The sequence below is a fragment of the Dendrobates tinctorius genome, unplaced genomic scaffold (assembly GCF_039654945.1).
Source record: "Dendrobates tinctorius isolate UK_male_01 unplaced genomic scaffold, ASM3965494v1 ptg000034l, whole genome shotgun sequence".
In the NCBI taxonomy this organism is placed as follows: Eukaryota; Metazoa; Chordata; class Amphibia; order Anura; family Dendrobatidae; genus Dendrobates; species Dendrobates tinctorius.
Window position 1 is genome coordinate 4,227,338 of NW_027361702.1, and position 144,179 is coordinate 4,371,516.

The 144,179-nt window shown below is 47.0% G+C and overlaps 3 long non-coding RNA genes across 3 annotated transcripts; 2 read left to right on the forward strand and 1 right to left on the reverse strand.

Annotated features, from left to right (window-relative positions):
- Nucleotides 1-10,820: 10,820 nt before the first annotated feature.
- On the reverse strand, nucleotides 10,821-18,567 carry LOC141087492 (uncharacterized). The gene is made up of 2 exons (XR_012231670.1): nucleotides 18,398-18,567; nucleotides 10,821-11,949 (listed from the first exon to the last, which is right to left on the reverse strand). It is a non-coding gene; the product is annotated as an uncharacterized lncRNA (long non-coding RNA).
- Nucleotides 18,568-18,667: 100 nt separating this feature from the next.
- Nucleotides 18,668-48,549, forward strand: LOC141087493 (uncharacterized). Its single transcript, XR_012231671.1, has 3 exons — nucleotides 18,668-18,823; nucleotides 45,276-45,424; nucleotides 46,226-48,549. It is a non-coding gene; the product is annotated as an uncharacterized lncRNA (long non-coding RNA).
- A 21,076-nt stretch (nucleotides 48,550-69,625) lies between these two features.
- Nucleotides 69,626-72,848, forward strand: LOC141087494 (uncharacterized). Its single transcript, XR_012231672.1, has 4 exons — nucleotides 69,626-70,513; nucleotides 71,006-71,115; nucleotides 71,211-71,355; nucleotides 72,462-72,848. It is a non-coding gene; the product is annotated as an uncharacterized lncRNA (long non-coding RNA).
- Nucleotides 72,849-144,179: the final 71,331 nt, after the last annotated feature.

Sequence of the window (144,179 nt, forward strand, 5' to 3'; positions counted from 1 at the left end):
GGTTTATATTATTGTAGATACAGACTGTACGGGCTCCTGTCAGGTATATATTATTGTAGATATAGACTGTACGGGCTCCTGTCAAGTATATATTATTGTAGATATAGACTGTATGGGCTCCTGTCAGGTATATATTATTGTAGATATAGACTGTACGGGCTCCTGTCAGGTATATATTACTGTAGATACAGACTGTACGGGCTCCTGTCAGGTATATATTGTAGATACAGACTGTACGGGCTCCTGTCAGGTATATATTATTGTAGATACAGACTGTACGGGCTCCTGTCAGGTATATATTATTTTAGATATAGACAGTACGGGCTCTTGTCAGGTATATATTATTGTAGATATAGACTGTAAGGGGTCCTGTCAGGTATATATTATTGTAGATACAGACTGCATGGCTCCTGTCAGGTAAATGTTATTGTAGATATAGACTGTATGGGCTCCTCTCAGGCATATATTATTGTTGATATAGACTGTACGGGCTCCTGTCAGGTATATATTATTGTAGATACAGACTGTACCGGCTCCTGTCAGATATATATTATTGTAGATACAGACTGTACGGGCTCCTGTCAGGTGTATATTATTGTAGATATGGACTGTATGGGCTTCTGTCAGGTATATATTATTGTATATTTAGACTGTACGGGCTCCTGTCAGGTATATATTATTGTAGATATGGACTGTATGGGCTCCTGTCAGGTACATATTATTGTAGATACAGACTGTATGGGCTCCTGTCAGGTATATATTATTGTAGATATAAACTGTACGTGCTCCTGTCAGGTATATATTATTTTACATATAAACTGTATGTGCTCCTGTCAGGTATATATTATTGTAGATATAGACTGTAAGGGGTCCTGTCAGGTATATATTATTGTAGATACAGACTGCATGGCTCCTGTCAGGTAAATGTTATTGTAGATATAGACTGTATGGGCTCCTCTCAGGCATATATTATTGTTGATATAGACTGTACGGTCTCCTGTCAGGTTTATATTATTGTAGATACAGACAGTACGGGCTCCTGTCAGGTTTATATTATTGTAGATATAGACTGTACGGGCTCCTGTCAGGTGTATATTATTGTAGATACAGACTGTACGGGCTGCTGTCAGGTATATATTATTGTAGATATAGACAGTACGGGCTCCTGTCAGGTATATATTATTGTAGATACAGACTGTACCGGCTCCTGTCAGGTATATATTATTGTAGATACAGACTGTACGGGCTCCTGTCAGGTATATAGTATTGTAGATACAGACTGTACGGGCTGCTGTCAGGTATATATTATTGTAGATATAGACAGTACGGGCTCCTGTCAGGTATATATTATTGTAGATACAGACTGTACCGGCTCCTGTCAGGTATATATTATTGTAGATACAGACTGTACGGGCTCCTGTCAGGTATATAGTATTGTAGATACAGACTGTACGGGCTGCTGTCAGGTATATAGTATTGTTGATATAGACTGTACGGGCTCCTGTCAGGTATATATTATTGTAGATACAGACTGTACCGGCTCCTGTCAGATATATATTATTGTAGATACAGACTGTACGGGCTCCTGTCAGGTATATAGTATTGTAGATACAGACTGTACGGGCTGCTGTCAGGTATATAGTATTGTTGATATAGACTGTACGGGCTCCTGTCAGGTATATATTATTGTAGATACAGACTGTACCGGCTCCTGTCAGATATATATTATTGTAGATACAGACTGTACGGGCTCCTGTCAGGTATATATTATTGTAGATATGGACTGTATGGGCTCCTGTCAGGTATATATTATTGTAGATACAGACTGTACGGGCTCCTGTCAGGTATATATTATTGTAGATACAGACTGTATGGGCTCCTGTCAGGTATATATTATTGCAGATATAAACTGTACGTGCTCCTGTCAGGTATATATTATTTTACATATAAACTGTATGTGCTCCTGTCAGGTATATATTATTGTAGATATAGACTGTAAGGGGTCCTGTCAGGTATATATTATTGTAGATACAGACTGCATGGCTCCTGTCAGGTAAATGTTATTGTAGATATAGACTGTATGGGCTACTCTCAGGCATATATTATTGTTGATATAGACTGTACGGGCTCCTGTCAGGTTTATATTATTGTATATAGACAGTATGGGCTCCTGTCAGGTATATATTATTGTAGATATAGACTGTACGGGCTCCTGTCAGGTATATATTATTGTAGATATAGACTGTACGGGCTCCTGTCAGGATTATATTATTGTAGATACAGACAGTACAGGCCCCTGTCAGGTATATATTATTGTAGATACAGACTGTACGGGCTCCTGTCAGGCATATATTATTGTAGATATAGACTGTATGGCTCCTGTCAGGTATATATTATTGTAGATATAGACTGCATGGGCTTCTGTCAGGTATGTATTATTGTAGATATAGACTTTACAGGCTCCTGTCAGGTCTATATTATTGTAGATACAGACTGTGCGGGCTCCTGTCTGGTATATATTATTGTAGATACAGATTGTATGAGCCCCTGACAGGTATATATTAGTGATGATATCAGAATGTATGGGCCTGTCAAGTGTATAGTTGTGCTCAAAAGTTTACATAGCCTGGCAGAATTATTGCTTTCTTGGCCTTTTTTCAGAGAATATGAATGATAAAGTCTTGATGTTTTCTCCACTCATGGTTAGTGTTTGGGTGAAGCCATTTATTGTCATACTACTGTTTTTTCTCTTTTTTTAATTATGACAACCCAAAACATCCAAATCACCCTGATCATAGTTTACATACCACATTTTTTGTAATACCATGTATAGCCCCCTCTAATATCAATTGACTACTTGAAGTCGTTTGTGGTAGTTATGGATAAGGTTCTTTATTTTCTCAGATGGTAAAGCTGACCACTCTGACCACCAAAAAGTTTTGATGTTATCATTCATATTCTCTGAAAAAAGGCCAAGAAAGCAAAAGTTCTACGGTGGTATGTAAACTTTTGAGCACAATTGTATCAGTGATGATATCGGAATGGAGTATAAATAAAGAGAGAAAAAAAACTCTGCATCACCATTAAAAAATAGAAATAAACTAAAAACTTTATTCAAAACATTAAAATCATGAAAAATAATGCCCACAGGTAACAGCTCTGTCAGTGATCTCCCGCCCACACTGAAAAAATATTGCAACATTTGTTAATAGTGAGCTGTACTGCAGGTTGTGAGTTCAGAAGCAGAGGATATAAGTACAGAGATGCATTGCTATGTACTATGTATCTCTATGTTCCTATATTGTACAGTTGAAGAAAATATTTTTTTCATATAAAATAAACTTTAAAAAATGCCAATTTCAATAACCTTTTCATCCCCCCAGTATTTTTTAACTTTAATGACCAGACCACTCCTGGGAAGTTTCACCACTGTACCATGTTTTCTCCATTTGTGGATAATGGGTCTCACGGTGGTTCGCTGGAATATCAAAGCTTTAGAAATGGCTTTATAACCTTCTCCAGACTGATAGATCTGAATTACTTTCCATCTCATTTGTTCATGCATTTCTTCGGATCGCAGCATGATGTCTACTTTTTGAGGATCTTTTTGTCTACTTCACTTTGTCAGGCTAATTTCACACTTGCTTTTTTTTGCAGCGCGTTTTTCCCGCAAAAAAACGCATTGAAAAAACGCATACAAACGCATACAAATGCTGCGTTTTTTTTCAAGCATTTTTATGAGCATGCATGAAAAAAACGCAGCGTTTTTATGTGTTTGTATGCGTTTTTACCGCGTTTGCGTTTTTTTTCAACATTAGGTGGCCCCTGACCCTAAACCAAACCATACTAACCCTAACCCTGACCCTAACCCTTAACCAAACCATACTAACCCTAACCCTGACCCTGACCCTAAACCCCCTTAACTGACCCTAACTCTAACCCAAACCCCTAAATTCCATTGTCAAACTAATGGTAAAAAAAAAAACGCATGCTCAAAAAAACGCATACATAAGCATGCCAATGCGCACATATGCGCACCCATAGACTTATAATGGGTGTCCTGCTGTAAAAAAACGCATTGCGCGCGCATGCGTTTTTTTGAGGCAAGTCGGACGCCCAAAAAATGCAACAGGATGCATTTTGTGCGCCCGAGCGCATACCGCAAAAAAACGCATGCGCGGAAAAACGCATACAAACGCATGTGTATGTGCACATAAGCGCATCCCATGCAAAGTATAGGAAAAAAAAATGCATGCGTTTTTTAGCGCTAAAATCCCGCAAAAAAAACGCAAGTGTGAAACCAGCCTCAGGCAGGTCCTATTTAAGTGATTTTTTGATTGAGGATAGGTGTGGCAGTAATCAGGCCTGGGTAGGGCTACGGAAACTGAACTTTGCTTTTCGAAGATGTGACAAACCACAGTTAAAAAAAAAAATTTGAGGCAATAACTTTCACACAGGGCCCTGTATTTTCTTCCCAATAAATAATAAAGACCTTCATTTACAAATTGAATTTTGCGTTTACTTGTGCTGTCAAATATTTTAATTTGTTTGTTGCTCTGAAACATTTAAGTATGACAAACATGCAAGAGAGTAAAAAACCAGGAGGGGTGGGCAAAAAGTATTTCACATCACTGTACACTACCGGGCCACACAGATCTTTATATGAAGATCTCCTGTATATACAGTAATGACCACCTACAAGTAATGACTTAACCCCTTCCCGACCAGTGGCAGCGTATGCGTCATGAAAGTTGGTGCCAATCCGACCAATGACGCATACAGTCATATGTTAAAGTTTGGGCACCCCTATTAATGTTAACCTTTTTTCTTTTTAACAATTTTGGTTTTTGCAGCAGCTATTTCAGTTTCTTATATCTAATAACTGATGGACTCGGTTATATTTCTGGATTCAAATGAGGTTTATTGTACTAACAGAAAATGTGCAATCTGCATTTAAACAAAATTTGACCGGTGCAAAAGTATGGGCACCCTTATCATTTTCTTGATTTGAACACTCCTAACTACTTTTTACTGATTTCCTGAAGCACTAAATTGGTTTTGTAACCTCATTGAGCTTTGAACTTCATAGCCAGGTGTATCAAATCATGAGAAAAGGTATTTAAGGTGGCCACTTGCAAGTAGTTCTCCTATTTGAGTCTCCTATGAAGAGTGGCATCATGGGCGACTCAAAACAACTCTCAAATGATCTGAAAACAAAGATTATTCAACATAGCTTTTCAGGGGAAGGATACAAAAAGTTGTCTCAGAGATTTAACCTGTCAGTTTCCACTGTGAGGAACATAGCAAGGAAATGGAAGAACACAGGTACAGTTCTTGTTAAGCCCAGAAGTGGCAGGCCAAGAAAAATATCAGAAAGGCAGAGAAGAATGGTGAGAACAGTCAAGGACAATCCACAGACCACCTCCAAAGACCTGCAGCATCATCTTGCTGCAGATGGTGTCACTGTGCATCGGTCAACAATACAGCGCACTTTGCTCAAGGAGAAGCTGTATGGCAGAGTGATGCGAAAGAAGCCGTTTCTGCAAGCACGCCACAAACAGAGTCGCCTGAGGTATGCAAAAGCACATTTGGACAAGCCAGTTACATTTTGGAAGAAGGTCCTGTGGACTGATGAAAGAAAGATTGAGTTGTTTGGTCATACAAAAAGGCGTTATGCATGGAGGCTAAATAACACAGCATTCCAAGAAAAACACTTGCTACCCACAGTAAAATTTGGTGGAGGTTCCATCATGCTTTGGGGCTGTGTGGCCAATGCCGGCACCGGGAATCTTGTTAAAGTTGAGGGTCGAATGGATTCAACTCAGCATCAGCAGATTCTTGACAATAATGTGCAAGAATCAGTGACGAAGTTGAAGTTACGCAGGGGATGGATATTTTAGCAAGACAATGATCCAAAACACCGCTCCAATTCTACTCAGGCATTCATGCAGAGGAACAAATACAATTTTCTGGAATGGCCATCCCAGTCCCCTGACCGGAATATCATTGAACATCTGTGGGATGATTTGAAGCGGGCTGTCCATGCTCGGCGACCATCAAACTTAACTGAACTGGAATTGTTTTGTAAGCAGGAATGGTCACAAATACCTTCATCCAGGATCTCATTAATAGCTACAAGAAGAGACTAGAGGCTGTTATTTTTGCAAAAGGAGGCTCTACGAAATATTAATGTCACTTTTATGTTGAGGTGCCCATACTTTTGCACCGGTCAAATTTTGTTAAAATGCAGATTGCACATTTTCTGTTAGTACAATAAAGCTCATTTGAATCCAGAAATATAACTGAGTCCATCAGTTATTAGATATATGAAACTGAAATAGCTGTTGCAAAAACTAAAATTGTTATAAAGAAAAAAGGTTAACATTAATAGGGGTGCCCAAACTTTAACACATGACTGTATGCTGTGTCATGGATTTAAAGCCTCCCTGCGGGTCGGGTGCCCGGGGTCAATGAAAGGTCACCCGACCCGCAGATACAGGGGGCTTTGTACTTCACCAGGGGGGGGTGGCTTCGCCCCCACGTGGCTACGATCGCTCTGATTGGCTGTTAAAAGTGAAACAGCCAATCAGAGCGATAGTAATATTTCACCAATGAAATTTGATGAAATATTACAAACCAGCCATGGCCGATGCTGCAGTAGCATCGAACATGGCTGAAGACACCAATCTGACTCCCCCACACGGTTAACGGGGTTGATCTGCCCCCCGCCGCTGAATGACAGCAGCGATCGGCTGCCGCTGTCATCATCTGCTCCCCCCGCCTTCCGATCACCTCCTCTCCCACCCCCTGGTACCTTTCCGAGTGCTGCTCCCGGTGTCCCGCGGTCCCGGATCATGGGCACCGCCATCTTAGAAAATGGCGGGCGCATGCGCAGTGCGCCCACCAGAATCTGCGGCTGCAGATTTCATTCATTCATTTTGATCACTGTGATAAACTTTAACAGCGATCAAAGTAAAATAAAAAGTAAATAAACCCCCCCTTTATCACCCCCATAGGTAGCCACATATAATGAAATAAAGAACATTTTTATTTTTCCATTAGGGTTAGGGTTGGAAATAGGGTTGAAATTAGGGTTGGAATTAGGGTTAGGGTGCAACTAGAGTTTCGGATGGAATTAGTGTTAGAATTAGGGTTAGGGGTGTGTTGGGGTTAGGCTTGTGGTTAGGGTTGGGATTAGGGGTGGGTTGGGGTTAGGGTTGTGGTTAGGGGTGTATTGGGATTAGGGCTGGAGTTAGAATTGAGGGGTTTCCACTGTTTAGGCACATCACAGGGGGTCTCCAAACACGCCATGGTGCCACCATTGATTCCAGCCAGTTTTGCGTTCCAAAAGTCAAACGGTGCTCACCCCCTTCCAGGCCCCGACGTGTGCCCAAACAGTGGTTTACCCCAACATATGGGGTATCAGCGTACTCAGGACAAATTGCACAACAACTTTGGGGGGCTAATTTCTCCTATTACCCTTAGGAAAATAAAAAATAGCGTGATAAAAAATCATTTTTGAGGAAAAAAATATTTTTTATTTTCACTGCTGTTATAAACTTTTGTAAAGCACTTGGGGTTTCAAAGTGCTCACTAGACATCTAGATACGTTCTTTAAGGGGTCTAGTTTCCAAAATGGTGTTACTTGTAGGGGGTTTTCACTGTTTAGGCACACAGGGGCTCTCCAAACGTGACATGGCGTCCAATAACGATTGGAGCTAATTTTCCATTCAAAAAGTCAAATGGCGCTCCTTCCCTTCTATGCACCAAAACAGTGGTTTATGACCACATATGAGGTATCTGTGCACTCAGGAGAAATTGCCCAACAAATTTTAGGATCCATTTTATCCTGTTGCCCATGTGAAAATGAAAAAATTGATGCTAAAAGAAAATTTTTGTTGGAAAAATTAATGTCCATTTTTTCCTTCCACGTTGGTTTAGTTCCTGTGAAGCACCTGAAGAGTTACTAATCTTCCTGAATGTAGCTTTGAGTAGCTTGAGGGGTGCAGTTTTTAGAATGGTGTCACTTTTGGGTGTTTTCTGCCATATAGACCCCTCAAAGTGACTTCAAATGTGAGGTGGTCCCTAAAAAAATTTTTTTTTTTGTAAATTTTGTTGTAAAATTGAGAAATCACTGTTCAACTTTTAACCCTTTTAACTTCCTAACAAAAAAAAATTTGTTTCCAAAATTGTGCTGATGTAAAGTAGACATGTGGGAAATGTTATTTTGTAACTATTTTGTGTCACATAAGTCTCTGGTTTAACAGAATAAAAATTCAAAATTTGCAAAATTTTCTCCAAATTTGATTTTATCACAAATAAACGCAAAAATTATCGACCTAAATTTACCACTAATATGAAGCCCAATATGTCATGAAAAAATAATCTCAGAATCCACTAGGATCTGTTGGAAGTGTTCCAGAGTTATTACCTCATAAAGGGACACTGGTCATAATTGCAAAAAATGGCCTGGTCATTAAGGTCAAAATAGGCTTGGTCATGAAGGGGTTAAAATACAATGACCAACTTTCTACTCTGCTTTCTGTGCCACTTTGAGGCATGGCAGGCACAACGTAGGAATGTTCTCCCATGTGGTCTGATGTCTGGCGGGTAGTCTCGAAACGTCCTCACGTGTGGTCTGAGGCACGGTCTCGAAACGTCCTCACGTGTGGTCTGAGGCACGGTCTCGAAATGTCCTCACGTGTGGTCTGAGGCACGGTCTCGAAACGTCCTCACGTGTGGTCTGAGGCACGGTCTCGAAACATCCTCACGTGTGGTCTGAGGCAAATGTGAACATCTTATACTCACCTACAGGGCGGTCTGGTATTATGTTTGTCAGTTCTTCTTCCAGTACAGTCCTCCTTTTCCCGTGGATAATGCATCCTACATCAACACAACCTCCCCCATGACACTTCTGTGCAGGAACACGTCTCTGCCCTGCCGATCACAAAGCAAAGTACAAAGAGAAGTCTGCACCGAAGCGCGATGGAAGACACTGTGTGGATGGACTTAGGATGCGTCGTCGACTCAAAGAAGGATAGGAGGAGGCACCGGATTAAGACTAGCGAAGCCCATTGGATGGGGCTGCCCCAAGGGCAAATCTAATAAGAAAAAAAAAATTTTTTTATGCAGATTGGCACTCTAGAATGTTGTGTATATATAAGGGCATTCAGATAGTGGACGTGCTTTATAAAATGCTGTATATAGAGGGTATACAGGTAGTGGTCGTACTATGTACACAGCATTCTAGAATGCTGTATATGGCGACATACAGGTGGTGGTAGTACTTTATACGGGGGGGGGGGCGCATAAACAATGATTGAATACCCTGTAGTAGACAGCAATAATGCATGAAAATATAAGGTACTTGGTTAACACGCTCGATTTAAAAAAAAATGCAGAAGCCATAAGCCATCCTACCACCTCACAGTGACCCTAATTGGGACAGTGATAACTAATATTAAAACCCTTTATATATTGATGTGGTTTCCCATTCCTGTGTCCACTATTTGGGGCTAATCCTTCTCAGTCCTTATCCACATGCAAGTCACAGTTCAAAGCGGTAAGGTTTTTATTAGTTAGGACTGTCCCAATTACGGCACAGTGAAGTGGTGGGATGGCTTTGGCTTTTTTTTTTTTTTTTAATAAAGAACGTGTTAACTAAATCCCCTATATTATTTTCATGCACTATGCCATTTACTGCAGGGTATTCAGTCATGTTTTTTTTTTTTTCTGTTCACTGGCCAGTGTGAACGTGCGCTTACACGCTCCATGCACACCAGTTTGTATTGTTTTTTATGGGGAATCCTGGTGACATGTTCCCTTTAGGCAGGCTTACATCTATGCAGCTTGTACAAGTGAACTTTACTCTCAAAAGTGGTTTACCTGTCTAAGGCTAGTTTCACACTAGTGTATCTACATGCAGCGCACGGCGCCACTAATCCCCGCCTCCTCCGGTCATCTCCTACTATCGCACATCACTGCATGCGATCTGCGCACCCTACCTTTAGCATAGGGTGCGCAGACTGTGTGCTAGTAGGATTTTGCGTGCGCTGCGCCCTTTTGACGGTGCGCCGAGCGCATCATGTTGCATTTTGGGGCGCTCGGCGCACCGTCAAAAGAGCACAGCGCACGCAAAATCCTACTAGCGCAGTCTGCGCACCCTATGCTCAAGATAGGGTGCGCAGATGGCATGCAGCGATGTGCGATAGTAGATGACGGGAGGGGGCGCCGTGCACTGCGTGTAGATATGTTGGTGTGAGACTAGCTTAACCCAGTTATTACAGTACCTTCCATGTGTTAGGCCTCTTTCACACTTCAGTTTTTTTACAATCAGTCACAATCCGCCAGGTATTGAAAAAAAACGGATCCGCAATTTTCTTTTGAGGATCCGTTTTTTTCCCCATCGACTTCCATTATTGACGGATTGACGTCCGTTGCATCCGTTTTTTTGCGGATCCGCCAAAAGTTCCTGTCCGTCACCATCCTCAAAGATTTCAAAACGGAGCTTGCAACGTTTTTTTCTGTGGGGGATCCTCCAGACACTCATTTAACCCGAAATTCTTTCTGGCTGCCGGACAAAAAAAAAAAATCTCTCTCTCTCCTTTTCCAGGCTGCGATTCCTTTAAAATTCTTCATTTGTCGGATCTGTCAAAAAAACGGACGGGTGACATCCGTTGGCATCAGTACTAAAACGGATGCACCATCCGTCCTTTTGGCAGATCTTGACTGATGCAAAAAACTGAAGTGTGAAAGGGGCCTTACACAGATGCATCAATGGGCTTGTCCATGCATGAAATAAAAGGCTAAATTACAACATGGAGACTTAAATCAGAGCAATGTTTTATTTACATTCAGAACCAGTTTAAGAGGAACAAATTAAGATTTCCCACAGAAATCTCAGACTTTTACTTACAGAAATATTGGCTAAATAACATTTACATATATAGAAACCTTTAATTTTATAAAAGTGCGTTTTTTTGCATTGAAAATTTTTGCTTGTTTCATGCAATGCATTTCTATGTATTGTACAACTGTAATATGATGTTGGTGCATGCGGGCATGACTGAAGGGCCTGTGGCTCGGCCCCCCCCATGGCCTGCTTCTGGTGTCTAGGACCAGATATCATAATACCAGCCTTGAATAGTGAAGGAGATGGCAGCCAACCCTGAAAGACATCCAAGGTGGGAACGCCCTGTCATGCCAAAGGGAGTCTGCTAGATCCAGGCGTAGTAGACCAGCGCTGATGGGTTTGTGGACGCCAGGAGGGGGTTGGGCCTGAAGGAATGTTTCTTTTCCTGGCGGGTAGGGGAGTTGTCCTGTTGGTTGCTTTTTTGGACTGAACATTTCCGAAACCACAATTGGACTGTGCACCTCTTGGGAAGCAGTTTAGTCTTCTGTTGCAGAAGAAAAGTACTCTTACCCTGATAGGTAGAGGGCAGGAAGCACTAGAAAGATGGCGTGCATGATTGTTCAGGGCGCAGGTGGTGTGGCCCAGCCACCAGAGGCTAGACAAGAGCCTGGATTTTTAAGAGTAGGGTCGCAGGAGCCTCTGTCAAACGTGGAGGCCGCATGAATAGGAAGGTTTCCCCAGGAGATGTCCATATTGCTCAGGGGAAAACTAGGACATATTTGTCTTGTCCCTTCATTTTTTTAATGGAGCCCCCTCACTGCCTGGTAGGATATACCTATCCTGAAGATTTCAAATCCTAACCTTTACACAGACTTTCAGGCGACTGGCAGGTAATGGATTTGTCTTCCCTCCCTACTCTATCTGGCTCTGGGGGGCGAGAGGGTAGGGGATTAGTGGCAAGGACTGTCCGCCGGAAAACCGCAAACACTCTTGATGTGTTAAGGCCCTGCCTCGTAGACCACAGAAGATATGGTAGTGACAATTCTAGGTGGGAGATCAGAGTGATAACTCGACTCTGTCGCCCTTAAAAGCCATATCTGAAAGAAAAAAGGGAAATCATTAATAAAAAAAAAATGAAGACCTAAGGCAGAAACCAGCCTGGGTGGTCCAGACCCATGTCTGCCTCCTACTGACACTAAGCGAAAACGGATTAGCTTCATGCCAGTTAGTAGTGTTCCCTCCTAGCATAAGCAGCATACAAACATAGCTTTTTGTGTGCCCCAATGAAGCATTAACCACCCCGCACACCAACCAGAGGGCCACACAGGGTAACCACCCCCCCCTGTCCAATCATAAACCTCCACCTCACACTAAGCAGTGGACCCCACAGGATAAACCCATCAAAGCCCAAATGCCCCCTTCCCCCAAGCATAAATCCCCATCATGCACCCTCCACCCCCAAGCAAAACCCCCTATCGGACGTCCACACGCCCCCAAGCGCACAGGCCCCCCATCGGACGTCCACACGCCCCCAAGCGCACAGGCCCCCCATCGGACGTCCACACGCCCCCAAGCGCACAGGCCCCCCATCGGACGTCCACACGCCCCCAAGCGCACAGGCCCCCCATCGGACGTCCACACGCCCCCAAGCGCACAGGCCCCCCATCGGACGTCCACACGCCCCCAAGCGCACAGGCCCCCCATCGGACGTCCACACGCCCCCAAGCGCACAGGCCCCCCAGCGGACGTCCACACGCCCCCAAGCGCACAGGCCCCCCACGCGGACGTCCACACGCCCCCAAGCGCACAGGCCCCCCACGCGGACGTCCACACGCCCCCAAGCGCACAGGCCCCCCACGCGCACGTCCACACGCCCCCAAGCGCACAGGCCCCCCACACGCACGTCCACACGCCCCCAAGCGCACAGGCCCCCCATCGGACGTCCACACGCCCCCACGCGCACGTCCACACGCCCCCACGCGCACGTCCACACGCCCCCAAGCATAAGCCCCCATCGGACGTCCACACGCCCCCAAGCATAAGCCCCCATCGGACGTCCACACGCCCCCAAGCATAAGCCCCCATCGGACGTCCACACGCCCCCAAGCATAAGCCCCCATCGGACGTCCACACGCCCCCAAGCATAAGCCCCCATCGGACGTCCACACGCCCCCAAGCATAAGCCCCCATCGGACGTCCACACGCCCCCAAGCATAAGCCCCCATCGGACGTCCACACGCCCCCAAGCATAAGCCCCCATCGGACGTCCACACGCCCCCAAGCATAAGCCCCCATCGGACGTCCACACGCCCCCAAGCATAAGCCCCCATCGGACGTCCACACGCCCCCAAGCATAAGCCCCCATCGGACGTCCACACGCCCCCAAGCATAAGCCCCCATCGGACGTCCACACGCCCCCAAGCATAAGCCCCCATCGGACGTCCACACGCCCCCAAGCATAAGCCCCCATCGGACGTCCACACGCCCCCAAGCATAAGCCCCCATCGGACGTCCACACGCCCCCAAGCATAAGCCCCCATCGGACGTCCACACGCCCCCAAGCATAAGCCCCCATCGGACGTCCACACGCCCCCAAGCATAAGCCCCCATCGGACGTCCACACGCCCCCAAGCATAAGCCCCCATCGGACGTCCACACGCCCCCAAGCATAAGCCCCCATCGGACGTCCACACGCCCCCAAGCATAAGCCCCCATCGGACGTCCACACGCCCCCAAGCATAAGCCCCCATCGGACGTCCACACGCCCCCAAGCATAAGCCCCCATCGGACGTCCACACGCCCCCAAGCATAAGCCCCCATCGGACGTCCACACGCCCCCAAGCATAAGCCCCCATCGGACGTCCACACGCCCCCAAGCATAAGCCCCCATCGGACGTCCACACGCCCCCAAGCATAAGCCCCCATCGGACGTCCACACGCCCCCAAGCATAAGCCCCCATCGGACGTCCACACGCCCCCAAGCATAAGCCCCCATCGGACGTCCACACGCCCCCAAGCATAAGCCCCCATCGGACGTCCACACGCCCCCAAGCATAAGCCCCCATCGGACGTCCACACGCCCCCAAGCATAAGCCCCCATCGGACGTCCACACGCCCCCAAGCATAAGCCCCCATCGGACGTCCACACGCCCCCAAGCATAAGCCCCCATCGGACGTCCACACGCCCCCAAGCATAAGCCCCCATCGGACGTCCACACGCCCCCAAGCATAAGCCCCCATCGGACGTCCACACGCCCCCAAGCATAAGCCCCCATCGGACGTCCACACGCCCCCAAGCATAAGCCCCCATCGGACGTCCACACGCCCCCAAGCATAAGCCCCCATCGGACGTCCACACGCCCCCAAGCATAAGCCCCCATCGGACGTCCACACGCCCCCAAGCATAAGCCCCCATCGGACGTCCACACGCCCCCAAGCATAAGCCCCCATCGGACGTCCACACGCCCCCAAGCATAAGCCCCCATCGGACGTCCACACGCCCCCAAGCATAAGCCCCCATCGGACGTCCACACGCCCCCAAGCATAAGCCCCCATCGGACGTCCACACGCCCCCAAGCATAAGCCCCCATCGGACGTCCACACGCCCCCAAGCATAAGCCCCCATCGGACGTCCACACGCCCCCAAGCATAAGCCCCCATCGGACGTCCACACGCCCCCAAGCATAAGCCCCCATCGGACGTCCACACGCCCCCAAGCATAAGCCCCCATCGGACGTCCACACGCCCCCAAGCATAAGCCCCCATCGGACGTCCACACGCCCCCAAGCATAAGCCCCCATCCGACGTCCACACGCCCCCAAGCATAAGCCCCCCATCCGACGTCCACACGCCCCCAAGCATAAAACCCTATCAGACGTCCACCCCCCAGAATGAACCCCCATCGGACGTCCACCCCGGCATAAACCCCCATCGGACGTCCACCCCCCCAGCATAAACCTTCATCGGACGTCCACCCCCCTTAAGCCTAAGCCCCTATCGGACATCCACCCCCCTTAAGCCCCTATTGGATGCCATTCCCAGCATAAAACCATCATTGGACATTCACCCCCCACATAAAACCTCATCGGACGTCCACCCCCTCCCAGCCTAAGTCCCATTGGTTGTCCAGCTTCCCCATCATAAACCCCTGTTGGATGTCCATCCCCCGAAAGTATAAACCCCCACCAGATGGCACCTCTTCCCCAAACAAAAAGCCCTACCAGTCGAGCGCCTACCCCAAAATCAATCCATCCCTTTCAAGTCACAACAGATGCAGACAGGCCCCGTTGCCCTAGCATCAAGTTCCCAAGACACCACAATTGCGCATTAAATCCCCCCTGCCCCAAGATCCCAGCCTGACCAGGAGGAGTTAATGCACGCTTGTGGGGTCTGTTTGTCCCCGGGGGGCCCTACTAGGGATAATGCAAGCTCGTGGGGTCTGGTTGGGCTTCTGGGGGTCGATTAACGCATGCTTGTGGGGTCTGGTAGGGCCCCGGGGAAGGGTTAATGCACGCTTGAGAGGTCTGGTTGGGCCCTGCATTAGACCCCCAAGGAGCCCACCAGACAACAAACGCATGCATTAACCCCCTCCCCGTGAGCCCAACCAGACACACAAGTGTGAATTAAACCCTCCGCGCTTGTGGGATCTGGGGTGGGTTAATGCAGGGTCCACTCAGACCCCGCAAACGTGCATTAACCCCCCCAGGGCCCAACTAGACCCCAAAAGCATGCATTAACCCCCCCCGGAGCCCGACCAAACCACAAAAACGTGCACTAATCCCCCCCCACAGTAAGGAGCCCACCCAGACCCCACATGCATGCATTAATCCAGCCGGAGATCCAAACAGAACCCACAAGCGTACATTAACCACCCCTGAGATCCAACCAGAACCCATAAGCGTGCATTAATCCCCCGGGAGCCCAACCAGACCTCAAAAACGTGCATTAACCCCCCCGGGACCCAAACAGAACACACAATCGTGCATTAACCCCCCCCCCCAGGACTACCCAACCCTGCGTGTGCATTAACCTCCCCCCGGGACACAACCAAACACGGCAAGCGTGCATTAACCCCCCCGGGACCCAACCAAACACGGCAAGCGTGCATTAATCCCCCGGGAGCCCAACCAGACCTCAAAAACGTGCATTAACCCCCCCGGGACCCAAACAGAACACACAATCGTGCATTAACCCCCCCCAGGACTACCCAACCCTGCGTGTGCATTAACCTCCCCCCGGGACCCAACCAAACACGGCAAGCGTGCATTAACCCCCCGGGACCCAACCAAACACGGCAAGCGTGCATTAACCCCCCCCAGGACCCAACCAAACACGGCAAGCGTGCATTAACCCCCCCCAGGACCCAACCAGACACGGCAAGCGTGCATTAACCCCCCCAGGACCCAACCAGACACGGCAAGCGTGCATTAACCCCCCCGGGACCCAACCAGACACGGCAAGCGTGCATTAACACCCCCCCGGGACCCAACCAGACACAGCAAGCGTGCATTAACCCCCCCGGGACCCAACCAGACACGGCAAGCGTGCATTAACCCCCCCGGGACCCAACCAGACACGGCAAGCGTGCATTAACACCCCCCCGGGACCCAACCAGACACGGCAAGCGTGCATTAACACCCCCCCCCGGACCCAACCAGACACGGCAAGCGTGCATTAACCCTCCTGGGAGCCCAAGCAGACCCCACAAGCATGCATTAGTACCCCCCCGAAATACAACCAGAGCCCACAAGCGTGTATTAACCCCCAACCAGACCCCACAAGCGTGCATCATCAACCCCCCTCTCCCGGGACTACCAGACCCCACAAGCGTGCATCATCAACCCCCCTCTCCCGGGACTACCAGACACCACAAGCGTGCATCATCAACCCCCCTCTCCCGGGACTACCAGACACCACAAGCGTGCATCATCAACCCCCCTCTCCCGGGACTACCAGACACCACAAGCGTGCATCATCAACCCCCCTCTCCCGGGACTACCAGACACCACAAGCGTGCATCATCAACCCCCCTCTCCCGGGACTACCAGACACCACAAGCGTGCATCATCAACCCCCCTCTCCCGGGACTACCAGACACCACAAGCGTGCATCATCAACCCCCCTCTCCCGGGACTACCAGACACCACAAGCGTGCATCATCAACCCCCCTCTCCCGGGACTACCAGACACCACAAGCGTGCATCATCAACCCCCCTCTCCCGGGACTACCAGACACCACAAGCGTGCATCATCAACCCCCCTCTCCCGGGACTACCAGACACCACAAGCGTGCATTAACCCCCCCCCCCCCCGGGACTACCAGACACCACAAGCGTGCATTAACCCCTCTCTCCCGGGACTACCAGACACCACAAACGTGCATTAACCCCTCTCTCCCGGGACTACCAGACACCACAAACGTGCACTAACACACCCTGTACCCAGCCAGACCCCAGGAGCGTGCATTAACACCCCCCTGGAGACCCAACCAGACCCCTCAGACGTGCATTAACCCCCCCAGGACCCAACCAGACCCCACAAGCGTGCATTAACCCCCCCCGACCAAACAGACCCCACAAGCCAGCCTTAACACCCCTGGGAGCCCAAGCAGACCCCACAAGTGTGCATTAACCCCCACCCCCCTGACAAAACATACCCTGCAAGCGTGCAATAACCCCCCTGGGAGCCCAAAGCAGACCTCAAATGCATGCATTAGTACCCCCCGAAGTACAACCAGACCCCACAAAAATGCATTAGTAAACCCCCCCCCCCCCCAAGTACAACCAGACCCCCACGAGCGTGCATTAACCCCCACCCCCCTGCCCCAAACAGACCCCTCAAGCGTGCATTAACCCCTGCCCCAAACAGACCCCAGAAGCATGCATTAGTACCCCCCAACGTACAACCAGACCCCACAAGCGTGCATTAACCCCACCACCCCCCAGAAGCATGCATTAACCCCCCCGGACCCCACCAGACCCGTAAGCGTGGATTAACCCCCTGCCCCAAACACTCCACAAGCATGCATTAACCCCCCCCCAAAAGTACAGCCAGACCCCACAAGCATGCATTAACCCTCCCCGGACCCCACCAGACCCGTAAGCGTGCATTAACCCCCATCACCCCTGCCCCAAACAGGCCCCACAAGCATATATTAGAACCCCCCCAAAGTACAACCAGACCCCACAAGCATGCATTATATATCCCAAGCCCCCAACCAGACCCCACAAGCATGCATAAACCCCCCGGACCCCAAATAGACCTTGCAAGCATTCATTAACCCCTCTGGGAGCCCAAGCAGACCCCACAAGCATTAACCCCTCAAGACCCTAAACAGACCCCGTAAGCATGCATTAACCCCTACCCAAAAGCGTGCATTAACACCCCCCCCCCCCCGAACCCAAATAGAGCCCGTAAGCATGCATTAACCCACCGACCCAACCAGCGTGCATTAATTCCCCCTCCCCTCCGGGAACCCAACAGCTCCCAGGTAAGCCCCCAAATCCCACTAGTTAGCCCCATCAACCAAACATCTAAGACACCAACCTGTTACTAAACCCTCCTGCCTGTCACCGACGCTGCTGACCTAACTCCACACTGCTCACAGACGCCGGCGCCATAGAGACAGCTAAGACAGTATGTAATGGAGGCTTCTCTCCCTGCACCAGACGGCAGAGACGTGTAATGGCGTCTTCTCTTCCTGCCTTTGCTGTCAGAACACGCCCCCCCTGGTATGACACGCCCCCAGAGCTGACATCACACCTGGAAGGAGCCCATACAGTCTAGCATTTACCTTTATTATGTCACAAGTGAGAACTGCGCGATAGAATCTGTCATGCCGATGTTTATAACTGCGCAGTTCTGCTGGAGCAGGCGACATAGACTGCGGGCAATTTCGGCGGGAAAACGTGAGACGTACTACGCCTACGCACAGAAGCTAGTGGTCACAAATTGGCGGAAGCGCGGTCACTGGTAGGCGGGAAACGTGGTCACTGCTAGGCGGCACTGCTCGTGATATTTCTATATAAAGATTAGCGGCACTGCTCGTGATATTTTTATATAAAGATTAGCGGCACCGCTCGTGATATTTCTATATAAGGATTAGCGGCACCGCTCGTGATATTTCTATATAAAGATTAGCGGCACCGCTCGTGATATTTCTATATAAGGATTAGCGGCACCGCTCGTGATATTTCTATATAAAGATTAGCGGCACCGCTCGTGATATTTCTATATAAAGATTAGCGGCACCGCTCGTGATATTTCTATATAAAGATTAGCGGCACCGCTCGTGATATTTCTATATAAAGATTAGCGGCACCGCTCGTGATATTTCTATATAAAGATTAGCGGCACCGCTCGTGATATTTCTATATAAAGATTAGCGGCACCGCTCGTGATATTTCTATATAAAGATTAGCGGCACTGCTCGTGATATTTCTATATAAGGATTAGCGGCACCGCTCGTGATATTTCTATATAAAGATTAGCGGCACCGCTCGTGATATTTCTATATAAAGATTAGCGGCACCGCTCGTGATATTTCTATATAAAGATTAGCGGCACCGCTCGTGATATTTCTATATAAGGATTAGCGGCACCGCTCGTGATATTTCTATATAAGGATTAGCGGCACCGCTCGTGATATTTCTATATAAAGATTAGCGGCACCGCTCGTGATATTTCTATATAAAGATTAGCGGCACCGCTCGTGATATTTCTATATAAAGATTAGCGGCACCGCTCGTGATATTTCTATATAAAGATTAGCGGCACCGCTCGTGATATTTCTATATAAAGATTAGCGGCACCGCTCGTGATATTTCTATATAAAGATTAGCGGCACCGCTCGTGATATTTCTATATAAAGATTAGCGGCACCGCTCGTGATATTTCTATATAAAGATTAGCGGCACCGCTCGTCATATTTCTATATAAAGATTAGCGGCACCGCTCGTCATATTTCTATATAAGGATTAGCGGCACCGCTCGTGATATTTCTATATAAAGATTAGCGGCACCGCTCGTGATATTTCTATATAAAGATTAGCGGCACTGCTCGTGATATTTCTATATAAAGATTAGCGGCACTGCTCGTGATATTTCTATATAAGGATTAGCGGCACCGCTCGTGATATTTCTATATAAAGATTAGCGGCACCGCTCGTGATATTTCTATATAAGGATTAGCGGCACCGCTCGTGATATTTCTATATAAAGATTAGCGGCACCGCTCGTGATATTTCTATATAAAGATTAGCGGCACCGCTCGTGATATTTCTATATAAAGATTAGCGGCACCGCTCGTGATATTTCTATATAAAGATTAGCGGCACCGCTCGTGATATTTCTATATAAAGATTAGCGGCACTGCTCGTGATATTTCTATATAAAGATTAGCGGCACTGCTCGTGATATTTCTATATAAAGATTAGCGGCACCGCTCGTGATATTTCTGTATAAAGATTAGCGGCACTGCACATGATATTTCTATATAAAGATTAGCGGCACCGCTCGTGATATTTCTATATAAAGATTAGCGGCACCGCTCGTGATATTTCTATATAAAGATTAGCGGCACCGCTCGTGATATTTCTATATAAAGATTAGCGGCACCGCTCGTGATATTTCTATATAAAGATTAGCGGCACCGCTCGTGATATTTCTATATAAAGATTAGCGGCACCGCTCGTGATATTTCTATATAAAGATTAGCGGCACCGCTCGTGATATTTCTATATAAAGATTAGCGGCACTGCTCGTGATATTTCTATATAAAGATTAGCGGCACCGCTCGTGATATTTCTATATAAGGATTAGCGGCACTGCTCGTGATATTTCTATATAAAGATTAGCGGCACCGCTCGTGATATTTCTATATAAGGATTAGCGGCACCGCTCGTGATATTTCTATATAAAGATTAGCGGCACTGCTCGTGATATTTCTATATAAAGATTAGCGGCACCGCTCGTGATATTTCTATATAAGGATTAGCGGCACCGCTCGTGATATTTCTATATAAAGATTAGCGGCACCGCTCGTGATATTTCTATATAAAGATTAGCGGCACCGCTCGTGATATTTCTATATAAAGATTAGCGGCACCGCTCGTGATATTTCTATATAAAGATTAGCGGCACCGCTCGTGATATTTCTATATAAAGATTAGCGGCACCGCTCGTGATATTTCTATATAAAGATTAGCGGCACCGCTCGTGATATTTCTATATAAAGATTAGCGGCACCGCTCGTGATATTTCTATATAAAGATTAGCGGCACCGCTCGTGATATTTCTATATAAAGATTAGCGGCACCGCTCGTGATATTTCTATATAAAGATTAGCGGCACCGCTCGTGATATTTCTATATAAAGATTAGCGGCACCGCTCGTGATATTTCTATATAAAGATTAGCGGCACCGCTCGTGATATTTCTATATAAAGATTAGCGGCACCGCTCGTGATATTTCTATATAAAGATTAGCGGCACCGCTCGTGATATTTCTATATAAAGATTAGCGGCACCGCTCGTGATATTTCTATATAAAGATTAGCGGCACCGCTCGTGATATTTCTATATAAAGATTAGCGGCACCGCTCGTGATATTTCTATATAAGTATTAGCGGCACCGCTCGTGATATTTCTATATAAAGATTAGCGGCACCGCTCGTGATATTTCTATATAAAGATTAGCGGCACCGCTCGTGATATTTCTATATAAAGATTAGCGGCACCGCTCGTGATATTTCTATATAAAGATTAGCGGCACCGCTCGTGATATTTCTATATAAAGATTAGCGGCACCGCTCGTGATATTTCTATATAAAGATTAGCGGCACCGCTCGTGATATTTCTATATAAAGATTAGCGGCACCGCTCGTGATATTTCTATATAAGGATTAGCGGCACCGCTCGTGATATTTCTGTATAAAGATTAGCGGCACCGCTCGTGATATTTCTATATAAAGATTAGCGGCACCGCTCGTGATATTTCTATATAAGGATTAGCGGCACCGCTCGTGATATTTCTATATAAAGATTAGCGGCACCGCTCGTGATATTTCTATATAAAGATTAGCGGCACCGCTCGTGATATTTCTATATAAAGATTAGCGGCACCGCTCGTGATATTTCTATATAAAGATTAGCGGCACCGCTCGTGATATTTCTATATAAAGATTAGCGGCACCGCTCGTGATATTTCTATATAAAGATTAGCGGCACCGCTCGTGATATTTCTATATAAAGATTAGCGGCACCGCTCGTGATATTTCTATATAAAGATTAGCGGCACCGCTCGTGATATTTCTATATAAAGATTAGCGGCACCGCTCGTGATATTTCTATATAAAGATTAGCGGCACCGCTCGTGATATTTCTATATAAAGATTAGCGGCACCGCTCGTGATATTTCTATATAAAGATTAGCGGCACCGCTCGTGATATTTCTATATAAAGATTAGCGGCACCGCTCGTGATATTTCTATATAAAGATTAGCGGCACCGCTCGTGATATTTCTATATAAAGATTAGCGGCACCGCTCGTGATATTTCTATATAAAGATTAGCGGCACCGCTCGTGATATTTCTATATAAAGATTAGCGGCACCGCTCGTGATATTTCTATATAAAGATTAGCGGCACCGCTCGTGATATTTCTATATAAAGATTAGCGGCACCGCTCGTGATATTTCTATATAAAGATTAGCGGCACCGCTCGTGATATTTCTATATAAAGATTAGCGGCACCGCTCGTCATATTTCTATATAAAGATTAGCGGCACCGCTCGTGATATTTCTATATAAAGATTAGCGGCACCGCTCGTGATATTTCTATATAAGGATTAGCGGCACCGCTCGTGATATTTCTATATAAAGATTAGCGGCACCGCTCGTGATATTTCTATATAAGGATTAGCGGCACCGCTCGTGATATTTCTATATAAAGATTAGCGGCACCGCTCGTGATATTTCTATATAAAGATTAGCGGCACCGCTCGTGATATTTCTATATAAGGATTAGCGGCACCGCTCGTGATATTTCTATATAAAGATTAGCGGCACCGCTCGTGATATTTCTATATAAAGATTAGCGGCACCGCTCGTGATATTTCTATATAAAGATTAGCGGCACCGCTCGTGATATTTCTATATAAAGATTAGCGGCACCGCTCGTGATATTTCTATATAAAGATTAGCGGCACCGCTCGTGATATTTCTATATAAAGATTAGCGGCACCGCTCGTGATATTTCTATATAAAGATTAGCGGCACCGCTCGTGATATTTCTATATAAAGATTAGCGGCACCGCTCGTGATATTTCTATATAAAGATTAGCGGCACCGCTCGTGATATTTCTATATAAAGATTAGCGGCACCGCTCGTGATATTTCTATATAAAGATTAGCGGCACCGCTCGTGATATTTCTATATAAAGATTAGCGGCACCGCTCGTGATATTTCTATATAAAGATTAGCGGCACCGCTCGTGATATTTCTATATAAAGATTAGCGGCACCGCTCGTGATATTTCTATATAAAGATTAGCGGCACCGCTCGTGATATTTCTATATAAAGATTAGCGGCACCGCTCGTGATATTTCTATATAAAGATTAGCGGCACCGCTCGTGATATTTCTATATAAAGATTAGCGGCACCGCTCGTGATATTTCTATATAAAGATTAGCGGCACCGCTCGTGATATTTCTATATAAAGATTAGCGGCACCGCTCGTGATATTTCTATATAAAGATTAGCGGCACCGCTCGTGATATTTCTATATAAAGATTAGCGGCACCGCTCGTGATATTTCTATATAAGTATTAGCGGCACCGCTCGTGATATTTCTATATAAAGATTAGCGGCACCGCTCGTGATATTTCTATATAAAGATTAGCGGCACCGCTCGTGATATTTCTATATAAAGATTAGCGGCACCGCTCGTGATATTTCTATATAAAGATTAGCGGCACCGCTCGTGATATTTCTATATAAAGATTAGCGGCACCGCTCGTGATATTTCTATATAAAGATTAGCGGCACCGCTCGTGATATTTCTATATAAAGATTAGCGGCACCGCTCGTGATATTTCTATATAAGGATTAGCGGCACCGCTCGTGATATTTCTGTATAAAGATTAGCGGCACCGCTCGTGATATTTCTATATAAAGATTAGCGGCACCGCTCGTGATATTTCTATATAAAGATTAGCGGCACCGCTCGTGATATTTCTATATAAAGATTAGCGGCACCGCTCGTGATATTTCTATATAAAGATTAGCGGCACCGCTCGTGATATTTCTATATAAAGATTAGCGGCACCGCTCGTGATATTTCTATATAAAGATTAGCGGCACCGCTCGTGATATTTCTATATAAAGATTAGCGGCACCGCTCGTGATATTTCTATATAAAGATTAGCGGCACCGCTCGTGATATTTCTATATAAAGATTAGCGGCACCGCTCGTGATATTTCTATATAAAGATTAGCGGCACCGCTCGTGATATTTCTATATAAAGATTAGCGGCACCGCTCGTGATATTTCTATATAAAGATTAGCGGCACCGCTCGTGATATTTCTATATAAAGATTAGCGGCACCGCTCGTGATATTTCTATATAAAGATTAGCGGCACCGCTCGTGATATTTCTATATAAAGATTAGCGGCACCGCTCGTGATATTTCTATATAAAGATTAGCGGCACCGCTCGTGATATTTCTATATAAAGATTAGCGGCACCGCTCGTGATATTTCTATATAAAGATTAGCGGCACCGCTCGTGATATTTCTATATAAAGATTAGCGGCACCGCTCGTCATATTTCTATATAATGATTAGCGGCACCGCTCGTGATATTTCTATATAAAGATTAGCGGCACCGCTCGTGATATTTCTATATAAAGATTAGCGGCACCGCTCGTGATATTTCTATATAAAGATTAGCGGCACCGCTCGTGATATTTCTATATAAAGATTAGCGGCACCGCTCGTGATATTTCTATATAAAGATTAGCGGCACCGCTCGTGATATTTCTATATAAAGATTAGCGGCACCGCTCGTGATATTTCTATATAAAGATTAGCGGCACCGCTCGTGATATTTCTATATAAAGATTAGCGGCACCGCTCGTGATATTTCTATATAAAGATTAGCGGCACCGCTCGTGATATTTCTATATAAAGATTAGCGGCACCGCTCGTCATATTTCTATATAATGATTAGCGGCACCGCTCGTGATATTTCTATATAAAGATTAGCGGCACCGCTCGTGATATTTCTATATAAAGATTAGCGGCACCGCTCGTGATATTTCTATATAAAGATTAGCGGCACCGCTCGTGATATTTCTATATAAAGATTAGCGGCACCGCTCGTGATATTTCTATATAAAGATTAGCGGCACCGCTCGTGATATTTCTATATAAGGATTAGCGGCACCGCTCGTGATATTTCTATATAAAGATTAGCGGCACTGCTCATGATATTTCTATATAAAGAAATAAGCAGCAAATCCGTTGAATTGTAGAAGTAGCGAAATAAATAGCATGGACCTAATGTTCAGTAGTTTCATGCCTAATGACAGGCTTTATGTATTGCACTCGCAAAGGGTATCCATATAAAGAGGTGGAAATTAATATACAACCGTCTTGGCAAATAGCGCAAGCTAAACTTAGTACTGCATTAGTAGAACAGTTACTGTAAGACCTGTTTCACACATCTGTTTTTTCCCGTCAGTCAAGATCCGCCAATTTTTAAAAAACGAATCCGCCAAAAAAGGGGCAGATCCGTTTTTTACACCCATAGACTTACATTATTGGCGGATCTTGACTGACGGTCGTCCGTCACACGTTATTGTACGGACCCGCCAAGATTTTAGCGCCTCCCGGGCGGATGAGAGGAACCCTGCAAAGTTTTATTTGCAGTGACGGTCTGCTTTTTTCACTCTGGGAAGCATTTTAACCCTTAACTACCGTCCCGGGAGCCGCTAAAATCTCTCTCTCATCCTTGTCTATCTCCTTGTCGGCCCCTGCGCAGAGTTCACTGCAGCTGGAAATAGTGGAAAGCCTTTTAGGTCACTTTAGCCTGACAGGATTTTGATGAGTGTTTAGATGTAGCATGTAACCCCTTTTCTGACCCGGTGATTGATTAATTGTTTGCGCTTCCGCTTTTTCCTTCTCTTCCAAGAGTCTTATTTTGTTTTATTTTCCGACATAGCCATACTAGAGCTAGTTATTGCGCAGCACCAGTTGTACTTTGAATCACACCATCTATTTTACCATATAATGTAATGAAAAACGGGGGAAAAATGTCTCAAGTGGTGTGAAAAAATTATTCTGCCATCATTTTTTTAAATTTTGTTTTATAGAGTATAGTGTGATAACGAAAACATGGAAACAGGATTCTCCAGATCTGTACGATTACTGCAGTAACAATGTTGTAATTTTATTTTTTATGGATTAGGCCTGTTTCACAGTTAAGTTTTCTAGCGTCAGTCAAAATCCGTCAGCGGAAAAAAACGGATCCGACGGATTTGCCTGGCGGATCTGTCTTTTTCCCCATAGACTTGTATTAGCGACGGATTGTGCCGGATGGCCTTCCGTTTTGTCCGCCGTGCGACGGATCCGTCATAAAATACCTGTCCATCGGCCGGAAAAAACGTCCAGAAGAACGTTTTTTGTCTGTGCAGAAAAGACGGACGGTGATGGATTCGTCGCCGTCCGTTGTCTGGTAAAATGGATGCCTATTGGCGACGGATCCGTCGCCGTCCGTCACATGGCGGAATCCAGTGACGGATGCTGCAACAAATCCGTAAAAAAGACTGATCTGGTGCATCAGTTTTTTGCAATCAGCAGTGGATCCGTTTTTTTCACAATTTGACGGATTGAGACTGATTCCAAAAGACTGAAGTGTGGAACAGGCCTTAGTATGCAAGGAGTTTGACAGTTGCATGTTTTGTTAGGGTGCCTGACCTTGTAAGACCTGGGCTACACTGACTTTAGCCGCGACACGTGTCCCATGGCAAAGATCACTATGTGCTGTTACTATGGTGCATCACAGTGTAATTCAGGTGAATGGCGGTCGCATTACAACCCCAAGGATACCACAAGAGGAAAGTCACAAAAAGGCTGACTTGCGCTATGTGCACGACGAGTTGTACTTTTGAACGACACAATTTGTTCTTTACTAGAAAAATGGGAAAAAAAATTCCAAGTGCAGTGAAATTGCAAAAAAAGTGAATTCCCACTCTTGTTTTTTGTTTGGCTTTTATGCTAGGTTCACTAAATGCTAAAACTGACCTGCCGTTATGATTCTCCAGGTCATTACAAGTTCATAGACACCAAACATTTCTAGGTTCTCTTTTATCTAAGGCAACTTTCACACTAGCGTCGTGTGACGTACGTCGCAATGCGCCGTTTTGGAGAAAAAACGCATCCTGCAAAGTTGTCCGCAGGATGCGTTTTTTCTCCATAGACTTGCATTAGCGACGCATTGCGACGTATGGCCACACGTCGCATCCATCGTGCGACGGATGCGTCGTGTTTTGGCGGCCGCGACGCACACAAAAACGTTACATGTAACTTTTTTGTGCGTCGTGTCCGTCATTTTCGACCGCGCATGCGGATCCTTTTTTTTTTGGGAAAACGGCGGATCTTGACTGATTCGAAAAAACTGATGTGTGAAACAGGCCTAAGCAGTAAAAATGCAGCAAAGATGCAAATCTTTTTACAGCTGTATTTTTGCTGCAGATTTGACTGACTCAATTGAAGTCAATGAGTCAAAAACACACTGTAGAAACGCAAAAAGAATTGACATGCTGCGGAAAATAAAACGCAGCAAATACGGACAGAAATTTCCTGATCATGTGCACAACACTTCAGGATTGTCATTGAATTACCTTGCAATAAGTATTCCATTGCGTTTTTGGACCATTTAGGCTAGTTTCATGCTAGCGTTTCACTGACCTGCGTCGGTCTGTGCACGGCCGCCGCTAAGCTCCGCCCCCGCCGCTCCGCCTATGGGCGCATAACGCTGCATGCGACCTGCGTACCCTACCTGCGCCAAACGCACAGTGTTGCATTTTGGTGCGCTCGGCGCACCGTTAAAAGGACGCATGCGCCGACAAACGCATACCTGCGCACGGCCTGCGTACCCACTGCTAAAAATGGGGTACACAGGTCGCATGCAGTGTCATGTGCCCATAGTCGGAGCGGCCAGGGGGCGGAGCTTAGCGGCGGCCGTGCGCAGACCGACGCAGGTCAGTAAAATGTTAAAAAAAACGCGAAAACGCATCGTGTGCACATAGCCATTGACTTCTGCTTGTCGCGGTACTCAATGTCACTGCATTAGGGTACATTCCCACGTTCAGGATCTGCTGTGGTTTTGACGCTGCATAACGTCCGCACCTTTTATGCAAACTAGCAGATGCGTATTTACCTTTTTTACACATGCGGGAAGGTGCCATGATTTTAATTTTTAAAATTTTGTTTAAATGCAGATTGCACATTTTCTGTTAGTACAATAAACCTCATTTGAATCCAGAAATATAACTGAGTCCATCAGTTATTAGATATATGAAACTGAAATAGCTATTGCAAAAAACAAAATTGTTACAAAGAATTAAGGTTAACATTAATAGGGGTGCCCAAACTTTAACATATGACTGTATAATCAATTTTTAATACAAAACTAATTTATATTTTTTCTATTTAGCTGACATTTTAATTAGTGGGGGTGTCTAACCATGACGCTTGCACACCTCACTTACGGCAGCCACGGGCATAAAAGAGCCTGCGGTCGAACAGTGACTACATCTCTAGCATTGAGGCCGCTTCACCTGCTGATTAGCTGTGATCTAGGCATGCGCCCTGGGCTGTCCAGGTCACAGCTGTGGGAGGAGATTGCGGCCATTTTGTTGTACCTCGGAGCGTAAGCTGTGGGCTTCATTTTCTCGTCATCGCACGCACTGGACAGTGCGATGACAGGACCTGCATGGGGAAGAAGATGCCAGGGAGGGGAGGTCCGTCTGGGGTGAGTGTCTGCAGTGCCTCTCCTCACCGACCTGTTCAGAGCACAGCAGAGAGATCATCACACTGTTGTGCTCTGTGCACAGTGTTTGAGTACGCATTTGTATTTTCCTGTGTGTTTGATCGTGCATGTGTATTATCCTGTGTGTGAGCTGCATGTGTCTTATCCTGTGTGTGTGTGCGTGCATGTGTATTTTTCTGTTTGTGTGAGCGAGCATGTATATGTATCTTCCTGTGTGTGAGCATGCAGGTGTATTTTCCTGTGTGAGTGTGCATTTGTATTTTCCTGTGTGAACCTGCATGTGAGCATACATGTGTATTTTGGTATGTGAACATGCATGTGTATTTTCCTGTATAATCGTGCTTGTGTATTTTCCTGTGTGTGAACGTGTATGTGTATTTTTCCTGTGTGTGAGCGTGTATGTGTATTTTTCTGTGGGAGCGTACATGTGTATGCACTTCCCAGGTCAATACGATTAGTCCCCAATCCCCACAATTTTAAGCGTGTCCTGAAAACGCATTTATTCAGACTGGCCTACCACCCCAACACATTAACCTAATCTATCCCTGTGTGGCACAGCCAAAAGTTTTACCATAACCAGGTCCCCCGCATCATGTTCCCACATGCTTTATGCCTCCATTAGCCCTCTGTGTCTGTACTGTTACACACTTAACATTATGACTGGTCCATACAATCAGGGTAACTGTTACCACCCACCTTTCGTGTCTCCCTCTTTCCTCATAGACTGTAAGCTTGCGAGCAGGGCCCTCTTTCCTCTTGGTTTTTGTTATAATCTACTGTATGTGATTATTGTTATGCTGTAATGTCTATTGTCTGTACAAATCCCCTCTGAAATGTAAAGTGCTGCGGAATATGTCGGCGCTATAAAAATAAAATTTATTATTATGTGTATTTTCATGTGTATGCGCGTGCATGTGTAATTTCCTGTGTGTGAACATGCATTTGTATTTTACTATATAAAGTAGAAGAGATCAGATGATCGCAGCAGTAAGAAATACGGTATAAGGGTATGTGCACACGTAGTTTTTAGTCTCTGCGGATTTTGTAGAGAAAACCGCAGGAAATCCGCAGGACAAAGTGCTGCGGTTTATCTGCGGATTATCTGCGTTTTTTCTGCGGTTTTGCCCTGCGGTTTTACACCTCATAATGGATGAGGTGTAAAACCGCAGCGTTCCTGCACCAAACAATTGACATGCTGCGGATTGTAAAACGCAGCAAAACCGCGCGGAAAAAAACGCAGCATGTGCACAGCTTTTTTTTATTTCCATAGGAAATAAAGGTACTGTACAACGCAGCAAAATCTGCTGCGTTTCTGCAGAGCCAAAAATGCTGCGGAAACGCAGCAGAATCCGCAGCGTGTGCACATACCCTAAAGGTTAAAGATACAGTGGGTACGGAAAGTATCCAGACCCCTTTAAACTTTTCACTCTTTGTTTCATTTCAACCATTTGGTAAATTCAAAAAAGTTCATTTTTTCTCATTAATGTGTCTGCACCCCATCTTGACTGAAAAAAAACAAATGTAGAAATTTTTGCAAATTTATTAAAAAGAAAAGCTGAAATATCACATGTTCATAAGTATTCAGACCCTTTGCTCAGCATTGAGTAGAAGCACCCTTTTGAGCTAGTACAGCCATGAGTCGTCTTAGGAATGATGGAACAAGTTTTTCACACCTGGGTCCCCGATTCAAGTGAGTGAGTCCTAGTACAGTTCTGGTACCTGAACCCGAACTTTTTATAACTATTCAGCTGGACCCTTACATCCAGGCGTCTGCCCACCTCTATAAGGCCGGGGTCACACTAACCGAATACGGTCAGTATTTTACATGCGTAATACGGATGAATGGCCCCTAAACAGTGCTCCGTATGTCATCCGTAATCAAGGTGTGGTCGTGTATTTTGCGCATGTCTGCATCCGTATGGTGAGATTTTCTCGCAGGCTTGCAAAATGGTCATATAATGGAACCCTATGACAGGGTTTCTAACAGAAACCAAAGAATAGATATAGACACATAGAATGCATATATATAAATATATATACAGTATATGTATTCTATGTGTCTATATCTATTCTTTCGTTTCTTTATTAAACCTGTCAGGGTGAGTTTACTGTATAGCGCACTGAATTGCCGGCTTTGCTAAAAGACACCGGGTGCGTATTTCTCGCAAGTCACATGTGTGGTCCGTGTGTAATCCGTATTTTTTGCGCACCCATAGACTTGCGTTGGCGTACTACGGGCGTAGTAAGCTGACAAACGCAGCATGCTGCGATTGGCACGGAGCGTAGAATACGGATGAGAAATATACGGCTGGTGCGAGGGACCCCATAGAGAATCATTGGTCCGTGTCTAATGCGTGCTTTTAGCGCCTCTCGGCCGAATTCCTCGCCAGTGTGACCCCGGCCTTAAAGTATGAAAAGTGATTTTTGCAATAAATACTGGGACATTTTGCTTGAGAGAAACATGTTAGTGATGCTGTGTGCAATATGCTAATGACCCTTGGCTCACACCAGAGCAGGAGCCGAGCGAGTATCAATGCTATTGTGCTCTGATCCTCTCGCACAGAGAGGATTGGAGCACAGCTTCGGAGGAGGCGGAGAAATTAATTTCTCCATCTCTGCTGTCGGCGTATATCGCACTGCACTCGGGTGATATCAGGGTGCTGTGCATTGTCACTCACACCCATAGACTTGTGTATGAGTGAGCCGAGTCATGCTGCGATTGTTCTCGCATGCCGATATAGCATGCGAAAATAATTGCAGATCTGAGCTTTCCCTAGAGTTACACTGGGCTGAGAGCTATGCGATGTTTTCTCGCATAGCACTTGGCCGTGTTGTACAGTAGTGTGACTCCGACCTACTACAAGTTTACAAATCATGGCCATTTCCAGTACGTTACTGTAACCACAGATTAATTACTAACCATACAGAAATTAATAGGCTGCAGATATCAAATCCTCAGCATTGTTCAATTTGACCTGCGGTCACAAGGCTGTGGACTAGTCTGTGTCCATTTTTGTGGAGTTGGAGTTGGTTGTAAAAGGAACAGACTCCTAAAATACATAACAAGTTGAGTTGTGCTGTAAATGTTTCATAAGAATTTGGGAAAGATATTAAATGTTCTTTTCCTGATCTAAGGCTTTTAGTTGAGATGAATCTGTGCTGCACTTTATGTACAGGCTCAGTAGTGACCAGTGCTGTGGGGTCAGAGGTATGAAATGTCCTATAAATGTCTGTTCTGTTCCTGATCTAAGGATCTGGGCTTTTAGTGGAGATGAATCTGTGCTGCACTTTATGTATAGGCTCAGTAGTGACCAGTGCTGTGGAGTTATGAAACGTCCTATAAATGTCTGTTCTGTTCCTGATCTAAGGATCTGGGCTTTTAGTGGAGATGAATATGTGCTGCACTTTATGTATAGGATCAGTAGTGACCAGTGCTGTGGAGTTATGAAACGTCCTATAAATGTCTGTTCTGTTCCTGATCTAAGGATCTGGGCTTTTAGTGGAGGTGATCTGTGCTGCACTTTATGTATAGGCTCAGTAGTGACCAGTGCTGTGGAGTTATGAAACGTCCTATAAATGTCTGTTCTGTTCCTGATCTAAGGATCTGGGCTTTTAGTGGAGATGAATATGTGCTGCACTTTATGTATAGGCTCAGTAGTGACCAGTGCTGTGGAGTTATGAAACGTCCGATAAATGTCTGTTCTGTTCCTGATCTAAGGACCTGGGCTTTTAGCTGAGATGAATCTGTGGCTGTCCTTTATGTACAGGCTCAGTAGTGAGGCAATGCTTTGGGGTTGGGAGTCTGGCAAATTGAGTTGTCTGTGGTTTGGTTACGGACTCCACAGCCCTGACTGTGGATTTTCTCAATGGCTTTTGGAAGAGATTTTGTAACATCTCATTCTCAATGCTAGTATTGTATTATGCAACTACTTCTGGATGTAAAATCTGCACTAATTACTACCTGAGTGAACATATCTTTGCCCTCCATATCCATGCTCTCCAACTCAGAAGAATTCACCCATGTATGAGTAAATTCCCTACCTAACCAGCCCTGTATAACGTTGTTCAGTTAAATAAATGTTTTAAAAAAACATAATGTCTCCATTTCTTATCCTAATTAGGGCTTTGACTAGTCGATGAGGCATTAATTTCCCCAGACTAGTTATCCCTTTCTCCATGGTATCATGAGCTGGCGTCATCACCAGCCCATGCAAATCTTTCATATGCGTGCCGCTCATTTAGGCTGCACCTCTGTAGCTGGGTATATGCTTCCCGGTTTCAGAATCGTATTGTGAATGACCAGAAGAAGGCATCTTCTGAAGTTCCAGTCATGTGCAGTGTGCATCTGAAGCCTAAAAGCCTACACTCAGCTAGAGATCCGCAGTGATGCTGGCGAAATGAGTGGCGCACATGTGCAAGATCTGCATGAGTTGGCAATGACTCTGTGATCTTTCCCGGCACCTGCGCACTGCACATTTTTGCCAGAGAAGTGTGTGTGTGTGTATTTATAATATATATCTGTGTGTTTTGAGGAATATTTTGTTTGAAAATGATGTGTAATGACAGAATTGCTGTATGTGAAAGCTCATGTTAAAATCGCATTACAATCGCAATGCATTCGGATGTAAATCAGATGCTAGGTGTGAGAAATCGGATTGTATTCGCATGATACTCACATTACACTCCTGCGACTCTCAGTAGGGGGACTCGGACCGATTTTTCATACGGTAAGTGTGACCCCGGCCTTGGGCTGATGTGGTGATTTTAATTACAGCAGGTTCCTACCTACTCATAAATGCAGTCATTACTGAGAGAGGTGTCACATTCACCCAGGAATTCAGACATCAGCCTAAGGCCGGAGTCACACTTGCGAGTGTGATGCGGGAAACTCATGCAAGTCTCTCGCATCAATACCCAGCACTGCCGCCGGCACTCGGGACCAGAGTCTGCGGCTGCACAGAATATGCAGCTGCACACTCCTAAGTGCCAGCAGCAGTGCCGGGTATTGATGTGAGAGACTCGCGCGAGTTTCTCGCATCACACTCGCAAGTGTGACCCCGGCCTAAGAGATGTAATCATATAGATAGGGAGTGACACATTAGTCTTATGAGACCACCTCGACGTTGGTCGATTGGCAGACATGATTTGGCCAAATTGTGCAAAACGTCTTATTCGTTTTTTGTCAGTAGTTTATAGATTGAAAGAGCAATTTACATTTTACTCAAAAATATACCTATAAAGAGAAAAATCAGACAAACTGAAAATTTTGCAGAGGTCTCTTAATTTTTTACAAGAGCTGTGTATGTATGTGTGTGTATGTATATATGTATATATATATATATAATGTGTGTGTGTGTGTGTATATATATATATATTAGATAATATAGATAGATTAAATTTTTAAAAAAAAATCATGATTATTTCACAAAATAACCCCCCCCCCTCAAAAAAAAAAGAAATTCATGAATTGCTGGTTTTTGTTCATTCTGCCTCCCGAAAATCAGAATGAAAAGCGATCAAAAAATGTCATGTGCCCGAAAATGGTACCAATAAAAACGTCAACTCGTCCTGCAAAAAACAAGACCTCACATGACTCTGCGGACCAAAATATGGAAAAATTATAGCTCTCAATATATGGTGATGCAAAAACTATTTTTTGCAATAAAAAGCGTCTTTTAGTGTGTGACAGAAGCCAAACAGAAAAACCCGCTATAACGCCTCTTTCACACGTCCTGATATTTCCAGAGATATTAGTGTCCGTGTGTGTAATACTTCTGTCACGTGTGGCATGCGTATGCCGCATCAGTGCTACGAGGACGGTTGTCAGGGAAGAAGCCTTAAGGCCCTTTTACATTTAGCGATGCACCAGCGATCCCGACAACGATACGACCCGGTCAGGATCGCTGGTGCATCGCTAAATGATCGCTAGTGAGCTGTCACACAGGCAGACCTCACAGCGATGCAACGCACGATACTCACCTTTCACACACAGCGATGAAGACGTCCTCCCGCCCGCCTCAAGGCGTCGCGCCTGTCGTCACAGCAGGAAGCGCCCGACGAGAAATGGAGCCGGACATTCTCGCGCGATCAGCGATGGACAGCGGGGGAGCCGGTTGGAGGTAAGTATCACACATAGCGATATCGCTATAACGTCACAAAATCGGTGACGTTATAGCGATATCGCTAGCGATATCGCTATGTGTAAAACCCCCTTTAGAGTAAGCGCTGTTCGCTCTCATCATTCTCTCCTGCTCTGCCGGTGATCGGCATAAGCAAGGGATAATGATGAGAGCCGTGTTCAGCACCCGGTGCCGGGGAACAGCACTTACTGTAACGCTTTTTCCCCGGCTCCAGTGCGTGTCACATGGATGACATCCATGTGTTATGTGTATACACGTGTGCTGGATGTTTTGTGGCCTGTGCTGACATAAAAGAACAGACATGTCAGCGTGTTTTGCCCATGGACACACGGTCTGTGGAAACACACTGACATGTACACAGACCCATTCACTTGAATAGGCAAATAGCGCTCCGTCCCTCCCAAGTTTCTCCGCATGGCTGCCCAATGGTATAAAATTCTGTGACACACCCATGGTGTCAATATGATCACTGCATCCCTAGATGAATTCATTGAAAGGTGTAGTTCGTAAAATGGGGTCACTTATGGGGGGTTCGGTTGTTTTGGCACCTCATGGGCTCTTTCAGTGCGTCATGGCACCTGCAAACCATAAGGCTGAGTTCACACGTGGCGTATTTTTCGCGTTTCCGTGGCGGTTTTAACCGCGCGATTTTGCCGTGAAAACGCGAAAAATAAGCATCCATGCATTCCTATGGGATTCCACAATGCTGTGCTAATGCTGCGGTTTTTACCGCGGCAGAATCGCTTTGCGGTAAAAAACGCAGCATGCTCATTAATTTGCGGAATCGCGGCGATCCCGCACCCATAGGAATGCATTGTTCCGCTTACTTCCCGCATGTGGCTGTGGAGATTGTCCTCCGGGCTTTGGGTACTATATCCCTGTAAAAAATAGAATTTAAAAAATATTGTTATTCTCACCCGACATCCCGCGCAGCATTCCCGCCTCTCTCCACGCTCCCGGTCCCAGTAATCCTTTGAGAAAATGCCCGCGATGGCGTCCGTTCTCGCGGGATCGTGAAGTCTTGTGGTCATTTGCGCGACGTCATCGCGAATTACAGCGAGACATCGCGATCCCGCGAGAACGGACGCCATCGCGGGCATTTTCGCAAAGGATTACTGGGAACGGATGCGCGGGACATCGGAAGGTGAGAATAACACCATTTTTTATTTTTTTTTACATTCTATCTTTTACTACTGATGCCGCATAGGCGGCCTCAGTAGTAAAAAGTTGGTCACACTCGTCAAACACTATGTTTGAGGAGTGTGACCAACCTGTCAATCAGTTCTCCAAGCGATGCTACAGATCGCTTGGAAAACGCTAGCATTCTGCAAGCTAAATACGCTTGCAAAATGCTAGTTTTTCCGCGGGAAAATCGCGGGACTTTAAAATGCGATTTTTCCCGCGGAATGGAATTCCGGAATTCTCTAGGTAATTTCCGCGAGAGTTCCGGTACGTGTGCACTTAGCCTAACAGTAAAATCTGGCGCTCCTTTCCTTCTGAGCTCTGCCATGTGCCCAAAACAATGGTTTTCCCCCACATATGGGGTATCCGTGTACTCAGGACAAATTGCACAATAACTCTTGGGGTCCAGTTTCTTCTGTTACCCTTGGGAAAATAAAATATTGGGGGCGAAAAGATCATTTTTATGACTTTATTTTTATGGCTCTACGTTATAAACGTCTGTGAAGTACTTGGGGGTTCAAAGTGCTCACCACACATTTAGATAGGTTCCTTAGGGGGGTCCAGTTTCTAAAATAGTGTCACTTATGGGGAATTTCCACTGTTTAGGCACATCAGGGGCTCTCCAAACGCGACATGGAGTCTGATCTTAATTCCAGCCAATTTTGCGTTGAAAAAGTAAAACAGCGCTACTTCCCTTCCGAGCTCTGCCGTGTGCGCAAACACTGGTTTACCCCCACATGTGGGGTATCAGCGTACTCAGGACAAATTGCACAGCAACCTGTGGGGTCCAACTTCTCCTGTTACCCTTAATTAACCCCTTAAGCCCCAAGAGTGGTTTGCACGTTAATGAACGGGCCATTTTTTACAATTCTGACCACTGTCCCTTTATGAGGTCATAACTCTGGAACACTTCAACGGATCTAGGCGATTCTGAGATTGTTTTCTCGTGACATATTGTACTTCATGTTAGTGGTAAAATTTCATTCATATAACTTGCAATTTTCCAACTTTGAATTTTTATGCCCTTAAAATAGAGAAATATGTGACACAAAGTAATTACTAAATAATATTTCCCACATGTCTACGTTACATCAGCACAATTTTGGAAACAAAATTTTTTTTTTTATTAGGAAGTTATAAGGGTTAAAAGTTGACCAGCGACTTCTCATTTTTACAACAAAATTTACAAAACCATTTTTTTTTAGGGACCACCTCACATTCAAAGTCAGTTTGAGTGGTCTATATTGCAGAAAATACCCAAAAGTGACACCATTCTAAAAACTGCACCCCTCAAGCTACTCAAAACTACATTCAAGAAGATTATTAACCCTTCAGGTGTTTCACAGGAGCAGAAGCAACGTGGAAGGAAAAAATTAACATTTAACTTTTTAGTCACGAAAATGATATTTTAGCAACATTTTTTTTATTTTCCCAAGGGTAACAGGAGAAATTGGACCCCAAAATTTGTTGTCCAATTTGTCCTGAGTACGCTGATACCCCATATGTGGGGAGGAACCACTGTTTTAGCGCATGGCAGGGTTCAGAAGGGAAGGGCACGTTTGACTTTTTCAACCTAAAATTGGCTGAAATTGAGATCGGACGCCATGTTCCGTTTGCAGAGCCTATGATGTGCCTAAACAGTGGAAACCCCCCACAAGTGATCCCATTTTGGAAATGACCCCCTAAGGAACTCATCTAGATGTGTGGTGAGCACTTTGAAACCCCCAAGGGCTTAACGGAAGTTTATAACACCCGGGCGTAAAAATAAAAAATCATATTTTTTCCACAAACACGATCGTTTAGTCACCAATTTGGTATTTTCCCAAGGGTATCAGGAGAAATTGGACCCCAAAAGTTGTTGTCCAATTTGTCCTGAGTGCGCTGATATCCAATATGTGGGGGAGAAACACTGTTTGGGCACACGGCAGGGCTCGAAAGGGAAGCAATGACGTTTTGGAATGCAGACTTTGATTGAATGGTCTGCGGGCGTCATGTTCCGTTTGCAGAGCCCCTGATGTACCTAAACAGTGGAAACCCCCCAGAAGTGACCCCATTTTGGAAACTAGACCCCCTAAGGAACTTATCTAGATGTATGGTGAGCACTTTGAACCCCCAAGTGTTTCACTAAAGATTATAATGCCCAGGCGTGAAAATATAAAATCCTATTTTGTTTCCACATAAATTATTTTTAGTCCCCAATTTTTAATTTTCCCAAGAGTAACAGGAGAAATTGGACTCCCAAAGACGTTGTCCAATTTGACCTGAGTACGCTGGTACACATGTGGGAAAAAACTGTTTAGGCACATGTCGGGGCTCGAAAGGGAAGTAGTGACGTTTTGGAATGCAGAATTTGATGGGTCTGCTGGCGTCATGTTCCGTTTGCAGAGCCCCTGATGTGCCTAAACAGGAGAAAAACCCACATGAGACATCATTTTGTATACTGGACCCCAAAGAACAAATCTAGATGTGCCCCCAACTACACTAATGTAAATTAGTAGTGCATGGAGGTGTGGTACAATTTGAAGCAATCCTTCATACACAGGCCAGGTTTTTCGGGGCAGGTGTCGCACCGGTAATGGTGTCCTTGCGTATTCCCTTTTTGTAACACACTCGGCACCTTTTTTGCGGCTTACCTTTTCAACCAGTTGGCGGGACCACCCCCGGAAAATGCTGACCTGGTACGATACGAGCACCTTCAGTTCTGGAAGTACTGGGACCCGCTCCTTCCTGAGCGCCAAACATCAGGGCCTTAACCACTACCTCCTGGAAATGAAGGTACGACGTATTGGTGGGGTGTGCACATTATGACAGCAGTAATGCGTTGAGCATTGCCATTTGTACGATGTGCGCGACCAGCTTTTTGTACCACGCCCTTGCCTTTCTGAGAGCATTGTACGGTTGGAGGTATTGATCGGAGAGATCAACGCCCCCCATGTTTTTGTTGTACCCCACTACACAGGTTGGTTTTCTGATCTGTGTGGAGGTACCCCGTACAGTGCAGAGGGTGCTGCCATCACCGTGTATGGTGGTCAAGAGATGGACATCCCTCTTGTACTTGACCACCAGCAGGTGGTCGCTACATTGGGCTCTGCTCTCACCTTTTCTGAGCATCTGCCCAAGTAGCGTCTTCGGAAGGCCTCTCTGATTTTTGCGGACAGTACCGTAGGCTGCGGTACCTCGCGCAGAGAGGGATTTGTAGAGTGGGATGCTGGTATAAAAGTTATCAGTGTAGAGGTGATAACCTTTATCCAGCAGTGGGTGAATTAAATCCCACACAATTTTCCCACTCACTCCCAGGACAGGGGGACACTCAGGGGGTTCAGTCCTGGTGTCCTTTCCTTCGTAGACTCTAAACCTGTGAGTGTACCCTGAGGTACTCTCACAAAGTTTGTAGAGTTTGATTCCGTCCCTGGCCCTCTTACTGGGCAGGTATTGACGGAATCCGAGCCTTCCCTTGAAATGGACCAAGGACTCATCCACGCTGATGATCCTTTGGGGCACGTACACTTCAGCAAACTTTTTGTTGAAGTGTTCAATGACCGGCCGAACTTTGAACAGACGGTCAAAGTTGGGGTCATCTCGTGCGGGACACAGTGCATTATCGGTATAATGCAGAAACTTGTGGATGGCCTCAAAACGTGTCCGGACCATGACCGAATATCCGGCTTCTTCAGTATCCCCATGTGGAGGACCAGGCCCCAAAACTGCATCATTTCAACTGCGTCCACAGGAGACCAGTTGGAATATGTTGAAATCGGGTTTTCCGCCAAAAATTGACGAGCGTACAAATTAGTTTGTTCCACCATGAGGTTAACAAAATCCTCAGAGAAAAAAAAGACTTTGAAAACATTTTTCTGTGAGGCCGGTGGTGTCAAACTTGATTCCTGATTCTGCCACAAAATCAGGAATCAGTGGCTCGTAATTTTCGGGGGGGCGAAGTCCATACAGGGTCTACTGAATCAGCTTCGGGCATGGTGGGCACTGCCTCATCTTCTGTCCTGGAGCGTCTGCGTGGCGGTTCCGCAGGACCCGAGGAGGAAGATGAGGAGGGGGAAGAGGATGAAGAATCCGAAAAATAAAGAAAAGTCGGATCGTCATCCTCGCTATCAGTGTCGGAGGCAAGGTAAGAATATGCCTCCTCCATTGAATAGCGCTGTTGGGACGAACGCGATGGGTGGGACATTTTTTGTGAAAGTAATGCTTGGGTGTACTTTATTTACAACTATGTGTAGGTGTGGGGGGCTAGTGATTGGTGCACACTATCCTGTAAAGAAAAAGCTAAAAGGAAATGGGGAGAAAAATAAATGTGAAAGGAAAAGTCTAAAACAGCAGGCCCTAGCTCTGATAAGTGAACGGCGTCACTTATCAAAGTTCAGTGGCGGCTGCTGGGTGTGCGTAAAGGTGTGGTGCAAGGGGGGCTGAAAACAAGGAAATCAGCAGGCACAAGCTCTGATAAGTGAACTGTCACTTATCACAGTTTGGCAGCTGTGCGATGCGAATAAGGCGTTGGCGCTAAGGGGGCTGCTAAATGTGCGCACAGAGGCGGTGCAAAGGGGGATGGAGGGGGTAAAAAGTGGGGGAAGGGGGGATGAAGAGAGATCGGACAGGTATCAGGTATTAGCACTTACACTTGTAGTTAGGTGGCGCAAAGAGGAGGTGAAAAAAAGGAAATCAGCAGGCACAAGCTTTGATAAGTGAACTATGTCACTTATCACAGTTTGGCGGCTGTGGGATGCGAATACTGAGTGGCGCAAAGGGGGCTGCTAAATGTGTGCACAGAGGCGACGCAAAGGGGGATTGAGGGGGTAAAAAGAGGGAAGGGGGAAGGGTGGGGATGAAGAGAGATCAGACAGGGATTAGCACTTAGGCCTCTTTCACACTTCAGTTTTTTACAATCAGTCACGATCCGCCACAATCCGCCAGGTTTTGAAAAAAACGGATCCTCAATTTTCTTTTTAGGATCCGTTTTTTTTCCCCATTGACTTCCATAACTGGCGGATTGTGACGGATTGCCGTCCGTTGCATCCGTTTTTTTTGCGGATCCGCCAAAAGTTGCTGTCCGTCACCTTCCTCAAAGATTTTTTTTCTGGCGGATCCTCCAGACACTAATTTAACCCGAAATTCTTTCTGGGTGCCGGACAAAAAAAACTCCCTCTCCCTCTCCCGGCCAGCGGTTCCTTTAAATTTCCTCATTTTCAGGATCCGTCTGAGAATGGATCCGCTTGTCTGCCTTTTTGGCGGATTTGAACTGATGCAAAAAACTGAAGTGTGTAAGAGGCCTTATGCTTGTAGTCAGGTGGCGCAAAGAGGGGGTGAAAAAAAAAAAGGAAATCAGCAAGCACAAGCTATGATAAGTGAACTATGTCAACTTATCAAAGTTTGGCGGCTGTAGGATGCGAATACGGAGCTGGCGCAAAGGGGGCTTAGGGAAAAAAAGCAAGCACGAGTGTTGATTGGTGAACTGCGTCACCAATCAACGCTCGGCGGCTGCTAAATGTGCGCCCGGAGGTGGCGCAAAGGAGGGGTGGAGGGGGGTTAAAAGAGCGGGAAGGGGGATTGGGGGGGATGAAGCTAGTTTGGGGGGTGAAGCTAGTTTGGGCAGGGATCGGGGATCAGGCAATACTTACAGTTGTAGGGTTTTCTTCTTTCTTTAGCAGGTATTGCTAAACTGCTGCTGTGGCACCACAATACCCAGCACACCAGGAGATCCAGACGTATGACCGCTCTCTAGGGAATCGTCAGCTAGTGTGAGGACCCCCTGCAGAGCTGTCATACAGGTCACAGGCAGGTCAGGGGCAGGTCACAGAGCGGTCACATCGCTGATGTGACCTGCCATTGGTGGGATCGAATGATAATATCGATCCACCAATCCCTGTACTGCCTGGTGACCATGGCAACCACCTAGGATCGGAGCTCGCAGCTCCGATTCAAAGGCAGGTCATGCCCAGGTCACCAGGAGGGCACAGAGCGGTCACAGAGTGACTGCTGCTGTGCCCTGTGGTTGGCGCGATTGCCGATCTAATCGATCGCGCCAACCAGCTCCTGCAGGCCCTACTGGGCCTGTATCAGGTCCCTGCCTAGGATCGGTGCTAATACAGCACCGATACTGGCAGGGTTGAGCGGCGCTATAGCGCCGCTCTGCCCTGCGATTGCCGCGATCGATGTGATCGCGCCAATCCGGGGGGGTTTTGCCGGTGCCTAGCGTTGCAAGTAATCGGATCCAGGATCGAGTACATCGGTACTCGATCCCAGCCTAGCACATCATTGTTTCAGCTGCGCCGATTGGCTGAAACAATGAGAAGCGCTGTGATTGGCTGTTTCGATTTCAACAATTTCAACAGCCAATCACAGCGATCGGGAGGAAGGGAGGGCGGCGACACACCCCTGGACATCGGAAATTTAATGCCATCATCGCGACTGAAGTCACGATGTCGCATTAAATGCCATGACGTACTATCCCGTCCCTGGTAATTAAGTCCCAGGGCACATTGACGGGATAGTACGTCTCATGGCAGAAAGGGGTTAAACAAAAAAATTGGATCTATTCTAAAGTAAAAATTTTTTAAACATTCCAAATAATCCTGTGAAGCACCTGAAGGATCAATAAACTTCTTGAATGTGGTTTTGAGCACCTTGAGGGGTGCAGTTTTTAGAATGGTGTCACTTTTGGGTATTTTCTATCATATAGACCCCTCAAAGTGGCTTCAAATGTGATGTAGACAGTCCCAAAAAAAAAAAATGGTGTAAAAATGAGAAATCGCTGTTCAACTTTTAACCCTTATAACTTCCTAAGAAAAAATTTTTGGTTCCAAAATTGTGCTGATGTAAAGTAAACATGTGCGAAATGTTACTTAAGTATTTTATGTGACATATCTCTGATTTAAGGTCATGAAAACTCAAAGTTGGAAAATTGCGAAATTTTCAAAATTTTTGCCAAATTTCGTTTTTTTTCCATAAATAGATGCAAGTAATTTCAAAGAAATTTTACCACTATCGTGAAGTACAATATATCGCAAGAAAACTGTCAGAATCACCGGGATCCATGGAAGCATTCCAGAGTTATTACCTCATAAAGGGATAGTGGTCAATTTTAAAAATTGGTCCGGTCATTAACATGCAAACCACCCTTGGGGGTAAAGGGGTTAAAACCCCCCCAAAATGTCTTGGTGTCCCCCTATAATTAATAACCAGCAAAGGCTATGCAGACAGCTGCGAGCTGATATTAATAGCCTAGGAAGGGGCCATGGATACTGACCACCCCGGCTAAAAACATCAGCTCTCAGCAAACCCATTACTAACCTTGGGGCTTGATGTCACCTGATGATATCATCAACCCCCCCAACTATTACCCCACTTGCCACCGCTACAGGGCAAGTGGGAAGAGCGAGGTTAAGTGCCACAATCGGTGCATCTTAGAGATGCGCCTTTTCTGAGGCGGCTGAGAGCTGATGTTTTTAGCCGGGGGGGGGCAGTATCCATGGCCACTTCCTAGGCTATTAATGTCAGCCCGCAGATGTCTGCATAACCTTGATGTTTTATCTTATGTTTTTTGTTGAAAGGTGGTCGTTTTTCAGCCTTCCTTACCTCGGCCATGTCCCTGAGTATGGCACACCTTGAGCTTTTTGATACTCCAGTAACGTTGCAGCTCTGAAATATGGCAAAACTGGTGGCAAATGGCATTTTGGCAGCTTCACCCTTGATTTTCCTCAATTTATGGGCAGTTATTTTGCGCCTTTTTTTTTTATCAGCACACATCTTGCGACCCTGTTGGATATTTGCCATGAAACGCTTGATTGTTCGGTGATCACGCTTCAAAAGTTTAGCAATTTCAAGACTGCTGCATCCCTCTGCAAGACATCTCACAATTTTTGACTTTTCAGAGTCCGTCAAATCTCTCTCCTGACCCATTTTGCCAAAGGAAAGGAAGTTGCCTAATAGTTAAGCACACCTTAGAAAGAGTTTTGTTGTCATTAGACCACACCCCTCCTCATTACAGAGATGCAAATCATTGGCTTTCAAGCCTATACAGCTTGCAGTAGGACAACATGTATAAAAAGGATGATGTGATCAAAATACTCATTTGCCTAATAATTCTGCACCCAGTGTATATGTATATATCCTATTCTAACTTGTCAGTATTTTACTGTATGCGGCACATGAATTGACGGCATTTCAAAGGACACCGGTGCGTATACATCGGACAGCACTCGCATGGTCTGTGTGGTGTCCGATGTTTTCTCGCACCCATAGGCTTGCACTGGCGAGGCTCGGCTGATATATGCATAAAATCGGGGCATGCTGTGATTTTACACGCACGTAGAATACACCCGAGAAAAAATACTTTGATGTGAGCTGCCCCATAGATTAACAGTAGTCCGACTGCTTTGCGATGTTTTCTCGCGTAGCACTCGTCAGTATTTTACGCTAGTGTGACCCTGGCCTAAGAGAGGTAATCATGTAGATAGGGACCTATCAGCCTTATGAGACCACCTTGATGTTGGTTGATGAGCAGACGTGATTTGGCCAAATTGTGTGCAAAGCGTCTCATTCATTTTTTCCTAGTATTGAAAAGCTGTATTGCTATTCATATTTCATATATTTCACATTGACTTGCTTTAGCACGATAGAGTGCAGCATTTTTTTCATAGAGAAATGCAATGTGTCCATTCCTTGGATGCCCTATGGTGCCCCTGTGTGAAATGTGATATTTTTTATATTTTGCTCAACCATCGTGCAAAAGTCTCATGCAAAACACGAAAGAAATTAATGCATGCTGCAATTTTTTTTGCCACTTGCAGATTCAGTCTGTGAAAAAAAAAAAACATTTGCATTGCCCCATTAAATAACATTGTCCTGAACGCTGTCCATGTGTTGTCGTTTTCTTTCACAGAAAGCACTCAGATCAAAAATATGGTCATGTGATCTTAGCCTTACAGAAATAAATGTGAGAACATACTTTTGCAATACCTAAAATAAGATTATTATGTAAAACTGACTCTGAAATATCTTACTTGTTGTGACAAGACGGCTTTTTTTTTCTATTCTAGAGGAAGATCAGCAGATGTCCATACTGATGGCTGCTTTGTTAACAATGGAAGATCTGGAGCAAAAGGTGGAATTGTTTATTGGGATCCTGAAAATCCTCTAAGTAATTCCTGTAATGGGTTTTGTTCATGCTAATGTTTGGCAAAATGAAGTAAGTAAATATATTTCTTTTTATCATTTTTTTTTTTTTAAATACGTTTTAACGCCTTCAGGGCTGGGCAACATGATACTGCAGGGCAGTTCTATTACGGCGATTTCAGTCTGTGTGCCCATTATCAGAAAATAGCAGCGTTTTGAACGCAGCGTATGCAGCGTATTTTCACTGCTTCCAAAATGCTGCGATTTAGTTACATAGTTAAAGCTGCATGTTCTTAGTGAACTGTGCGGATTTACCGCATCTAATGAATGGCTTTGGGGGAAGCTGCATGTTCGTAAATCCGCACCGCGGGTGAGTATACGCCTCGCTAAGTAGTAGCACATTGGGCATGGGATTTCTATAAATCCCATCCATTGTGCTTCTAATGTGTACAGTAGATTGCAGTGTTTTGTATGTAGTGCAGGTGAGCTGCGTCCAAAACGCTGCTCTTCCTGAGCGTGGTCACATACCTCAAAGATTTTTTTCATTTATTTCAGTGTTAAAAAAGAAAACGTTTTGTAAAAAAAAAAAAAAAAAAAAAATTGCAATTTTGTAATGTTTTCATTTCTGGGGGGAAGCACGGCAGTAAAAAAAAAGAAAAGAATCAGCCACACTTGGCCTTTGTCATATTGTGTATAAGGGGCTGGTGTAAAAACTGAAATTTTTCGTATTTTGTAGTAGTTTATTTTTACATCAGAAAATACGAAAATGATGTATTTATTTTATTTTTTTTGACGATACTGTTTTAAATGGGGGGGGGCGGTTCTGTTACTGTGCAGAGTGACACTGTCGCCTTTTTTTCTTCATCTGGTGTAGTGTAGAAGTTGGGAAAAAAATAAGGAATGTGTTCTGCAAGCGGAGCTCTAGATAATTCTGTTATTTCCTGGCAAGCCCTGGCTGGAAGACGTGATGGCAGTGTGTGCTGGATGAAAGATGAAAAACAAAGATGAAGGACTTCACTAGAGACATCACTGGTGAGTCAGTGTGTTACCTGTACACTGACACTATACACTATATACAGAGTGCCTTTGTATAATGTCTCCACTGATCACTGTGTTATCTGTACACTGACACTATATACAGAGCTCCTGTGTATAATGTCACCAGTGGTCACTGTATTACCTGTACACTATATACAGAGTGCCTTTGTACAATGTCACCAGTGATCACTGTATTACCTGTACACTGGCACTATATACGGAGGTCCTGTGCATAATGTCACCGGTGATCACTGTATTACCTGAACACAGACACTACATGCTAAGTACAGCTCTCCTGTGTATAATGGCACTTATGGTGATAGTATTATGTTTTTTTATTAATGATCAGTATTGTAGTATTCAGTCACCATGTCGTGGTAATATGTGGTCTGGGAATGGTGCGGTGGTATTTGTTCCTTGTGTGTGCTATTATTCTGTTACTGGTGGTAATATGTGGTCTGGTCATGGTGTGGCAGTATTAGTTCCTTGTATGTGGTATTATTGGTCACCATGTGGTGGTAATATGTGGTCTGGGCGTGGTGCTGTGGTATTTGTGCCTTGTATGTGCTATTATTCTGTCACTGGTGGTAATATGTGGTCTGGTCATGGTGTGGCAGTATTTGTTCCTTGTATGTGGTATTATTGGTCATCATGTGGTGGTAATATGTGGTTGGGACATGATGTGGTGGTATTTGTCCCTTGTATGTGCTATTATTTTGTCTCTGTGGTGGTAATATGTGGTCTGGTCATGGTGTGGCTGTATTTGTTCCATGTATGTGGTATTATAGGTCACTATGTGGTGTTAATATGTGGTCTGGACATGGTGATGGTGCGGTGGTATTAGTCCCTTTGGATGTGATTATTGGTCATTTTAAAAATTGAAAAATAAATAGAAATATACCTAAATTGTATTGGATATTTTAGCAAATGTTCAATAGGTTACAGTAGAGTAGGGCCCGGCCAAAAGAGTCTACCTTGTCGTGGTGGCAGATTTACAAAATCTTTAGGCCAAAACAAGAGCTGCTGGCTAGATGTGTGATCTGGTAATGGGAACTGTTAATGTGTGATTGATGAGAAGTGCAGTTTTTACTGTCGACAGTTTGAGGGGTGGGGCTGGGGTGGAGCCTGGGCAGAGTCTCAAGGGGGCCCTGAAAATTTTGCCAGTATGGGGCCCCCGAAATTCCTAGTGGCAGCCCTGCCAACGGGAAAAGGGTGTGCTCCGGTGGCATGCCAACGGGAAAAGGGTGTGGTCCGGTGGCACGCCAACGGGAAAAGGATGTGCTCCGGTGGCACGCCAACAGGAAATGGTGTGCTTTGGGAGCACGCCTACGGGAAAATGGTGTGCTTCGGTGGCACGCCTGCGGGAAAAGGATGTGCTCCGGTGGCACGCCAACAATAAAAGGGTGTGCTCTGGTGGCACGCCTACCGGAAATGGTGTGCTTCGGTGGCACACCCAGCTGGAAAAGGATGTGCTCCACAAAACTGGAAAAGGGTGTGCTTCAGTGGCACGCCAACTGGAAAAGGGTGTGCTTCGGTGGCACGCCAACTGGATAAGGGTGTGCTGCGGTGGCATGCCAACGGGAAAAGGGTGTGCTCCGGTGGCACACCCAACGGGAAAAGGATGTGTTCCCTTGGCACGCCAACAAGAAAAGGATGTGCTCCGGTGGTCCGCCAATGGGAAACGGGTGTGGTCTGGTGGCACGCCAACGGGAAAAGGGTGTTCTCCGGTGGTAAGGGAACGCTATGTGGGGCTATTTATTTTGAATTTAAGGCTATAGGGGCACAATATATTAAATAGCAGGCTTTCTGGGTCCCATTTTATTAAATTGAGTTCTTTGTGGGCCGCATTATATTAATTTTAGGGCTACATAGGGCCCATTGTATTAAATGGAGGGTTATGTAGAGCCTTTTATATGGGGCCCATTGCATTATGTTGGGTTGTGTGGTGCCCATTACATTAAATGTTGGGCTATATGGGGCCTGTTACATTAAATGTGCTATATGGAGCCCATTCTACTCTATGTAGGGCTTTGTGTGGGGAGGTATTATACTGTCGGCAGGGCTGGCTAAAAAGGCCAAGATGGGCACCCTGCAGGCAAATAAAAAAGTCAAAGAATTCACTGCGGTGTCAGGCTAAAAAGCCCAAGATGGGTGTCCCAGTGTTAAGCAAAAGGGCCAGAACATGTACCGCAGTGGCAGTGTAAAAAAAAAACCCCAAGATGGATGCCATGGTGGTAGACAATAAGGCCAGTGAATGTATCTTGAAGGCAGGCTAAACAGCCCAAGATGGGTGCACTGGTGGTAAGCAAAAAGGCCAAGTATTGGGCCCTTCTGGCTGGCCCACGGGAAATGGTGTGCTTTGGTGGCACACCAACGGGAAAAGGGTGTGCTCTGGTGGCACGCCAATCGGAAATGGTGTGCTTCGGTGGCACGCCAACTGCAAAAGGGTGTGCTTTGGTGGCATGCCAACTGGAAAAGGGTGTGCTTTGGTGGCACGCCAACTGTAAAAGGGTGTTCTTCGGTGGCACGCCAACGGGAAATGGTGTGCTTTGGTGGCACGCCAGCTGAAAAAAAGGGTGTGCTCTGGTGGCACGCCAACCGGAAATCGTGTGCTTCGGTGGTATGCCAATGGGAAAAGGGTGTGCTTCGATGGCATGCCAACAGGAACAGGATGTGCTCCGGTGGCACGCCAACAAGAGTGCTCCGGTGGCACGCCAACGGGAAACGGGTGAGCTCTTGTGGCATGTCAAGGGAAAAGGGTGTTCTCCGGTGGTAAGGAAAAGCTATGTGGGGCTAATTATTTTGAATTTAAGGCTATAGGGGGCACAATATATTAAATAGAAGGCTTTCTGGGTCCCATTATAATAGAGTGCTATGCAGGTTCCATTATATTAAATTGAGTTCTTTGTGGGACGCATTTTATTAATTGGAGGGCTACATGGGGCCCATTGTATTAAATGGAGGGTTATGCAGAGCCTTTTACATGGGGCCCATTACATTATACGTTGGGTTGTGCGGTGCCCATTACATTAAATGTTGGACTATATGGGGCCTATTAAATTAAATGTTGTGCTATATGGAGCCCATTCTACTTTATGTCGGGCTATGTGTGGGTGGGCATTATACTGTTGGCAGGGCAGGCTAAAGATGGGCACCCTGCAGGCAAATAAAGTCAAAGAATTCACCGCAGTGACAGGCTAAAAAGGCCAAGATGGGTGTCCCGGTGGTAAGCAAAAGGGCCAGAACATGAACCGCAGTGGCAGTGTAAAAAAAAAAAACAACCAAGATGGACTCCAAGGTGGCAGACAATGAGGCCAATGAATGTATCTCGATGGCAGGCTAAAAAGCCCAACATGGTCGCACAAGTGGTAAGCAAAAAGGCCAAGTAGTGGGACCTTCTGGCGGGCCCATGGGAAATGGTGTACTCCGGTGGTACGCCAAAAGGAAAGGGTGTGCATCGGTGGCACGCCAACGGGAAAAGGGTGTGCTTCGGTGGCACGCCAACGGGAAAAGGGTGTGCTCCGGTGGCATACCAGCAGGAAAATGTGTGCTTCGGTGGCACACCAGCAGGAAAATGTGTGCTTCGGTGGCACGCCAACGGGAAATGGTGTGCTCCGGTGGTACGCCAAAGGGAAATGGTGTGCTTCGGTGGCATGCCAATGGGAAATGGTGTGCTTCGGTGGCACACCAATGGGAAATGGTGTGCTTCGGTGGCACGCCAACGGGAAAAGGGTGTGCTCCAGTGGCACACCAACAGGAAAAGGGTGTGTGTTGGTGGCACGCCAACGGGAAATGGTGTGCTCTGGTGGTTCGCCAAAGGGAAAACGGTGTGCTTCAGTGGCATGCCAATGGGAAATGATGTGCTTCGGTGGTACGCCAACGGGAAAAGGGTGTACTTCGGTGGCACGCCAACGGGAAGGGTGTGCGCCGGTGGCACGCCAACGGGAAAAGGGTGCGCTCCGGTGACACGGGTAAGGGAAGGCTTTGTAGGGCTAATTATTTTGAATGTAATGCTATAGGGGGCACAGTATATTAAATAGAAGGATTTCTGGGTCCCATTATAATAGAGTTCTATGCAGGTCCCATTATATTAAATTGAGTTCCTTGTGGGACGCATTATATTAATTGGAGGGCTACATTGGGCCCATTGTATAAAATGGAGGGTTATGTAGAGCCTTTTATATGGGGTCCAGTACATTAAATGTTGTGCTATGTGGAGCCCATTCTACTCTATGTAGGGCTATGTGTGGGGGGCATTATACTGTTGGCAGGGCAGGCTAAAAAGGCACAGATGGGTACCCTGCAGTCAAATAGAAAAGTCAAAGCACCGCAGTGACTGGCTAAAAAGCCCAAGATGGGTGTCCCGGTGGTAAGCAAAAGGGCCAGAACATGTACCGCAGTGGCAGGGTAAAAAAAACCCCAAGATGGACGCCATGGTGGTAGACAATAAAGCCAATGAATGTACCTCAGTGGCATGCTAAAAAGCCCAAGAACGTGCTCTGGTAGTAGGCCAATGAATGCACCCCAGTGGCAGGCGGAAAAGCCCAAGATGAACGTCATGCTTGTAAATAAAAAGGTCAGAGAATGCACCTCAGTGGCAGAATAAAAAGACTAAAATGGGTGCCCTGGTCGTAGGCAGAAAGTGCACCCCGTTACTAAGCTAAAATGCTCTGGAGGGGCAGCCTGGCGGAACGCAAGAAGGCCAAAAAATGCACCCCAGTAGCATGCTAAAAAGCCCAAGATGGGTGCACCGATGGTAGGCAAGAGGCCAAATGGCACACCCTGGTGGCAGGCTAAAAAGCCCAAGATAGATGTCCCGGTGGTAAGCAAAAGAGCCACAGTGTGTACCCTGATGGTAGGCAATAAGTCTAATGAATGCACCTCAGTGGCAGACTAAAAAGTCCTAAGTGGGCACCACACTGGTAAATATAAAGGTCAGAGAATGTACCCCGGTGTCAGACTGAAAAGCCCAAGATTGGCACCTCCGGTGGTAAGCAAGAAGGCAAGTATTGGGCCCTTCTGGCGGGCCCACCGAAAATGGTGTGCTCTGATGGCACGCCAACAGGAAATGGTGTGCTTCGGTGGCACGCCAACGGGAAATGGTGTGGTTTGGTGGCACGCCAACTGAAAAAGGGTGTGCTTCGGTGGCACGTCAATGGGAAAAGGGTGTGGTCTGGTGGCACGCCAACAGAAATAGGGTGTGCTCCGGTGGCACGCCAACAATAAAAGGGTGTGCTCTGGTGGCACGCCAACCGGAAATGGTGTGCTCCGGTGGGACGACAACGGGAAAAGGATGTGCTTCGGTGGCACGCCAATGGGAAACGGGTGAGCTCTTGTGGCACGTCAACGGGAAAAGGGCGCACTCCGGTGGCACGGGTAAGGGAAAGCTATGTGGTGCTAATTATTTTGAATTTAAGGCTATAGGGGGCACAATATATTAAATAGATTGCTTTCTGGGTCCCATTATAATAGAGTGCTATGCAGGTCCCATTATATTAAATTGAGTTCTTTGTGGGATGCATTATATTAATTGGAGTGCTACATGAGGCCCATTGTATTAAATGGAGGGTTATGCAGAGCCTTTTATATTGGGCCCATTACATTATATGTTGGGTTGTGCGGTGCCCATTACGTTAAATGTTGGGCTATATGGGGCCTATTGCATTAAATGTTGTGGTATATGGAGCCCATTCTACTTTGTCGGGATATGTGTGGGTGGGCATTATACTGTTGGCAGGGCAGGCTAAAAAGGCCAAGATGGGCACCCTGCAGGCAAAGTCAAAGAATTCACAGCAGTGACAGGCTAAAAAGGCCAAGATGGGTGTCCCGGTGGTAAGCAAAAGGGCCAGAACATGAACCGCAGTGGCAGTGTAAAAAAAAGCCAAGATAGACGCAAAGGTGGCAGACAATGAGGCCAGTGAATGTATCTCGATGGCAGGCTAAATAGCCCAAGATGGGCGCGCACAACTGGTAAGCAAAAAGGCCAAGTATTGGGACCTTCTGGCCATGGGAAATGGTGTGCTTCGGTGGCACGCCAACGTCAAATTGTGTGCTTCGGTGGCACGCCAGCGGGAAGAGGTTGTGCTTCGGTGGCACGCCAACGGGAAAGTGGCTGTGCTTCGGTGGCACGCCAACGGGAAAGTGGCTGTGCTTCGGTGGCACACCAACGGGAAAGTGGCTGTGCTTCGGTGGCACGCCAACGGGAAAGTGGCTGTGCTTCGGTGGCACGCCAACGGGAAAGTGGCTGTGCTTCGGTGGCACGCCAACGGGAAAGTGGCTGTGCTTCGGTGGCACGCCAACGGGAAAGTGGCTGTGCTTCGGTGGCACGCCAACGGGAAAGTGGCTGTGCTTCGGTGGCACGCCAACGGGAAAGTGGCTGTGCTTCGGTGGCACGCCAACGGGAAAGTGGCTGTGCTTCGGTGGCACGCCAACGGGAAAGTGGCTGTGCTTCGGTGGCACGCCAACGGGAAAGTGGCTGTGCTTCGGTGGCACGCCAACGGGAAAGTGGCTGTGCTTCGGTGGCACGCCAACGGGAAAGTGGCTGTGCTTCGGTGGCACGCCTACAGGAAAGTGGCTGTGCTTCGGTGGCACGGGTAAAGGAAAGGCTTTGTAGGGCTAATTATTTTGAATGTAATGCTATAGGGGGCACAGTATATTAAATAGAAGGATTTCTGGGTCCCATTATAATAGAGTTCTATGCAGGTCCCATTATATTAAATTGAGTTACTTGTGGGACGCATTATATTAATTGGAGGGCTACATTGGGCCCATTGTATAAAATGGAGGGTTATGTAGAGCCTTTTATATGGGGTCCAGTACATTAAATGTTGTGCTATGTGGAGCCCATTCTACTCTATGTAGGGCTATGTGTGGGGGGCATTATACTGTTGGCAGGGCAGGCTAAAAAGGCACAGATGGGTACCCTGCAGTCAAATAGAAAAGTCAAAGCACCGCAGTGACTGGCTAAAAAGCCCAAGATGGGTGTCCCGGTGGTAAGCAAAAGGGCCAGAACATGTACCGCAGTGGCAGGGTAAAAAAAACCCCAAGATGGACGCCATGGTGGTAGACAATAAAGCCAATGAATGTACCTCAGTGGCATGCTAAAAAGCCCAAGAACGTGCTCTGGTAGTAGGCCAATGAATGCACCCCAGTGGCAGGCGGAAAAGCCCAAGATGAACGTCATGCTTGTAAAAAAAAGGTCAGAGAATGCACCTCAGTGGCAGAATAAAAAGACTAAAATGGGTGCCCTGGTCGTAGGCAGAAAGTGCACCCCGTTACTAAGCTAAAATGCTCTGGAGGGGCAGCCTGGCGGAACGCAAGAAGGCCAAAAAATGCACCCCAGTAGCATGCTAAAAAGCCCAAGATGGGTGCACCGATGGTAGGCAAGAGGCCAAATGGCACACCCTGGTGGCAGGCTAAAAAGCCCAAGATAGATGTCCCGGTGGTAAGCAAAAGAGCCACAGTGTGTACCCTGATGGTAGGCAATAAGTCTAATGAATGCACCTCAGTGGCCAACGGGAAAGTGGCTGTTCTTCGGTGGCACGCCAACAGGAAAGTGGCTGTGCTTCGGTGGCACGCCAACGGGAAAGTGGCTGTGCTTCGGTGGCGTGCCAACGGGAAAGGGCTGTGCTTCGGTGGCGCGCCAACGGGAAAGTGGCTGTGCTTCGGTGGCGCGCCAACGGGAAAGTGGCTGTGCTTCGGTGGCACGCCAACGGGAAAGTGGCTGTGTTTCGGTGGCACGCCAACGGGAAAGTGGCTGTGCTTCGGTGGCACGCCAACGGGAAAGTGGCTGTGCTTCGGTGGCACGCCAACGGGAAAGTGGCTGTGCTTCGGTGGCACGCCAACGGGAAAGTGGCTGTGCTTCGGTGGCACGCCAACGGGAAAGTGGCTGTGCTTCGGTGGCACGCCAACGGGTAAGGGCACGCCAACGGGAAAGTGGCTGTGCTTCGGTGGCACGCCAACGGGAAAGTGGCTGTGCTTCGGTGGCACGCCAACGGGAAAGTGGCTGTGCTTCGGTGGCACGCCAACGGGAAAGTGGCTGTGCTTCGGTGGCACGCCAACGGGACAGTGGCTGTGCTTCGGTGGCACGCCAACGGGACAGTGGCTGTGCTTCGGTGGCACGCCAACGGGACAGTGGCTGTGCTTCGGTGGCACGCCAACGGGACAGTGGCTGTGCTTCGGTGGCACGCCAACGGGACAGTGGCTGTGCTTCGGTGGCGCGCCAACGGGAAAGTGGCTGTGCTTCGGTGGCGCGCCAACGGGAAAGTGGCTGTGCTTCGGTGGCGCGCCAACGGGAAAGTGGCTGTGCTTCGGTGGCACGCCAACGGGAAAGTGGCTGTGTTTCGGTGGCACGCCAACGGGAAAGTGGCTGTGTTTCGGTGGCACGCCAACGGGAAAGTGGCTGTGCTTCGGTGGCACGCCAACGGGAAAGTGGCTGTGCTTCGGTGGCACGCCAACGGGAAAGTGGCTGTGCTTCGGTGGCACGCCAACGGGAAAGTGGCTGTGCTTCGGTGGCACGCCAACGGGAAAGTGGCTGTGCTTCGGTGGCACGCCAACGGGTAAGGGCACGCCAACGGGAAAGTGGCTGTGCTTCGGTGGCACGCCAACGGGAAAGTGGCTGTGCTTCGGTGGCACGCCAACGGGAAAGTGGCTGTGCTTCGGTGGCACGCCAACGGGAAAGTGGCTGTGCTTCGGTGGCACGCCAACGGGACAGTGGCTGTGCTTCGGTGGCACGCCAACGGGACAGTGGCTGTGCTTCGGTGGCACGCCAACGGGACAGTGGCTGTGCTTCGGTGGAGCGCCAGCGGGACAGTGGCTGTGCTTCGGTGACGCGCCAGCGGGACAGTGGCTGTGCTTCGGTGACGCGCCAGCGGGACAGTGGCTGTGCTTCGGTGGCGCGCCAGCGGGACAGTGGCTGTGCTTCGGTGGCGCTCCAGCGGGACAGTGGCTGTGCTTCGGTGGCGCGCCAGCGGGACAGTGGCTGTGCTTCGGTGGCGCGCCAGCGGGAAAAGGGTGCGCTCCGGTGACACGGGTAAGGGAAGGCTTTGTAGGGCTAATTATTTTGAATGTAATGCTATAGGGGGCACAGTATATTAAATAGAAGGATTTCTGGGTCCCATTATAATAGAGTTCTATGCAGGTCCCATTATATTAAATTGAGTTACTTGTGGGACGCATTATATTAATTGGAGGGCTACATTGGGCCCATTGTATAAAATGGAGGGTTATGTAGAGCCTTTTATATGGGGTACAGTACATTAAATGTTGTGCTATGTGGAGCCCATTCTACTCTATGTAGGGCTATGTGTGGGGGGCATTATACTGTTGGCAGGGCAGGCTAAAAAGGCACAGATGGGTACCCTGCAGTCAAATAGAAAAGTCAAAGCACCGCAGTGACTGGCTAAAAAGCCCAAGATGGGTGTCCCGGTGGTAAGCAAAAGGGCCAGAACATGTACCGCAGTGGCAGGGTAAAAAAAAACCCAAGATGGACGCCATGGTGGTAGACAATAAAGCCAATGAATGTACCTCAGTGGCATGCTAAAAAGCCCAAGAACGTGCTCTGGTGGTAGGCCAATGAATGCACCCCAGTGGCAGGCGGAAAAGCCCAAGATGAACGTCATGCTTGTAAATAAAAAGGTCAGAGAATGCACCCCAGTGGCAGAATAAAAAGACTAAAATGGGTGCCCTGGTCGTAGGCAGAAAGTGCACCCCGTTACTAAGCTAAAATGCTCTGGAGGGGCAGCCTGGCGGAACGCAAGAAGGCCAAAAAATGCACCCCAGTAGCATGCTAAAAAGCCCAAGATGGGTGCACCGATGGTAGGCAACAGGCCAAATGGCACACCCTGGTGGCAGGCTAAAAAGCCCAAGATAGATGTCCCGGTGGTAAGCAAAAGAGCCACAGTGTGTACCCTGATGGTAGGCAATAAGTCTAATGAATGCACCTCAGTGGCCAACGGGAAAGTGGCTGTGCTTCGGTGGCACGCCAACGGGAAAGTGACTGTGCTTCGGTGGCACGCCAACGTGAAAGTGGCTGTGCTTCGGTGGCGAGCCAACGGGAAAGTGGCTGTGCTTCGGTGGCGCGCCAACGGGAAAGTGGCTGTGCTTCGGTGGCGCGCCAACGGGAAAGTGGCTGTGCTTCGGTGGCTCGCCAACGGGAAAGTGGCTGTGCTTCGGTGGCGCGCCAACGGGAAAGTGGCTGTTCTTCGGTGGCGGGCCAACGGGAAAGTGGCTGTGTTTCGGTGGCACGCCAACGGGAAAGTGGCTGTGTTTCGGTGGCACGCCAACGGGAAAGTGGCTGTGCTTCGGTGGCACGCCAACGGGAAAGTGGCTGTGCTTCGGTGGCACGCCAACGGGAAAGTGGCTGTGCTTCGGTGGCACGCCAACGGGAAAGTGGCTGTGCTTCGGTGGCACGCCAACGGGAAAGTGGCTGTGCTTCGGTGGCACGCCAACGGGTAAGGGCACGCCAACGGGAAAGTGGCTGTGCTTCGGTGGCACGCCAACGGGAAAGTGGCTGTGCTTCGGTGGCACGCCAACGGGACAGTGGCTGTGCTTCGGTGGCACGCCAACGGGACAGTGGCTGTGCTTCGGTGGCACGCCAACGGGACAGTGGCTGTGCTTCGGTGGCACGCCAACGGGACAGTGGCTGTGCTTCGTGGCACGCCAGCGGGACAGTGGCTGTGCTTCGGTGGGACTCCAGCGGGACAGTGGCTGTGCTTCGGTGGCACGCCAGCGGGACAGTGGCTGTGCTTCGGTGGCACGCCAGCGGGACAGTGGCTGTGCTTCGGTGGCACGCCAGCGGGACAGTGGCTGTGCTTCGGTGGCACGCCAGCGGGACAGTGGCTGTGCTTCGGTGGCACGCCAGCGGGACAGTGGCTGTGTTTCGGTGGCACGCCAGCGGGACAGTGGCTGTGCTTCGGTGGCACGCCAGCGGGACAGTGGCTGTGCTTCGGTGGCACGCCAGCGGGACAGTGGCTGTGCTTCGTTGGCACGCCAGCGGGACAGTGGCTGTGCTTCGGTGGCACGCCAGCGGGACAGTGGCTGTGCTTCGGTGGCACGCCAGCGGGACAGTGGCTGTGCTTCGGTGGCACGCCAGCGGGACAGTGGCTGTGCTTCGGTGGAGCGCCAGCGGGACAGTGGCTGTGCTTCGGTGGAGCGCCAGCGGGACAGTGGCTGTGCTTCGGTGACGCGCCAGCGTGACAGTGGCTGTGCTTCGGTGGCGCGCTAGCGGGACAGTGGCTGTGCTTCGGTGGCGCTCCAGCGGGACAGTGGCTGTGCTTCGGTGGCGCGCCAGCGGGACAGTGGCTGTGCTTCGGTGGCGCGCCAGCGGGAAAAGGGTGCGCTCCGGTGACACGGGTAAGGGAAGGCTTTGTAGGGCTAATTATTTTGAATGTAATGCTATAGGGGGCACAGTATATTAAATAGAAGGATTTCTGGGTCCCATTATAATAGAGTTCTATGCAGGTCCCATTATATTAAATTGAGTTACTTGTGGGACGCATTATATTAATTGGAGGGCTACATTGGGCCCATTGTATAAAATGGAGGGTTATGTAGAGCCTTTTATATGGGGTCCAGTACATTAAATGTTGTGCTATGTGGAGCCCATTCTACTCTATGTAGGGCTATGTGTGGGGGGCATTATACTGTTGGCAGGGCAGGCTAAAAAGGCACAGATGGGTACCCTGCAGTCAAATAGAAAAGTCAAAGCACCGCAGTGACTGGCTAAAAAGCCCAAGATGGGTGTCCCGGTGGTAAGCAAAAGGGCCAGAACATGTACCGCAGTGGCAGGGTAAAAAAAACCCCAAGATGGACGCCATGGTGGTAGACAATAAAGCCAATGAATGTACCTGAGTGGCATGCTAAAAAGCCCAAGAACGTGCTCTGGTGGTAGGCCAATGAATGCACCCCAGTGGCAGGCGGAAAAGCCCAAGATGAACGTCATGCTTGTAAATAAAAAGGTCAGAGAATGCACCCCAGTGGCAGAATAAAAAGACTAAAATGGGTGCCCTGGTCGTAGGCAGAAAGTGCACCCCGTTACTAAGCTAAAATGCTCTGGAGGGGCAGCCTGGCAGAACGCAAGAAGGCCAAAAAATGCACCCCAGTAGCATGCTAAAAAGCCCAAGATGGGTGCACCGATGGTAGGCAAGAGGCCAAATGGCACACCCTGGTGGCATGTTAAAAAGGCCAAGATAGATGTCCCGGTGGTAAGCGAAAGAGCCACAGTGTGTACCCTGATGGTAGGCAATAAGTCTAATGAATGCACCTCAGTGGCCAACGGGAAAGTGGCTGTGCTTCGGTGGCACGCCAACGGGAAAGTGGCTGTGCTTCGGTGGCACGCCAACGGGAAAGTGGCTGTGCTTCGGTGGCGAGCCAACGGGAAAGTGGCTGTGCTTCGGTGGCGCGCCAACGGGAAAGTGGCTGTGCTTCGGTGGCGCGCCAACGGGAAAGTGGCTGTGCTTCGGTGGCGCGCCAACGGGAAAGTGGCTGTGCTTCGGTGGCGCGCCAACGGGAAAGTGGCTGTTCTTCGGTGGCGCGCCAACGGGAAAGTGGCTGTGCTTCGGTGGCGCGCCAACGGGAAAGTGGCTGTGCTTCGGTGGCGGGCCAACGGGAAAGTGGCTGTGCTTCGGTGGCGCGCCAACGGGAAAGTGGCTGTGCTTCGGTGGCGCGCCAACGGGAAAGTGGCTGTGCTTCGGTGGCGCGCCAACGGGAAAGTGGCTGTGCTTCGGTGGCACGCCAACGGGAAAGTGGCTGTGCTTCGGTGGCACGCCAACTGGAAAGTGGCTGTGCTTCGGTGGCACGCCAACGGGAAAGTGGCTGTGCTTCGGTGGCACGCCAACGGGAAAGTGGCTGTGCTTCGGTGGCACGCCAACGGGAAAGTGGCTGTGCTTCGGTGGCACGCCAACGGGACAGTGGCTTGCTTCGGTGGCACGCCAACGGGACAGTGGCTGTGCTTCGGTGGCACGCCAGCGGGACAGTGGCTGTGCTTCGGTGGCACGCCAGCGGCAGAGTGGCTGTGCTTCGGTGGCACGCCAGCGGGACAGTGGCTGTGCTTCGGTGGCACGCCAGCGGGACAGTGGCTGTGCTTCGGTGGCACGCCAGCGGGACAGTGGCTGTGCTTCGGTGGCACGCCAACGGGAAAGTGGCTGTGCTTCGGTGGCACGCCAACGGGAAAGTGGCTGTGCTTCGGTGGCACGCCAACGGGACAGTGGCTGTGCTTCGGTGGCACGCCAGCGGGACAGTGGCTGTGCTTCGGTGGCACGCCAGCGGGACAGTGGCTGTGCTTCGGTGGCACGCCAGCGGGACAGTGGCTGTGCTTCGGTGGCACGCCAGCGGGACAGTGGCTGTGCTTCGGTGGCACGCCATCGGGACAGTGGCTGTGCTTCGGTGGAACGCCAACGGGAAAGTGGCTGTGCTTCGGTGGCACGCCAACGGGAAAGTGGCTGTGCTTCGGTGGTACGCCAATGGGAAAGTGGCTGTGCTTCGGTGGCACGCCAACGGGAAAGTGGCTGTGCTTCGGTGGCACGCCAATGGGAAAGTGGCTGTGCTTCGGTGGCACGCCAACGGGACAGTGGCTGTTCTTCGGTGGCACGCCAACGGGACAGTGGCTGTGCTTCGGTGGCACGCCAGCGGGACAGTGGCTGTGCTTCGGTGGCGCGCCAGCGGGACAGTGGCTGTGCTTCGGTGGCGCGCCAGCGGGACAGTGGCTGTGCTTCGGTGGCGCGCCAGCGGGACAGTGGCTGTGCTTCGGTGGCGCGCCAGCGGGACAGTGGCTGTGCTTCGGTGGCGCGCCAGCGGGACAGTGGCTGTGCTTCGGTGGCGCGCCAGCGGGACAGTGGCTGTGCTTCGGTGGCGCGCCAGCGGGACAGTGGCTGTGCTTCGGTGGCGCGCCAGCGGGACAGTGGCTGTGCTTCGGTGGAGCGCCAGCGGGACAGTGGCTGTGCTTCGGTGACGCGCCAGCGGGACAGTGGCTGTGCTTCGGTGGCGCGCCAGCGGGACAGTGGCTGTGCTTCGGTGGCGCGCCAGCGGGAAAAGGGTGCGCTCCGGTGACACGGGTAAGGGAAGGCTTTGTAGGGCTAATTATTTTGAATGTAATGCTATAGGGGGCACAGTATATTAAATAGAAGGATTTCTGGGTCCCATTATAATAGAGTTCTATGCAGGTCCCATTATATTAAATTGAGTTACTTGTGGGACGCATTATGTTAATTGGAGGGCTACATTGGGCCCATTGTATAAAATGGAGGGTTATGTAGAGCCTTTTATATGGGGTCCAGTACATTAAATGTTGTGCTATGTGGAGCCCATTCTACTCTATGTAGGGCTATGTGTGGGGGGCATTATACTGTTGGCAGGGCAGGCTAAAAAGGCACAGATGGGTACCCTGCAGTCAAATAGAAAAGTCAAAACACCGCAGTGACTGGCTAAAAAGCCCAAGATGGGTGTCCCGGTGGTAAGCAAAAGGGCCAGAACATGTACCGCAGTGGCAGGGTAAAAAAAACCCCAAGATGGACGCCATGGTGGTAGACAATAAAGCCAATGAATGTACCTCAGTGGCATGCTAAAAAGCCCAAGAACGTGCTCTGGTGGTAGGCCAATGAATGCACCCCAGTGGCAGGCGGAAAAGCCCAAGATGAACGTCATGCTTGTAAATAAAAAGGTCAGAGAATGCACCCCAGTGGCAGAATAAAAAGACTAAAATGGGTGCCCTGGTCGTAGGCAGAAAGTGCACCCCGTTACTAAGCTAAAATGCTCTGGAGGGGCAGCCTGGCGGAACGCAAGAAGTCCAAAAAATGCACCCCAGTAGCATGCTAAAAAGCCCAAGATGGGTGCACCGATGGTAGGCAAGAGGCCAAATGGCACACCCTGGTGGCAGGCTAAAAAGCCCAAGATAGATGTCCCGGTGGTAAGCAAAAGAGCCACAGTGTGTACCCTGATGGTAGGCAATAAGTCTAATGAATGCACCTCAGTGGCCAACGGGAAAGTGGCTGTGCTTCGGTGGAACGCCAACGGGAAAGTGGCTGTGCTTCGGTGGCACGCCAACGGGAAAGTGGCTGTGCTTCGGTGGAACGCCAACGGGAAAGTGGCTGTGCTTCGGTGGCACGCCAGCGGGACAGTGGCTGTGCTTCGGTGGCACGCCAGCGGGACAGTGGCTGTGCTTCGGTGGCACGCCAGCGGGACAGTGGCTGTGCTTCGGTGGCACGCCAGCGGGACAGTGGCTGTGCTTCGGTGGCACGCCAGCGGGACAGTGGCTGTGCTTCGGTGGCGCGCCAGCGGGACCGTGGCTGTGCTTCGGTGGCGCTCCAGCGGGACAGTGGCTGTGCCTCGGTGGCGCGCCAGCGGGACAGTGGCTGTGCTTCGGTGGCGCGCCAGCGGGACAGTGGCTGTGCTTCGGTGGCACGCCAACGGGACAGTGGCTGTGCTTCGGTGGCGCGCCAGCGGGACAGTGGCTGTGCTTCAGTGGCGCGCCAACGGGAAAGTGGCTGTGCTTCGGTGGCGCGCCAGCGGGACAGTGGCTGTGCTTCGGTGGCGCGCCAACGGGAAAGTGGCTGTGCTTCGGTGGCACGCCAACGGGAAAGTGGCTGTGCTTCGGTGGCGCGCCAACGGGAAAGTGGCTGTGCTTCGGTGGCGCGCCAACGGGAAAGTGGCTGTGTTTCGGTGGCGCGCCAACGGGAAAGTGGCTGTGCTTCGGTGGCGCGCCAACGGAAAAGTGGCTGTGCTTCGGTGGCGCGCCAACGTGAAAGTGGCTGTGCTTCGGTGGCGCGCCAACGGGAAAGTGGCTGTGCTTCGGTGGCGCGCCAACGGGAAAGTGGCTGTGCTTCGGTGGCGCGCCAACGGGAAAGTGGCTGTGCTTCGGTGGCACGCCAACGGGAAAGTGGCTGTGTTTCGGTGGCACGCCAACGGGAAAGTGGCTGTGCTTCGGTGGCACGCCAACGGGACAGTGGCTGTGCTTCGGTGGCACGCCAGCGGGACAGTGGCTGTGCTTCGGTGGCACGCCAACGGGAAAGTGGCTGTGCTTCGGTGGCGCGCCAACGGGAAAGTGGCTGTTCTTCGGTGGCGCGCCAACGGGAAAGTGGCTGTGCTTCGGTGGCGCGCCAACGGGAAAGTGGCTGTGCTTCGGTGGCGGGCCAACGGGAAAGTGGCTGTGCTTCGGTGGCGCGCCAACGGGAAAGTGGCTGTGCTTCGGTGGCGCGCCAACGGGAAAGTGGCTGTGCTTCGGTGGCGCGCCAACGGGAAAGTGGCTGTGCTTCGGTGGCGCGCCAACGGGAAAGTGGCTGTGCTTCGGTGGCGCGCCAACGGGAAAGTGGCTGTTCTTCGGTGGCGCGCCAACGGGAAAGTGGCTGTGCTTCGGTGGCACGCCAACGGGAAAGTGGCTGTGCTTCGGTGGCACGCCAACGGGAAAGTGGCTGTGCTTCGGTGGCACGCCAACGGGAAAGTGGCTGTGCTTCGGTGGCACGCCAACGGGACAGTGGCTGTGCTTCGGTGGCACGCCAGCGGGACAGTGGCTGTGCTTCGGTGGCACGCCAACGGGAAAGTGGCTGTGCTTCGGTGGCGCGCCAACAGGAAAGTGGCTGTTCTTCGGTGGCGCGCCAACGGGAAAGTGGCTGTGCTTCGGTGGCGCGCCAACGGGAAAGTGGCTGTGCTTCGGTGGCGGGCCAACGGGACAGTGGCTGTGCTTCGGTGGCACGCCAACGGGACAGTGGCTGTGCTTCGGTGGCACGCCAACGGGACAGTGGCTGTGCTTCGGTGGCACGCCAACGGGACAGTGGCTGTGCTTCGGTGGCACGCCAGCGGGACAGTGGCTGTGCTTCGGTGGCACGCCAGCGGGACAGTGGCTGTGCTTCGGTGGCACGCCAGCGGGACAGTGGCTGTGCTTCGGTGGCACGCCAGCGGGAAAGTGGCTGTGCTTCGGTGGCACGCCAACGGGAAAGTGGCTGTGCTTCGGTGGCACGCCAACGGGAAAGTGGCTGTGCTTCGGTGGCACGCCAACGGGAAAGTGGCTCTTTTTCGGTGGCACGCCAACGGGACAGTGGCTGTGCTTCGGTGGCACGCCAGCGGGACAGTGGCTGTGCTTCGGTGTCACGCCAACGGGACAGTGGCTGTGCTTCGGTGGCACGCCAGCGGGACAGTGGCTGTGCTTCGGTGGCACGCCAGCGGGACAGTGGCTGTGCTTCGGTGGCATGCCAGCGGGACAGTGGCTGTGCTTCGGTGGCGCGCCAGCGGGACAGTGGCTGTGCTTCGGTGGCGCGCCAGCGGGACAGTGGCTGTGCTTCGGTGGCGCGCCAGCGGGACAGTGGCTGTGCTTCGGTGGCGCGCCAGCGGGACAGTGGCTGTGCTTCGGTGGCGCGCCAGCGGGACAGTGGCTGTGCTTCGGTGGCGCGCCAGCGGGACAGTGGCTGTGCTTCGGTGGCGCGCCAGCGGGACAGTGGCTGTGCTTCGGTGGAGCGCCAGCGGGACAGTGGCTGTGCTTCGGTGACGCGCCAGCGGGACAGTGGCTGTGCTTCGGTGGCGCGCCAGCGGGACAGTGGCTGTGCTTCGGTGGCGCGCCAGCGGGACAGTGGCTGTGCTTCGGTGGCGCGCCAGCGGGAAAAGGGTGCGCTCCGGTGACACGGGTAAGGGAAGGCTTTGTAGGGCTAATTATTTTGAATGTAATGCTATAGGGGGCACAGTATATTAAATAGAAGTATTTCTGGGTCCCATTATAATAGAGTTCTATGCAGGTCCCATTATATTAAATTGAGTTACTTGTGGGACGCATTATATTAATTGGAGGGCTACATTGGGCCCATTGTATAAAATGGAGGGTTATGTAGAGCCTTTTATATGGGGTCCAGTACATTAAATGTTGTGCTATGTGGAGCCCATTCTACTCTATGTAGGGCTATGTGTGGGGGGCATTATACTGTTGGTAGGGCAGGCTAAAAAGGCACAGATGGGTACCCTGCAGTCAAATAGAAAAGTCAAAACACCGCAGTGACTGGCTAAAAAGCCCAAGATGGGTGTCCCGGTGGTAAGCAAAAGGGCCAGAACATGTACCGCAGTGGCAGGGTAAAAAAAACCCCAAGATGGACGCCATGGTGGTAGACAATAAAGCCAATGAATGTACCTCAGTGGCATGCTAAAAAGCCCAAGAACGTGCTCTGGTGGTAGGCCAATGAATGCACCCCAGTGGCAGGCGGAAAAGCCCAAGATGAACGTCATGCTTGTAAATAAAAAGGTCAGAGAATGCACCCCAGTGGCAGAATAAAAAGACTAAAATGGGTGCCCTGGTCGTAGGCAGAAAGTGCACCCCGTTACTAAGCTAAAATGCTCTGGAGGGGCAGCCTGGCGGAACGCAAGAAGTCCAAAAAATGCACCCCAGTAGCATGCTAAAAAGCCCAAGATGGGTGCACCGATGGTAGGCAAGAGGCCAAATGGCACACCCTGGTGGCAGGCTAAAAAGCCCAAGATAGATGTCCCGGTGGTAAGCAAAAGAGCCACAGTGTGTACCCTGATGGTAGGCAATAAGTCTAATGAATGCACCTCAGTGGCCAACGGGAAAGTGGCTGTGCTTCGGTGGCACGCCAACGGGAAAGTGGCTGTGCTTCGGTGGCACGCCAGCGGGACAGTGGCTGTGCTTCGGTGGCACGCCAGCGGGAAAGTGGCTGTGCTTCGGTGGCACGCCAACGGGAAAGTGGCTGTGCTTCGGTGGCACGCCAGCGGGACAGTGGCTGTGCTTCGGTGGCACGCCAACGGGAAAGTGGCTGTGCTTCGGTGGCACGCCAACGGGAAAGTGGCTGTGCTTCGGTGGCACGCCAACGGGAAAGTGGCTGTGCTTCGGTGGCACGCCAACGGGACAGTGGCTGTGCTTCGGTGGCACGCCAGCGGGACAGTGGCTGTGCTTCGGTGGCACGCCAGCGGGACAGTGGCTGTGCTTCGGTGGCACGCCAGCGGGACAGTGGCTGTGCTTCGGTGGCACGCCAGCGGGACAGTGGCTGTGCTTCGGTGGCACGCCAGCGGGACAGTGGCTGTGCTTCGGTGGCACGCCAGCGGGACAGTGGCTGTGCTTCGGTGGCACGCCAGCGGGACAGTGGCTGTGCTTCGGTGGCACGCCAGCGGGACAGTGGCTGTGCTTCGGTGGAGCGCCAGCGGGACAGTGGCTGTGCTTCGGTGGAGCGCCAGCGGGACAGTGGCTGTGCTTCGGTGACGCGCCAGCGGGACAGTGGCTGTGCTTCGGTGGCGCGCCAGCGGGACAGTGGCTGTGCTTCGGTGGTGCGCCAGCGGGACAGTGGCTGTGCTTCGGTGGCGCGCCAGCGGGACAGTGGCTGTGCTTCGGTGGCGCGCCAGCGGGACAGTGGCTGTGCTTCGGTGGCGCGCCAGCGGGACAGTGGCTGTGCTTCGGTGGCGCGCCAGCGGGAAAAGGGTGCGCTCCGGTGACACGGGTAAGGGAAGGCTTTGTAGGGCTAATTATTTTGAATGTAATGCTATAGGGGGCACAGTATATTAAATAGAAGGATTTCTGGGTCCCATTATAATAGAGTTCTATGCAGGTCCCATTATATTAAATTGAGTTACTTGTGGGACTCATTATATTAATTGGAGGGCTACATTGGGCCCATTGTATAAAATGGAGGGTTATGTAGAGCCTTTTATATGGGGTCCAGTACATTAAATGTTGTGCTATGTGGAGCCCATTCTACTCTATGTAGGGCTATGTGTGGGGGGCATTATACTGTTGGCAGGGCAGGCTAAAAAGGCACAGATGGGTACCCTGCAGTCAAATAGAAAAGTCAAAGCACCGCAGTGACTGGCTAAAAAGCCCAAGATGGGTGTCCCGGTGGTAAGCAAAAGGGCCAGAACATGTACCGCAGTGGCAGGGTAAAAAAAACCCCAAGATGGACGCCATGGTGGTAGACAATAAAGCCAATGAATGTACCTCAGTGGCATGCTAAAAAGCCCAAGAACGTGCTCTGGTGGTAGGCCAATGAATGCACCCCAGTGGCAGGCGGAAAAGCCCAAGATGAACGTCATGTTTGTAAATAAAAAGGTCAGAGAATGCACCCCAGTGGCAGAATAAAAAGACTAAAATGGGTGCCCTGGTCGTAGGCAGAAAGTGCACCCCGTTACTAAGCTAAAATGCTCTGGAGGGGCAGCCTGGCGGAACGCAAGAAGGCCAAAAAATTCACCCCAGTAGCATGCTAAAAAGCCCAAGATGGGTGCACCGATGGTAGGCAAGAGGCCAAATGGCACACCCTGGTGGCAGGCTAAAAAGCCCAAGATGTCCCGGTGGTAAGCAAAAGAGCCACAGTGTGTACCCTGATGGTAGGCAATAAGTCTAATGAATGCACCTCAGTGGCCAACGGGAAAGTGGCTGTGCTTCGGTGGCACGCCAACGGGAAAGTGGCTGTGCTTCGGTGGCATGCCAACGGGAAAGTGGCTGTGCTTCGGTGGCGCGCCAACGGGAAAGGGCTGTGCTTCGGTGGCGCGCCAACGGGAAAGTGGCTGTGCTTCGGTGGCGCGCCAACGGGAAAGTGGCTGTGCTTCGGTGGCGCGGCAACGGGAAAGTGGCTGTGCTTCGGTGGCGCGCCAACGGGAAAGTGGCTGTGCTTCGGTGGCGCGCCAATGGGAAAGTGGCTGTTCTTCGGTGGCACGCCAACGGGAAAGTGGCTGTGCTTCGGTGGCACGCCAACGGGAAAGTGGCTGTGCTTCGGTGGCACGCCAACGGGAAAGTGGCTGTGCTTCGGTGGCACGCCAACGGGAAAGTGGCTGTGCTTCGGTGGCACGCCAACGGGAAAGTGGCTGTGCTTCGGTGGCGCGCCAGCGGGAAAGTGGCTGTGCTTAGGTGGCGCGCCAGCGGGACAGTGGCTGTGCTTCGGTGGCGCGCCAGCGGGACAGTGGCTGTGCTTCGGTGGCGCGCCTGCGGGACAGTGGCTGTGCTTCGGTGGCGCGCCAGCGGGACAGTGGCTGTGCTTCGGTGGCGAGCCAGCGGGACAGTGGCTGTGCTTCGGTGGCGCGCCAGCGGGACAGTGGCTGTGCTTCGGTGGCGCGCCAGCGGGACAGTGGCTGTGCTTCGGTGGCGCGCCAGCGGGACAGTGGCTGTGCTTCGGTGGCGCGCCAGCGGGACAGTGGCTGTGCTTCGGTGGCGCGCCAGCGGGACAGTGGCTGTGCTTCGGTGGCGCGCCAGCGGGACAGTGGCTGTGCTTCGGTGGCGCGCCAGCGGGACAGTGGCTGTGCTTCGGTGGCGCGCCAGCGGGACAGTGGCTGTGCTTCGGTGGCGCGCCAGCGGGACAGTGGCTGTGCTTCGGTGGCGCGCCAGCGGGACAGTGGCTGTGCTTCGGTGGCGCGCCAGCGGGACAGTGGCTGTGCTTCGGTGGCGCGCCAGCGGGACAGTGGCTTGTGCTTCGGTGGCGCGCCAGCGGGACAGTGGCTGTGCTTCGGTGGCGCGCCAGCGGGACAGTGGCTGTGCTTCGGTGGCGCGCCAGCGGGACAGTGGCTGTGCTTCGGTGGCGCGCCAGCGGGACAGTGGCTGTGCTTCGGTGGCGCGCCAGCGGGACAGTGGCTGTGCTTCGGTGGCGCGCCAGCGGGACAGTGGCTGTGCTTCGGTGGCGCGCCTGCGGGACAGTGGCTGTGCTTCGGTGGCGCGCCAGCGGGACAGTGGCTGTGCGGTCTTGTGGCACGGGTAAAGGAAGGCTATGTGGAGTAATTATTTTTAATTTAAGGCTATAGGGGGCACAATACAGTGGGGAAAAAAAGTATTTAGTCAGTCAGCAATAGTGCAAGTTCCACCACTTAAAAAGATGAGAGGCGTCTGTAATTTATATCATAGGTAGACCTCAACTATGGGAGACAAACTGAGAAAAAAAAATCCAGAAAATCACATTGTCTGTTTTTTTTTCATTTTATTTGCATATTATGGTGGAAAATAAGTATTTGGTCAGAAACAAAATTTCATCTCAATACTTTGTGATATATCCTTTGTTGGCAATGACAGAGGTCAAACGTTTTCTGTAAGTTTTCACAAGGTTGCCACACACTGTTGTTGGTATGTTGGCCCATTCCTCCATGCAGATCTCCTCTAGAGCAGTGATGTTTTTGGCTTTTCGCTTGGCAACACGGACTTTCAACTCCCTCCAAAGGTTTTCTATAGGGTTGAGATCTGGAGACTGGCTAGGCCACTCCAGGACCTTGAAATGCTTCTTACGAAGCCACTCCTTCGTTGCCCTGGCGGTGTGCTTTGAATCATTGTCATGTTGAAAGACCCAGCCACGTTTCATCTTCAATGCCCTTGCTGATGGAAGGATTTTTGCACTCAAAATCTCACGATACATGGCCCCATTCATTCTTTCATGTACCCGGATCAGTCGTCCTGGCCCCTTTGCAGAGAAACAGCCCCAAAGCATGATGTTTCCACCACCATGCTTTACAGTAGGTATGGTGTGTGATGGATGCAACTCAGTATTCTTTTTCCTCCAAACACAAGTTGTGTTTCTACCAAACAGTTCCAGTTTGGTTTCATCAGACCATAGGACATTCTCCCAAAACTCCTCTGGATCATCCAAATGCTCTCTAGCAAACTTCAGACGGGCCCGGACATGTACAGGCTTAAGCAGTGGGACACGTCTGGCACTGCAGGATCTGAGTCCATGGTGGCGTAGTGTGTTACTTATGGTAGGCCTTGTTACATTGGTCCCAGCTCTCTGCAGTTCATTCACTAGGTCCCCCCGCGTGGTTCTGGGATTTTTGCTCACCGTTCTTGTGATCATTCTGACCCCACGGGGTGGGATTTTGCGTGGAGCACCAGATCGAGGGAGATTATCAGTGGTCTTGTATGTCTTCCATTTTCTAATTATTGCTCCCACAGTTGATTTCTTCACTCCAAGCTGGTTGGCTATTGCAGATTCAGTCTTCCCAGCCTGGTGCAGGGCTACAATTTTGTTTCTGGTGTCCTTTGACAGCTCTTTGGTCTTCACCATAGTGGAGTTTGGAGTCAGACTGTTTGAGGGTGTGCACAGGTGTCTTTTTATACTGATAACAAGTTTAAACAGGTGCCATTACTACAGGTAATGAGTGGAGGAAAGAGGAGACTCTTAAAGAAGAAGTTACAAGTCTGTGAGAGCCAGAAATCTTGATTGCTTGTTTCTGACCAAATACTTATTTTCCACCATAATATGCAAATAAAATGAAAAAAAAACAGACAATGTGATTTTCTGGATTTTTTTTTCTCAGTTTGTCTCCCATAGTTGAGGTCTACCTATGATGTAAATTACAGACGCCTCTCATCTTTTTAAGTGGTGGAACTTGCACTATTGCTGACTGACTAAATACTTTTTTTCCCCACTGTATATTAAATAGAAGGCTTTCTGATTCACATTATAAGAGTGCTATGCAGGTCCCATTATATTAAATGGAGGGTTATGTAGAGCCTTTTATATTATGTAAAACTGGGGGTTTCATTATATTAAATGGAATGCTTTGTAGAGCACATTATAATAAAAATGGAGGGCTATATGTGACCCCTGTCCCATTATATGAGGAAATCTGTCAGGCTCATTATATTAAATGGATGGCTATGTGGGGTCCACTATATTAAATGGAGCGCTATGTAGAGCCCCCATAAATTAAAAACTTTTTACAATAAAAAACGTCTTTTAGAGTTACAGCTGCCTGCTATAAATTGTAAATCAAGCCCCCCTTTATCACGCCCAAAGTTAGGGAAAAATTAAATTAAAAAAAGCATTTATTTCCATTTTCCCATTAGAGCTAGGGTTAGGTTATGTGCACACGTTGCGGATTCTCCCCCGGATTTTTCTGCACAAAATCCGCAGCTCTTGGCAGAAAACGCAGGTGCGTTTTTGATGCTTTTTTGATGTGGTTTTGGCTGTGGAATTGTCTGCATTTTTTCACAGCAACAGATAGTTTGCCAAACTAGACTAAAGAAAAAAAAAAATTGATGTTATTATCTTGTCCAACCCCTTCTTCCATTCTCTATTTTGCTTTTACCAAATCAACAATGGTGAGTGCCAGAAATGAGCAGCAGAGTGCCCAGCGGGCTGAAGAGTATAGCGCGCAGCGTTTATCGGTCCGCAGGCCATTCAGAATACTCATGCTGGGGTGTTTGCTGCAAATCCTGATGCGTCACAGAGAGCAGGTAAGATAAAGTAGATTAGGGTTGGATTAAGTTAGGGTTGAGATTCGGTTTAGGGTGGGGATTAGGGTTAGGAATGCGATTGGGGTTTGAGATTAGGGTTATAGTTGGGATTAAGGTTATGGTTGGGATTTGGATTAGGGTTGATTGGGGTTAGGGTTGTGATTAGGGTTTGGATTGGGAATAGACTTGGGGTTGGGATTTGGGTTATGGTAGGGATTTGGATTAGGGTTGTGATTGAGATTAGGGTTTGGATTAGGAATAGACTAGTGGTTGGGATTAGGGTTATGGTTGGGATTAAGGTTGTGATTGGGGTTAGGGTTGGGATTAGGGTTTGGATAAGGAATAGACTAGGGTTATGGTTGGGATTAGGGTTATGGTTGGGATTTGGGTTTGGGTTGGGGTTAGGAATAGGTTTGGGATTAGGATTCCGAAAATTCTTGACATGTCTGTTTTTTCACTGTGTTGTGTACTAAAACAATATTTTTATTTTAGGCCGAGCAGCAGCACAGGAGAATATGAGCCTGTAAATTGTGGGTGCACCCACTCTTAGTGGAGAGAACAGAGAAAGGGCATTTTTATGTTCTTTACAACGATTTGAGGAGGTAAGTTGCCAAATATCTCAAGATAGTTTCCAACTTAGAATGTGTCCGAAAATATATAATCATTTTTTTTCATTTTTTTTATGTCAACTTTGCAGATATCTGGAAAAATTTGTCGTTCTACCGGCTTACAATCACCGCCTTTGATAATCTGCTACAAATCTTGTGTCCCCATCTTATATTGGCTGATATGTTAATGAGGAAGGCCATCATTGCTGAGGAAAGGCTGCTCATCACTTTGCGGTAAGTAACTAATTTTCTGTTTGTATGTCATTAGGCATCTTTCACACGTCATTGTATCCGGTACGTGTGATGAAAGTTTTCACATGTACTGGAGACACTGACACATGTAGACCCACTTAAATTAATGGGTCTATGCATATGTCAGCGTGTTTTTGCGGATCATGTGTCAGTGGGCAAAACACGCTGCCACTGTCATGCACACGTGCACATGGAGAACACACATTGATGTCCTCTGTGTAACACGCATTGCACTGGTGAAGCGCTACAGGAAGCGCTGTTTCCTGGCGGCAGGTGCTGGCATCATTCTCCCCTGGTCTGCAGGATTTCACTGCCATCAAGGAAGAATGGGATTTGTCTTCAGCACCTGCCACCTTGTAACTGCACTTTCTGTAGCGCTTGTTCCCAGCTAGCCATCTGTGTGGAAATGATGCAGCACATGGGCGGCACACGGTTGCCACATGTGTGCCTCGCACACACAGACACATTGACATGGATATCTTTGGTACAGTCTTTTACGGTACCACAAATATCCTGATATGTAAAACACGCCTGGAACCTGTCTGCATTGTTGCTGCTATAAGATGCGTCCACTGTCTTTCAGGGCTTATCTGCAGCATTCTATAATTAACCGCCCCGGTTAATGCACTACCACTCTCCTGCTTGCTTCATTGCTGTACTGCACAGGCGTACTTTTATGTTCTGATGAGTATGGACTAAAGTCCGGAGGTGTGCATGCGCTGGGCCTCTCAGACCTTTCCTGGCGCTTGCTCACTGCAGGAATTCGTTCTGCCCTCAACAGGCCAGATAACCACGGCTGAGCAGTAGAGCGTTGAAGCAAGCAGGAGGGCGGCGGTGGTGCGAAAAGATCAGAGTGGCCTGACGCGGACCTTCAACTCCCATCTGACGTGACCGCCCCACGCAATTGTTTGTAATTTTGTGTTTATTTAGAGCTTTCGTGTCAGACCGGGGCGTTAGCGACACCATTATAGAATGCTTCAGATAAGACCTGAAAGGCGGTGGACGCATCTTATAGCGGCCATAACTGCTGACAGGTTCCCTTACATTTTTGTGTGACATTTCTAATAATCTTTTAATTTTCTTTGCAGATTTTTAGCCACAGTAGAGAGCTACACATCTTTACACCTCCAATTTAGAATTGTAAATCCACCATCTCTAAAATTGTAAGGTGCACATGTACCGTCATCTGGCAGAAGTTGCAGCTCATGGTGATGTCTTCCCCAACCGAGGAGACTTGGCTGCCGGATGCGCAACGTGGGTCTGGGAAGGCCATCCAACTCGGGTGTGTGTGTGAGAGAAACTTTTACTGACTATTTTATGAGTCTAGAAGGTCCTGTGCACTGGCAAAACTCCTGTGATGGTGTTGGGCACCCTGAACAGCAGTGAAAGATGAAAGAATAAGATTGAGCGGCACCAATGAAGGACCCGTCAAGCAACATGAAAATGTTTTTTTAGTAAAAAAAAATTATTCTGTATGTATTTGGATTGTTAATTTTATGTGCGTTATTTTTTTCTTTTTACTAAGTGGGTTTTGTTCCCAAAAATGTTTCTAGATTCTTCTACTTCCCATAGTCCTGTTCCCTAGACTATCATACATATTCTCTACCCCATAGTCCTGCGCTCATGTACCCATAACACAGGTTATAGCCCTTTTATATCCTCCTTATGATAATGTTTATAAAGAACACCAAATGACTAAGTTATGGTACTGCGGGTAATAGCTAGTGTTGATGCATCCGTAGGGTAACTTGCAGTTGGTGAGGGCATTTCAGTGCTGTATGGTCGACTTGTTTGGTAGTCAGGTTGGGTTTGTTGTTGGGCTTGGTTTCTTCTCCAAAAAACCCCATCAAAATTTCATCATATGGAGAAATTGGAGCAGGGTCCTGCAGAGCTGTCAGTGACATTTGCACCAGATTCGTGAAAATGGACTGCCTATCCAGTGTCAGTGAGCGAGCCTTGTTTGCAATTTGCAAGGCAAAAAAAATCGAACTCATCCTCAGTCGTTAATTTTTTTTATCACTGCCAGAGTCTCAGTTGCAGCTTTGATGGTTGTATCACTTTTTTTTTAGTTTTTTTTTTTTTTGTTTGGCTCTCCTGACACCGGATAGGCAGCTCTTTGTGTAACCGCTTCTTCGGCACCAGAAACTCCAGCAGCGGCGGACGCCGATGTGCCAGCAGTTGATGAAGATGGGGCACCAGCAGAGATGGAGAACATGTGCCGCCAGCTCCAGATGAAGTTCCTGCTCCATCTTCGGATTCATCCTCAGCAGGAGGTAAAATGTTCCCTTGAGTGCTGTGTGAAAAAAAACAAACATATTGATTGGGGTATGTTTCCGTGCTGCGTAGGAGCATCGCTTTGGAGGCAGCAAAAAGATTGCTCAGCCGAAAGCGCTGCCAACTTTTTTTCTTACACATGGTGATAACGCATGTTTAACCCCTTCATGACCAAGCCTATTTTGACCTTAATGACCAGGCCATTTTTTGCAATTCTGACCAGTGTCCCTTTATGAGGTAATAACTCAGGAACGCTTCAACGGATCCTAGCGATTCTGAGATCGTTTTTTCCTGACATATTGGGCTTCATGTTAGTGGTAAATTTAGGTCGATAATTTATGCGTTTATTTGTGAAAAAGTCAGAAATTTGGCGAAAATTTAGAAAATTTCGCAATTTTCAAATTTTGAATTTTTTTTCTGTTAAACCAGAGAGTTATGTGACAAAAAATAGTTACTAAATAACATTTCCCACATGTCTACTTTACATCAGCACAATTTTGGAAACAAAATATTTTTTTGTTAGGAAGTTATAAGGGTTAAAAGTTGACCAGCGATTTCTCATTTTTACAATAAAATATACAAAACCATTTTTTTTAGGGACCACCTCACATTTGAAGTCACTTTAAGGGGTCTATATGGCAGAAAATACCCAAAAGTGACACCATTCTAAAAACTGCACCCCTCAAGCCACTCAAAACTACATTCATGAAGATTATTAACCCTTCAGGTGCTTCACAGGAACTAAAGCAACGTGGAAAGAAAAAATGGACATTTTAATTTTTCCAACAAAAATTTTCTTTTAGCATCAATTTTTTCATTTTCACATAGGCAACAGGATAAAATGGATCCTAAAAATTGTTGGGCAATTTCTCCTGAGTACACCGATACCTCATATGTGGTCATAAACCACTGTTTGGGCGCACGGCAGGGCTCAGAAGGGAAGGAGCACCATTTGACTTTTTGAATGGAAAATATGCTGGACTATTTAGCGGTTGCCATGTCGCGTATGGAGAGCCCCTGTGTGCCTAAACATTGGAGCTCCCCCACAAGTGACCCCATTTTGGAAACTAGACCCCACAAGGAACTTATCTAGATGCATAGTGATCACTTTGAACCCCCAGGTACTTCACAAATTGATATGTAAAAAAAAAAAGTACTTTTTTTTCACAAAAATTGTCTTTTAGTCTCAGTTTTTTCATTTTCACATGGATCCTAAAATTTGTTAAAAAATTTCTCCTGAGTACACCGATACCTCATATGTGGTCATAAACCACTGTTTGAGCGCACGGCAGGGTCCGGAAGGGAAGGAGCACCATTTGACTTTTTGAATGGAAAATTAGCTCCAATCGTTATCGGACACCATATCGTGTTTGGAGAGCCCCTGTGTGCCTAAACATTGGCGCTCCCCCACAAATGACCCCATTTTGGACCTAGACCCCCTAAGGAACTTATCTAGATGCATAGTGAGCACTTTGAACCCCCAAGTGCTTCACAAAAGTTTATAACGCAGAGCCATGAAAATAAAAAATATTTTTTCCTCAAAAAATTTTTTAGTGCGCAATTTTTTATTTTCACAAGGGTACGAGGATAAATTAGACCCCAAAAGTTGTCCAGTTTGTCCTGAGTACACTGGTACCCCATATGTGGGTGGGGACCACTGTTTGGGTACACGTCGGGGCTCGGAAGGGAAGTAGTGACATTATGAAATGCTGACTTTGATGGAATGGTCTGCGGGCACCATGTAACATTTGCAGAGCCCCTGATGTACCTAAACAGTGGAAACCCCCCACAAGTGACCCCATTTTGGAAACTAGACCTCCCAAGGAACTTATCTAGATGCCTGGTGAGCACTTTGAACCCCCAAGGGCTTCACAGAAGTTTATAACGCAGAAACGTGAAAATAAAAAAAAAATATTCCACAAAAATAATTTTTTAGCCCCCAATTTTTTATTTTCCCAAGGGTACCAGGAGAAATTAGACCCCCAAAGTTGTTGTGCAATTTTTCCTGAGTACGCTGATACCCCATATGTTGGGGTAAACCACTGTTTGGGCACACGTCGGGGCTTGGAAGGGAGGGAGCACCGTTTAACTTTTTGAACGCAAAATTAGCTGGAATCAATGGTTGCACCAGGTCGCGTTTGGAGACCCCCTGATGTGCCTAAACAGTGGAAACCCCACAATTCTAACTTCAACCCTAACCCCAACACACCCCTGACCACAGCCCTAACCCCAACACATCCCTAACCCTAATCCCAACCCTAACCCCAACACACCCCTAACCCTAATTCCAACCCTAGCCCTAATTCCAACCCTAACCCTAATTCCAACCATAACCCTAATTGTAACCCTCTTTCCAACCCTAACCCTCTTTCCAACCCTAACCCTCTTTCCAAACCTAACCCTCTTTCCAACCCGGACCCTCTTTCCAACCTGGACCCTAACCCTCTTTCCAACCCTAACCCTCTTTCCAACCCGGACCCTCTTTCCAACCCTAACCCTCTTTCCAACCCTAACCCTCCTTCCAACCCTAACCCTAATGGAAAAATAAAAATAATTTCTTTATTTTATTTGTTGATCCTGCCTATGGGGGTGATAAACGGGGATATTTACATTTCATTCTATTTTGATCACTGTGAAAGTGATCAAAATGAATGAATGGAAATTGGAGCCGGCGGGCGCACTGCGCATGCGCCCGCCATTTTCCAATATGGTGGCGTCCATGGTCCAGGACCGCAGGACACCGGGAGCCATAACGGCACTCGGTGAGTACCGGGAGGTGGGAGGGGGGCAATCGGAAGCCGGGGGGAGCGGAGGGAAGGCAGGGGGGGAGATGATGACAGCGGCGTCACATCGCCACTGTCATTCAGTGGCGGGGGGCAGATCGCCCCCGTTAACGGGTGGGGGGGGTCGGATCGCTTTCACCAGCCATGTCCGATGCTACAGCAGCGTCGGACATGGCTGGATTGTAATATTTCATCAATTTTCATTGATGAAATATTACTATTGCTCTGATTGGCTGTTTCACTTTTAACAGCCAATCAGAGCGATCGTAGTCACGTGGGGGCGAAGCCACGCCCCCCTATGCTGAAGAACAAAGCCCCCTGTATCTGCGGGTCGGGTGACCTTTCAGTGACCTAGATCACCCGACCCGCAGGGGGGGCTTTAAAGGCATGACGCCACATAGGCGTCACTGGTCAGATTTGTACCAGGTTTCATGACACCTATGTGGCGTCATTGGTCGTGAAGGGGTTAAAACACATGCAGAATCAACACATGCTATCAATATACTGTGCTAGTAATCTTGCGGAGACAGAGGGAAACGCAAGACAAGTGACATGCTGTGGTGTCAAAAGACGTGCCACATGTCCGATGACATAGGTCTGCCACCTCCATGTTTGTACGCATAGTTGAGAGGGGATTTCATCACATCTCCACTATGCTGTTCTATCTGGACACTACAAATTGAGTGCTGCAGCTGTATGCAGCATTCAATACGCAGCCAATTGTGCTATACCACGTGATAATAGCTGTAATTACAGATTTTGATTTTTTTAATAAAAAATTACCTCCGCAATGTCCTGCTTGTTAGCAGAAATTGTAGCTCATCATAAAATGAGGTTTGCCTGGTGGGAGAGGAGCAACTTTTGGCACAGCTGGAGACAAATTTGTGGACTCTGTCCCTCACCGACCGCCGCCTTTGTTTAACATCTTTCTCTAAAAATCAAAAATAAACACTTAATCACATTTTTAAAAACTAATAGAAACATTTTAAATAACATAATTACCAATTTGCAACTGTGTTGCATTTGGGAATGAATCCCATTCGGGATATAGCTGCCTTAAAGGTTTTGTACAGCAGTGGTCACGGGAAGATCGGTCCTTGTATGCCTCATCTGCGGGGTCCCATATGGGAAGAAAATAACGTACCTACAATGTTTACAATAATGTCATTAGATACTATAGTCAACAACCAAAAAAAAAATTAGATATTTAAATATAACCTACCATAACCACAGGCCGAAGGATAACACAAACAAAAACACCTAATCCCAAACCTAACACATCCCAACCCTAATCCCAAACCTAACACATCCCAACCCCTAATCCCAACCCTAATCCCAAACCAAACACTAATCCCAGCCATAATCCTAAACCTAACACTAATCCCAGTCATAACCCTAATCCTAACCCTAATCACAAAATGCAGAAATAATTAAATATATTTTTATTTTAAGTTTTTATTTTGGGTAGCTAACAAAAGGGGTTAGCGACAAAAAATGCGTGGGCTCCCGCGCAATTTTCTGCGCCAGAGTGGGAAAGCCGACGGCCGGGGTCCAATATGTGTAGCCTGGGAAGGGGTTAATAACCATGGATCTTCCCAGGCCATGAATATCAGCCCTCAGCTGTCTGCGTAGCCTTTCTGACTATAGAAATAGGGGGACCCCAAAAAAGAAATGACGTGGGGGGTCCCCCTATATTTTATAGCCAGAAAGGCTAAGCAGACAGCTGCGGCTTAACCCCTTCATGACAGGCAATACGTATATTTACTGACCTGAGATATAAGGGAATATCATCCCCATACAGGTGACAATCCAGCAGCTGTTGGCTGTCCACTATATCTGACAACTTGCTGTATCACAAATGATCAGTGTTGGCACCGTCCATATCTTTAACCCCTTAGTTACTGCTGTCAAAAGTGACTACATCAAATAAATGGTTAATAGATTGTGGGGTTTTGCACTTTATCTAATTGACACACCGAGATCATGATTGTGTGGTCCTGATGTTTGCCATAGCAGTTCATGGCAAAATAGCAGCCTTAGAGTCTCCTGGCTACTGCGGCCAGTTGAGAAGTTAGCGACATTTAGGTGGTAAACAAACACTTTTTCATTCCAGCTATACCACTTTGCATTAATTCCTGAAAATCACCTGAAGGGTTAATAAACTACCTGACAGCAGTTTTCAATATGTCAGGGGGTGCAGTTTTTAAAATGGTATCATGTTTGGGGTTTTCCAATATACACTCACTGGCCACTTTATTAGGTACACCTGTCCAACTGTGTGTTAAGACTTAATTTCTAATCAGCCAATCACATGGCGGCAACTCAGTGCATTTAGGCATGTAGACATGGTCAAGACAATCTCCTGCAGTTCAAACCGAGCATCAGTATGGGGAAGAAAGGTGATTTGAGTGCCTTTGAACGTGGCATGATTGTTGGTGCCAGAAGGGCTGGTCTGAGTATTACAGAAACTGCTGATCTACTGGGATTTTCACGCACAACCATCTCTAGGGTTTACAGAGAATGGTCCGAAAAAGAAAAAAAATCCAGTGAGCGGCAGTTCTGTGGCCGGAAATGCCTTGTTGATGCCAGAGGTCAGAGGAGAATGGGCAGACTGGTTCGAGCTGATAGAAAGGCAACAGTGACTCAAATTGCCACCCGTTACAACCAAGGTAGGCAGAAGAGCATCTCTGAACGCACAGTGCGTCGAACTTTGAGGCAGATGGGCTACAGCAGCAGAAGACCACACCGGGTACCACTCCTCTCAGCTAAGAACAGGAAACTGAGGCTACAATTTGCACAAGCTCATCGAAATTGGACAGTAGAAGATTGGAAAAACGTTGCCTGGTCTGATGAGTCTCGATTTCTGCTGCGACATTCGGATGGTAGGGTCAGAATTTGGCGTAAACAACATGAAAGCATGGATCCATCCTGCCTTGTATCAACGGTTCAGGCTGGTGGTGGTGGTGTCATGGTGTGGGGAATTTTTTCTTGGCACTCTTTGGGCCCCTTGGTACCAATTGAGCATCATTGCAACGCCACAGCCTACCTGAGTATTGTTGCTGACCATGTCCATCCCTTTATGACCACAATGTACCCAACATCTGATGGCTACTTTCAGCAGGATAATGCGCCATGTCATAAAGCTCGAATCATCTCAGATTGGTTTCTTGAACATGACAATGAGTTCACTGTACTCAAATGGCCTCCTCAGTCACCAGATCTCAATCCAATAGAGCATCTTTGGGATGTGGTGGAACGGGAGATTCGCATCAGGGATGTGCAGCCGACAAATCTGCGCCAACTGTGTGATGCCATCATGTCAATATGGTCCAAAATCTCTGAGGAATGCTTCCAGCACCTTGTTGAATCTCTGCCACGAAGAATTGAGGCAGTTCTGAAGGCAAAAGGGGGTCCAACCCGTTACTAGCATGGTGTACCTAATAAAGTGGCCAGTGAGTGTATAGCACCCCTAAAGTCATTTCAAACTTGGATAGGTCCCTCAAAAAAATAAATTTTGTAAATTTCCTTGAAAAAATGAAAAATTATTGCTACATTTTTAAACCTCCTAAAAGGGTAATAAAATTAGTGTTTTAAAAATGGTGATGATGTAAAGCAGGCATGAGGGAAATGTTATTTATTAATGTTTTTCTGTGGTATGACTATCTGGATTAAAGGGATAATCATTCAGAGTTTGAAAGCTGCAATTTTTTTTAAATTTTGTCAAGTTCCTGATATTTTTTAATAAACACAAAATATATCAATCTAAATTTACCACTATCATAAATTATAATGTGCCACGAAAAATCAGTCTCAAAATTACTGGGATTTGTTGAAGCATTCCAGAGTTATGACCACATAAAGTGACATTGGTCAGATTTTAAAAATTGGCCCGGTCACGAAGGGGTTAATATTTGTACCCTGGGAAGGGGTTAATACCCATGGATCCTCCCAGACCATGAATATCAGCCCTCAGCTGTCTGCATAGCCTTTCTGGCTATAGAAATAGGGGGACCCCCCAAAATAAATGACATGGGGTCCCACTATATTTTATAGCCAGAAAGACAACTGCGGGCTGATATTCATAGCCTAGGAAGGGGCCATAGGTATTGCCCCCCCCCCGGCTACAAATTACCAGCCCGTAGCCACCCCAGAAATGGCGCATCTGTAAGATGTGCAAATTCCAGCACTTAGCCCTTCTCTTCCCACTCCTGTGTAGTGGTGGGATATGGGGTAATAAAAGGTTAATGTCACCTTTGACTGTAAGGTGACATTAAGCCCGATTTAATAGTGGAGAGGCGTCAATAAGACGCCGATCCATTATTAATCTAAAAAATAAAAGGAAATAAAACACAAAATAAAAGTATTTTAATGAAATAAAGACAGTTTTTGGCAAAATTATATTTTTCTGGTAATCCACCAAGTGACGCCCTCGTTCTAGAAAATATAACAAACCAATAATATACTCCCTGGTCCGATGTAGTCCAAAATCGAGTGTCCCACGACGATCTGCCATGGAGAACAGTCACATCAGGAGATGTGACTGCTCTACACGGCTAAGCTCCTGCAGTGTGTTACTGCGCATGCGTGAGAGTTTACCGGAGTTAAGTGACTCCGGTACTCGCTTTACGGCACTGCTGCGTGGGAAAACTTCCACGCAGCTCTATTGCCGTAAAGAGAGCACGGAGCTGCAGAACTTCGGGAAACGGCGACTGTATCGCCAGAGGACAGAATAGATCGCCGTGGAACAATCGATTTGGGATTTCTGCGGACAGAGTATAAATTTGGTTTAATTTTTTTACTTCTTTTCTAGAGGACAGAGGGCTTCAGGGACCAAGCTGTGGTATGTATTCTATGTTTTATGTCATGTATGTTACATGTATGTATGTTTTATGTGTTTTTTTGACTCACAATTGTGCTCGGTCGCAGCAGTCCCATACGGCGACTAAGCACAATTGACGCACTATCGCCGCATGGGGACTGACGCAGACAGACACATACATACCAAATAAAATCAGACGGCTGACATTGATCCCCATGCAACGATAGCCTTCCATGCTGCTGACAATATGGCGACTCCTTCTTCCCGGACACTACACTCCACCCACACACTTCCTCTTCCTCCTACATCACTGCCCTCTGCAGCGTTTTTGACATCCCAATCCGCAGCAAAAACGCAGATCTTTCTTCCATCTGCGGTTTTGCTGTGGATTTAACTGACTCAATGCAAGTCAATGGGTGCAGAAATGCCGCAGATACGCAAAAAGAATTGACATGCTGCAGAGAAAAAAAAAACGCTGCGAATCCGCGAGGTTTTTTCCGCACAGCGGTTTTTATTTTACATAGAATATGATAGCGTACAACGCAGCAAAATCTGCTGCGGATCCGCAGGGCCAAAAACGCTGCGGATCTGCAGCAGTATCCGCAACGTGTTAGGGGTGTGTTGGGGTTAGGGTTGGAGTTAAAATTGTTTTTTTTTTACACTATTTAGGCACATCAGGGGCTCTCCAAACGCAACATGGCATCTGATCTCAATTCCAGCCAATTCTGCGTTAAAAAAGTCAAACGGTGCTCTTTCCCGCCATGAGCCCAAATAGTGGTTAACCCCCACATATGGGGTATCGGCCTACTCAGGACAAATTGCACAACAACTTTTGGGGTCCAATTTCTCCTGTTACCCTTGGGAAAATAAAAAATTGGGGGCAAAAATATCATTTTTGTGAAAAAAATCTGATTTTTTTTTTTATGGCTCTACGTTATAAACTTCTGTGAAGCACTTGGGGGTTCAAAGTGCTCACCACACATCTAGATAAGTTCCTTGGGGGGTCTAGTTTCCAAAATGGGGTCACTTGTGGGTGGTTTCCACAGTTTAGGCACATCAGGGGCTCTCCAAAGGCAACATGACACCCGCAGACCATTCCATCAAAGTCTGCATTCCAAAACGTCACTACTTCCCTTCCGAGCCCCAACGTGTGCCCATACAGTAGTTTTCTCCCACATGTGGGATATCCGTGTACTCAGGACAAATTGGACAACTTTTGGGTTCCAATTTCTCGTGTTGCCCTTAGGAAAATAAAAATTTGGAGACTAAAAGATCATGTTTGTGGAAAAAATGTGTTTTTTTTTTAATTTTTTTATTTTCACGCCCGTGCGTTATAAACTTCTGTGAAGCACTGGGGGGTTCAAAGTGCTCACCACACATCTAGATAAGTTCCTGGGGGGGGTCTAGTTTCCAAAATGGTGTAATTTGTGGGGTGTTTCCACTGTTTAGGCACAACAGGGGCTTTCCAAGCACGGTATGGCGTCCTATCTCAATTCCAGCCAAAAAGTCAAATGGTGCTGCTTCCCTTCCGAGCTCTGCCATGCGCCGAAATAGTCGTTTACCCCCACGTATGGGGTGTCAGCGTACTTGGGACAAATTTCACAATAATTTTTGGTGTCCCGTTACCCTTGGGAAAATAAAAATTGGGTGTGAAAAGATCATTTTTGTGGAAAAAATATGATTTTTTTAATTATACGGCTGTACGTTATAAACTGAAGCCCTTGGGGGTTCAAAGTTTTCACCACATATCTAGATAAGTTCCTTGGGGGGGTCTAATTTCCAAAATGGTGTCATTTGTGGGGGGGGGGGGTTTCCACTGTTTGGCCACATCAGAGGCTCTCCAAATGCGATATGACGTCAAGCCAATTCTGCGTTGAAAAAGTCAAACGGCCCTCATTCCCTTCCGAGCTCTGCCAGCGCCCAAACAATGGTTTACCCCCACATATGGGGTATCAGCGTACTCAGGACAAATTGCACAATAACTTTTGGGGACCTGTTTCCCTTGGAAAAATAAAAATTGGGGGTGAAAAGATCAATTTTTTGGAAAAAATTATTTTTTTTTAACCATAATTTTTTATTAATTTGTGCCAAGCATTACATCGTATTGACATTGATTTCTTAATGAATAACACAATATTATAGGGAATGGGGAGGGAGGAAAAAAGGGGAAAGGTGGTGACATTACATTTACCATCCAGTCACATTGTCCAAGTGTGAATCTATTACTTAACTACAATATTTAAAAATAGAAAAAACACGACACTCAATGAGGAGGGAGGTGCACAAGTCGGGTATCCAGCCAACTAACAATGTAGTGCAAAAACTTGGCACTCAAAAGAAAAATTGATTTGACAGTTCCTTTATTGTAAAAGGCATCCAGTTAATATACTACTTTTACTTCTTTAAACGTTTTCAGTCATACAATTGACCTTCATCAGAAACAGAATTTTTTCACAGTTGGTTTTAACTGAGAGGAACTGTAATGGAAAATTCCATATATTATTATTAAAGAACCGCTGTCATAAGTAGGCACTATTCAGTACTGGGTATATTCATTAATAATGTGGAGAAACAGACGTCTGGGAAGCAGCAGCTACTGAGGATGAAAGGACACCATTCATGTAGGAAATCACCAGACCCACGGGTTTGACACCTTAGGTTATACAGGGACCGGTAGATCCAATAATTGGGACCGGTAGATCCAATAATTGGTGTGGGTGTCCAGAAATTTGCACTGTAATATATTCAGGAAACTATCCTGTATTGTTTGTGACAGGCATGAATGTCCACAACTGGGTGCTGTGATTATCCAAATGGTCTGTCCTGCCCAGGGAGGCAAGTGTGTAACAGGGAGAGTGAACGCACTGTTCAGGAGAAGCACTGAGGGTGCAGAGGAATAGCGCTTGGTCTGTGACTGGACGCAGCACCCAGTTGTGTACATTCATGCCTGTCACAAACAATACAGGATAGTTTCCTGAATATATTACAGTGCAAATTTCTGGACACCCACACCAATTATTGGATCTACTGGTCCCTGTATAACCTAAGGTGTCAAACCCGTGGGTCTGGTGATTTCCTACATGAATGGTGTCCTTTCATCCTCAGTAGCTGCTGCTTCCCAGACGTCTGTTTCTCTACATTATTAACCCCTTCACCCCCAAGGGTGGTTTGCACGTTCATGACCGGGACAATTTTTACAATTCTGACCACTGTACCTTTATGAGGTCATAACTCTGGAACGCTTCCATGGATCCTGGTGATTCTGACATTGTTTTCTCGTGACATATTGTACTTCATGTTAGTGGTAAAATTTCATTCAAATAACTTGCGTTTATTTGTGAGAAAAACGGAAATTTGGCGAAAATTTTGAAAATTTCGCAATTTTCCAACTTAGAATTTTTATGCCCTTAAATCACAGAGATACGGCACACAAAAAACTTGATAACTAACATTTCCCACATGTTTACTTTACATCAGCACAATTTTGGAACCAAAATTTTTTTTTGTTAGGAAGTTATAAGGGTTAAAAGTTGACCAGCGATTTCTCATTTTTACAACACCATTTTATTTTAGGACCACATCACATTTGAAGCCACCTTGAGGAAAAACTGCACCCCTTAAGGTGCTCAAAACCACATTCAAGAAGTTTATTAACCCTTTAGGTGCGTCACAGGAATTTTTTTGAATATTTAAAAAAAAAAAATGAACATCTAACTTTTTTTCACAAAAAAAATACTTCAGGTTCAATTTTTTTTATTTTACCAAGGGTAACAGGAGAAATTGGACTGCAAAAGTTATTGTGCAATTTGTCCTGAGTACGCTGATAACTGATATGTGGGGGGGAACGACTGTTTCGGCGCATGGCAGAGCTCAGAATGGAAGGAGCGCCGTTTGACTTTTTCAATGCAAAATTGGCTGGAATTCGCCATGTCAAGTTTGGAGAGTCCCTGATGTACCTAAACAGTGCCCCTACAAGTGACCCCATTTTGGAAACTAGACCCCCCCAAGGAACTTATCTAGATATGTGGTGAGAACTTTGAACCCACAAGGGCTTTATAGAAGTTTATAACGTACAGCGGTACAATTAAAAAATCATATTTTTTCCACAAAAATGATCTTTTCACCCCAATTTTTATTTTCCCAAGGGTAACAGGACCCTAAAAGTTATTGTGCAATTTGTCCTGATTACGCTGATACCCCACATGTTGGGGTAAACCACTATTTGGGCGCATGGCAGAGCTCGGAAGGGAAGCAGCGCCATTTGACGTTTTTGGCTGGAATTGAGATCGGACATCATGTCGCGATTGGAAAACCCCTGATGTACCAAAACAGTGGAAACCCCCACAAATGACACCATTTTGGAAACTAGACCCCCTAAGGAACTTATCTAGATGTGTGGTGAGCACTTTGAACCCCCCAGTGCTTCACAGAAGTTTATAACGCCCGGGCGTGAAAATAAAAAATTTGTATTTTTTCCACAAACATGATCTTTTAGTCACCATTTTTTTATTTTCCCAAGGGTACCAGGAGAAATTGAACGCCAAAAGTTGTTGTCCAATTTGTCCTGAGTATGCTGATACCCCATATGTGGGAGAAAACTACTGTATGGACACACGTCGGGGCTCGGAAGGGAAGCAGTGACATTTTGGAATGCAGACTTTGATGGAATGGTCTGCGGGTGTCATGTGCGTTTGGAGAGCCCCTGATGTACCTAAACTATTGAAACTCCCCACAAGTGACCCCATTTTGGAAACTAGGCCCCCACGGAACTTATCTAGATGTATGGTGAGCACTTTGAACCCCCAAGTGCTTCACAGAAGTTTATAACGCTCGGACGTGAAAATAAAAAAATCATTTTTTTCCACAAAAATGATATTTTTGCCCCCAATTTTTTATTTTCCTAAGGGTAACAGGAGAAATTGGACCACAAAAATTGTTTTGCAATTTGACCTGAGTAGGCTGATACCCTACATGTGGGGGTAAAACACTGTTTGGGCGCATGGCAGAGCTTGGAAGGGAAGGAGCACCATTTGACTTTTTCAACTCAGAATTGGCTGGAATTGAGATCAGACGCCATGTTGCATTTTGAGAGCCCCTGATGTGCCCAAACAGTGGAAACCCCCAATTCTAACTCCAACCCGAACCCCAACACACCCCCTAACCCTAATCTCAGCCCTAACCCTAGCCCTAACCCTAATGGAAAAATGGAAATAAATACATTTTTTTAATTTTATTATTTTTCCCTAACTAAGGGGGTGATAACGGGGGGTTTGATTTACTATTTATGGCAGTTTTTATGTTTGGCGGCTTTCACACGCTAAAAGACTCTTTTTATTGTAAAAATAGTTTTTGCATCACCACATATTGAGAGCTATAATTTTTCCGTATTTTGACCCACCGAGTCATGTGAGGTCTTATTTTTTGCGGGACGAGTTGACGTTTTTATTGGTACCATTTTCGGGCACGTGACTCTTTTTGATCGCTTTTTATTCCGATTTTTGGGACGCAGAATGAACAAAAACCAGCGTTTCATTAATTTCTTTTGGGGGGGGTGCGTTTACACCGTTACGCGTGCGATAAAATTGCGGTTTTATTCTTCGGGTCAGTACGGTTACAGCGATACCTCATTTAGGTCGTTTTTTTATGTTTTGTCGGTTTTATGCAATGAAAACTATTTTATATAAAAAATAATTATTTCTGCATCGCTTTATTCTGCGAGCTATAACTTTTTTATTTTTTCGCTGATGATGCTGTGTGGCGGCTCGTTTTTTGCGGGACAAGATGACATTTTCAGTGGTACCATGGATATTTATATGCGTCTTTTTGATCGCGCGTTATTACACTTTTTGTTTGGCGGTATGATAATAAATCATTATTTTTTGCTTTGTTTTTTATTTTTATTTTTTAAGGGGTTCGCTAAAGGGGTTAACTAATGGGATAGTTTTATAGGGCAGGTCGTTACGGACGCGGCGATACCTAATATGTGTACTTTTATTGTTTTTTTTTTATTTCTAAAAAATGGATTTATTGGGGGAATTTTTTTTTTTTCTAATTTATTTGGCGATTTTTTTTTTAATTTAACGCTTTTTTTTTTTTTTTTTTTACTTTATTAAATAGTCCCAGGTGGGACATCACTGTCCTGTGACAGATTGCTGATCTGTCACATCACAGATCACTGTGACAGATCAGCGATCTGTCACAGGCACTGCAGAAGGCTTCCTCATGCCTGCGCTTTGCAGGCACTGAGGAAGCCAGCTTCCTGCAGGCCCCCGAAGGCCCCCGTCGCCATCTTGGATTCGGGGGCCAGCAGGAAAGGAGCCCCCTGCAGCAGCGCTGCACATTGCGCTGCCGTGGGGGGCTCAGGGAAGCACGGAGGGAGCCCCCTCCCTGCCGATGCTTCCCTTTAACCCCCGGTACACCGCGATCATGTTTGATCGCGGTGTGCAAGGGGTTATCGTGTCGGCTAATCAGCTGACACCCGGCCGCGATCAGCGGCGCTCACCACGTGGGCGCCGCTGATCGCGGTAGACGTACTATCCCGTCCATGGGCATAGGGAAAAAAACTTAGCCTTAACCTATATATTCAGACCTAGCTAGGGGGAGCATTTATGCAGGGGTGGCATTTATGCACATGTAATCTAAGTACATGTATCAAAGTACTTCTGGCAGTTATGACATGGCAGTTAGACAGGGCAGGAGACAGGTAAGACATTTATATACATCTACTCTCTGTACATTTGGAGTACAACAAATATATACCATATGCATTTGTGTAATTTTTTTCCTGGCCGCTGCATTCACACACATCCACCGCCCTGGCATTAACTCTCCACACTCCATCCATATTGGCCCCTCGCTTCTTTCCTCTCCTATGTATAGCACTCATGCTCTTTTCACATTGTTAAATTGCACAGATCCAGCCAGTCCCACCATTCAACACCAGAGACGCTCTCACAAATCACTTAACCATCTGCTCACTCTTTCTATCCTCCTCCTAGTTGCAGGAGACATTGCTCCCAACCCTGGTCCCCCATGTTATAGAAAGTCAAACCCCCCCACTGCTACACTCAGAAACCCCTCTAATCTTATTAATATTCCCTGCATGCTATCTGTCTCTCTTAATTGTGCACTTTGGAATTCTCGCTCAGTGTGTAACAAACTCCTTCATTCATGACTTCTTCCTTTCTAATTCTCTTAACCTCCTGGCTCTTACTGAAACCTGGATCCAGCAGTCAGATACTACCGCTGCTGCTGCTCTTTCATACGGGGGGCTACACTTCTCTCATACCCCAAGATCAGACAATAGAGCTGGTGGAGGCGTTGGTCTGCTCCTATCACCAAAATGTACCTTTCAGGTTATCCCTCAAGTACCCTCACTTGTCTTCCCTTCTTTTGAGGTCCATGCCGTCAGACTCTACACCCCCTTCTCCATGCGAGTGGCGGTGGTGTATCGTCCTCCCGGCCCCTCCCATCAGTTCCTGGATCATTTTGCCACTTGGCTTCCACATTTTCTCTCCTGTGACATCCCTACCCTCATCATGGGAGATTTCAACATCCCCATTGCTCTTCCCCTCTCCCCATCTGCTACTCACCTTTTATCTCTAACCTCCTCATTTGGCCTTTCGCAGCTTACTAATTCTCCAACGCATGAAGACGGAAACTCCCTTGACTTGGTCTTCTCTCGGCTTTGTGCAGTGGATGATTTTGCAAACTCCCCTCTCCCGCTCTCTGACCACAATCTTCTTTCATTCTCTATAAAGAACTGCCAGGCTGCTCAGGTCACCCCCACTGTCCAGACTTATAGAAACATACAGGCCATTAACACCCAGAAACTTCTGAAGAACTTGCAGTCTTCATTGGCCCCTATCTCCTCCCTCTCATGTCCTGATTCTGCATTGAAGCATTACAATGAAACACTTCAAAGTGCCCTGGATGAATTTGCACCCCCTATAAATAGAACACCACAACGCAGACGGCGACAACCCTGGCACACGGTGCAAACACGTTTCCTGCAGCGGTGCTCCAGGTGCGCCGAACGTCTGTGGAGAAAATCCAATCTACACGAAGATTTCATCCATTTTAAGTTTATGCTTAGAACATACAACACTGCCCTTCACCTCTCCAAACAAACCTATTTCAACACCCTCATCATCTCACTGTCCAATAACCCGAAACGTCTCTTTGACACTTTTCATTCTCTACTCAATCCAAGAGTACAGGCCCCAACCACGGAGCTCCGAGCTGACGATCTGGCCAATTACTTCAAAGAAAAAATTGACCAGATCCGACAGGAAATTATCTCCAAATCCCCTCATACCATGCACTGTCCTCCCTCCCCCACTGCATCTAACTCACTCTCTGATTTTGAACCAGTCACAGAAGAAGAAGTAAGCAGGCTCCTTGCATCTTCTCGCCCAACTACTTGCACCAGTGACCCATTTCCGTCACATCTCCTCCAGTCCCTTTCCCCTGCTGTCACCCCTCACCTAACTAAAATATTTAACCTCTCTCTCTCTTCTGGTATTTTTCCCTCCTCATTTAAGCATGCCATCATACATCCACTACTTAAAAAACCATCCCTCGACCAAAACTGTGCCGCTAACTATAGACCTGTCTCTAATCTTCCCTTCATCTCTAAACTCCTGGAACGCCTGGTCCACTCCCGTCTTATCCGCTATCTCTCAGAAAACTCTGTTCTCGACCCTCTCCAATCCGGTTTCCGCTCTTTACACTCCACTGAAACTGCCCTCACTAAAGTCTCTAATGATCTGCTAACAGCTAAATCAAATGGTCATTACTCCATGCTAATTCTCTTGGATCTCTCTGCAGCATTCGACACTGTGGATCATCAGCTCCTCCTCACTATGCTCCATTCCATTGGCCTCAAGGACACCGTTCTCTCCTGGTTCTCCTCCTATCTCTCCGACCGCTCCTTTACTGTTTCTTTTGCCGGTTCCTCCTCCTCTCACCTTCCCCTTACTGTTGGGGTTCCTCAAGGATCGGTTCTAGGCCCCCTCCTCTTCTCCTTGTACACTGCCCCTATTGGTCAAACAATCAGTAGATTTGGTTTCCAGTACCATCTCTATGCTGATGACACCCAATTATACGCTTCTTCTCCTGACATCACGCCAGCCTTTCTAGAAAACACTGGCGATTGTCTAAACGCTGTGTCTAATATCATGTCCTCACTATATCTGAAACTGAACCTGTCAAAGACTGAACTCCTTGTGTTTCCTCCCGCTACTAATGTACCTACACCCGACATTGCCATTTCCGTGTGTGGTTCCACTATTACTCCCCAGCAACATGCCCGCTGTCTTGGGGTCATACTTGATTCCGAGCTTTCCTTTGCCCCCCACATTCGATCACTGGCTCGCTCTTGTCATCTGCACCTCAAAAACATTTCTAGAATTCGACCTTTTCTTACTTTTGACTCTGCAAAAACTCTTACTGTTTCTCTTATTCATTCTCGTCTCGACTATTGTAACTCTCTTCTAATCGGTCTCCCTCTTACCAAACTCTCCCCTCTCCAATCTGTCTTGAATGCTGCAGCCAGGATCATATTCCTCACCAATCGTTACACCGATGCCTCTACCTTGTGCCAGTCATTACACTGGCTACCCATCCACTCCAGAATTCAGTATAAACTTATTACCCTCACCCACAAAGCCATCCATGGCTCAGCACCACCCTACATCTCCTCCCTTGTTTCAGTATACCACCCTACCCGCGCCCTCCGTTCTGCTGATGACCTGAGGTTAGTATCCTCAATAGTCAGAACCTCCCACTCCCGTCTCCAAGACTTTACACGTGCCGCGCCAATTCTTTGGAATGCACTTCCCAGGTCAATACGATTAGTCCCCAATCCCCACAATTTTAAGCGTGTCCTGAAAACGCATTTATTCAGACTGGCCTATCGCCTCAACACATTAACCTAACCTATCCCTGTGTGGCAGAGCCAAAAGTTTTACCATAACCAGGTTCCCAGCATCATGTTCCCACATGCTTTATGCATCCATTAGCCCTCTGTGTCTGTACTGTTACACACTTAACATTATGGCTGGTCCATACAATCAGGGCAACTGTTACCACCCACCTTTCGTGTCTACCTCTTTCCTCATAGACTGTAAGCTTGCGAGCAGGGCCCTCACTCCTCTTGGTATTTGTTATAATCTACTGTATGTGATTATTGTTATGCTGTAATGTCTATTGTCTGTACAAATCCCCTCTGAAATGTAAAGTGCTGCGGAATATGTCGGCGCTATAAAAATAAAATTTATTATTATTATAGGGGCCCGGGTCCCATGGACGGGATAGTACGTCGGATGTCAGGAAGGGGTTAATGAATATACCCAGTACTGAATAGTGCCTACTTATGACAGCGGTTCTTTAATAATATATGGAATTTTCCATTACAGTTCCTCTCAGTTAAAACCAACTGTGAAAAAATTCTGTTTCTGATGAAGGTCAGTTGTATGACCGAAAACGTTTAAAGAAGTAAAAGAAGTATATTTAACTGGATGCCTCTTACAATAAAGGAACTGTCAAATCAATTTTTCTTTTGAGTGCCAAGTTTTTGTACTACATAACTACAATATTTAAACGGAAGGATAACCAATTATTCCATTTTTTATGAAATTGAGACATATTATTGTTAGATGCAGCAATTGTTTTTTTCCGATAAAGAATTTTCGTTAATCAGAGAGTAGTGTTGAGTGATACCACCAGATATTGAAAAATATCGGATTGGATCGGCCGATCTCCAAAAAGTATCGGGTATCGCCGATTCCGATCCCGGAAGTCCCTTTCAAGTCAATGGAACAGAAATATCGGAATTAAAAAAACCCTTTCTTTCCTTGTAGGTTAATTCTATATGAAGAAAAACAACTAAGAATAATGTAGAATGTATTGTGGGAGGTGTAGGAGACATTAAAGCCATAGAAGTTTAGCCCAATCAAATGGAATAGCAGGAATTAAATTTTTTTTAAAAGACGTTCGGAGTTACAAAGATATTGACTATGTTAACCTCTTTTATATTTTGTCAGATATGTATGTTTCACTACTTCCATGCTCTTCACCTTCTTTTTTACTTCTCCCACACTTTCTCCATCATCCTCAGCAGCAGCATCTTTTTCATCAACTTCTTCACCTTATTCATCTTCTTCTTCACCTTCCTATTATTTTTTTTTTTTTTTTACATTCTTCTTATTCTTATTCAACTATTATTCTTCATATTCTACTTCTTCATCTTCTTCCTATTCTTCATCATATTCTTATTTGTGACAGGCATTCCTGTAGTTGTTATCTATAAAAGTTTGAAGATTATACCTTCCGTTCTGCCTGTCACAAAAGATTTACAACAGAATTTGTCCGCGTTCAGTTTGGCCTGCAGCAGCAGGCATTTTCCAGGGGCACCACGAGGAGGAACGGACTCAACCCCATACACTGCTTAGTCTTCTGCTTATAATTTAGATAATATCATTTGCTCTGATTTTTAGTCTTATGCTTAATGTTCTTCTGCTTTTGGTTTTTCTGCTTCTTGGTCTTCTGTCTCTTGTTGTTCTGCATCTTGGTGGTTGTCTTCATGCTCTTTGTCCTCTTGGTCATCTTCAGGGTCATCTTTTTGGTATTCGGTGTGGTCTTCAGGGTCGTCGTCAGGGAGAGCCAGAGTGAGAACCAAAAACCATTTCCACAAGCTCGAACTTGGAAAAGTAGCAGAAGGTATAAGAAGGCTGAGGAACTGCTGAGAACCAGCTGACGGTACTGGAACGTGGATGGTTAGCAGAAGGAACTAGCGAGGACCAGCTGACGGTGCTGGAACCCGGAGGGGCAGCATAAGGAACAAGAGCCAATGGCACAACCGTGGACCAGCTGATGGTGCTGGAACATGGTTACTAAGCAGGAGGTACCTGTGCTACAAAGCACTACCAAGGACCAGCAGACGTTGCTGGAACTCGGATACCGAGAAGGAGGCACCTAGGCCAAAGGCACTGCCGAGAACCAGCTGACAGTGCTGGAACCCGGATGGGTAGCAGAAGCTACAAGAGTCAATGGAACTACCGAGAACCAGCTGACGGTGCTGGAACCCAGAGTGGCAGCAGAAGGAACAAGAGCCAATGGCACAACCGTGGACCAGCTGACGGTGCTGGAACACGGTTTCTAAGCAGGCGGTACCTGTGCTAAAAAGCACTACCAAGGACCAGCAGACGTTGCTGGAACTCGGATACCGAGAAGGAGGCACCTCGGCCAAAGGCACTGCCGAGAACCAGCTAATGGTGCTGGAACCCGGATGGGTAGCAGAAGCTACAAGAGTCAATGGAACTACCGAGAACCAGCTGATGGTGCTAGAACCCGGATGGGTAGCAGAAGCTGCAAGAGCAAATGGAACTAGCGAGGACCAGCTGACGGTGCTGGAACCCGGATGGGTAGCAGAAGGTACCCATAATAAACAAAGTTGCAAGGCCGCGAGCAGGCCGCAGTTACCGAAACCCACAGTCCAACGGGGTGCTAGTCCTATTGGCACTACAGAACCAGCCTTTATTACCAGAACCCGCAGCCCACATAGGAAGCACCTAAACTGCAGGCACCATATACTCGGCTAACCCGACCACAACACGACAGGACAATGTATTGGTGGCAAAGTGACGTTGACACTCCCTGGAAACAGCAGGCGTGCTGGAACCAGGCTGGGCAGGAGGGAGTACCCGTGCCAAAGACACTTCTGAGCAGCAACTGGCGATGTTGGAGCCCAGGGTCAATCATGCAGCAGGCTGATGCCTACTTGGAGCAAGTAGTAAATAAGATGTAGTGTGATTTTGGAGGCAGCAGGAGACTTTGTCATCCACACAGCAGGGGAGCAGCTGGCATTACTGAACCCCACTAACACTGGAGTATGTGTTTTTCTCTGTGCAGACGGCACTTACGAGCAACAACTGGCTGTGTTGAAGCCCAGGATCAATCATGGAGCAGGCTGAGGCCTACTTGAAGCAAGTTTTATATCGGTTGTACGCTACTACTGATTGTAACCGTGCTCCACTTAGGCCTCTGGCTCCACTGTCTCTAGTATTTCCCCTGGCCTCCAACCCCGCCAGTTGCTGCTCAGAAGTGGCGTCTGTACAATCCACACTTGTTCCTGTGTTACTGGGGCCCATTCACGTCAGTTGATCCCCTGATAGTAGTGGGAATGTGGACAGAGCAGGAGACATTGCCGGACACACATCAGGGGATCAATTGACGTGAATGGGCCCCAGTAACACAGGAACAAGTGTGGATTGTGCAGACGCCACTTCTGAGCAGCAACTGGCGGGGTGGGAGGCCAGGGGAAATACTAGAGACAGTGGAGCTAGAGGCCTAAGTGGAGCACGGTTAAAAATCTGTAGTAGTTGACTGTGTAGGCAGCAGGAGACTTTGCCGTCCACACAGCAGGTGAGCAGCTGGCGTTACTGAACCCCACTAACACAGGAGCTAGTGTGTTTTTCTCTGTGAAGACGGCACTTCTGAACACCAACTGACGTTGGAGCCCAGGATCAAGCATGGAGCAGGCTGAGGCCTGCTGTTTTTTGAATGTGGAGGCAGCAGGAGACATTGCCGTCCACACAGCAGGGGAACAGCTGACGTTACTGAACCCCACTAACACAGGAGCTAGTGTGTATTTCTCTGTGAAGACGGCACTTCTGAACACCAACTGGCATTGTTGGAGCCCAGGATCAAGCATGGAGCAGGCTGAGGCCTGCTGTTTTTTGAATGTGGAGGCAGCAGGAGACATTGCCGTCCACAGAGCAGGGGAACAGCTGACGTTACTGAACCCCACTAACACAGGAGCTAGTGTGTTTTGCTCTGTGAAGACGGCACTTCTGAACACCAACTGGCATTGTTGGAGCCCAGGATCAAGCATGGAGCAGGCTGAAGCCTGCTGTTTTTTGAATGTGGAGGCAGCAGGAGACATTGCCGTCCACACAGCAGGGGAAGAGCTGACATTACTGAACCCCACTAACACAGGAGATAGTGTGTTTTTCTCTGAAGACGGCACTAATGAACACCAACTGGCATTGTTGGAGCCCAGGATCAATCATGCAGCAGGCGGAGGCCAACTTGCAGCAAGTTTTATATAGGTTGTAGACTACTACTGATTGTAACCGTGCTCCACTATGGCCTGTGGCTCCACTGTCTCTAGTATTTCCCCTGGCCTCCAACCCCGCCAGTTACTGCTCTGAAGTGGTGTCTGCACAATCCACACTTGTTCCTGTGTTACTGGGGCTCAGTCACGTCAGTTGATCCCCTGATGTGTGTCCGGCAAGGTCTCCTGCTCTGTCCACATTCCCACTACTAGTAATGGGAATGTGGACAGAGCAGGAGACATTGCTGGACACACATCAGGGGATCAACTGACGTGACTGAGCCCCAGTAACACAGGAACAAGTGTGGATTGTGCAGACGCCACTTCAGAGCAGCAACTGGCGGGGTTGGAGGCCAGGGGAAATACTAGAGACAGTGGAGCCAGCGGCCTAAGTGGAGCACGGTTAAAAATCTGTAGTAGTGTGACTGTGTAGGCAGCAGGAGACTTTGCCATCCACACGGCAGGGGAGCAGCTGGCGTTACTGAACCCCACTAACACAGGAGCTAGTGTTTTTCTCTGCAGACGGCACTTTTGAGCGACAACTGGCTGTGTTGAAGCCCAGGGATTACAGTTCAGGTGGTAGAAACATGAACACAATAGGAGACCTGGATACTGTTGCCAACCAATTATTTATTCTGGAAGAGGACTGGCAAATTCTGGCGAGATCCAGGCCTTGTTCATTTTCAGAAAAGTTAGCCAGTCAATGCTATCGGAAGATAGTCGCGTGCGACGGTCTGTTAGTACACCACCTGCGGCACTAAAGACGTGTTCCGATAATACACTGGCAGCAGGGCAAGCCAGCACCTCCAATGCATACTGGCTAAGCTCTGGCCATGTATCCAGCTTAGAGACCCAAAACTTGAAGGGGGAAGAGCCATCTGGGAGTACACTGACAGGGCAAGACATGTAGTCTGTCACCATCTTACGGAAACGTTGCCTCCTGCACTCGATTCAACGGTGGTATGAGGCTTTGTAAGTTGTCCCGGTAGTGAGGATCTAGGAGGGTGTACACCCAATAATCAGCCGTGTTGAGAATGTGGGCGATGCAGCGGTCGTTTCTCAGGCACTGCAGCATGAAATCAACCATGTGCTGCAGACTCCCAACTGCCAAAGAAACGCTGTCCCCTGCTTGAGTCGTCATCTCTGCCTGCTCTGCATAACCCCACCCTCGCTGTACATACTGACTAGAGCATTGTGTACCTCCCTCCTCTGGACAGATGTCTTCCTCCTCCATTGACTCATCCTCACAAAGTGTCCCCTGCCTAGGCCTTTGTGAGGAACCACGTAGGGCAGACTGTCCAGAAGCAGATGGCATTTGTGACTCCTCATCCTCCACCTCTTCCAAAACCTCCTCCCTTAGTGCTTGCAGTGTTTTTTGAAGCAGGGAGATAAGGTGGACAGTCATGCTGACTAGTGCATCATCTGCACTCGCCATCCACGTGGAATCATCGAAGGCACGCAAACCGAGGCAGATGTCCTTCATAGAGGCCCACTCAATGGTGCTGAAGTGTGACCGGCGCACAGCGATTTGTTTGCACCTGATGCAGTTGGTACTCCATGACTGCTGCCTGCTGCTCACACAACTGCTCCAACATATGTAACGTTGAATTCCACCTGATGGGTAGGTCACATATGATGCGATGTTCTGGAAGGCGTAATCGGCGCTGCAAGGCGCGATCTTGCCGTGCATCAAGATTCGGATAGTCCCTCAGAAAGCTCTGCACGACCAAGTTCAGCACATGTGCCAGACATGGGATGTGAGTGAGGTTGCCTAGGCCCAGAGCTGCCACCAGATTTCGGCCATTGTCACACACTACCAAGCCTGGCTCGAGATTCGCTGGCACAAACCACACGTCATTCCTGCTTGATGGCATTCCAGAGCTCCTGCGCTGTGTGGCTTCGATTCCCCAAAGAAATTAATTTGAGTACGGCCTGTTGACCTTTGGCCACGGCTGTGCTCATTTCAGTCGTAACAGGCTCCTGCAGCGCTGTTTCTGAGGAACTTGAGTAGGAGGAGTCAATGTGTAGAGACTGGAGTCCTGCAATCCGTGGAGTTGGCAGAACACGTACAGCGCCACTCCAGATCTGTACCCGGCTCCACAACATTGACCCAATGGGCAGTTAGGGAAAGGTATCATCCCTGTCCATGGTTACTGGTCCACGCATCGGTGGTCAGGTGGACCTTGCTACTAACGGCGTTTAGTAGTGCATGTTTTATTTTTCCCTCCACATGCTTTTGCAGGGCAGGGACGGCTTGCCTGCTGAAATAAAAGCGGCTCGGCACGGTGTATTGTGGGACTGCCAATGCCATGAAGTTCCGGAAGGTGTCAGTCTCCACCAGCCTGAATGAGAGCATTTCAAGGGCCAGTAATTTGGCAATGCCAGCATTCAGAGCCTGTGCTCAGGGATGGTTTGCCGAGTATGGCTGCCTTTTATCCCATGCCTGTGCTACCGATGGCTGTAGAGTGGCCTGGGAGTGTGAGGATGACTGGGAACGTGGTGCTGTGGGTGGAATGTCACTGGGTCTCTGGACAACAGTGCCAGAGGTTCTTCCTTGGCGATCCTGTGAGGAAGCCGAACCAGCTGTGTGTGAGCTGGAGGAAGAGGCCCCAACATGAGCTGAAGAGGTGGTAGGTGGTGCTGTACGTTGGCCTACTTCTTCAGTGTGTCTGTGTAACTCCACCTCGTGCTTGGTCCGCACATGTTTCCACATATTTGTGGTATTGAGGTTGCTGACATTTTTCCCTCTTTTGACTTTCTGATGACACAGCTTGCATTTGACAAAGCAAATGTCATCTGCAACTGTCAAAAAAGGACCACGCACTGCAAGTCTTGGGAGCGCCCGTTTTGGCTTTTGAAAGAGGAATGCTCCTACCGGGTGCCGAAGTGGAGGCTACAGGCAACCAAGTCTGCCCCCTCCCTCTCCCTCCTGTTTTGGCCGTTCGGGGGAATCTCTTCCTCAGAGCTGCTCCCACCACCTTCCTGTTCCTCACGTCATGATGGGTCAAGGACCTCATCTACACTCCCCTCTTCAAACACCTGCTTCTCCTGGGTTGTCTCGCCAGCACTGTACGCACCAGAAAATGGCACCTGAGTCTCATCATCTGATGCGTACTGAGGTGTGCTGACAATAGGCACTGGCCCACCCGCCTCTTCAGATTCAGAGGGACAAAGAAGTTGCGCATCACTGCATACTCCCTCTTCACATTCTTGAATTCTGCTTGGCTGGCCCCCTCTTTCCAAGCCAACAGATTCAGAGAACAGAAATAGAGACTGATGGCTCCTATCCAGGGCTCTCTGACTGCCTTTGGCTCTTCAGTGCTCTGGCCCTGAGAGGACATGGAAGTCATTGAAGCTGATGCGTTAGCTGCCATCCATCCGACAATGGCTTCAATTTGTTCCTCCCGCAGCAGTGGGGTACGGCGAGGTCCTACAAAGCTGCGCATAAAGGACTGTTGCCTGCTAAAACTGGGGGATGCTGACTCACTGGTGCCCGCAGCAGGCACAGAATCCCCACGTCCTCTCCCTGCAGAATCCCCACGTCCTCTACCTGCAGAATCCCCACGTCCTCTCCCTGCTGAAACTCCACGCCCACGTGCCTTACTCCCTGCCTTCTTCATCTTGGTAGACTGATAAAGATAGGCAGAAAAGTACAAAGGGGGGGCTTAGTGTGCTTATTCCATGAAGTGTGTGTGTGGACTACACTTTAATAGGAGGTAATGTGGCCTACACAGCTGTCAAATGTAGTATTTGGTGAACTTTATTTTGTTGCATTTTTTGAAAAAAAACTAAAAGGATGTGACCAAAGATTTGAAAGCGATAATATCACAAACTTTTTGGAGCTATTCCAGTGCAGGCAGGTAACCTACACTGCAAAAGATGAGGCTCCAAAAAATAGGGTAATACTAATCTGGCTGCGGCTGAAGGGCACAAGCCAGAAAAAAGGCTCCTCTAGCTACTCCTATATAGTGTTTGCAACCAACCAATGTAGATGGATACGGATGGATGCACACTAATAGGAGAATAAAAAATGAGCTGCAATAAAAGAAAAATGTGTGAGGCAGTGACGCACACTGAGCGGCCTACAACCAGATGAGCTGCAAGACACACTACTCAGCGTGAGCTGCACTCACACGCAGAAACCTCTCAGACAGCCGTGAACAGTGCAGATAAGTGGGCACTAGCACTGAAAGGCTGCAGAGAGGCTCCGCTGTCTACTCCTATAGTGTTTGCAACCACCGTATATGGATACGGATTGATGCACACTAATAGAATTAAAAATTAGCTGCAATAAAAGAAAAATATGTGTGAGGCAGTGACGCATGCTGAGCAGCCTACAAGCATACGTGCCTGCAGGACACAATACAGCGTGAGCTGCACTCGCACAAAGAGACCTCTCAGACAGCCGTGAACAGTGCAGATAAATGGGTACTAGCATTGAAAGGCTCCGCTCTCTACTCCTATAGTGGTTGCAACCAACGTATATGAATACGGATGGATGCAATTGCACACTAATAGAATGAAAAATTTGCAGCTATAAAAGAAAAAATATGTATGAGGCAGTGACAAGCTGAGCGGCCTACAAGCAGACGTGCCTGCAAGACACACTACACAGCATGAGCTGCACTCACCCAGACCTTGCAGACAGCTGTGAACACTGCTGCAAGGCAAAACAAAGCTACACTTATTGAGAATGTAGCCTGGGTAAAGCACAATGTGCTTTTGAAAATCGCTATCACTAACTGTACCTCAGAGTCTTGAACAGCAGCCTGTCCCTAACTGAATTCACAGCAGAGTGAACCAGAAATGGCGGCGGCTTTTATAGTGCATCATGACATCATTTCAGCAGCCAATCACAGCCTTGCCATTAGTTAACATGCCTAACAGGATGTGCCCACACTTCTGAGGATTGTCATTGGCTGAATCAAATCAAACTGGCTCATAGCATTATGGGAACTTCCGATTCCGGTATTCGATATGCTAAAAGTATCGGAACTTAGTATCGGAATTCCGATACAGTGAATATCGGCCGATACCCGATACTTGCGGTATCGGAATGCTCAACACTATCAGTGAGACTACTTCGGACAATGAAGGGCATTTGGGGTTTTTCCAATAGCTAGCGATTTTAATTCTTGTAGCTACAATAATATGTAAAATTACTGTGCGGAACTCATAGGGAAACGAGTCGAGATCAATGGCGAGTAGTGCATGCTGTGCGGTAAGAGACACTGATATACCACAAATTTGAAGTATCAAATGGTTTATAGCTTCCCACAGACTCCTAACATTACCGCGTCTCCACATATATGTAATATATCTGCGTCAGGGTTTCCACATCTCCAGCACGTGTCTGGGGAACTGCGGAACATCCCGGACAGCCTATAAGGAGTGAATTACCACCTATATAATTATTTACTTGCATTCTCAAAGTGGTTAGTGCATTTAGATTGGCTTCCAATAATTAAGAAGGATGCCCTCTACTGCTCTGATGTAAATGTGCAATTAAGGTCTTTTTCCCACTTTTGTAAGTATGAAGTTAGTGAGGGGAGGGCATTCTCCAACATACAATCATAGCCTATAGATAATGCCCTAATTTGTAACGTGAGGTTTAACAGTATAGAGTATAGTTTAGATGGTGGAACATGTACCTGCTCCTTCCTTTCAGTCAGAAAGTGCCGAATCTGAAAATATTTATAGAAATCCCTTTGGGGGACATTGTATCTATCCCGCAATGATGAGAAAGTAATTAGTCCCTCATACAAACTCCCAACCGGAGCGGCTCCGGAAGATTTCCTATTTTGGAGGTTGAGGTTCGGGATACAATGCTCCAGTGTCTCTATGGGGGCTGTTAGAAGTGTGGTTTGTATAAGGCCTAGTTTACTATTCAACATTTTCCATAGTTCCAGAGCCGCGTCAACTGTATCTCCATTAGCGATTGTGATGTGATGTGCATGGTAAAAAGCTGAGACGTTGGAGGTTCTCATCAAATGTTTTTCAATTGTTATCCAATGCCGGTCATCATCGTTGTTCCACATAAATCATAATTGTTCGAATAACGTGGCTATGTAGTAACGGACCACCGAGGGGCATCCCAGGCCTCCCTTACTCATAGGGATGTAAAGCGTATCCGCTTGGACCCTGGATTTTTTCTCTGGTCAAATATACTGTATTTTAAGATCATTGCTTGGATCTCTTTTAATATTTTCATTGGGAATATGATGGGGAGATTGCGGAACAGATACAATATCTGTGGGAGAATGAACATTTTAACTGACGCTATCCTGCCCAGCCATGATAGTTCATGATTCTTCATACGTAACATGTCTGTCTGGATTTTCTTCTTCAGAGCCTCATAGTTTAATGATAGCCATTTATCTGCTGATAGTGTAACCGAAATACCCAGGTGCTCAATACTATCATTCCCCCATTTAAGAGGATATTTATCCTGAAATATTTTTGGATACACTACAAATGGGGTTAAATTTAATACCTGACATTTAGACATATTGAGCTTATAATATGATATTTTAGTGTATGATTCGATTATTTGCATTGCTGCCGGTAACGACTGTGGGATTTGTTAACGCTAGGATGATATCGTCTGCAAATAATCTGATTTTGTGTTCCGTTTAATTCACCTGGATCCCTGATACTGTTGAATGTAGCCTAATTTTTTCCGCTAGAGGTTCAATCACCAAAGCAAATATAATGGGTGATAACGGACACCCCTGTCTCGTCCCATTGGTAATAAAAAACCTATCCAACATCATTCCCGAGATAGAGACTGACGCTGATGGGTGAGAATATAACAGAGTAATTGCCTTAAAAATACTACCCTTAAATCCGAACCTGGTTAAGACCTCAAACAAATATCCCCAATGCACCCGATCGAACGCCTTTTCCGCATCCAATGATAGGAGCAGAGAAGGCGTCCGATTCCCCCTCGCCACATGAATGAGATTAATCATTCGTCTGGTAGCGTCCAATGTCTGTCTAGATTTAATAAAGCCGATCTGATCCCAGTGCACCAGGGAAGGGATTATATCAGAGATTCTATTTGCTAAAATTTTGGAGTACGGCTTGAGGTCTGTGTTTAAAAGGGAAATTGGCCTAAAATTATTTGGATGGTCGGGTGATTTGCCTGGCTTAGGGAGGGGAACTATGGTCGATTGTAACATTTCGTCACGTATTTTGCCCGTTTCGAATATGTTTTGGAAGACTAATAATAGATGTGGGGACAAAATTTGGTAGAATAACTTCAAGTGTTCATTGGTTATACTATCCGGTCCTGGGGATTTGTTATTTTTGGTTGCTTGAATGGTTTGTTGGATTTCTTTTTGGCTTATGGGTTGGCTTATTACCATCAGTTTATCTTCTGGGATTTGGGGTAGGGATATGCTGTTCAAAAAATTATTGATTAGATCCGCATTTGGTTGTGGGGTCAGATTATCGCTCTCGAGATTATAGAGAGAATAATATTTTGCGAAGGTATTCGAAATTTCTTTAGGGTTGTAAATTTTATTCTTTTGGGATTCTTGTATATGGGCTATTTTTTGCTTTGTTAATCTCGCTTTGATCTTATTGGCTAGTATTTTACTCGCCTTATTCCCTTGCCAATAATATTTTGCTTTGTTTCTCCAAGTTATGCTCATTTATATTGGAGTAGCGGATATAATTCATACCTTGCCTTTTGTAGTTTCCCATATACCATGGGTGAAGGATTCTGTTTATGGGTGTTCTCCGCATTCTTAATTTTTTGTGTTGAGCTGCTATCTGTATTAGTCGCCGTCTTATATAGGCGAGGTCACTTGGGATTTGATGTTATCTGAGGATGTTAGAAAGTTATTAATTCTCCAAGGGGAATAATTTACATTATTGTACATCTCTTTAATTTGGCAAGTTAGAGGGGCATGGTCCGACCAGGTTATGTTTCCAATTTTGGCTGACTATATTCTGCAGGAGCCATTTATCCACTACCATTAGATCTATTCTTGAATATATTTTATGTGGGTGGGAGTAATACGTATAATCCCGCTCAGAAGCGTGAAGGACTCTCCACGCGTCATACAATTCTTCTGACTCTGGATAGGAAAAATGTGGTCAGACAATCCGTGCTGCGAATCACTAAAAACTCAGATTATTAATACAGTTGTCTTTATTCTACGCATTTCAGAGTCTCACAGAACTCCTTCCTCAGGAAAAAAAACATTTTTTTTTTTTTCATCTGCACACCGGATAATGCACTATTGCGCTATCTCTTTTACAGCAATCTTACAATTCTTCTGACATGAGACACTGAGATAACGCGTGGGACTAGGGTTTTTTCTTCGAGCACCAGGATTTGTCTATACTAGGGATTGGAGTCATGTTAAAAACCCCAAAAATTAGCAGGGATCCTTGTTTTATATTAATTTAGTTATAAGCTCTTTATTGAAGGTGATTTGACCTGAATTGGGTGCGTATATGGATGTGATTGTATACACTTTATTATTGATATTGCATATTAATATTACATATCTGCCTTCTTCATCTAGAACCCTATCAATAAGTTGGAACGCTGTAGTATCTTTTATTGCGATCGCTACACCTCTCTTCTTTTTCGCCGCATATGACACACAGTTATAGGGAAAGTTTCTATGTTGTAATCTATGCCCATCTTCACGGTTTAGATGTGTTTCTTGGACACATAATATGTCCGCCTTAAGTTTCTGGGCTTCCTTCCAAAGTAACGATCTTATATAGGGGCTATTTAGACCTTTTGCATTGATGCTTGAAATCTGAAATACCATCGGTTACAGTAGTAAGTAAAGGAATCAATAAGTCACCAAATATGGGGCAATAATTGGGAAAATGAAGGGGTTAAGGTTATTAACAACAACTATAACAAGTACAACTTGTACAACTCAGAGTCCGGTTCTATGTGAACCAACTGGATACTCGTTCCTATCCGGTATTGGGGGGGTGAGAATAGAGAAAAGAAAATATTCTCATGTCCCTTCAACCTGCCAGCAAAACAAAAAAAAAATACTAGCGGTGGGGTGTCCCGGCATAGGCACACGGGCCACATATAGTCACAGTATACTTGCGTGGGGATTAGGTCCATTCTTTGCTCAGCGTCGGGGGTCTCTTCTTTAGCGGGAGCTAGTGTCTTCATCCACTGACGCCAGGGACCGCTCCTGGAGCAGGGTCATGGCCTCTCTGGGGGACACAAGGATGTGAGTGACTCCGTTCTTCATCACGATGAGCTTTACCGGATATCCCCACTTGTAGGTGATATTGTTGTCCCGTAGAATCTTGGTTGCAGATGAAAATTCCCACCTCCTCTTCAGGGTGGTTGCGGACAAATCTGTGAAAGCCAAGATGCTCTGAAATCTTTCTGGAAGATCCTGCTTTGTTGTCGCTGCCCTGGTCCCTGCCTCCTTGAAGTGGTAGAAGTGCAGCCTGGCTATCACGTCCTGTGTTGTGGAACTGGGAGCCGACTTTGGCTTAGGGATCCGATGCGCCCTGTCAATCAGCAGGTCTCTTTGATCCGCCGAAGGCACTAGGGTTGTGAAAAAGTGTGTTAGAAACTCCTTTAAGGCCTCCGCTATCACACTCAGGGATTCCTCTGAAGCGCAAGTTATTGCGCCTGGAACGGTCTTCTAAGTCTGCAAGCTTTAGTTTTAAGGCCATGATTTCTTCATCCGCTTCATTATGCGCATCCACAAGATAGTTATGCGCTGTAGTATATTCTTCCAGTTTCCCCTCTGTGTGAGGTTCTGTCGCCAATCTGCGTAATTTCTTTATATAGCGCAGTGAAAGCCATTGTAATATCAGTATGAATGGCTTTTTTCTGGTCTCCCAGCAGGGATCTGAGTGTGGCTACAGTGACTGGGGTAGAATTGGAGTCTTTAATAGGAGATTGTGAGGGGATGGTCAGGGCTGTGCTTTGTAACTGTAGATCATGAGGCTTTGGACCTCCAGCACTTTTAGCAGGGGAGAGGAGCAGGGACTGCAGCGTTGGTGAGAAGTTCTGTGCGACCAGGGTGTTTGCAGCTTTATTGGGGGTGTGGGGCTGGTGGTGTGCTTTTTCAGTGTGCGGCTCTGAGCTCTGCTGCACACTGTTACTGCTCCTGCTGCTGCCGGCGGCCACGTGGTGAGAGTCGTGGCCGCCATCTTGGATCCGACTGCCCGCTGCCTCAAAGACCTGGACCTTGCCTGGAGCCTGCTCCCTCCTCCCCCGCATCATTCTTACTGCGCTCTGATCTCCGGTGCCTCCGCCACTCCTGCCTCCTGAATTGGCCTCCGGTAACCCTCCTGCGCTTTGAGACGCTTATTTACTGCTGGTGGCTGGGGAGCACGGGCCGCACACGTCCACTCAGCTCCACATCCGGTCACGCCCCCCCCAAAATATGATTTTTAAATTGTACGGCTGTACGTTATAAACTTATGTGAAGCCCTTGGGGGTTCAAAGTTGTCACCACATATCTAGATAAGTTCCTTGGGGGGGTCTAATTTCCAAAATGGGGTCGGCTCTCCAAACGTGATATGGCGTCCGATCTCAATTCCAGCCAGTTTTCTGCTGAGAAAGTCAAACAGGCGCTTCTTCCCTTCTGAGCTCTGCCAGGCGTAGAAACAATGGTTCCCCCAACATATCAGGTATCGGCGTACGCAGGACAAATTGCACAATAACTTTTACAGTCCAATTTCTCCTGTTTCAAAAAATTCCTGTGCGTACCTTGAGGGATGCAGTTTTTAGAATGGTGTCACTTTTGGGTATTTTTTTATCATATAGACCAGGGGTAAGGAATCTTTTCTGCCAAGGGCCATTTTGATATTTATACCATCCTTCGGGGGCTGTACAAACTCCGCCCACAAAGTATATCCTGACTCTGGGACTGGTGTCAGGACTTAATCTTTCATTGCATGCCCTTCAGTGTTCAGTAGTGAACACTGCGTGTGTGTGCTAACAGAGCAAGAAGAAAATAATGAGCTGGTGGCAGTCAAAATACAACTCCCTGCCAAAGCAATGCAGTCCCTGAGAATCTGTCCGGGAGCCGGATAAAAGGTCATTAAGGGCCGTAAATGGCCCTGGGGCCTGAGGTTCCCCACCCCTGATATAGACCCTTCAAAGTGACTTCAAATGTGATGTGGTACCTAAAAGAAAATGGTGTTATAAAAATGAGAAATTGCTGGTCAACTTTTATCCCTTTTAACTTCCTAAAAAAAAAAAATTGTTCCAAAATTGTGCTGATGTAAAGTAAACGTGGGAAATGTTACTTATTAAGTTTTTTGTATGCCGTATCTCTGTGATTTAAGGGCATAAAAATTGAAAGTTGGAAAATTGCAAAATTTTAAAAATTTTCGCCAAATTTCCATTTTTTTCACAAATAAACGCAAGTTATATGAATGAAATTTTACCACTAACATGAAGTACAATATGTCACGAGAAAACAATGTCAGAATCACCGGGATCCATGGAAGCGTTCCAGAGTTATTACCTCATAAAGGGACAGTGGTCAGAATTGTAAAAATTGGCCCGGTCATGAACGTGCAAACCACCCTTGGGGGTAAAGGGGTTAAACCTTCTAAAATGCTAAGGCCTCTTTCACACTTCAGTGTTTTGTGTCAGTTATAATCTGCCAAAAAGGCGGAGAAGCGGATCCGTTCTTAACTGATGTGAACGGATGGCACAGGAGAGAGAGAGAGAATTTAGTGTCAACATTATGGCGGATCCTCACAAAAACGGATGCAACGGATGGCAATCCATCAAAATCCGCCAATAATGGAAGTCAATGGGGAAAAAACGGATCCGCAAAAAAAATTGCGGATCCGTTTTTTTCAAAACTTGGCGGATTTTGACTGATTGTAAAAAACGGAAGTGTGAAAGAGGCCTAACAGAATGAAATAACAGTTTACAAATGGTGCTGATGTAAAGCAGACATGTGGAAAATGTTATTTATTATTGTTTTATTGTTTTTCTGTGGTATGACTATCTGGATAAAAAAGATAATCATTCAAAGTTTGAAAATTGCTATTTTTTATTTTTTTGTCAAATATTTTTATTTTTTTTATAAAGAAACACAAAATATTGACCTAAATTTACTATTATAATAAATTATAATGTGCCACGAAAAAACAATCTCAAAATCACTGGGATTTGTTGAAGAATTCCAGAGATATTACCATACAAAGGGATACTGGTCAGATTTAAAAAATGTAGCCCTCTCACTAAGGGGTTAACAAGCTTGTGGCCATCCCCAGAGTAGAGCTATAGGAGGGTAGCTTGGTACCAGAGCAGGTGAGACATCGTTGGCCAAGTATCGACATCCAGACTTTGCTAGTTAAGACCCAGCGCCCAGACATTGCCTGTCAAGACCCAAAGCTCAGACTCCCGTAGGTCAAGCACAGAAAGTCAGATGCTGATTGTTGGATGGGATGAAGCTTCTGTCATGCTGAAGAGAAGCCTTGGGTGAATCAGGACATTACTTCCAGCGCAGATGTACGGTACAGGGTGTGGACGGAGGCTGCGATTCAGAGAATGAAGGAAGCCAGCGAGATTATACACTGGGTATCGATTGACTCTCCTGGGACTTATGGCAGTTGTTGTAATCACTAGAGGTGCCAAAACAAATATATGGCAGTGACAGGCCTAGTACTGGGAGTGACCTCTGTTAGGTTGAGGCATACAGGCCATGTTAGTCGTCTACATGCTAATAAGGATGATGTATGTTAATAGAGCATTAATAAGGTATTGTATGTAATGTAGAAAGTGTCATAACATACTGTACCTTTATTCCTGTTGTTAAAGAAAACAGGAAAAGTCAGCTCACCAACGACGAAAACACCTGTTCGTTCCTACAGCATTGTTATTACTTACTAGATTAAGGCCCGATGCTATCGCATCGGGAGGATAGTGATGTAGCGTTGACCATGTGTTGTGTGGCACTGTGAGCAGCACACCTTGAGAAGGAGATGTGGTGAACAGCCATCCTGCCTATCTCTTTAGCTGTTCACAAAAACCCGGCCCTGTTAAAAGAGGAAATAACATATCTCAGCAGCAAATATGATGCTGGACCTTGACATCCGGGTTCATATCACCAAATGAAAGAATTTTGATGATACACATCTCCCCTTTTATACTTCATGTGTGTTACATTTACACATAATTCTCAATATTACTGTATCACACCAATGTTTTTATTTGGATAGGATATTTACATAGTGAGCCTCAAGAGGGACAGTATTACTGACGTATGTAAAGTGCTATTGAAATAATAGTACTCAATAAATAAATAAAAATTTTATTATTATTACCTAAGTTATGTAGGTATGTGTTAGCTATGTAGTTGAAATCTACGTATCGGTGCCTAAATTTTTTTTGTTTTTGTATTATTTTTTTTAATCTATATATACCTATATGTTTTTATGGATTTAAATATGTCTATGACATATATGTGAAAGAGATAATTAGTGTATGATATATCTATCTGCTTAGAATATATATATAACATATATCAAGCTATGTATAGAAGTCTATCTATATCTATTTAGAATGTAACTCATTTATATATCTATCTATCCATTCCAGGACCAACTTAAATAGTTTAAAGTAAAACATTTTTGTAAACGACATTTCTAGTGAAGATTTTTGGGCTATTAGGTATTATCTTCCAAAAGGTAGGGGATAAAACAAGGGGAACTGCTACCTTGGATCTAATCCTTATAAACAGGGAGGAAATGGTTGAGGAGGTAAAAGTGGCTGGGACCCTAGGAGGTAGCGACTATGCTATTTTAGAATTTTGGATAACTAGAGGAGGAAGACCTGTGAAGACTCAGACGTCAAGGTTAGATTTCAGAAAGGCAGATTTTAAGGGATTCAGAAAGAGAATTGGAGGGATCCAATGGCTGGATATCCTTAAAGACAAAAATGTCCAGGAAGGATGGGAAATCTTGAAAAATGAAATTCTCAAAGCACAAATGTTAACAATTCCGAAAAGAGGGAAGAATAGGAAGCATTTAAGGAAACCAGGATGGATGAACACAGAACTTAAGCACATGCTTAAAAGGAAGAAAAAAATGTTTATAAAATGGAAAGAGGGAGGCATATCTAAAGAAGAATATAATTCTGTCTGCAGAACCTGCAGGGCACAAATCAGGTTTTCTAAAGCTGACAATGAATTGAGGCTTGCAAGAGATGTCAAAAGCAATAATAAAGGATTTTGGGGATATGTCAAAAGTAAAAGAAAAGTCAAAGATGCTATAGGATTTTTACAGGATGAAAATGATGAAATGGTAAGACAGGATGTTGAGAAGGCAGAACTTTTAAATTCCTATTTTGCATCTGTTTTCTCTCAGAAAGGAAATGTAACATCAACTGTTCTTCACTGTCCTATTAAGGGAATAGAAGAATCCAGGATATCTATAAACAGAAAGATAGTGAGGAAACACTTAGCTAACCTAAATGAATTCAAGTGTCCAGGATGAATTACACCCCAGAGTACTGAAGGAGATAGCAGAAGAAATTTTTGAACCCCTCTCCATAATCTTTGAAAATTCTTGGAGAACAGGAGAAGTCCCAGAAGACTGGAGAAGAGCAAATGTTGTTCCTATCTTCAAAAAGGGGAAGAAGGTGGACCCAGGCAACTATAGCCGGTGAGTCTGACTTCTATACCAGGAAAGATCTTTGAACAAATTATTAAACAACATGTATGTCAGTACCTGGATAAGAATGAAGTGATTAAACAGAGTCAGCATGGGTTTGTAACTAATAAGTCATGACAGACTAACTTAATTTCCTTCTATGACGGAATCACTGATTGGGTGGATCAAGGAAATGCTGTAGATATAGTATATCTTGACTTCAGCAAAGCATTTGACAAAGTATCTCATACAATCCTTATTGAAAAAACGACTAAGTATGGAATGGACAAGGCAACTGTTAGGTGGATTCATAACTGGCTTAGTGATCGGACCCAAAGAGTGGTCGTAAATGGCTGCACATCCAGTTGGAAGAATGTCTCAAGTGGGGTACCACAGGGCTCTGTCCTGGGCCCTTTATTGTTCAACATCTTTATCAACGATTTAGATGAAGGAATTGAGGGTAAATTAAATTTGCTGATGACACAAAGCTAGGAGGGATAGCTAATACTAGAGAAGAGAGAGAGGATTCAAAAAGATATAAATAAACTGGAGAAGTGGGCAGCAACTAACAGAATGGTTTTTAACAGGGAAAAATGCAAAGTACTATATCTGGGCAATAAAAATGAAAAAAGCATATACAGAATGGGAGGAATAGGGCTAAGGAACAGCACATGTGAAAAAGACTTGGGTATACTAATAGATCACAGACTGAATATGACTCAACAGTGTGATGCCGCAGCAAAAAAGGCAAATGCAATTCTAGGATGTATTAACAGAAGCATACAGTCTAGATCACGTGAAGTCATTATTTCCCTCTACTCTTTGGTCAGACCTCATCTGGAATATTGTGTCCAGTTTTGGGCACCACATTTTAAAAAAGACATCAACAAACTGGAGCAGGTTCAGAAAAGAGCGACCAGAATGGTGACCGGTCTGCAAACCCTGTCTTATGAGGAAAGGTTGCAGGAGTTGGGAATGTTTAGTTTGCAAAAGAGAAGACTGAGAGGAGACTTAATAGCTGTCTAAAAATATCTCAAGGGCTGTCACATTGTAGAAGGATCAACTTTATTCTCATTTGCACAAGGAAAGACTAGAAGCAATGGGATGAAGCTGAATGGGAGGAGACACAGATTAGATATTAGAAAAAACTTTTTGACAGAGTGATCAATGAGTGGAACAGGCTGCCATGAGAAGTGGTGAGTTCTCCTTCAATGGAAGTCTTTAAACAGGCTGGACAGACATCTGACTGGGATGATTTAGCGAATCCTGCTTTGAGCAGGGGGTTGGACCAGATGGCCCAGGAGGTCCCTTCCAACTCTACGATTCTATGATTCAATTGTCCTTGAAGTGGTGTATCCACCACTTTGACCCTAACGTTGCTGCGTTGCTTTACTCGGGAGAATGCAACATACAATTGTCCATGGGCAAATAAAGGTTCGGGCAAAAAAATGTCAACTCGATTGAGGGTCTGTCCTTTTGATTTGTTAATGGTCATAGCAAAAGCAGGTTTTAGAGGAAACTTGACGTTTTAATTTAAAAGGTAACCCAGTTTCTGAAGGACACAAATCGATGCGTGGAATAAATACAATGTCTCCTTCAGCTGAGCCAGTAATAACTTTAGCCTGTATGATGTTGCGGAGTAAGGCAGTGACAATGAGGCGAGTGCCATTGCGGAGACCTTTCTTGGTGTTTAGGTTTCTTAATAGCATCACAATGGTGCCAATTTTAAGTTTTAAGATATGCGATGGCATTCCTAATGGTGTCAGAGAGTTTAAAAATTCAACTGGGTAGTTTTCACATTCCTCTGCCTCATCAGCATCGACAGAATCATCACTTGTATATACAGTATAATCACCACTGATGCGATCCATTACTTTACAGTTCAGAAAGTCTACGTCCTCATTTTTTGGACATAGTATAGCATGTGATGCAGCAGTGTTGAGGCTTTGTTTGTCATTAACATCAATGCAAATATGGTCTCCAAAGATCTCGGTTACTATAGAGCCAGTGCAAAGCATGTCTGGAGGAATTTCAATGACATCCTCTCCAATGTTATGTTCATTAGACAGCTCACAATTTCCAAGTTTAAGCAACCTAGTGCTGTATTCAGGATCAGTGGAGCGCATGCTGTTGATCAGCGGTAGTCTGGTAAAATGTTGCCAATGTTGTGAATATTTAATGCAGGAATCTACAATGTCTATTCTTGTTCCATGAGCGGTGACGGGAAGACATTGTTCTTGGAGGAGACTTCAGACAATTACTTTACCTCCAAACGGTGTTTTATTTTTTTCAGCAACATTTGTTGTCATGATGTCACGTAGAAGTCTATCTATCACATTCAATGCATGTTTTTGGACCATAGTGCACTCATCAATAATAAAAAGTTTTGTACTCTGTAAATGTTTTCCTGCATTTGTATCGTTTTTAATCCTGGAAACGGATGTTTCGTTGATCGGAATAGGTATGCCATATAGAGAGTGGATTGTTCGGCCTCCTTGTATCAAGATAGCTGCTATTCCTGTAGTCGCTGCATGTGAGACAATTTCTCCTTGGCCTCTTAAATGATGTGTAAGTAGATGGTATAGGTAGGTCTTTCCACTGCCACCAGGTCCGTCGAGAAAAAAGCACTTTGGTGTTAAACTGCTATTTTGTAAAGCTTCAGTAATGACATTATAGGCAAAAAGTTTCTCCTGATTAAGAGTTTCATCTCTGCAGCTTTTTTTAACTCATAATCCTTATCATATTGTTTAAGGAGGTGTTTAATATTTTTTGCTGGGCGTGGTAAATTGAAATCAGCAAAAGTTTTTCCATGGACTATGAGGACATCTTGGACATCTTTCATAGCATATCCTTCACAATTGATACACTCTTCAGTGTCGCTGTGGTAGGTATGACAGTAGTCTTGTAAAAAATGGTCCGTAAATTCATTCCACAATTCAAGTGGATTACTGGGGGGGCCGAAAATACAGATATATGCAAACATGTCTCTAAGTTGGGAAGGCATGTTAAGAATGCAAGCATCTCTTAAAGTATGTCTCCAGATGCTATCATCGAATAATAATCCGAGTGCTAACGCAGCATCCTTAAAGGTTTCATGCATAACTCCATTGACGGTTTTAATGCTGTCAAAACTGGTAGCAGCTTTTACATGCAGTAACAAACGTAAATAATAGTGTTCTTGGTCATTCACACTAACAGAATACATTCTTCCAATAACTGTGAGACCCCCTCGTTTTCTTCGTTCCCATGTGCCTTGTTTCCAAACGTAGTGTTCTGGAATTTCGCGGTAGAAATAGTTATGTGCATTGTGGTCGATCTTATTAAGGTTGAAATACGCCATAAGTGTAGAATTGGAATTGAGCTTTTGATGGATGTTGTCTGCAGAGTCATTCTCATGAAAATAGAGTGGTTGAGAATTAGGCAGATGTACAGCTAGGCGAATGATGGCATGAGATTGTTTATGCATAGGAAAAGCAAATATCCGCCACGCAGCCTCAGGTGCACTAACATATCTGGTATCCGTAAATTGGTGTGTTTCATCATGTTGATGTTATTTTGGGAAATTTCAAGGTTGGCTTTGCCATGTCCATTGTAAACGTATTTAAATAAATATTTTACACTTTGAATGGAAGCACATATTTCTACATTAATATGGCACTTGTATTTGGTGAGTAAAAATGGGTTATATGGAACTACCCATTGTATTGTAAGGGTTCCAATGGATTGTAATGAATAAGAAAATGCTCACACAAGAATTGAATTTACTAAATTGATTTACTATATAAATGATAAGATTAAAATATAAAACTATAAATACATATGCATTAATCAGAAACAGGCATTCATACATTACATTATTCAGATAGTCTCATCTCGGTGTCCTCTCTGGTCTGTCACATCTCTTTTTCTGTGTCTCTCTTCTCATCTACCCTCCTTTTATCCCCCCCAAAAGCATTCAAATGTGTCTTCTTTGATCTATCCTTGAATGCTAATGAGAAAGTCCCCTGACCAAATCACATCCTTGGGAATGTTTACACACCCAATCTAATTATGACAATGAAGGTCTTTTGTTGGTAGATAAGTGTAAGCCAGTTATTTGTTCTGCTTGGACAATTTGACCATCTGGTTGAAACAAGTTTCAATGACCTTCTAGGAAGGTTCAAAGAGCTGAATATATATATATATATATAGTACAACTGATTGAAATTATATGAATAGTTGGTATTATTTAATTGGAGTGTTGAAACCATTAAAAATAAATCATAGTATACATTCCACCCCTTGGTTTCAATCACTTTAATTAATTAACCTGCCACTAAACTATACCATTTATCATTATTTGCATTGCTCGTATATAAATTTATTTATTTGCTACCAATAGAAAACCGCTTGGTAAAAAATAACATCCTGGGCTTAAAACGGAACAAAAACAACATTGGACCAGCAGGTACTGAAATATCAAATGTCTGTAGAAATCTTTCTTCGGATCTTCTTGACCGCAATTTTTAAATGGGTCTCTGTTGCAGGGAAAGCACGGGGATTATTATGCCCTCATCACTTTGGGGTGACCACTACTTTCCCTGGTTAGCAAAAGAACAGACTCTAAAGAGCAATCTGTCCCTGCCCTTCATGACATTAACCCCTCGGTGCAGGTGTCCAATGACTGAGCATAAGAGTCCTTTCATCTATTGCTGCAGCTGATCAGGGCCTCACTTTATATGCCATTTGCATCAGCTGGCAGTCATGAGGATTCACCCTGGTTGACGGTTCAGTATCATCCGGGCTCAGTCTCAGCGCTCAATTGGACATCTTCAGTCTACACACAAGACACAGCCTGCACTGAGGGAAAGTGAAATTCACAATCATACTTGAAAGTTCCAAAGTCTTGGCAGAGCTAACTCAGTCCAAAGCAACAATCCAAAATAACTCAGTCCATGATATATTCACAGTCCAAGATAGATTAACTTGTTCAATATAACTCAATCCTGTTGGCTTGTTTTCCACCCCTTGATCAAACGACTCAAACAAAATTACTGTAAGTTTTGTTGGTCCAAATTGTGCCCAGAATGACCTTTGAAATTTTCTACTGTACCAAATATTTCTACTCTCGATAATACTACATAAAATATATATCATATTTGTATGGCCTTATACACTGATCAAACACATCAAATTCATGTCAATCACATTTGCATAAGAACGATGATCTTACCAGTACAATCATGTTCATGGAGATCACAAAATAATGTTACTACTAATCAGAATCAGTACAATTACATGTTAAGGAAAACCGAACCCAAACCAATTTGCTATTAACCCAATTCTAGCAAATTATTATTTTTACATAATATACACATTACATCAACACACACTCTCTGGCTAAACCTAAATGCATTCATTCAGTAAGCAGGAGAGATTCTCATTTATATATAGACAAACACACACTTTGGTGTTATGATTGAGTCACCGTAGGAGGCAAAAACAGAAATGCTAGCTAAGTCCAGAAAACCAGAGAGGTTGGCAGCTATCTGATTGCAGACCCCTGATCCTATCACAACAACTAACAGTAGCCGTGGGGGTTCCTACGATGCCCTAGACCCCTCCATCACAGCCGGAGAATTAAATAGGCCTAAAGAAAGAAAGGGGAAATCTAAACTGCCCCAGAGCAGACCCCAAAGCAATAGGCAGCCCCCAACATATGACGGTGAAGCAAGATGAAAACACTAACACAGACAGAAAGATAGACTGAGCAAAGACGGGGCCCAAGCTAACTAGATAGGAAAGGACAGGAAGGCTGCTGTCTGCAATCCATGAAAAACCCTATGAAAATAAGAACCAACAGACTGACAGTGAAAAAGACCCTGAAGACGCTAGGCTTCAAAAAAGCTATGTCAGTACTCAGGAATATTCTGAAGACAGAGCAACCGGCAAAAGGAGATTCAGCTCACCCAGCAGGGAATGGCAGAATCCTGAAAAGCAAGCAAAACAAAAGACAAATGCTAACAGGCAAAGCAGAAAACTTAGCTTTAGAGGAGCAGGAATCAGACAGGTGTCCTAGAAGTCCACAGAGAAATCACCCGCAGGGCAGAAGGGCGTCCGCAACCTTATATCCAGTCAGTGACTCCACTCAGCCAGTCATCCTCATTAGGCTCAGGTGCCTGATATGGGAGTTCACCAGACCTCAGTGACGAAGGGGAAAATGAACTCACAACAGTACCTCCCCCTTGAGGAGGGGTCACCGAACCCTCAACCACGCCACCAGGGCGATCAGGGTGAGCCCGATGAAAGGCACGCACCAATCTTTTGGCATGATTATCAGAGGCAGAGACCCAGGAATTATCCTCCTGACCATAACCCTTCCACTTAACAAATACTGGAGTCTCTGTCTAGCCAGACGGGAATCCAATATTTTCTCTACCTCATATTCCATGTTACCTTCAACCAATACAGGGTCTGGAGGTGCCACCCCAGGAACAACTGGTTCAACAAACCTCTTCAACAAGGACTTATGGAACACATTATGGATTTTAAATGTGACAGGAAGAGCCAAACGAAAAGAGACCGGATTAATAATCTCAAATCTTGTAAGGTCCAATAAATCTAGGCTTAAACTTAGGAGAAGCCACCTTCATAGCAATATTTTTTGATGATAACCACACCATATCACCAATCTTAAACTGGGGACCAATGGTCCTATGTCGATTGGAAAACCGCTGGGCCTTTTCCTGGGAGAGAGATAACTTATCCACCACTTGGTCCCAGATCTGGTGCATTCTCTCCACCACAGTGTCAACACCTGGGCAGGTAGAAGGCTCCACCTGCCCTGAAGAAAATCAAGGATGAAACCCAAAGTTACAAAAAAAAGGTGACATCAAAGTGGCAGAACTAGCTCTATTATTTAAAGCAAATTCGGCCAAGGGCAAAAATGAAACCCAATCATCCTGATCAGCGGAAATAAAACATCTCAAATACGACTCCAAGTTCTGGTTTGTTCTCTCTGTCTGCCCATTGGTCGGAGGGTGAAAAGCAGAGGAGAAGGACAACTGAATTCCCAGCTTGGAACAGAAAGTTCTCCAAAATCTAGACACAAACTGAACTCCTCTGTCAGATACAATGTTCTCAGGAATCCCGTGTAAGCGAACCACCTGTTGCAAAAACAGGGGGACCAACTCAGAGGAAGATGGCAACTTAGGGAGTGGTACAAGATGAACTATCTTAGAGAACCTATCACAAATCACCCAAATAACAGTCATTCTTTGAGAGACCGGCATATCAGAGATGAAATCCATTGAAATATGGGTCCATGGCCTCCTGGGGACCGGCAAAGGCATCAACAACCCACTAGAACGAGAACAAGATTTAGACCGGGAGCAAGTCCCACAGGACTGCACAAAATTCCTGACATCATGAGACAAGGTGGGCCACCAAAAAGAGCGACTCACCAGCTCTCTAGTACCAAAAATACCTGGATGACCAGCCAATGCAGAGCAATGAACTTCAGACATCACTCTCTTCTTCCACTGGTCAGGAACATACAACTTTCCACTGGGACAATGCTCAGGTTTGTCCTCCTGGAACTCTTGCAGAGCAAGTCTCAAATCGGGCGAGATGGCAGAAAGCACTACCCCTTCGCCTAAGATGGTAGCAGGCTTGAACACCACAGGAGAATCAGCAAAGAAACTCCTAGAGAGGGCGTCTGCCTTGACATTCTTAGTTCCAGGAAGAAAAGAGACCACAAAATCAAAACGTGTAAAAAACAAGGCCCACCTAGCCTGTCTAGGGTTCAAGCGTTTAGCCGACTCTAGGTAAATCAAATTCTTGTGGTCAGTGAGGACCACAACTTGATGTTTAGCTCCCTCCAACCAATGTCTCCACTCCTCAAATGCCCATTTCATGGCCAACAGTTCCCGATTCCCCACATCATAGTTACGTTCAGATGGAGAGAACTTTCGGGAAAAGAAAGCACAGGGATTCATTTTAGATGTTACAGGATCCTTTAGGGACAAAACAGCTCCTGCACCAATCTCAGAAGCATCCACCTCTACCATGAACGGGAGTGAGACATCAGGTTGCCGCAAAACCGGGGCGGAGGTAAATCTTCGCTTCAGCTCCTGAAAGGAAGCAACAGCCTCCGGAGACCAATTCAACACATCAGCACCCTTCTTAGTCAGATCAGTCAATGGCTTGGCAATACTAGAAAATTTTGCTATAAATTTCCAATAAAAATTAGCAAAACCCAAAAACTTCTGGAGGGCCTTCAAAGAAGTGGGCTGAACCCAATCATAAATGGATTGTACCTTGGCCGGGTCCATTTCAATAGTTGACGGAGACAAAATAAATCCCAAAAATGAAATCCTCTGTACTCCAAAAAGGCATTTCGATCCTTTGACATACAGGGAATTCTCCCTCAAGATCCGGAACACAGTCCGAATATGTTCCACATGAGAATCCCAATTCTTGGAGAAGATCAAAATATCATCCAGATAGATAATCAAAAATTTATCGACAAAGTCTCGGAACATATCGTTCATGAAGCACTGGAAGACAGAAGGGGCATTAGTGAGCCCAAAAGGCATCACCAGGTACTCAAAATGTCCCTCCGGAGTATTAAACGCCGTCTTCCATTCATCCACCTGCTTAATGCGGATAAGATTATACGCCCCCCTGAGGTCAAGCTTGGTAAACCAGCAAGCACCTCTAACTCTAGAGAATAGATCCGAAATCAGGGGTAACGGATACTGATATTTAATAGTAATTTTATTGAGGGCACGATAATCAATACAAGGCCTTAAAGAACCATCCTTTTTGGCCACAAAAAAAACGGCACCTAAGGGTGAAGAGGATGGTCTAATATGACCCTTCTCTAACGCCTCCTTAATATAGGACCGCATAGCCTCGTGCTCGGGTACAGATAAATTGAAGAGCCGACCCTTGGGAAATTTACACCCCGGGCTTAGTTCAATTGCACAGTCATAACTCCTATGAGGAGGCAAGTACGCAGACTCATTCTCACTAAATACATCATAAAAGTCCGCCAAATAGTCAGGAACATCATGTGACTGAGGAGAGGTGGAAAAAACCGGAGCCTCACTAAAGGCACACCGACAACCCCAACTTACCACAGACACAGATTTCCAATCCAAAACTGGATTATGAATTTGCAACCAGGGAAACCCCAGAACAATGGCATCATGCAGACCATGCAACACCAAAAATCTGCAATTTTCTTGATGGTGTGGGGCGACCCGCATGACCACCTGGGTCCAAAACTGAGGTTTATTTTTAGCCAAAGGAGTAGCATCAATCCCCCTCAAAGGGATAGGCGTCTGCAGAGGTGTCATCGGAAATCCACAACGTTTAGCAAAATCCAAGTCCATTAGGTTTAGCGCTGCTCCCGAATCCACAAAAGCCTTGATGGAAAATGTGGACAGGGAGCAGATCAGAGTAATTGCCAGAAGAAACTTAGGTTGAACACCACCAACAGAAAACGTGTGTGCAAAGCGTTTCTCTCGTTTAGGACAAACAGAAATAATATGCGAGGCATCTCCACAGAAAAAACACAGCTTATTATTACGCCTTCTGAACTCCTGACGTTGCGCCTTAGACAAAACTCTATCACATTGCGTAGGTTCAGACGTCTGTTCAACCGGTGGCAACACCTCTCGTGCAATCCTGCGTTCACGTAAACGCCGATCAACCTGAATGGTCTGGACGATTCTATGTCATTAGCCAGAGGGAACAGGAAATCCCACCATAGTATCTTTTACGGCTTCTGACAAACCCTTCCGAAAGAGAGCAGCCAAGGCATTATCATTCCAGGTAGTAAGGACCGCCCACTTTCGGAACTTTTGACAGTACAACTCTGCAGAATCTCAACCCTGGTTCAATGCCAACAGGGTCTTTTCAGCCTGATCAATAGCATTAGGTTCGTCATACAACAACTCCAAGGCTTGAAAGAATGCATTCACATTAGTCAGAATAGGATCATCTGGTTTCAAAGAAAACGCCCAATCCTGGGGATAGCCACGCAGCAAAGAGATGACAATTTTAACCTGCTGTGCGGAGCTCCCTGACGAGTTAGGCTTCAAGGCAAAAAATAATTTACAATTATTTTTGAAACTCAAAAATTTAGATCGATCCCCAAAAAATACATCAGGTGTAGAGATCTTTGGTTCAACAGCATGCGAACGAGCAAGGTAGGCGGAAATTACCCGCACTTCCGCAGCGAGCTGCTCCACACGATCAGACAATTGCTTTATCTCCATTGAGAGAAAAAAAAAAAAATTCCCCCTACGGCCTCAGAGATATAGAGGAAAGAATATACACACACCTTTTTTTTTTTAAACACAATTCTTTCCTGCTATTGAGTACTCTAGGATCTGCGGTATGGCGGGTGATTCTGTTATGATTGAGTCACCATAGGAGGCAAAAACAGAAATGCTAGCTAAGTCCAGAAAACCAGAGAGGTTGGCAGCTATCGGATTGCAGACCCCTGATCCTATCACAACAACTAACAGTAGCCGTGGGGGATTCCTACGATGCCCTAGACCCCTCGATCACAGCCGGAGAATTAAATAGGCCTAAAGAAAGAAAGGGTAAATCTAAACTGCCCCAGAGCAGACCCCAAAGCAATAGGCAGCCCCCAACATATAATGATGGTGAAGCAAGAAGAAAGAACACTAACACAGACAGAAAGATAGACTGAGCAAAGACGGGGCCCAAGCTAACTAGATAGGAAAGGACAGGAAGGCTGCTGTCTGCAATCCGTGAAAAACCCTATGAAAATAAGAGCCAACAGACTGACAGTGAAAAAAAAAAAGCTATGTCAGAAAGGCAGAGAAGAAGAATGGTGAGAACAGTCAAGGACAATCCACAGACCACCTCCAAAGACCTGCAGCATCATTTTGCTGCAGATGGTGTCACTGTGCATCGGTCAACAATACAGCGCACTTTGCACAAGGAGAAGCTGTATGGGAGAGTGATGCGAAAGAAGCCGTTTCTGCAAGCACGCCACAAACAGAGTCGCCTGAGGTATGCAAAAGCACATTTGGACAAGCCAGTTACATTTTGGAAGAAGGTCCTGTGAACTGATGAAACAAAGATTGAGTTGTTTGGTCATACAAAAAGGCGTTATGCATGCGCTGTATTGTTGACCGATGCACAGTGACACCATCTGCAGCAAGATGATGCTGCAGGTCTTTGGAGGTGGTCTGTGGATTGTCCTTGACTGTTCTCACCATTCTTCTTCTCTGCCTTTCTGATATTTTTCTTGGCCTGCCACTTCTGGGCTTAACAAGAACTGTACCTGTGTTCTTCCATTTCCTTACTATGTTCCTCACAGTGGAAACTGACTGGTTAAATCTCTGAGACAACTTTTTGTATCCTTCCCCTGAAAAGCTATGTTTTTATAATATTTGTTTTCAGATCATTTGAGATTTGTTTTGAGGAGCCCATGATGCCACTCTTCATAGGAGAATCAAATAGGAGAACTACTTGCAAGTGGCCACTTTAAATACCTTTTCTCATGATTTGATACACCTGGCTATGAAGTTCAAAGCTCAATGAGGTTACAAAACCAATTTAGTGCTTCAGGAAGTCAGTAAAAAGTAGTTAGGAGTGTTCAAATCAAGAAAATGATAAGGGTGCCCATACTTTTGCATCGGTCAAATTTTGTTTAAATGCAGATTGCACATTTTCTGTTAGTACAATAAACCTCATTTGAATCCAGAAATATAACTGAGTCCATCAGTTATTAGATATATGAAACTGAAATACCTGTTGCAAAAACCAAAATTGTTATAAAGAAAAAAGGTTAACATTAATAGGGGTGCCCAAACTTTTACATATGACTGTATATATATATATATATATATATATATATATATATATATATATATATATAGTATGACTTATTGAAACTATATCAATAGTTGGTCCTTTTCTTTGATGGTATATGGTTGGTATTGTTTAGGGAAACCTTTGCTACACTTTCCAAGATCCATACAGGGAGAATTAGGATTGTGTTCTCCACAGGGACCATGAATCATGTGTTGAAGAACAATGTTATGGAGCTGAGTGTAGATTGTTTCATCAGGTATTTCAGCCCAGACTATATTATCTATGTCCGCCTCAGTCCGTAATTTAGACAGGCTGTCAAGAATAATTAAAATATGAGCATGCGGGAGACCACGCTTCTGAAATTCAATGACATGGACCATTGCAGTCATGTTTCCAAATAATCCACTGCTAATGTCTTTTAAGAGGGATTCCAGTTTAATTTTAAAGACTCGTGCAACCAAGTCTGGTCTGTGTTCAACACGCTGCCACGGTTCTAAATGTGTAGTAATCTCACTCCACTTAGGATTACATGTCATGGTGATAAATAGATCTGGTCGACCATACTTCGTAACAATAGCCATAGCATCCTGGTAGCGCTGCTGCATGTTTCTTGGACTGCCTTCAAAAGAAGATGGTAAAATGACGGTTTTCCCAATTGGGATGCCCTTTTGAACCGATTTTTTGAGGTGTTCTTGAAGGAGGTAGTAATCCTCCACTTTTAAATCTTTTTGGTGGTTGCGGGTGTAATGTAGGTGATTAGCTTCGATTTTGACATAAGCATCTACTAAATATTGCTGTGTTAGCTTACCACCATTGAGGAGTGGATTAAAGTAATTTCTGACAGATAACATATAGCAATAGCACTAGAGTTGTGTGATCCTCCTCGGACTTTTGCCTTGTTGTTTGAGTCCATCATGCCATCCTTGGTCTCCATAAGGGAAAAATATTGGATAGAGGAGGGCATCCAAATTGCTATGGAGAATGCTAATTTGTTGTGTTTTTGGAGCTAAAGGGTTGTGGGGATCAGGTTTTAAATAAATTAATATGTCTATTGAAAGGTGGCTCACCATTGTCATTTTGAAACACGACTGCTATTTCACTGACAGTGGGATTATTGTAGCGTCGAGGGTCTTGAGTATGATCTTGTTTAATAGCCATAGTGATGTTTGGCATGACAGTTCCGTTTTGTAGAGATTTAATTTTTTCTTGTTCTTCCACATCACGTAACATTTGATAAGCTGCCACAAAAGGATTAATAGTTTGAATTTGAAGGGCAATAATGTTCATCAATGTAGGATGACATTTTTGATTTTCTTTACGTAAGCGTTGTTCGTTAGCGGTAGCAGTATCGAGAATGTAAAGTTGGGCAAATGCGCGTTGTTGGTCATCTGAGGGATGTAGTGTTCCAGTTCTATGATAGATCTGCCCATGTATGCGGAACCAGTATGGGCCATATCCAGGAGGTGGTGAAATATTTGCACCCATGGAGGCAAAAGCAAAGGAACTGTTAATACTTCGAATATTATCCATGACATTTTTGCTAAATTTACTTTGCCCTTTCAGCAAACGTGTAAAGACATCAGGATATTGTAGTATGGGTACATGGACTTTACCCTTCTGACAGCAGAGCGTAAAGTTGTTATCAGAAGGTATCTCTGCTACAAAATGCAAAGCTTGGCAATGCTCACATACATGGGTCATGTCACCACAGCTGTGTTCCGTAATACTATTTTCATCATTAGTGAAAATGTGAGGTTGTAGTAGAAGTGCATGTCCAACCGGGGGGTGCGCCTAGTTTTGAGACCAACGTATATTTGTCTTGGTTGCACTTTCTGCGGGCTAACTGTTGCAGCTTGTATGTGAAGAAACTGTGCGTCGGTATTGACTAATGGTGGTATTGATAGGGCAGAAACAGATTGCTGATTAGTTATGTCAGTGAACGGCATATAGGATGAAGTGTGGTAGTAACTTGTTCCACATGCTGATGTGGAAGCATCCTGTTGTGAGTCTAATAATAATGATGAAGAAGAAGCCGTCTATTGTTGGCGGTGATGGCGTGCAGAGACTTCTTCAGCCATCTAATGGATTTAGAGTTAGGGGATTCGTGTGTGAGGCGACGACGTTTATAAGCCTTAATCTTGTCAAGGCAATGGTGTTTTTCCTCAGGAGTCTCATTAGCACAGCGTTGTTTTTGTCGTACTGCTAAAGCTGCTTTCCTTTCACTGGCATTGGCATACTTGTTGTTAAGACTCATGTTGGCACAGGTAAAGGAGTCTATTTGGCAGTTGTCTGGCAGTGAAGAAGGCGTCCTGGAGTATTTTAGTGTAAACAGATACTAATTGGCCCTGTAATTGCCCAGCAGTAGTTATGAAATGGTAGTGGCAAATTGGCCCTGTAATTGCCCAGCAGTAGTTATGAAGTGGTAGGGGCAAATTGGCTCTGTAATTGCCCAGCAGTAGTTATGAAGTGGTAGAGGCAAATTGGCCCTGTAATTGCCCAGCAGTAGTTATGAAGTGGTAGCGGCAAATTGGCCCTGTAATTGCCCAGCAGTAGTTATGAAGTGGTAGAGGCAAATTGGCCCTGTAATTGCCCAGCAGTAGTTATGAAGTTGTAGCGGCAAATTGGCCCAGTAATTGCCCAGCAGTAGTTATAAAGTGGTAACGGTAAATTGGCCCTGTAATTGCCCAGCAGTAGTTATGAAGTGGTAGCGGCAAATTGGCCCTGTAATTGCCCAGCAGTAGTTATGAAGTTGTAGCGGCAAATTGGCCCTGTAATTGCCCAGCAGTAGTTATGAAGTGGTAACGGTAAATTGGCCCTGTAATTGCCCAGCAGTAGTTATGAAGTGGTAGAGGCAAATTGGCCCTGTAATTGCGCAGCAGTAGTTATGAAGTGGTAGAGGCAAATTGGCCCTGTAATTAGACAGCGGCAGTGAACAGGCAGAGGAGCAAGGCAGCAGTAGTTATGAAGTGGTAGAGGCAAATTGGCCCTGTAATTAGACACCAGCAGTGAACAGGCAGAGGAGCAAGGCAACACGTCCGCACAGCAAGTCGGAGTGAGGTAAATGACGAAATTCCGCGGGATCCAAGATGGCGTCGGCGAAATCTCGTGAGATTTCGTCGACGCCATCCTGGATCCCAACGTCGTCCGCGCCGGTGACATGTTCTTGCGGCGACGCCATCTTGAGTATCGCAGGATTTTGCCGATCCAAGATGCTAAGGGCAACGCTGAGCCAGAAGGGTTGACGGTCTGGAAAGCCGTGTGATATGCTGACTGGAGTCAGTGGAAAAGACTTATAGGACACCTCAGCGGTAGAGAGGTCCGAGAACCTGCGCGGCCAGCAGGTGACGGCCGTGAAAGCCGTGTTGTACTGACCGGGGTCAGTGAGAAAGAGACTGGTGATTGCTATAGGGGGCCTCTGTAGAGAAGAGGTACCCGAGGACCTGTGTGGCCGACACAGGTAACGGACAGGTGTTTGTGTTGTACTGACCTGGGTCAGTGGGAAAGACTACCTGGAGGGTTCAGTGAGCAAGGTCCTGGAGGGTCAGTGTTGGGAGGTTCTGGGAGAAGAATCGGATCCCTGGAGCATGTGGTATGACCTTGGACCTGGTGAGGCATGAGTGTTGGGCAGTCTCAGGAGGAGATGGATGTCCTGAAGAGCACCCGCTAAGCCCCTGGACCTGGTGTGGCCGGTGTGTTGGGAAACCCTGGGAGGAGGGTCGGCTCCCTGAATAGCACCCGGTGCGCCCTGTGTGTTGGACGGTCTCAGGCGGAGACGGAACGTCCTGAATAGCACACAGACAGGACACGTGAGTTTTGTGTGGTGTTTTTTTTCTTTTCTCAACTTAGCCTGCGGTGGCTCACTTGGAGTCAAGAAGGTGACAAGCGGCTTGCTGCAACTCAGCGGGGTTATGAAGGTGACAAGCGGCTTGCTGTAACTCAGCGTTACGAAGGGGACAAGCGGCTTCCAGTAACTCGACGGGGTTACGAAGGTGACACCAGCCGCTGTGTGTGAACGGCAGCCGGTGGTGTCGGTGATCGGTGACAGCAGGAACTGTGGTGGTGCTAGCAAGGACTTGTGTGGTATCATGAGAGATTGCGGTCTAAGGAGACCGGTAAAACAGACATTGTGAAATCCCGAAAGGGGGCGGTGGCCCAAATCGGGGTGGTAGCCCAAAAGGGGTGGAGTTGCAGAAGGGGGCAGTGACCCAAAAGGTGGTGGAGTCCCAGAGGGGAGCGGTGACCCAGCTTGGGGTGGTAACCCAAAAGGGGGTGGAGTACCGAAAGGGGGCGGTGGCCCAAATCGGGATGGTGGTCCAGAAAGGGGCCGACTTGTCAAAAGGGGCAGCACTGGGTACCTCAGTGGATATGTCTGGGGAACCGCAGTGTGTGTGTGTATGAGTTCAGGTTTGCTGTAAACATGGGGTCAAGGTGAACTATGCGGTAGACCGTAATGTTTGAAGGGTCCAAAAGTGGTGAATGCCAAGGTGGAGGGATACCACCTGACTTAGTCTATGCCTTTGAGAGGGGCAGGGACTTTGTGTTGTTTGATGTATGGTCGAGTGAGGGAGACTTTTCTACTGTTGGGTTAGCAAACAGTGTGACGGTGGCGCCTGTTAAAGTGGACAGGGCTGATGTAGAAGTGACTGGAAGAAGGGGTACATCTACTCAACTGATGGACCTGACGTCTCATGAGAAGACAGATGGTGGGCTGGGAGATGAGACGATTGGAGTGGACACTAGAGTTGAGTGAAATGGGTCGAAAAAATTCAAAAGTCGCCGACTTTTGGCAAAGTCGGGTTTCATGAAACGAAACCCGACCCTAGGATGAGGTCGGCCACGAGGTCGGCGACTTACGCGCCAAAGTCGCGTTTCAAAAGTTTGTTTTGCGCTCTTTTTCAGCCAATCAGGATCCACGGACACTGTGGGCAACGTGATGACCTAGGCACGGGTCACCACCATCTTTCAGAAGGGCATGCAAGTGATTGGCTTGCTGTGGTGGGCGTCACAGGGGGTATAAAAGGGCGTGCACGCCGACCGCCATCTTACTTCTGCCGATCTTAGTATAGGGAGAGGTTGCTGCTGATTCTGTAGGGAGAGCGTTAGGCAGGGAAGAAGACAAAAGAACTGCTTCTGCTGCTAGCGATTTGGCCTGCACAACACACAAGTCACTGTGTGTGCAGTGCAAGGGGAGGCTATATTGTGGTGTATCAGTGGTGTTGGTTGTTGGGCTGCCTTCTAAGGCTTCCTGACACACTGGCATTGCTGTTTACCCACTGCTCCGCAAACTGCTTTTTTAAAAGCAATCCAATCTCCCTTATCCTCTAGTCACTTTTGTCACAGCTGTGCCATCGAGTGTGTCACATAGCGCTCAGATATCAGTGGGCCTCACACAATCTACTAGTGTCCGGTGTCCAAAAGTGTACGCAGAGATTCAAAATCTCCATTATCCTCTCGTCACTTTGGTCACAGGCAGCTGTGCCATCGAGCGTGTCACATAGCGCTCAGATATCAGTGGGCCTCACACAATCTACAAGTGTCCAGTGTCCAAAAGTGTACGCAGAGATTCAAAATCTCCATTATCCTCTCGTCACTTTGGTCACAGGCAGCTGTGCCATCGAGCGTGTCACATAGCGCTCAGATATCAGTGGGCCTCACACAATCCACAAGTGTCCAGTGTCCAAAAGTGTACGCAGAGATTCAAAATCTCCATTATCCTCTCGTCACTTTGGTCACAGGCAGCTATGCCATCGAGCGTGTCACATAGCGCTCAGATATCAGTGGGCCTCACACAATCTACAAGTGTCCAGTGTCCAAAAGTGTACGCAGAGATTCAAAATCTCCATTATCCTCTCGTCACTTTGGTCACAGGCAGCTGTGCCATCGAGTGTGTCACATAGCGCTCAGATATCAGTGGGCCTCACACAATCTACAAGTGTCCAGTGTCCAAAAGTGTACGCAGAGATTCAAAATCTCCATTATCCTCTCGTCACTTTGGTCACAGGCAGCTGTGCCATCGAGCGTGTCACATAGCGCTCAGATATCAGTGGGCCTCACACAATCTACAAGTGTCCAGTGTCCAAAAGTGTACGCAGAGATTCAAAATCTCCATTATCCTCTCGTCACTTTGGTCACAGGCAGCTGTGCCATCGAGCGTGTCACATAGCGCTCAGATATCAGTGGGCCTCACACAATCTACAAGTGTCCAGTGTCCAAAAGTGTACGCAGAGAATCAAAATCTCCATTATCCTCTCGTCACTTTGGTCACAGGCAGCTGTGCCATCGAGCGTGTCACATAGCGCTCAGATATCAGTGGGCCGCACACAATCCACAAGTGTCCAGTGTCCAAAAGTGTACGCAGAGATTCAAAATCTCCATTATCCTCTCGTCACTTTGGTCACAGGCAGCTGTGCCATCGAGCGTGTCACATAGCGCTCAGATATCAGTGGGCCTCACACAATCTACAAGTGTCCAGTGTCCAAAAGTGTACGCAGAGAATCAAAATCTCCATTATCCTCTCATCACTTTGGTCACAGGCAGCTGTGCCATCGAGCGTGTCACATAGCGCTCAGATATCAGTGGGCCTCACACAATCTACAAGTGTCCAGTGTCCAAAAGTGTACGCAGAGATTCAAAATCTCCATTATCCTCTCTTCACTTTGGTCACAGGCAGCTGTGCCATCGAGCGTGTCACATAGCGCTCAGATATCAGTGGGCCTCACACAATCTACAAGTGTCCAGTGTCCAAAAGTGTACGCAGAGATTCAAAATCTCCATTATCCTCTCGTCACTTTGGTCACAGGCAGCTGTGCCATCGAGCGTGTCACATAGCGCTCAGATATCAGTGGGCCTCACACAATCCACAAGTGTCCAGTGTCCAAAAGTGTACGCAGAGATTCAAAATCTCCATTATCCTCTCGTCACTTTGGTCACAGGCAGCTGTGCCATCGAGCGTGTCACATAGCGCTCAGATATCAGTGGGCCTCACACAATCCACAAGTGTCCAGTGTCCAAAAGTGTACGCAGAGATTCAAAATCTCCATTATCCTCTCGTCACTTTGGTCACAGGCAGCTGTGCCATCGAGTATGTCACATAGCGCTCAGATATCAGTGGGCCTCACACAATCCACAAGTGTCCAGTGTCCAAAAGTGTACGCAGAGATTCAAAATCTCCATTATCCTCTCGTCACTTTGGTCACAGGCAGCTGTGCCATCGAACGTGTCACATAGCGCTCAGATATCAGTGGGCCTCACACAATCTACAAGTGTCCAGTGTCCAAAAGTGTACGCAGAGATTCAAAATCTCCATTATCCTCTCGTCACTTTGGTCACAGGCAGCTGTGCCATCGAGCGTGTCACATAGCGCTCAGATATCAGTGGGCCTCACACAATCTACAAGTGTCCAGTGTCCAAAAGTGTACGCAGAGAATCAAAATCTCCATTATCCTCTCGTCACTTTGGTCACAGGCAGCTGTGCCATCGAGCGTGTCACATAGCGCTCAGATATCAGTGGGCCTCACACAATCTACAAGTGTCCAGTGTCCAAAAGTGTACGCAGAGATTCAAAATCTCCATTATCCTCTCTTCACTTTGGTCACAGGCAGCTGTGCCATCGAGCGTGTCACATAGCGCTCAGATATCAGTGGGCCTCACACAATCCACAAGTGTCCAGTGTCCAAAAGTGTACGCAGAGATTCAAAATCTCCATTATCCTCTCGTCACTTTGGTAACAGGCAGCTGTGCCATCGAGCGTGACACATGGCGCTCAGATATCAGTGGGCCTCACACAATCCACAAGTGTCCAGTGTCCAAAAGTGTACGCAGAGATTCAAAATCTCCATTATCCTCTCGTCACTTTGGTCACAGGCAGCTGTGCCATCGAGCGTGTCACATAGCGCTCAGATATCAGTGGGCCTCACACAATCCACAAGTGTCCAGTGTCCAAAAGTGTACGCAGAGATTCAAAATCTCCATTATCCTCTCGTCACTTTGGTCACAGGCAGCTGTGCCATCGAGCGTGTCACATAGCGCTCAGATATCAGTGGGCCTCACACAATCCACAAGTGTCCAGTGTCCAAAAGTGTACGCAGAGATTCAAAATCTCCATTATCCTCTCGTCACTTTGGTCACAGGCAGCTGTGCCATCGAGCGTGTCACATAGCGCTCAGATATCAGTGGGCCTCACACAATCTACAAGTGTCCAGTGTCCAAAAGTGTACGCAGAGAATCAAAATCTCCATTATCCTCTTGTCACTTTGGTCACAGGCAGCTGTGCCATCGAGCGTGTCACATAGCGCTCAGATATCAGTGGGCCTCACACAATCTACAAGTGTCCAGTGTCCAAAAGTGTACGCAGAGATTCAAAATCTCCATTATCCTCTCGTCACTTTGGTCACAGGCAGCTGTGCCATCGAGCGTGTCACATAGCGCTCAGATATCAGTGGGCCTCACACAATCTACAAGTGTCCAGTGTCCAAAAGTGTACGCAGAGAATCAAAATCTCCATTATCCTCTTGTCACTTTGGTCACAGGCAGCTGTGCCATCGAGCGTGTCACATAGCGCTCAGATATCAGTGGGCCTCACACAATCTACAAGTGTCCAGTGTCCAAAAGTGTACGCAGAGATTCAAAATCTCCATTATCCTCTCTTCACTTTGGTCACAGGCAGCTGTGCCATCGAGCGTGTCACATAGCGCTCAGATATCAGTGGGCCTCACACAATCTACAAGTGTCCAGTGTCCAAAAGTGTACGCAGAGATTCAAAATCTCCATTATCCTCTCGTCACTTTGGTCACAGGCAGCTGTGCCATCGAGCGTGTCACATAGCGCTCAGATATCAGTGGGCCTCACACAATCCACAAGTGTCCAGTGTCCAAAAGTGTACGCAGAGATTCAAAATCTCCATTATCCTCTCGTCACTTTGGTCACAGGCAGCTGTGCCATCGAGCGTGTCACATAGCGCTCAGATATCAGTGGGCCTCACACAATCCACAAGTGTCCAGTGTCCAAAAGTGTACGCAGAGATTCAAAATCTCCATTATCCTCTCGTCACTTTGGTCACAGGCAGCTGTGCCATCGAGCGTGTCACATAGCGCTCAGATATCAGTGGGCCTCACACAATCCACAAGTGTCCAGTGTCCAAAAGTGTACGCAGAGATTCAAAATCTCCATTATCCTCTCATCACTTTGGTCACAGGCAGCTGTGCCATCGAGCGTGTCACATAGCGCTCAGATATCAGTGGGCCTCACACAATCTACAAGTGTCCAGTGTCCAAAAGTGTACGCAGAGATTCAAAATCTCCATTATCCTCTCGTCACTTTGGTCACAGGCAGCTGTGCCATCGAGCGTGTCACATAGCGCTCAGATATCAGTGGGCCTCACACAATCTACAAGTGTCCAGTGTCCAAAAGTGTACGCAGAGATTCAAAATCTCCATTATCCTCTCGTCACTTTGGTCACAGGCAGCTGTGCCATCGAGCGTGTCACATAGCGCTCAGATATCAGTGGGCCTCACACAATCTACAAGTGTCCAGTGTCCAAAAGTGTACGCAGAGATTCAAAATCTCCATTATCCTCTCGTCACTTTGGTCACAGGCAGCTGTGCCATCGAGCGTGTCACATAGCGCTCAGATATCAGTGGGCCTCACACAATCTACAAGTGTCCAGTGTCCAAAAGTGTACGAAGAGAATCAAAATCTCCATTATCCTCTCGTCACTTTGGTCACAGGCAGCTGTGCCATCGAGCGTGTCACATAGCGCTCAGATATCAGTGGGCCTCACACAATCTACAAGTGTCCAGTGTCCAAAAGTGTACGCAGAGATTCAAAATCTCCATTATCCTCTCGTCACTTTGGTCACAGGCAGCTGTGCCATCGAGCGTGTCACATAGCGCTCAGATATCAGTGGGCCTCACACAATCTACAAGTGTCCAGTGTCCAAAAGTGTACGCAGAGAATCAAAATCTCCATTATCCTCTCGTCACTTTGGTCACAGGTAGCTGTGCCATCGAGCGTGTCACATAGCGCTCAGATATCAGTGGGCCTCACACAATCTACAAGTGTCCAGTGTCCAAAAGTGTACGCAGAGATTCAAAATCTCCATTATCCTCTCTTCACTTTGGTCACAGGCAGCTGTGCCATCGAGCGTGTCACATAGCGCTCAGATATCAGTGGGCCTCACACAATCTACAAGTGTCCAGTGTCCAAAAGTGTACGCAGAGATTCAAAATCTCCATTATCCTCTCGTCACTTTGGTCACAGGCAGCTGTGCCATCGAGCGTGTCACATAGCGCTCAGATATCAGTGGGCCTCACACAATCCACAAGTGTCCAGTGTCCAAAAGTGTACGCAGAGATTCAAAATCTCCATTATCCTCTCGTCACTTTGGTCACAGGCAGCTGTGCCATCGAGCGTGTCACATAGCGCTCAGATATCAGTGGGCCTCACACAATCCACAAGTGTCCAGTGTCCAAAAGTGTACGCAGAGATTCAAAATCTCCATTATCCTCTCGTCACTTTGGTCACAGGCAGCTGTGCCATCGAGCGTGTCACATAGCGCTCAGATATCAGTGGGCCTCACACAATCCACAAGTGTCCAGTGTCCAAAAGTGTACGCAGAGATTCAAAATCTCCATTATCCTCTCGTCACTTTGGTCACAGGCAGCTGTGCCATCGAGCGTGTCACATAGCGCTCAGATATCAGTGGGCCTCACACAATCTACAAGTGTCCAGTGTCCAAAAGTGTACGCAGAGATTCAAAATCTCCATTATCCTCTCGTCACTTTGGTCACAGGCAGCTGTGCCATCGAGCGTGTCACATAGTGCTCAGATATCAGTGGGCCTCACACAATCTACAAGTGTCCAGTGTCCAAAAGTGTACGCAGAGATTCAAAATCTCCATTATCCTCTCGTCACTTTGGTCACAGGCAGCTGTGCCATCGAGCGTGTCACATAGCGCTCAGATATCAGTGGGCCTCACACAATCTACAAGTGTCCAGTGTCCAAAAGTGTACGCAGAGATTCAAAATCTCCATTATCCTCTCGTCACTTTGGTCACAGGCAGCTGTGCCATCGAGCGTGTCACATAGCGCTCAGATATCAGTGGGCCTCACACAATCTACAAGTGTCCAGTGTCCAAAAGTGTACGCAGAGATTCAAAATCTCCATTATCCTCTCGTCACTTTGGTCACAGGCAGCTGTGCCATCGAGCGTGTCACATAGCGCTCAGATATCAGTGGGCCTCACACAATCTACAAGTGTCCAGTGTCCAAAAGTGTACGCAGAGATTCAAAATCTCCATTATCCTCTCGTCACTTTGGTCACAGGCAGCTGTGCCATCGAGCGTGTCACATAGCGCTCAGATATCAGTGGGCCTCACACAATCCACAAGTGTCCAGTGTCCAAAAGTGTACGCACAGATTCAAAATCTCCATTATCCTCTCTTCACTTTGGTCACAGGCAGCTGTGCCATCGAGCGTGTCACATAGCGCTCAGATATCAGTGGGCCTCACACAATCTACAAGTGTCCAGTGTCCAAAAGTGTACGCAGAGATTCAAAATCTCCATTATCCTCTCGTCACTTTGGTCACAGGCAGCTGTGCCATCGAGCGTGTCACATAGCGCTCAGATATCAGTGGGCCTCACACAATCTACAAGTGTCCAAAAGTGTACGCAGAGAATCAAAATCTCCATTATCCTCTCGTCACTTTGGTCACAGGCAGCTGTGCCATCGAGCGTGTCACATAGCGCTCAGATATCAGTGGGCCTCACACAATCTACAAGTGTCCAGTGTCCAAAAGTGTACGCAGAGATTCAAAATCTCCATTATCCTCTCTTCACTTTGGTCACAGGCAGCTGTGCCATCGAGCGTGTCACATAGCGCTCAGATATCAGTGGGCCTCACACAATCTACAAGTGTCCAGTGTCCAAAAGTGTACGCAGAGATTCAAAATCTCCATTATCCTCTCGTCACTTTGGTCACAGGCAGCTGTGCCATCGAGCGTGTCACATAGCGCTCAGATATCAGTGGGCCTCACACAATCCACAAGTGTCCAGTGTCCAAAAGTGTACGCACAGATTCAAAATCTCCATTATCCTCTCGTCACTTTGGTCACAGGCAGCTGTGCCATCGAGCGTGTCACATAGCGCTCAGATATCAGTTGGCCTCACACAATCCACAAGTGTCCAGTGTCCAAAAGTGTAAGCAGAGATTTAAAATCTCCATTATCCTCTCGTCACTTTGGTCACAGGCAGCTGTGCCATCGAGCGTGTCACATAGCGCTCAGATATCAGTGGGCCTCACACAATCCACAAGTGTCCAGTGTCCAAAAGTGTACGCAGAGATTCAAAATCTCCATTATCCTCTCGTCACTTTGGTCACAGGCAGCTGTGCCATCGAGCGTGTCACATAGCGCTGAGATATCAGTGGGCCTCACACAATCCACAAGTGTCCAGTGTCCAAAAGTGTACGCAGAGATTCAAAATCTCCATTATCCTCTCGTCACTTTGGTCACAGGCAGCTGTGCCATCGAGCGTGTCACATAGCGCTCAGATATCAGTGGGCCTCACACAATCTACAAGTGTCCAGTGTCCAAAAGTGTACGCAGAGATTCAAAATCTCCATTATCCTCTCGTCACTTTGGTCACAGGCAGCTGTGCCATCGAGCGTGTCACATAGCGCTCAGATATCAGTGGGCCTCACACAATCTACAAGTGTCCAGTGTCCAAAAGTGTACGCAGAGAATCAAAATCTCCATTATCCTCTCGTCACTTTGGTCACAGGCAGCTGTGCCATCGAGCGTGTCACATAGCGCTCAGATATCAGTGGGCCTCACACAATCTACAAGTGTCCAGTGTCCAAAAGTGTACGCAGAGATTCAAAATCTCCATTATCCTCTCTTCACTTTGGTCACAGGCAGCTGTGCCATCGAGCGTGTCACATAGCGCTCAGATATCAGTGGGCCTCACACAATCTACAAGTGTCCAGTGTCCAAAAGTGTACGCAGAGATTCAAAATCTCCATTATCCTCTCGTCACTTTGGTCACAGGCAGCTGTGCCATCGAGCGTGTCACATAGCGCTCAGATATCAGTGGGCCTCACACAATCCACAAGTGTCCAGTGTCCAAAAGTGTACGCACAGATTCAAAATCTCCATTATCCTCTCGTCACTTTGGTCACAGGCAGCTGTGCCATCGAGCGTGTCACATAGCGCTCAGATATCAGTGGGCCTCACACAATCCACAAGTGTCCAGTGTCCAAAAGTGTACGCAGAGATTCAAAATCTCCATTATCCTCTCGTCACTTTGGTCACAGGCAGCTGTGCCATCGAGCGTGTCACATAGCGCTCAGATATCAGTGGGCCTCACACAATCCACAAGTGTCCAGTGTCCAAAAGTGTACGCAGAGATTCAAAATCTCCATTATCCTCTCGTCACTTTGGTCACAGGCAGCTGTGCCATCGAGCGTGTCACATAGCGCTCAGATATCAGTGGGCCTCACACAATCTACAAGTGTCCAGTGTCCAAAAGTGTACGCAGAGATTCAAAATCTCCATTATCCTCTCGTCACTTTGGTCACAGGCAGCTGTGCCATCGAGCGTGTCACATAGCGCTCAGATATCAGTGGGCCTCACACAATCTACAAGTGTCCAGTGTCCAAAAGTGTACGCAGAGATTCAAAATCTCCATTATCCTCTCGTCACTTTGGTCACAGGCAGCTGTGCCATCGAGCGTGTCACATAGCGCTCAGAAAGCAGTGGGCCTCACACAATCTACAAGTGTCCAGTGTCCAAAAGTGTACGCAGAGAATCAAAATCTCCACTATCCTCTCGTCACTTTGGTCACAGGCAGCTGTGCCATCGAGCGTGTCACATAGCGCTCAGATATCAGTGGGCCTCACACAATCTACAAGTGTCCAGTGTCCAAAAGTGTACGCAGAGATTCAAAATCTCCATTATCCTCTCGTCACTTTGGTCACAGGCAGCTGTGCCATCGAGCGTGTCACATAGCGCTCAGATATCAGTGGGCCTCACACAATCTACAAGTGTCCAGTGTCCAAAAGTGTACGCAGAGAATCAAAATCTCCATTATCCTCTCGTCACTTTGGTCACAGGCAGCTGTGCCATCGAGCGTGTCACATAGCGCTCAGATATCAGTGGGCCTCACACAATCTACAAGTGTCCAGTGTCCAAAAGTGTACGCAGAGATTCAAAATCTCCATTATCCTCTCTTCACTTTGGTCACAGGCAGCTGTGCCATCGAGCGTGTCACATAGCGCTCAGATAACAGTGGGCCTCACACAATCTACAAGTGTCCAGTGTCCAAAAGTGTACGCAGAGATTCAAAATCTCCATTATCCTCTCGTCACTTTGGTCACAGGCAGCTGTGCCATCGAGCGTGTCACATAGCGCTCAGATATCAGTGGGCCTCACACAATCCACAAGTGTCCAGTGTCCAAAAGTGTACGCAGAGATTCAAAATCTCCATTATCCTCTCGTCACTTTGGTCACAGGCAGCTGTGCCATCGAGCGTGTCACATATCGCTCAGATATCAGTGGGCCTCACACAATCCACAAGTGTCCAGTGTCCAAAAGTGTACGCAGAGATTCAAAATCTCCATTATCCTCTCGTCACTTTGGTCACAGGCAGCTGTGCCATCGAGCGTGTCACATAGCGCTCAGATATCAGTGGGCCTCACACAATCCACAAGTGTCCAGTGTCCAAAAGTGTACGCAGAGATTCAAAATCTCCATTATCCTCTCGTCACTTTGGTCACAGGCAGCTGTGCCATCGAGCGTGTCACATAGCGCTCAGATATCAGTGGGCCTCACACAATCCACAAGTGTCCAGTGTCCAAAAGTGTACGCAGAGATTCAAAATCTCCATTATCCTCTCGTCACTTTGGTCACAGGCAGCTGTGCCATCGAGCGTGTCACATAGCGCTCAGATATCAGTGGGCCTCACACAATCTACAAGTGTCCAGTGTCCAAAAGTGTACGCAGAGATTCAAAATCTCCATTATCCTCTCGTCACTTTGGTCACAGGCAGCTGTGCCATCGAGCGTGTCACATAGCGCTCAGAAAGCAGTGGGCCTCACACAATCTACAAGTGTCCAGTGTCCAAAAGTGTACGCAGAGAATCAAAATCTCCACTATCCTCTCATCACTTTGGTCACAGGCAGCTGTGCCATCGAGCGTGTCACATAGCGCTCAGATATCAGTGGGCCTCACACAATCTACAAGTGTCCAGTGTCCAAAAGTGTACGCAGAGATTCAAAATCTCCATTATCCTCTCGTCACTTTGGTCACAGGCAGCTGTGCCATCGAGCGTGTCACATAGCGCTCAGATATCAGTGGGCCTCACACAATCTACAAGTGTCCAGTGTCCAAAAGTGTACGCAGAGAATCAAAATCTCCATTATCCTCTCGTCACTTTGGTCACAGGCAGCTGTGCCATCGAGCGTGTCACATAGCGCTCAGATATCAGTGGGCCTCACACAATCTACAAGTGTCCAGTGTCCAAAAGTGTACGCAGAGATTCAAAATCTCCATTATCCTCTCTTCACTTTGGTCACAGGCAGCTGTGCCATCGAGCGTGTCACATAGCGCTCAGATATCAGTGGGCCTCACACAATCTACAAGTGTCCAGTGTCCAAAAGTGTACGCAGAGATTCAAAATCTCCATTATCCTCTCGTCACTTTGGTCACAGGCAGCTGTGCCATCGAGCGTGTCACATAGCGCTCAGATATCAGTGGGCCTCACACAATCCACAAGTGTCCAGTGTCCAAAAGTGTACGCAGAGATTCAAAATCTCCATTATCCTCTCGTCACTTTGGTCACAGGCAGCTGTGCCATCGAGCGTGTCACATATCGCTCAGATATCAGTGGGCCTCACACAATCCACAAGTGTCCAGTGTCCAAAAGTGTACGCAGAGATTCAAAATCTCCATTATCCTCTCGTCACTTTGGTCACAGGCAGCTGTGCCATCGAGCGTGTCACATAGCGCTCAGATATCAGTGGGCCTCACACAATCCACAAGTGTCCAGTGTCCAAAAGTGTACGCAGAGATTCAAAATCTCCATTATCCTCTCGTCACTTTGGTCACAGGCAGCTGTGCCATCGAGCGTGTCACATAGCGCTCAGATATCAGTGGGCCTCACACAATCCACAAGTGTCCAGTGTCCAAAAGTGTACGCAGAGATTCAAAATCTCCATTATCCTCTCTTCACTTTGGTCACAGGCAGCTGTGCCATCGAGCGTGTCACATAGCGCTCAGATATCAGTGGGCCTCACACAATCTACAAGTGTCCAGTGTCCAAAAGTGTACGCAGAGATTCAAAATCTCCATTATCCTCTCGTCACTTTGGTCACAGGCAGCTGTGCCATCGAGCGTGTCACATAGCGCTCAGATATCAGTGGGCCTCACACAATCCACAAGTGTCCAGTGTCCAAAAGTGTACGCAGAGATTCAAAATCTCCATTATCCTCTCGTCACTTTGGTCACAGGCAGCTGTGCCATCAAGCGTGTCACATAGCGCTCAGATATCAGTGGGCCTCACACAATCCACAAGTGTCCAGTGTCCAAAAGTGTACGCAGAGATTCAAAATCTCCATTATCCTCTCGTCACTTTGGTCACAGGCAGCTGTGCCATCGAGCGTGTCACATAGCGCTCAGATATCAGTGGGCCTCACACAATCTACAAGTGTCCAGTGTCCAAAAGTGTACGCAGAGATTCAAAATCTCCATTATCCTCTCATCACTTTGTTCACAGGCAGCTGTGCCATCGAGCGTGTCACATAGCACTCAGATATCAGTGGGCCTCACACAATCCACAAGTGTCCAGTGTCCAAAAGTGTACGCAGAGATTCAAAATCTCCATTATCCTCTCGTCACTTTGGTCACAGGCAGCTGTGCCATCGAGCGTGTCACATAGCGCTCAGATATCAGTGGGCCTCACACAATCCAAAAGTGTCCACTGTCCAAAAGTGTGTGCAGAAATTCTAAATCTCCCCTGTCCTATAGACACCTTGTACCTTGTTTTACATTACTATATAGTTTGTTGGATTTTGTCTACATTTCTACCAAAAATGAGGAAGGCTGGTGGAAGAGGCCGTGGAATTGGGCGGGGGTTGGCAGCTGGTAATGATGGTGTTGGTGGTGGATCTGATGGTAGTGGCAAGAGCAAAATAGGACCGAATGCAGGAGGTGCTGACCCTGCGTCATCGTCTGGCTACGTAAGGCCTCGAACGCTTAGTTTTCTAGGAGTTGGCAAACCGCTTTTAAAGGCAGAGCATCAGGAAAAAGTTTTGTCTTACATTGCTGACTCAGCCTCCAGCTCTATCGCCTCCTCTTCTTCAGTTGTAAAAAGTAAAAGCACTGAGTCGTCATTGGAGGCTCATGTTCATGAACCACACCTTTCCTTGTGTCCTTCACCCCAACCAAGATTGAAGGATGACGCAGGCCATACTACTGATTACTCCATGGAGCTGTTTTCACATACCATGCCTGGATTATCAAGTCAAATGGTGAATTACCCAGGCCAAGATGAATCTGACATGGAGTGCACTGATGCACAGCCGCTGATGGATGATTCTGCTGGTACATTCACTCAGAGCACTACATTGTCCTCGCAGTGTACAGAGCCAGATTTTGACCCTGATGAGACTCAGGTGCCCCTTCCCGCACACTATACCACCATACACGGTGACACAGAGAAAGGTGCACATGACATAGAAGAGGAGGTGATGGATGACCCAGTTGTTGACCCAGATTGGCATCCATTGGGGGAAGAGGGTGCTGCTTCCAATAGCTCAGATGAGGAGCATCCACAGCAGACATCGACATCGCAACAGCTGTTATCTGGCAGGCCCGGAGCTCTCCAAAGACAGGTTCCAAACATCAAAAGAGTTGCTGGACAGCTTGTCCAGAGGGTCAAAAGATCACAGCGTGCTAGGCCGCAAAATGTCTGCCAAAGTAGGAAGAGTGCAGTGTGGCACATTTTTGAACAAAATCCTCATGATCAGGCCAAGGTTATCTGTAAGAAGTGCGCAAAGACCTTTAGCCGAGGGAAAAATCTGAAAAATTTGAATACCAGTTGCATGCTTAGACATTTAACCAGCATGCACTTGCAAGCGTGGACACAACACCAAACCTCAAGTGCCACATGTGCAACTGATCACAACGAAGGTAGTCAGCAACGCTACATTGTTTCCCCCACTGTAAGCCCACCGGTTAGCACAGCAGCAAATGTTGAGGTGTCGTTGCAAGGCCACAGCAGTCAGGGAATCCCACTGTTATATCAACGAAAGACTGATTCTAGGCCATCAGAAAGAACACCAACTCCATCACCATCATCAACCCTCTCTCAGTCCGCCCTGTCCACCGCTACTTCCACCATATGCAGCTCTCAAGTCCAGCTCACCCTCCCAGACACTATGAGTAGGTCAAGAAAGTACTCAGTCTCTCATCCACGTACACTGGGTTTGAACGCCCACATTGCCAAACTAATCTCGTTTGAGATGATGCCCTTTCGGTTGGTGGAAAGCACAGCTTTCCGCGAACTCATGGCCTACGCAGTACCACGCTATGACCTACCCAGTCGCCACTTCTTCTCTCGCAAAGCCATCCCAGCCCTCCACCATCATGTGAAAGACCGCATTGTCCATGCACTCAAGCAGTCAGTGAGCGGAAAGGTGCACCTCACAACTGATGCATGGTCCAGTCGGCATGGCCAGGGCCGTTACGTGTCCATCACTGCGCACTGGGTTAATGTGGTGGATGCAGGGTCCACAGGGGACAGCGGTGGTGGGACAGTGCTGCCTAGCCCACGGTATAGGAAACAGTTGGCTGTAGGCGTTCGACCCTCCTCCTCCTCCTCCTCCTCCAGAAGCGAAAGCTCGTCCACAGAGCGCAGTCGTACTAGCACTCCATCTGCAGCTGCCACTGTTGCACACGATGTGTCCCCCTATCGAGCAGCTAGTGGAAAGCGTCAGCAGGCTGTGTTGCAGATGATGTGTTTGGGCGACAGACACACCGCCGAGGTGCTGGCCGAGTACTTGAAGCGACAAACTGAGTCATGGCTGGGCAGTGTACATCTTGAGGCAGGCAAGGTAGTTAGTGATAACGGCCGTAATTTTGTGGCAGCCATAGCCCTTTCAAAACTCAGCCACATACCTTGCTTGGCTCACACATTGAACCTGGTGGTGCAGTGCTTCCTCAAAAATTATCCGGAGTTAACAGCCCTGCTCCAGAAGGTGCGAAGACTGTGCGCGCACATCCGCCGGTCGCCTGTACACTCCGTTCGTATGCAGAAGCTGCAGCGATTGCTCCACCTTCCCAACCACCGCCTCATTATCGACATTGCAACAAGGTGGAACTCCACCCTGCACATGGTGGAGCGGCTGTGCGAGCAGAGGCAGGCCATAATGCATTTGTGGGAGGATACACGGCCAGGCACTTTGAGAGCAGACATGGAGTTGACAGGCGTGCAGTGGTCGAAGCTGAAAGACCTTTGTAAAGTCCTTCAGTGTTTTGAGGAATGCACACGGCTGGTAAGCGCAGACGACGCCATCCTAAGCATGAGCATCCCACTTATGCGTCTGCTCATGCAAACTTTGACGCACCTTAAGGAGCAGGCGTCTGCAGCCAATGTTGATGAGGAGGAAGAGGAGGAGGGAATCCTTGATGACATTCAGCCATTGTCTGCTCAGGGACCTCTCCTGGACGAAGTGGAGGAAGAAGAGGAGGAGGAGGAGGATGATGGGGATGATTACTTAGGGGAGGAGGATGCATCTCGTGGGGCAAGTGAAAATGTTGGCGTGGCAAGGTCTGGTACAGGGTTTGTGCGTGACTGGAGGGATGTGGATTTGCCAGAAAGTGCTCCTCCACCCAGCACTCGCAGTGCATCATTGACACCGGGAACATTGGCCCACATGTCAGATTATGCCTTGCGGATCCTAAAAAGGGATCCCCGCATTGCCAAAATGATGAACGATGACGACTACTGGTTGGCCAGCATCCTGGATCCACGCTATAAAGGCAAATTACAAAACATCATGCCACAGGAGAACCTTGACCTAATATTGGCTAATAAACAAGCAACTCTGGTAAATCGGTTGCTTGAGGCATTCCCAGCACACAGCAGCGGTGATGGTTCTCACACGAGCCGTACGGGCCGGGGGCAGCTTGGCAGAGGTGTTCGTGGTGCACACAGCAGAAGTGGCGTTGGAGACAGGGGTTTCATGACAATGTTGTGGACTGATTTTTCAAATACCGCTCACACAACTGGTAATACTGCATCGATGGAAAGTGACAGGAGACAGCAGTTGTCAACTATGGTTACAAACTACTTTTCCTCCCATATTGATGTTCTCCCACACAGGTCATTCCCCTTTGACTATTGGGCCGCTAAACTGGACACCTGGCCTGAATTGGCCCAATATGCCTTACAGGAGCTCGCTTGCCCAGCTGCAAGTGTGCTATCGGAAAGAGTCTTCAGTGCAGCTGGATCAATCCTTACAGAAAAAAGGACCCGTCTGTCAACCCAAAATGTGGATGATCTAACCTTCATTAAAATGAACCACGCATGGGTTTCCAAGGATTTTGTCCCACCTTCCCCTGATGACACATAGGGTGACAGAAAAATGGCTTGCTTTGGTCCACCTCTTCCTGGTACTTCACCTATTTCACCTTTTGCATCAGCTGAATGTCCAACATCAACATATGCCACTTTCTAAAACTCCCTAACTGTGCTGCCTCCCCCCCATGGCCGGAGTCACCACCTACCGCACGACACCGTGCGAGTGCCGTTGCCCTGGACAGGTGGGTAGGCCGACTCTTGGGCGCGGGCACTGGCACAGGGTCCCTCATAGTGCAATCAAGTGTCTCTGACGGCGGTGGTGCACACCCGCCGTCAGACACACCGCTGTACTATGAGGGGCCCAGTGCCAGTACCGACGCCCACGAGTGGGCCCCCCTTGCTTGGGCAGGGCCCCAGCATTTGCAATCTTTACCTCTCCCTGCTCCTCCGCTGTGTAATCTGGGCCGTCAAATCCATACTGTGCCTGACACCGTCTGAGCCTGCCTCCTGAGACATATATTTTGAATGTGTACGCTATCCATACATGTTATCCGGGGATACGGTACCCTTTCTAACCTTTGTGCAATGACGTGCAATCCATACTGGGCCTAACACCGTCTGAGCCTGCCTCATGCTGTATAGACATATATTTTGAATGTGTACGCTATCCATACATGTTATCCAGGGATACGGTACCCTTTCTAACCTTTGTGCAATCACGTGCAATCCATACTGGGCCTAACACCGTCTGAGCCTGCCTCATGCTGTATAGACATATATTTTGAATGTGTACGCTATCCATACATGTTATCCGGGGATACGGTACCCTTTCTAACCTTTGTGCAATGACGTGCAATCCATACTGGGCCTAACACCGTCTGAGCCTGCCTCATGCTGTATAGACATATATTTTGAATGTGTACGCTATCCATACATGTTATCCGGGGATACGGTACCCTTTCTAACCTTTGTGCAATGACGTGCAATCCATACTGGGCCTAACACCATCTGAGCCTGCCTCATGCTGTATAGACATATATTTTGAATGTGTACGCTATCCATACATGTTATCCGGGGATACGGTACCCTTTCTAACCTTTGTGCAATGACATGCAATCCATACTGGGCCTAACACCGTCTGAGCCTGCCTCATGCTGTATAGACATATATTTTGAATGTGTACGCTATCCATACATGTTATCCGAGGATACGGTACCCTTTCTAACCTTTGTGCAATGACGTGCAATCCATACTGGGCCTAACACCGTCTGAGCCTGCCTCATGCTGTATAGACATATATTTTGAATGTGTACGCTATCCATACATGTTATCCGGGGATACGGTACCCTTTCTAACCTTTGTGCAATGACGTGCAATCCATACTGGGCCTAACACCGTCTGAGCCTGCCTCATGCTGTATAGACATATATTTTGAATGTGTACGCTATCCATACATGTTATCCAGGGATACGGTACCCTTTCTAACCTTTGTGCAATGACGTGCAATCCATACTGGGCCTAACACCGTCTGAGCCTGCCTCATGCTGTATAGACATATATTTTGAATGTGTACGCTATCCATACATGTTATCCGGGGATACGGTACCCTTTCTAACCTTTGTGCAATGACGTGCAATCCATACTGGGCCTAACACCGTCTGAGCCTGCCTCATGCTGTATAGACATATATTTTGAATGTGTACGCTATCCATACATGTTATCCGGGGATACGGTACCCTTTCTAACCTTTGTGCAATGACGTGCAATCCATACTGGG